Here is a 144,179-nt window from a genome sequence, read left to right on the forward strand (position 1 = left end):
AATTATATATTGAAAAAGACCTGGATTGTTTGTTCCCACTGGCCGTACTCGGTGCCTCGATGAAGACGTCAGACAGAGTAGGCCTTCAGTCTGGGTTGAGTCCGCTGATGCAGTAGGAGGCGTGTTGGATCTATCAGGTGATTACTCGGTGTTCCTTACTTTCTGGTGGGTTCTGTGAGCCGGGTTTCACCTCAGGATGTGTCTGAGGGCCTTACGGGTGTTGCTCGAGTCGGTGATTTCCGGACGTTGTCTGATCTCCGGTTTGCTGGTCATGGTCGGAGGCCATTGGTTCCTCTGTGTCAGGGACAGACCTGTGTCGGTAGGTTTCGGAATTGCTGTCAGGATCCCCCTTCTGGAGTTAGCTCTTGGAAAGAGCCTCTGGAATTAGCTGCTGGAACTCTTTGTCTGGGGATCGCTGTTCAGAAAGCCTCCTGGGAAATAGCTGCCAGGAGATCGCTCTCTGGGAGACAGCTGTTAGGGATCCCATTCCTGGAGATGGCTGTGGGGGATAGCTCTCGAGAAGATGGCTCCTCAGGTGAGGTTGGGGCCTGCAATTATACTGATTGTGGGCCTCATGCCTTCACTCCAAATCTGTGCTTTCCATTGTGTTACTGGTGTTCACTTTGAGGTCAATTGGCTGCCTGGCAGTTAAAAGTACATGTGAATGAACATTGATTGAAGTTGAATGTTGGGTATCTGTATCCGCTCCATAATGTCTGTGTTGGGGTAGCCCAAGGTGTAGACGTTAGGTTCAGTCTAGAGTGTTAGGCCTGGTTGATTGTTCTGTTAGAGTTGAGGCGTCAATTGGATTTCCAGGCTGAACAATGGCCCCAGGCAGCTATCTCTGTGCCTGCGTATTTTTCCCAGCGCTCAGTCCAGCTGCCTCCTTTCTTTTCAACATTTTGTAAACTCCAGGGTTTTGGTCGAGTATTTTAGATGATGGAGATTGTTGCTCAATCCTACACATGTTGTTCCATACACGCACCACCCTCTGCGTGAAATGTTGCCCCTCAGGTCCATTTTACATCTTTCCCCTCTCACCTTAAACTTACGCCTTTTGGTTCTGAACTCCCCTACACTGGGAAAATGACCTTGATTGTTCACCTCATCTCTGACCCTCATGATTTTAAAGATCTCTATAAGGTCACCCCTCAGCCTCCAATACTTCAGGGAAAAAAAGGCCCCAGCCTAGCCAGCCTCTCCTTATAACTGAAACGGTCCAGTCTCGGTAACATCCTAGTGAATCTTTTCTTACATCCTTTCAAGTTTAATAACATCCTTCATACAGCAGGGCAAGCAGAATTGTATGCAGAAGTGCCCTGCATACGGCAATTACGCCATGGGCGGCACGGTGGCACAGTGGTTAGCACTGCTGCCTCACAGCGCCAGAGACCCAGGTTCATTTCCCGCCTCAGGCGACTGACTGTGTGGAGTTTGCACATTCTCCCCGTGTCTGCATGGGTTTCCTCCGGGTGCTCCGGTTTCCTCCCACAGTCCAAAGATGTGCAGGTCAAGTGAATTGGCCATGCTAAATTGCCCATAGTGTTAGGTATAGGGATAAATGTAGGGGTATGGGTGGGTTGCGCTTCGGCGGGGCGGTGTGGACTTGTTGGGCCGAAGGGCCTGTTTCTACACTGTAATGTAATATAATCTAAAATTAGAAGAAATTATAGCCAAGAAGGGGATTTTCAGTTTCTGTTAAGTTGCAGTCAAAGTAATCATTTACAATTAGCTGTGCCTGCAGTGTACAGCACTGAAACTACCCGTGGGTGGAATGATGGTGTTTATACTTGTCAAGGATTCTTCTGTTGCTGCACTACTCATTGTGATTGTAATCACAACCATACATTCCACATTTGGTGGATAGACATGGCTCACAGTCACAAGTAGGAGAAAGTGAGGACGGCAGATGCCGGAGAGTCAGAGTTGAAAAGTGTGGCGCTGGAAAAGCACAGCCGGTCAGGCAGCATCAGAGGAGCAGGAGAGGCGATGTTTCAGGCATAAGCCCTTCATCAGGAATGTGAGCATGAGATAGAATCAGAAAAGGATTTCCTGCAACCATGCTGAGTTAAGTACCTTTTTAGATCGAGAGAGCTTTTCTTTGGAGGGATGAGGTTGAGTAATAATACTAGATACAATGCCACAGACACTGAGGAAATAATTGTGCATTTCCTGTGTATATGAAATGCCGACCTACTGTCTGTATATTTCAAGGGACACAAACTGCGGTTTGAGGAGTGGAAATGAATAGAGGCGAGTCCACAGTGGAAAATAGAAAGGGCAGCCTGATCTAACTGCCCCCTCTGCCAACTTTATACTAATTGAGGCAATGGCATTTTTCATTCATGGAGTCCCGACAGTGTGGGGGCAGACCATTTGGCCCATCAGGCCCACACCAGGCGTCATTACACCCAACCCCTGTAATTCTGTATTCCCCATTCATAACCCACCTAGCCTGCACATCCCTGAACGTTATGGATAATTTCCGATGGCCAATTCATCTAACTTGTGTTTCTTTGGACTGTGGGAGGAAACCAGAGTTCCCAAACAAAACCTCCACAGACATAGGGCAAATGTGCAAACTCCACACAGACAGTTGCCCACAGCTGGGATTGAACCCAGGTCGCTGGCACTGCATGGCAGCAGTGCTAACCACTGAGCCACCATACCACCTGCGCCCTGTGGAGCCAAATAGCACATAAGGATGGAAATGAACCATGATGATAAGGGTGGACAGATACTCAAAAGCATGTTCGCTCGACATCCTGCTATGATTTAGTGGAAACAACAACTCATCAAAACAGTTTGATTCAAACAGAGTAGGCTAATTGACTGGAGGTTTTATGGAGGAGGTTATGAGACAATATAATTGATGGTTAAGTTGATCAGGGAATTTCAAGACAGCTCCTGCTGCGGGTTAATTTGATTGCTGTTTATGGGCAATTACTGTGCAATAAAATGGCTACCAAACCACTTTGCAGCACAATATGAACCAAACTTCACAAAAACCCCACTTCATTGGCTGTTAAAGTGCTTCAGGAAGTCTTGAGGTTGTAAAACACTAGCTGTTAATGTTTGAAGCAGAGCAGGGCAGTGAGATAAGTGTGGGTGGAGGACGTGATCTGAATTAGTCATCTGAAACAAAATGAAAAATAGCTTCAGTTATATAACCATCTGATCCCTATCTAACAATACATTTATCGAAACAATTAGGTAACTGGAGCGCCACTCCTCTCCTCTATCTGGGGGTGTACCTTAACCTGGCTGAGGAATCCTGACCAATGAACTGACAGGAGCTGGAGGCCAATGTTTCGGCTCACCTAGGCTGCTGGACAGGAGTGCCATCTTGCAGGAGTCAAGTGCTGGTCATAAACCAGCTGGAGGCTGCCATGTTGTGGTACCGGCTGGTCCCTTTGATTCTCTTCCTGGTTTTGTCGCTGACATTGAGAGAAAGTTAGTTCACTTCCTCTGGGACAAGAAGACTCATTGGATCACTGCGCAGGTTCTGAGTCTCCCTATTGAGGAGGGCGGTCAGTCGCTGGCGTGCGTCCTCACCCAGATGATGACTTTCCACCTTCAGATCCCACAGCGATACCTTTACGTTAAGCCTTCTCCTAACAATGGATTTTTTTCCACCGGGTGCATGACCTCAATTGCAACACAGCTTCCATTCATGAACCATGAGCATTGTGACAATTCTGCTCCTAACAAGGTTTTGTTGTCCTTGGTTTCTTTCAGAGGTTCATAAAAGCAGAAGATCCGATATAGAGTCATAGAGATGTACAGCACCGAAACAGACCCTTCGGTCCAACCCGTCCATGCCGACCAGATATCCCAACCCAATCTAGTCCCACCTGCCAGCACCCGGCTCATACCTCTCAAAACCCATCCAGATGCCTTTTAAATATTGCAATTGACCAGCCTCCACCACTTCCACTGACAGTTCATTGAATACACATACCACCCTCTGTGTGAAAAAGTTACCCTTTAGGTCTCCTTTATATCTTTCCCCTCTCACCCTAAACCTATGCCCTCTAGTTCTGGACTCCCCCACCCCAGGGAAAAGACATTGTCTATTTATCCTATCCATGCCCGTCATGATTTTATAAACCTCTATAAGGTCACCCCCTCAGCCTCCGACACTCCAAAGAAAACAGCCCCAGCCCATTCAGCCTCTCCCTATAGCTCAAATCCTCCAACCCTGGCAACATCCTTGTAAATCTTTGCTGAATCCTTTCAAGTATTCCCAACATCTTTCCGATAGGAAGGAGACCAGAATTGCATGCAATACTCCAAAAGTGGCCGAACCGATATCCTGTACAGCCACAACATGACCTCCCAACTCCTGTACTCAATACCCTGACCAGTAAAGGAAAGCATACCAAATGCCTTCTTCATTATCCCATCTACCAGCAACTCCACTTTCAAGGAGCTATGAACCTGCACTCTAAGGTCTCTTTGTTCAGCAACACTCTCTAGGACCTTCCCATTAAGTATATAAGTCCTGCTAAGATTTGCTTTCCCAAAATGCAACACCTCGCATTTATCTGAATCAAACTCCATCTGCCACTTCTCAGCCCATTGGCCCATTTGATCAAGATCCCATTGCAGTTTGAGTTAACCTTCTTTGCTGTCCACTACACCTCCAATTTTGGTGTCATCTGCAAACGTGCTAACTGTACCTCTTATGCCCACATCCAAATCATTTATATAAATGACAAAAAGTAGTGGACCCAGCACTGATCCTTGTGGCACAGGCCTCCAGTCTGACAAACAACCCTCCACCCCCCCCCCCCGTCTTCTACCTTTGAGCCAGTTCTGTGTCCAAATGGCTAGTTCTCCCTGTAATCCATGAGATCTAACCTTGCTAATCAATCCCCCATGGGGAACCTTGTCAAACACGTTACTGAAGTCCGTATAGATCATGTCCTCCACTCTGCCCTCAACAATCCTCTTTGTTACTTCTTCAAAAAACTCAATCAAGTTTGTGAGACATGATTTCCCATGCACAAAGCCATGTTGATTAATCCTAATCAGTCCTTGCCTTTCCAAATACATGTGCATCCTGTCTCTCAGGATTCCCTCCAACAATAAATTGTGCATGAAGAGAATCTTCTTCCCTTTGGATAAGTCCTAATGCACACAGGACTTTCCCTACACTCAGTCCAGGTGGGCTGGTGACTCCAGTGAAATGTATTTCATAAGAACCATAAGAACATTTCAACATTGGTAAAGTACATTGTCCTCCATTGGGCTTGTGCAAAGATACATTTTTAGCTCACTGTAACAAGTATGTACGGAGGAGAAACTGAACTACACTCATTACAATACCCTTGTTCTTGTCTGGAAAGCCAGTTGGTGAAGAGTAGTACTGGACACAACATTTACTCAATCTCACATTTATTTACAACGTGAAACAATATAAGCACACACCTCCTAACTCAACAGTTTCATTGTCTCTATATGTGCTCAAGTGAAACCCCAATTAATTCCATCCAATTGCATACAGTTATAGTCAATTGATATAATCTACCTACTAAGATTTACAAGGGTATTGTTGGTTTGAGCTATAGGGAAAGGCTGAACAAACTGGGGCAATTTTCCCTGGAGCATGGAGGCTGAGGGGTAATGTGATAGAGATTTATAAAATCATTAGATTAGATTGCTTACAGTGTGGAAACAGGCCCTTCGGCCCAACAAGTCCACACCGACCCTCCAAAGAGTAACCCACCCAGACCCATTCCCCTAACACAATGGGCAATTTAGCATGGCCAATTCACCTAACCTGCACATTTTTGGACTGTGGGAGGAAACCCACGCAGACACAGGGAGAATGTGCAAACTCCACACAGTCAGTCACCTGAGGTGGGAAATGAACCCGGGTCTCTGGTGCTGTGAGGCAGCAGTGCTAACCACTGTGCCACCGTGTCGTCCACCATGAGGGTGAATGGATAGGATAAATAGCCACAGTCATTTCCCCAGGGTAGCAGAGTTCAAATGTAGAGGGCGTAAGTTTAAGGTGAGAGGGGAAAGATTTAAAAGGAACCCGAGGGGCAACTTCTTCATGCAAAGGGTGATGCGTGTATGGAACGAGCTGCTAGAAGAAGTTGGGCAGGCTGGTACAATTACAGCATGTAAAAGGCATCTGGATGGGTATATGAATAGGAAGGCTTTAGAGGGACATGGGCCAAGTGCTGGCAAATGGGACATCATTAATTTAGGATATCTGGTCAGCATGGGCGAGTTAACGTGAAGGGGCTATTTCTGTGCTGTACATCTCTATGACTGTATAACTGGTCAGGCATTGGCAGCTGCAGTCAACACAGCACACAGCACACAAACCTCTATTGCCCTCTGGTCATGACTGCGTGGGAAGTTGCACATTCAGGAAATGAAACCCATCACAGTCTGTCAAATGCAATTGGCTGTTCACAACTTGTGCAGTCTTACATTTTGCTTAATATTTGGAAATCCCATAATGCAACCAAACATCTGCGGCTCTTGGAGACAAAAAGAAAAAAGACTGCAGATGCTGGAATCCAAGGTAGACAGGCAGGAGGCTGGAAGATCACAGCAAGCCAGGCAGCATCAGGAGGTGGGGCAGTCGACATCTCAGGTCACGATGAAGGGTCTCAACCTGAAACGGCGACTCCTCCACCTCCCGATGCTGCCTGGCTTGTCGTGTTCCTCCAACCTCCTATTTGTCTACTGTTTGTGGCTCTTTGACTGGCTGACTGACCTCATCATTCTGTAGTAATTATTACAAAAAGAGGCAGGAGGTAAAATTGGCGCTCCCCTTTCTCACCTCTTCTCATCAGGTGGAACGCATACTTTAATTCGGCTTTAGCATACGGCTATGTCACGCTTCCATTTAGATATGGATAGAGTTAAAACTTATTAACCAATTTCCTGAGTGCAAGTAAAAGGGATTGTGTTAATTATTAATTAGCAGAGGCTTAATATGTGGAATTCATTTTCTCACTCTCTCTATCAGTCTTTTAAGAGAACCCTCATAACCATTTTCTTTGACCAGCCTTTGTAATATCTCTAAATGGCTCTGTGACAATATGTGAACCATAATGTTCCTATGATGAACCTTAGACAGTTCAACAGTCCTAGAGACACAATATAAATGCAAATGGTTGGTGTAGCACATTCAAACCAGTTCAATGACATGTCGTCAGAAGTCCATATTTCTAGTGGGCAGTGCTTGACTGTGTGACGTTCAACCAGACTTGTGGGAGTACTGACAATGAAAGAGGGTCCTACCTTTCAATGTTGAAAGGTAGGACCCTGGGCCATACTGAGGATCAGAGGGACCTTGGTGTGCACATCGACAGATCATTGAAGACAATAGGACAGCTGGATGGATTGGTTAAGAGGTCAATGGAATACATGTCTTTATCCATTCAGGCGTTGAAAGGCGAGGTGGGGGTTTATGATGGAGCTGTGTACAAAATTAGCTAGGCCTCAGCTGGAGTATAGTGTACAGTTCTGTTGCCCACCCTGTAGGAAGGATGTGCTAGTGCAGGAGAGGGTGCAGAGGAGATTCACCAGGATGTTGCCTGGGATGGATTGTTTCAGCTACAAGGAGAGGTTGGATAGGCTGGGGTTGTTTTCCTTAGAGCAGAGAGGCTTGAGGTCTACAATGTTATGTCTACATAGACCGCCTCCAACTGGATTTAATATTTTTCCTTCAAAGAAGGGTCAATAGCTGGGGTCACAGATTTAACTAAGGGGCAGGAGGAGGGGATTTAAGGCGAAACTATTTCACCCAGAGGGGGGTTGGTGTCTAGAGCTAGTAGAGGTGGGAACCATTGCAATGTTTAAGGAGCATTCAGGTGAATTCAGATAACTTACAAGGCAAGGGACCAAGGGTTGGGAAATGGGATAAGAGTAAATGGGTGCTTGATGACTGACACAGACGGGATGGGCTGAAGGGACTCTTCCAATGTTGTAATACTCCATGACTCAACGCCTCATGATGTCTTTTATTTTGCTGTTTGACCAGTCCTTTGCCACAGACACTGTAAGGTCACAAAGAAAGGATCCCAAATTTGAGTTCAGTGGTATGACTGAGTCCTAGCCAAGATCTCCCTGCTATAATGATGAAGGGGCTGGATATTGTGGAGACTTTGCTCACCATAATGTCATGGGCACAATTTGTTTTTATGGTCATGCCAGCCCACTGCCCTGCCTGGGCTACTGCTAGTGTTGATTGTTACTACCTCTGTAAGGGCAGGAAGCTATTGGTCTAATATGCACTTCCTGTCTAACTCGAAGAATGTGAGAAGATATAGTTGCATGCTTGTATTAAATTATACTTTCCATTGATATAATGGACATTGTTACAGAGGTTTTGTAAAGCACCACATATTAAGTCTCACTCAGTCAGAATCTTAAGTTGCTCTGCCTCCAAGTCACCATCACAGTAGGGTGGTGCTGAGGTCACTCTTCAGAACTAACCCTTTCATATCCTGATACATCATCTCCCTCCAACTTTATTATCTCTCACCAATATTATGTAGCTGTGCACATAATTATTTTTGTCCTATCCTCCCACCTTCCCAGCCCCAGATCTTGACCGCTCTCCTCCCCTCCTACCCAAGAGTCTGACTTTATAAATTCAGGCAATCTGGTGGTATTCTTTCGAAATGCATTCTCTTCAGACTTGGACACTGGTAGTTTTCAAGGTGGAAGACTGTACACTTTGGTTCTCTTCCCAACAGTCAATCTTTGAAGTTTAAATCACAGATAGACAAGGTGGTTAAAAAGATGTTTAATACACTTGCCTTCATTGCTTAGTCTCATGACTATAGGAGTTGGGATGACATGTTGAGATTGTACAGGACATTGGTGAGGCCTCTTCTGGAATACCGTGTCCAGTTCTGGTCACCCTGTTATAGGAAGAATATTATTAAGCTGGAGAGGGTTCAAAAGAGATTTATCAGGGTGTTGCCAAAGATAGAAGATTTGAGTTAGAAAGAAAGTCAAGAAAGGCTGGAGCGTAGGAGGTTGAGAGATGACCTTGCAGAAGTTTTTTAAATCATGAAGGATATACAAAGGTTAACGGTAGTTGTCTTTTGCCGAGGATTGGAGATTTCCTCTGATCTGATTTTATTGTTCTAATATTTATGCCGTCTGCGCACTAAGGTTCCAATAAAGATAACCCACAGGATGTTGAGAATGAGGAACTTATACTTCATCCCCATTCATGAGCATGTGTTACAGAGATAGACCACAGGATGGGTGACCAATACATTCTGAGGAAGAGCATCTGTTGATGAAGGTTTTTAAAAGACATGCATTATTCTTGAATGATGGCTCTCAAATGCCTCTGTCCTTGGGAAGATAGGAGATCGTGAAGACTGCAGATGCTAAGAAGTCAGAGTCAATAAAAGTGTGGGGCTGGAACATACACTGTAGGTCAGGCAGCATCTGAGGAGCAGGAGAATCGCTATGTTGGGCAGGACCTTTCATCCAGACTGGAAATTAGATTAGATTACCTACAATGAGGAAACAGGCCCTTCAGCCCAATAAGTCCACACTGACCCTCCGAAGAGTAACCCACCCAGACCCATTTCCTCTGACTAATGCACCAAACACTATGGGCAATTTAGTGTGGCCAATTCACCTGAACTGCACATCTTTGGACTATGGCTGGAAACCCACGCAGACACGGGGAGAATGTGCAAACTCTACACAGACAGTTGCCCAAGGCGGGAATGCGAACCCAGGCCCTGGCGCTGTGAGGCAGCAGTGCTAACCACTGAGCCACCATACTTCCCATTAGTCATGCATACATTGGATATGTATAAGGAGACAGTAAAGGCTGGACCTCTGGACTATGTGCCTTTATGTGGAGGAGAGAGAACGTTTCCTCGCCCAGTCACCATCACCTTCCTGAGCGATCTCTCCTGACTTAGCATCCTTTGTCAATAATCCCAACCAGCCTCTCGATCAGCTTCTCTGCTTTGCTTTTCTGGGGCCAAGAAATAAAAGCAGCTATCGATGGGAATGAGCTGTCAGCTTAGCGGGCAGCCCAGAAGGTTCAGACATCTTCTTCAAGGAAGGAAACGACAGTCCTTATCTCATCCAGTTTGTCGAACTCTCACCAATTACAGCAAGGCTGGTGCACAACAGGAAGTGAACAGGCTCCTCAGTTACATAAAAAGCATTGAGCCAAGGGGAGGACCTGTGTGTTTATCACACCGTTACCAGCCTCAGGATATCCAAAAGTACTGTTCTTCCATTGTGTCATCACTCACGGAGTTTAAGATTTTAATCAATGTGTGTACAGCAAGATCCCACAAACCCCTATGAACCAAATAAGCAGATCATTCATTTCAGGCTCAGTACCATCCTGGAGGAACAGCGTCTCACCTTCAGACTCTTACAACTCTCTGGACTCAGTATTGAGTTCAACACCTTCAGATTGTGAACCCACTCCCATTCCTTCCTTTTCTTTTAGTTTTACTTGTTGCATTCTCTGTCACCATCTTCTCTTTCCCCTCCACCGACCCCAGTGGGCCTGTCTGTCCTTTCCAGCCTGGCAGTTAGACACACCATTCTTCTGCCATTCTCACAATCCGATCACTTAATCTGCTTCATCAACACCCTTTCTCTCTTACACATCAACGCCCTATTGCCTCACAAACGCTGCCCCTTTCATACTTCACGTCAGCTCTGATAAAGCTCTAACATCTCGACCTGAAACATTAGCTTGCTCTCCCTTCCTGGATGCTACTTGACCTGCTGTGGTTTCCAACATTTTGTGCTTTCACCACTCTCTATGCGAGACGATCAACATGTACTCAATGTCAAACTTTGTTCGATAGGCTCCTGTGAAGTGATGTTTTACTCTGTTAAAGGGGCTATCCAAACAGGAAGCTCAGAAGAACAGAGGGACCTTGAGGTGTTTGTCCACAGATCCCTAACAGGGGTAGGACTGAAGCCATACGGGACTCTGGCTTTTATCAATCGTGGAATAGATTATTGGAGTAGGGAGCTGGGGAAAACTTTGATGAGGTCACAGCTGGAGTAATGTGTGCCGTCCGACTCACAAAGCTACAGGAAGGATGTGATTTCACTGGATGGGGGCTGCAGAGGAGATTCATAAAGACGTAGCCTGGGATACAGCATCTTAGCTACAAAGAGAGGCTGGGTAAGATCGGGCTGTCTTCTTTGGAGCAGAGAAGGCTGAGAGGGACCTGACTGAGGGGTTTACGATTATGAGGGGCATGGACTGGGATAGAAAGCACTTTAGCTGTAGGGTTAAAATGAAGGGGCCATAGTTTTAAGATGAAAGGTCGATGGTGGAGGGAGTGGATACTTGTAGATGTGATGCCAAACAAGTGGGCTCCTTTGTCCTGGGTGGTTGAATTGAAATGAGTGAATGATCTTTATTGTCACGTACCCACATGAGTACAATGAAAGGTTTACCAGCTTCCACTTCTGGCACCATCTTCAGGACAAAGGCACCTCGGTCCAGATTCCTGAGGACAATTTCTCAGGAAAAGAAAAATAAAGAAATAGGAAGTCCAGCATTACAGATCCTCAGATGTACAAACTCACAGCAATAAATCAGACAAATACAGAAATGAAAGGTTCAGAATGACAGTCCTTCCATAATAATGGAGTTAATCAAAAATAAATTTAAAAACAAAGAGAATTCAGGACAAAATCCACTGAGTCTGTTTCCCAGCTCTGGGCTTGAAGACTGAAACCACCCCCCCCCAGGCTCCCCCAAACCTGTGGGATGGGTGGGCTGGGCCCCAGTGATGCCGAATATAAAACCATACGGTGTCACAGACTGGCTGAAGGAGACCCACACCGATGCCGATGGAAACAGCCTTCGAAGTGGATGATAGGACCCTCAGGCCGATCCAGGCCATCTATGCTGCTGCCAAGACCCTGCAGGAGCCTCAAGGGAAACCCAGGCCATTGGGATGATGGGACGGGTCCCACCTCACCTTCAGCCGCCACCGAATCAGAGCCAGTGGAAGGAGCCATCAGTCCGCAGCCGCGAGGAACAGATGGATCCACACCGCGTTCTCCACTCTGGCAAACCCCATTCCCCCCCACCCTGGAGCCGTCAGGAGAAGGGAAGCTGAACTTGATGTTGAGTCAGTGCTAGGACCACCTCGACGATGCAGACACTGCCGGGAACCTGAACTTGTCTCCGATGTGACCATCACGGGTCTGTGCCGCTGGGCTGACTCACCGCGGCTGATGCCAACACCACGACCGAACTCCTCACCAAGAGGTGAGTAAAATAAAATAAAAGAGAGAGAGAAGTGAAGAGATGGAAAGAAACACAGACAGAGCAAATAAATCCCAGACTCAGAATCCCCTCTGTGTCAAACCTCTTGAGTGCTATTGGAGCTGCCCCCATCCAGGGCAAGTGGGGAATATTCCATCACACTCCTGCCTTGTGCCTTGTCGATGGTGGACAGGCTTTGGGGGGGTGAGCTACGCGCTGGAGTATTCCTAGCTTTTGACCAGTTTCTGTCATCATGATCTTCATATGGTAAGTTTCTGGTCAATGATAACCCCAAAGAAATAGACAGTGAAGGATTCAGTGCTGGCAACTCCATTGAATGTCATGAGGTGATGGTTTGATCGTCTCTTATTGGAGATGGTCATTACCTGGTATTTATTGTCACGTAGTGATAGAGTCATAGAGTCATACGGCATGGAAACAGACCCTTCAGCCCAACCAGTGCAGGCCAACCATAATCCCAAACTTTACTTGCTACTTGTCAGACCAAGCCTGCATATTGTCCAGATCAGTTTGCATTTGAACATGGACTGCTTCAATATCTAAGGTGATGTGAATGGTGCTGAACATTGTGCAATCATCAGCAAACATCCTCATATTGGACATTATGATGGAAAGATCATTAATGAAGCAGCTTTACATGATTGTGTCTGGGACACTAACCTGAGGAACTCCAGCAGAGATGGCCTAGAGCTGAGATGACTGACCTCCAACAACAACGATCATCTTCCTATGTGTCAGGTATGACTCCAACCTGTGGAAAGTTTGCCCCCTGATACCCACTGATTTCAGTTTTGTCAGGGCTCCTTGATGCCACATTCGTTCAAATGCAGCCTTGATGTCAAGGGCTGCCCCTCTCCCCTCCCCTCTGGAATCCAGTTATTTTGTCCATGTTTAAACCAAGGCCTGAATGAGGTCAGGAGCTGAGTGGCCCTGGCAGAACCCAAACTGGGCATCACTGAGCAGGTTATTGCTGAGCAGGTGCTGCTCACTAGCACTGTTGATGACACCTTCCGTCATTTTACTGATTATTGAGAGTAGCTTGATGGAGTGGTAATCAGTCAGGTTGAATTTGTCCTACTTTGCCATGCAATGGAAAACCTCACAACATCTAAAATGTACATGGATAAACACTTGATACATTCCAGCTGTGGGCCAAGTGGTGAAAAGTATAGATAGGTTGGTGCAGACCGGAAGGGCTGAAGGGCCTGTTTTCTGCTGTATGATTCTGTGACATGGAGCTTGTTTTTGTTGCTGTTGTTGTTTTGAGTACCTGTTACAGACTGTTACTGCCATGTTTGTAGGCTCACCCTGATTACTTATCTAGCACTGTTGATGACACCTTCCGTCACTTTCCTGATTATTGAGAGTAGCTTGATGGAGTGGTAATCAGTCAGGTTGAATTTGTCCTACTTTGCCACTTGCCTACCTTGCCTACTTTAATGTAAATAAGGAGGCTTATTTACATTAACTACTTCCTATTTTTGTCTCTGCATCTGGTTTATGGGACGTGTGTGTTGGTGTTGTCATGTCTTCTATAACTTGGGTTCCTACTGCCCTCATTCACTGCAGCCCTTTTCCTCCAGTGTTACAGAGCGAACGAGAACATAGACTGACTTGCCAGAACTCGTCGGCTTAGCAGCAGCTTTGTGCTGAAGAAGGTTGGTTAAAGTGGATGGTAGGAACATGTTCATTTTTGCATTCAGATCAAGTCAGGAGAAGTTGAGGCTGTGTGAAGCGTTTATTTAAACTGAATGAATATGATGTCATATTTTTGACAGCAGTAAATTTTGAATAAAAAATCTTTTGCTATTACTGAAATGATGTAGAAGGGGAATTAATTTTAAAAGAATTTCGAAGACGCTACCAATTAACATTAAATATAAAATATAGACCGATGATTAGAAGATTAACACTTCAAATAATTGGCAAAATAATCAGAGAATAAACAGCGAAATTATCTGATTGGAAATGCACTGCCTGAAAGGATTGTACCATCAGATTCAATAGTGAGCTTTAATATTGACTGTAGATCAGAAGAATATAAAATATGAAGGAATGAAGTGTGGATTTGCTTGCTCCTTCTAAGATCTTGATGGGTTGAATATTCTGTGAAATGTAATGGTTATTTTGGGTTTTCAGATTGAAAATCCCTCTGAGGAGACTGTTTGAAATCAGAGGTTGTGTGAGGGGAGCAATGTTGGAAGGCCTTTAAGGGAGAGAGAGAGAGAGAGAGAGAGAGACATTAGTAATTGTCAGTGTGAAAGACACTAGCAGCTAGTGAATGAAGAAAAGTTTCTGTTCTGCCAACTGCAGCTGGTGGTCTGGTGTGAGCGTTATCAATATTGCCCTGCAACACTTTGACCACTTTACCTTTTCCATCTTCCATCAAACACTCGCTGGATTGGAAATTGCTGCAGATCCTGTATTTTCTGTATTCAGTATAGATTCCAGCATCTGCAGTAATTTGCTCCGACGCATTGGATTGGGCTGAGCTTGAAACTATTCAGCAAATTTGTGAACAGGAATAGAATTGTATCGTGTCATCTCTCCACAAAGCTAGAGCCGTGGTTTTGGGTTCCTGAGTTGCTTCTAACCCAGCCTCTGCTTGTGCAACCCATGCAGAGTCTCATGTTGATCGTAATCCTGGGACATGTCTGCCCATGGCGTGAGACTGACATCAACCAATTATTCTGGATAATTTGACACACTTCTCACAAACTTGCCTCGTGTAAGCCCACTGAACGTTGTGTAGTCTTCCTTAACTGAGCAAGCATTAACTAGCTTTAAGGTCTCCCACCCAGTGCTATACAAAGGCCCAGCACCTTTGTGGAAGGTGGTGATGTAAGAGTTAATTCACTGGATCAGTAATCCAGAAACCGCGGTTGATATTCTAGGGACACGGATTTAAATTATATCAGGGTAGCTGATGCAATTTTATATTTAATAGCATTTAATATAATTATAAATTTGCAATATTGCTCTACATCCACTAACGTTGCCATGAAACTATTACTGATCCTTGTAGGATACCCATCAGGGTCATTAACATCATTAAGGGAAGGAAATCTGCAGTCCTTAACATGTCTAGCTTACACTTAACTCCAAACAGAGGAGGTATTGGTGTTGCTGTAGTGTCACCAGAACTAGTAATCCAGAACCGCTGGCTAATATCCCGGGGACACAGGCTCAAATCCCATCGTTGGCACAAGGTGAAATTTGAAACTGATCAAACATCCAGTGTTAAAACTTTGGCCTCATAGAGATGTACAGAACGCAAACAGACCCTTCGGTTCAAGTCATCCATGCCAACCAGATATTCTAAAATAATTTTGGCCCATATTCCTCGAAATGCTTCCGAAACATATACCCATCCAGATGTCTTTTAAATGCTGTAATTGTACCAGCCTCCACCACTTCCTCACACACCACCTTTTGCGTGAAAAAAGTTGCTTCTTAGATCCCTTTTAAATCTTTCCCCTCTCACCTCTCATGGCAACTGTGTAGTCACTTCTATTTGTTGTAAATTCCCATCTGGTTTATTTTAGGTTCATAAGATATAGGAGCAGAATTAAGCCATTCGGCCCACCATTCAATCATGGCTGTGTATAGAATGTATAGAATCCCTACAGTGTGGAAACAAGCCATTTGGCCCAACAAGTCCACACTGACCCTCCAAACAGTAACCCACCCAGACCCATTCCCCCTCCCCTGTATTTACCCCTGACTAACACACTTAACCTACACATCCCTGAACACTATGGGCAATCCATCTTTGGACTGTGGGAGGAAACCGGAGCACCTGCAGGAAACCCACGCAGACACCGGGAGAATGTGCAAACTCCACAGTCGCCCGAGGCTGGAATCAAACCTGGGTCCCTGGCGCTATGAGGCAGCAGTGCTAACCACTGAGCTACCACTTTCCTGCCTTCTCCCCACAACCCTACAAACCATTATCAATTTATAATCTATCCAACTTCTCCTTAAATTTACACACTGTCCCAGTATCCACTGCACTTTGGGGTCGGGAATTCCACAGATTCACAACCCTTTGGGAGAACTAGTTTCTCCCCAACACTTTTTTAAATTTGTTGCTCCTTATCCTAAGATGAGGATTCTGGGTAATCCAAGATGGAGGACGGGAAAAATTTCTGGCTGGAAGAGCTGCTTCTTTTTTTGAGGTATTTTAGGTGTTGGAGGTGATTTCCTTGAATTCCAGGAGCAGCATTTACTGTTTTAAATGCTGTTGCATTGTTGTGGAATTTTGGAAAAAAAAAGTCAAAACAACAGCAGTTATAAAAGGGAGAAGAGCAGACAAAGGAAGCACATGGTGAGGACAGTGCAGGAGAGAGAGAGAGAGAGAGAGAGAACCTGCACAGTTACTGCCGTTGCTGGTTTTAAATTCGTGTATCGCTGGACATCGGAGTGCATCTGGGAAAATTAACAAACAGTGAATTTCACAACTAATCTTGGAGGAACCAGTTTGGGCGAGGTTCACAGCACAGAATCAGATAAGTTAATCATTGTTTTAAGTCTGTCCAAGAGAAAGGCTGTATTAATGAGTACAGTGGGTTCTTTCTTAATTATATGTTTTTGGAGATAAATCTCTTGATTAAACTTAAAATATAAGCCATAACTATTCATTTAACCTGGTGCAGTGTTTGTAGAGGAATAAGACGGTGTTAATTTCTGGGTCTGTAGATTGTGAAGGAGCAAAACTGGCCTTTGCAGTGATATGTACTTCTTGTCAGATGTGGGAGTTTAAAGAGAGTTTAAGGGTTACTGCGGATTATATCTGCCAGAAATGCTGTTGGATGCGAATCATATCAGATCGAGTGAATCGGTTGGAGAGACAGATAGAAGCGATGAGGAATTTACAACAGCTACAGTATGTGATGGATGGCAGATATAGGAAGGGGGGAAAGTCTCGGATACAGTCACATGGATGGGTTAACTCCAGGAAGGATAAGAGAGGTAGGCAGCTAGTGCAGGAGTCTTTTGTGGACATACCCATTTCAAACAGGTATGCTGTTTTGGAAAATGTAGGGGGTGATGGATTCTTAGGGGAACGTAGCACGAACAGTCAAGTTTCTGGTATTGAGACTGGCTCCAATGCAACGAGGGGTATGTCGGCTTCCAAGAGATCAATTGTGTTAGGGGATTCTGTAGTCAGAGGTACAGATAGACGTTTCTGTGGCCAGCAGAGAAAAAGCAGAATGATGTGTTGTTTCCCTGGTGCCAGGATCAAGGATGTCTCAGAGAGGGTGCAGAACATTCTCACGGGGGAAAGGGGCCAGCAAGAGGTCATTGTCCACATTGGAACCAACGACATAGGAAGGGAAAAGGGTGAGATTCTGAAGGGAGAATACAGAGAGTTAGGCAGAAATTTAAAAAGGAGGTTCTCAAGGATAGTAATATCTGGATTACTCCCAGTGCTATGAGCTAGTGAGGGCAGGAATAGGAGGATAGAGCAGATGAATGCATGGCTGAGGAGCTGGTGTATGGGAAAAGGATTCACATTTTTAGATCATTGGAATCTCTTTTGGGGTAGAAGTGACCTGTACAAGAAGCATGGATTGCACCTAAATTGGAAGGGGACTAATATACTGGCAGGGAGATTTGCTAGAACAGCTTGGGAGGATTTAAACTAGTAACGTGGAGTGGTGGGACCCAAGGAGATAGTGAGGAAAGAGATCGATCTGAGACTGGTACAGTTGAGAACAGAAGTGAGTCAAACAGTCAGGGCAGGCAGAGACAAGGTAGGACTAATAAATTAAACTGCATTTATTTCAATGCAAGGGGCCTAACCGGGAAGGCAGATGAACTCAGGGCATGGTTAGGAACATGGGACTGGGATATCATAGCAATGATGGAAACATGGCTCAGGGATGAGCAGGACTGGCAGCTTAATGTTCCAGGATACAAATGCGACAGGAAGGATAGAAAGGAAGGCAAGAGAGGAGGGGAGTGGCATTTTTGATAAGGGATAGTATTACAGCTGTGCTGAGGGAGGATATTCCCGGAAATACATCCAGGGAAGTTATTTGTGTGGAACTGAGAAATAAGAAAGGGATGATCACCTTATTGGGATTGTATGATAGACCCCCCCAATAGTCAGAGGGAAATTGAGAAACAAACTTGGAAGGAGATCTCAGCTATCTGTAAGAATAATAGGGTGGTTATGGTAGGGGATTTTAACTTTCCAAACATCGACTGGGACTACCATAGTGTTAAAGGTTTAGATGGAGAGGAATTTGTTAAATGTGTACAAGACAATTTTCTGATTCATATGTGAATGTACCTACTAGAGAAGGTGCAAAACGTGACCTACTCTTGGGAATTAAGGCAGGGCAGGTGACTGAGGTGTCAGTGGGGGAGCACTTTGGGGTCAGCGACCATAATTCTATTTGTTTTAAAATAGCCATGGAAAAGGATAGACCAGATCTTAAAGTTGAAGTTCTAAATTGGAGAAAGGCCAATTTTGACAGTATTAGGCAAGGACTTTTGAAAGCTGTTTGAAGCAGATGTTCGCAGGTAAAGAGACAGCTGAAAATGGGAAGCCTTCAGAAATGAGATAAGAAGAATCCAGAGAAAGTATATTCCTGTCAGGGTGAAAGGGAAGGCTGGTAGGTACAGGGAATGCTGGATGACTAAAGAAATTGAGGGTTTAGTTAAGAAAAAGAAAGAAGCATATGTCAGGTATAGACAGGATAGATCGAGTGAATCCTTAGAAGAGTATAAAGGAAGTAGGAGTATACTTAAGAGGGAAATCAGGAGTGCAAAATGGGGACATGAGATAACTTTGGCAAGTAGAATTAAGGAGAATCCAAAAGGGTTTTAAAATATATGAAGGACAAAAGGGTAACTAGGGAGAGAATAGCGCCCCTCAAAGATCAGCAAGGCGGCCTTTGTGTGGAGCCACAGGAAATGTGGGAGATACTAAATGAATATTTTGCATCAGTATTTACTATGTAAAAGGATATGGAAGATATAGACTGTAGGGAAATAGATGGTGACATCTTGCAAAATGTCCAGATTACAGAGGAGGAAGTGCTGGATGTCTTGAAACGATTAAAGGTGGATAAGTCCCCAGGACCTGATCAGGTGTACCCGAGAACTCTGTGGGAAGCTAGAGAAGTGATTGCTGGGCCTCTTGCTGAGATATTTGTATCATCGAAGTCACAGGTGAGGTCCCGGAAGACTGGAGGTTGGCAAACGTGGTGCCACTGTTTAAGAAGGACAGTAAAGACAAGCCAGGGAACTATAGACCGGTGAGCCTGACCTCAGTGGTGGGCAAGTTGTTGAAGGGAATGCTGAGGGACAGAATGTACACGTATTTGGAAAGGCAAGGACGAGTAGGGATAGTCAACATGGCTTTGTGCGTGGGAAATCATGTCTCACAAACTTGATTGAGTTTTTTGAAGAAGTAACAAAGAAAATTGATGAGGGCAGAGCAGTAGATGTGATCTATATGGACTTTAGTAAGGTGTTCGACAAGGTTCCCCATGGGAGACTGGTTAGCAAGGTTAGATCTCATGGAATACAGGGACAACTAGCCATTTGGATACAGAACTGGCTCAAAGGTAGAAGACAGAGGGTGGTGGTGGAGGGTTGTTTGTCAGACTGAAGGCCTGTGACTAGTGGAGTGCCACAAGGATCGGTGCTGGGTCCACTACTTTTTGTCATTTATATAAATGATTTGGATGTGAGCATAAGAGAAACAGTTAGTAAGTTTGCAGATGACACCAAAATTGGAGGTGTAGTGGACAGCGAAGAGGGTTACCTCAGATTACAACAGGATCTGGACCAAATGGGCCAATGGGCTGAGAAGTGGCAAATAGAGTTTAATTCAGATAAATGCAAGGTGCTGCATTTTGGGAAAGCAAATCTTAGCAGGACGAAGATGATGGGAAGGTCTTAGGGAGTGTTGCTGAACAAAGAGACCTTAGAGTGCAGGTTCATAGCTCCTTGAAAGTGGAGTCTCTGGTAGATAGGATAGTGAAGAAAGCGTTTGGTATGCTTTCCTTTATTGGTCAGAATATTGAGTACAGGAGTTGGGAGGTCATGTTGTGGCTGTACAGGACATTGGTTAGGCCACTGTTGGAATATTGTGTGCAATTCTGGTCTCCTTCCTATCGGAAAGATGTTGTGAAACTTGAAAGGGTTCAGAAAAGATTTACAAGGATGTTGCCAGGGTTGGATGATTTGAGCTACAGGGAGAGGCTGAACAGGTTGGGGCTGTTTTCCCTGGAGCGTGGGAGGCTGAGGGGTGACCTTATAGAGGTTTACAAAATTATGAGGGGCATGGATAGGATAAATAGGCAAAGTCTTTTCCCTGGGGTCAGGGAGTCCAGAACTAGAGGGCATAGTTTTAGAGTGAGAGGGGAAAGTTATAAAAGAAACTTAATGGGCAACTTTTTCATGCAGAGGGTGGTACATGTATGGAATGAGCTGCCAGAGGATGTGGTGGAGGCTGGTACAATTGCAAAATTTACGATGCATTTGGATGGGTATATGAATAGGAAGGATTTGGAGGGATATGGGCCAGGTGCTGGCAGGTTGGGCTAGATTGGGTTGGGATATCAGGTCGGCATGGATAGGTTGGACCGAAGGGTCTGTTTCCATGCTGTACATCTCTATGACACTATGACTGTGACCTTTCGTCCCAGAATGCTCCACAAGAGGAAGCATCTGCTCCACTTCCATTATATACACACCTTTTATCATCGCAAATACCTCAAGTTGATTACCCCTCATTCTTCTAAGTTCCAGAGAGTGTAGGCCTAAACTGTTCAATCTCTCTTCATAAGACAAATGGGATCAATCTCTGGGATCAATCTAGTGAACATCCTCTGAACTGCCTCCAATGCCACTGTATCTTTCCTTTAAATAAGGGGACCACAACTGTGCACAATACTATTAATGCCCTTTCAGGAAGTAAATCAGCCATTCGAACCCAGAGTGGCCTACATGTGACTCCAGACCCACAGCAACGTAGACATCTCTTAACTGTCCTCTGGGCAATTAGGGTTGGGCAATAAATAGCCAGTGGTGACCACATCCCATGAATGAATGTGGTTTACTCGTAATTACCCTCTGAAATGCCCTATCAAGCTGTTCAGTCATCTTGCCAACCAAGCCCAAATCCCAGGAAAGAGAAAGAAATCTGTTTTGTTGTAGAGGTGTTTTTGGTTTCACTCTGCTGTGGCAAGTGCTGTAGCTCACCGTGTTCAGAAGACACAAGGCGAGTTGCAGTACGTGTTGAAGAGGATCAGAGGGGCTGTGTACCTGAGTGTGCACGCTGTATATGCGATGTAATTGCTATGCCTCCAACTTTGTCGCATAACTCAGAAACCGAGCTGAGCAGGTACAGTCAGGAATCTCTGCAAAAACTGAGAGAGGAAGAGGAGTGAGGGTAAATGCTGATCAACCTGGCAAAGGCGTACTGAGGGAGAACATTTCCAATCTCGCCACCTCCCTCCCCCAGGCCATTGCACCCCCTCCCCAACTTGATGCGATGCCTCAGGTGACACGGGTTCAATGAGGAGGTTGACCATGGGCTGGTGTCTCACACCGAACAGAGATCATCAAGGTCACAATGGTATGGAACTAGGAGTAGTGTGTAGACCATATCATGGAACACCAGCAGCTACAGAGCTTTGGGAAGGAAACAAAATCCGTCCAAATGGTCCGAGTGAATGATTTTCTCCCTGGGCGGGGAGAAGCTGGATGAGACGCCATGTGGCTTTGCCAGGAGAGTGGGCTTCCCAAACATGCCAGGCATGGTCAACAGCTGGCAAAATGCTCTGTAGGCAAATCCTCCCATCCCCCTAACTGCTAATCCCCCCACACCCTCAACCCCTAATCCCTCTACCCCCAATTCCTAATCCCCCCACCACCCCAACCCCTAATTCTCCCACACCCCCATTCCCTAGTCCCCCCACATCTCCAACCCCTAATCCCTCCACACCCCAACCCCTAAACCCCCACCCCTCCAACCCCAAATCCCCCACCCCCACAACCACTAATCCCCCCACCGCCCAACCCCTAATCCACCCACCCCCAAACCATAATACCCCCACCCCCACAACCCCTAATCCCCCCCACCCCCAACCCCTAATCCCCTCCACCCCAACCACTAATCCCCCCCACCCCAATTCCTAATCCCCCACCACCCCAATCCCTAATCCCCCCATCCTCATCCCTTAATTCCCCCCACCCCAACCCCTAATGCCCCCACCCCCAATCCCTAATCCTCCATCACCCCAACATCTAATGCCCCCCACCCCCTATTCCCCCCACCCTCCAACCACTAATCCCTCTTACCCTCAACCCCGGATCCCCCACCCCCTAATCCCTAATTCCCCCACCCCCCCAACCGCTAATCCAACCCCCCATCACGCTCCACCCCCACCCCCACCCCTCCCCCAGGCCAGTCTGAGTGCAGGGCTGTAGGATCTGCAAGGCCCACCATTGTATCTCTGTGGAACGGTGTGTGATCGCGTCACCCACTGCCAGGTTTCTGTATGCAGGCAGTCTCCTGTCCCAGAAAGGGCTGCTGTGTGAAGGCAGAAACACCTCACGTGGTCCTTTTTGATGTCATTCCTGTACTCACCCTCCCCCCACCCCCTCCTCTGCTACCATCCAGCCCCACACACCAACCACACGAGTTGGATGCCTGGGTAACTCTCCAGTGTGCGCCGGATACAATACACAGGCTGGCTGTGCCCTCCACAATATTGCCAACATGAAGTAATGCCCATTGCCACCAACAGCCGTGAAGGCACCCTCGGGATAAGCAGTCGGCAAACAAGGCAAATGAGGCAGGAATAGGCATCCTGGACCATTTCATCTCAGTGAGACTGTCCAAGGGTCTTTTCCCTGGGGTAGGGGAGTCCAAAGCTCACGGGCATAGGTTTAAGGTGAGAGGGGAAAGATTTAAAAGGGACCTAAGGGGCAACTTTTTCATGCATAGGGTGGTGCGTTTATGGAATGTGCTGTCAGATGAAGTGGTGGAGGCTGGTACAATTACAACATTTAAAAGACATCTGGATTCAGATATAAATAGGAAGGGTTTGGAGGGATATGGGCCAAACGCTGGCAAATGGGACTCAGTCAGATTGGGATGTTTGGTCAGTGTGGATGAGTTGGACCGAAGGGACTGCTTCTGCATTGTATGATTCTGCCATCCATAAGTTAGTCACCACATTATCTGAACTCCACACAGACAGTCGGCCAAGGCTAGAATCGAATGTGGGTCCCTGGTGCTGTGAGGCAACAATGCTAACCACTGAACCACTGTGCGACCCATATGTAAATTCTGCTTGTAACAGCCCTTAATGAGATTCTGCAATTTAAATAAAATTATTCACATTTTCATCCAAGGGTGTGTTGCTGAATAAAGAGACCTTGGAGTGCAGGTTCATAGCTCCTTGAAAGTGGAGTCGCAGGTAGATAGGATAGTGAAGAAGGCGTTTGGTATGCTTTCCCTTATTGGTTAGAGTATTGAGTACAGGAGTTGGGAGGTCATGTTGCGGCTGTACAGGACATTGGTTAGGCCACTGTTGGAATATCGTGTGCAATTCTGGTCTCCTTCCTATTGGAAAGATGTTGTGAAACTTGAAAGGGTTTAGAAAAGATTGACAAAGATTTTGCCAGGGTTGGAAGATTTGAGCTATAGGGAGAGGCTGAACAGGCTGGGGCAGTTTTCCCTGGAGTGTCGGAGGCTGAAGGGTGACCTTACAGAGGTTTATAAAATCATGGATAGGATAAATAGGGGAGTCCAGAACTAGAGGGCATAGGTTTAGGGTGAGAGGGGAAAGATATAAAAGAAAGCCAAGGGGCAACATTTTCATGCAGAGGATGGTGTGTGTGTGTGTGGAATGTGCTGTCAGAGGAAGTGGTGGAGGCTGGTTCCATTACAGTATTTAAAATGGCATTTGGATGGGTATATAAATAGGAAAGGTTTGGAGGGATATGGGTTGGGTGCTGGCAAGTGGGATTAGATTGGGTTGGGATATCTGGTCAGCATGGACAAGTTGGACCGAAGGGTCTGTTTCCATTGATGAACATCTCTATGACTCTATGTGTCTATGGTACAGCCAGAATGCAGCCATTGACCGTTGTGTATGATCCCAGTTCCTGTCTTTCTGGTGTAGATGGTCTTGGAAGATGCTGCCCAGCAGCTCAGAACCAGAGTCTGCCCTCTCAGCATCATCAGCAGCCATCTGGTGCCATTGATAGGGGCATGTACACTGGCACTCCAAGAGAGAACAGTGAGTCTGTCATACACCTAGCCACTGCCACTCACAGAAAGATCATACTCGCCAATTCTAGCCACCCGTTGAGTACAGGCTGCATGACTGCAATGAGAGCTTCCTTTGGGTAATGACAACTACAACCATGATAGCAGTGGGCTAAGCTGCAGGCAATGGCCTTGTGTTCTTATCACTGGATGTTTAATGCAGAATCCTGGGTAACCAGGTTCAAATCCTGCCATGGCAGATGGCGGAATTTCAAATAAACAAAGTCTGGGATTAAGAGTCTAATGATGATCATGAAACTGTTGCCGATTGCCAGAAAAACCTATTTCATTCGCTAATGTCCTTTAGGGAAGGAAATTGCCATCCTTACCCAGCCTGGTTTACATGTGACTCCAGACCCACAGCAATGTGGTTGACGCTCTACTGCCCTATGGGTAATTAAGGATGGGCAATACATTCTAGCTTAGCCAGTGACGTCCATATCCTGTGAATGAATAAGTGAAAAAAAGACTTTGATGGCAGCTTTCACAGCTGCACTCAGATTTTGGATGGAGTCAATTTGTGATGCAGTAGGAGTTGAGATGGTGGCCACTAATCGCGGTGTTTCAAATGGTCCCATCAATACAGCCTTGAAGTTGCTCACCATATGCGACGGAAGGATACTCTCCAAACTTTATGCCCTGCCCTGCACCACAACCTAGAGAGCTTCCATTCACCAGGAGAAAGTGAGGACCGCAGATGCTGGAGATCAGAGTCAAGAAATGTGATGCTGGAAAAGCACAGCAGGTCAGGTAGCATCCGAGGAGCAGGAGAGTTGACGTTTCGAGCATAAACATTTCTGATGAAGAGCTTATACCAACTCTCCTGCTCTTTGGATTCTGCCTCACTGGCTATACTTCTCCAACACCACACTTTTTGACAGCTTCCATTCACTGTCAGGCCCCTACCTGCCAATGCACCAATGCATCCTCCTTCATGCTTTACTTGCAGCATTGAGTATATTGACACACTGGGGCGATGGAGCAGGAGACATTGATCTCAAGGTGTGAATGAGCCTCCCACTACAGATCATAGACTCAAAGAGTCATACAGCACAGAAACAGACCCTTCGTTCTCACCAGTCTATACCAACCATAAACCCAAACTAAACCAATCCCCCCACCTCTGTTTAGCCCATATCCCTCTAAACATTGCTTATTCTGCCATGTTTGTTTGAGTATACACTTGGAGACTTCAGTCCATGACCTCCCACCCTTTGAGCATCTGACAGCCTTTATTCCATCATCTCCAATATTTTGATGATCAGTTTATAAAAGGGAACGAAGAATTTTTTGTATTGCATCATTTCTTGCATATAGCGGTGAAATTTCCTCTTTGATTCTTCCCTGCACGATCCAGAATTTTAACCCTTTCCTGGATACTTGATTCATCCTCTCCAGCCAATGAATGATTTGCTTGCAGAGGTTTTAGATTTAGATTTAGATTTTATTGTTCAGTACTACTGAGGTGCAGAAGTACAGGAGTACAGTGATAAGTGTGTAATGCCACCACACAAGGTGCCATTAAAAGTACCAAGGTACCTGTGTATGAAAAGACTTAGCTACAAAGTAGTAAGAGTAACAGAGCTAAAAGGTTAAGCGTTACTTCAGAAAATAAGTAGAAAATAAAGAAATAAGGTAATAGTTAACATTAAAGTCTTTCTTAATTACAATAGTCACTTAATTATTGTAATATCCTGAAGGAGGTGTAGACAGGGTGAGAGTCCACAACTACAATGAGAGATCAGTTCCTGTTCTGATATATGTAGCAGTTCACTCAGCATCCATTGTTCAGCCTGTTGTAAATCATCTCTTTGTTCACTGTGGTCCCTTGTCTATTGTGCAGGTGTCAATGAGTCTGATTGTCCCCGTCTGCTGTGTGTACATGTCCTATCGAGGGTGAGATCTGCACCATGACCACATCACACTGGACCCTGGCACTTATAGTTCTATGTCTCATCCAGGGTGAGTATCCAATTCCATTAACCATTATATCAAAACATTAATTTGTGTTTGTATTTTTTCCAGTCTTTTTTCTCCCCCTCTTCTAATGAGTCTTTTGACAACATGATAATTTACTGACATGATGCAAATTATGGGCAGCACAGTGGCTCAGTGGTTAGCACAGCTGCCACATAGCGTCAGGGACCCAGATTTGATTCCAGCCTCAGGTAAGTGGGATATTAAAGCTATTACAGAAACACAGCTGAGGGAGGGACAGGGCTGGCCCCTCAATGTTCTGGGGTACAGATGCTGTGGAGGGGGCGTTGTATTTTTGATTAGGGAGTATGTCACAGCACTGCTGAGAAAACGTTCTTGAGGATTCGTTCACTGAATCTATGTGGGTAGAACTGAGAGATTTAAAGAGGGAGATCAGTTTGATAGCATTGTCCTGTAAGCTCTTCAGTAATCAGCTAGAGGTTGAAGACTGAATACCTAGGGAGATTGCAGATAGCTCAAGAATAAGAAGATTGTAATAGTTGGGATTTTAACTTTCCTAACATTGACTGGGACTGGAATTGTTGGGTTCCTAGCGGAGATATTTGTATCATCGTCAGCTACAGGTGGAGTACACAAAGATTGGAAAGTGGCCAATGTTGTGCCATCTTTTAAGAAAGGCTGCAGGGAAATACTGGGGGATTACAGGCCGGTAAGCCTAATGTCTCTGTGGGTTAGATGTTAGAAAGAATTCTAAGAGCCAGGACTTACAGGCATTTAGAGAGGCAAGAACTCATTTGAGATAGTCACAATGTGTTCTTTCAACATAGGTTTTAGCAAAACCTTTAACAAGGTACATATGGTGGTTTGTGAGTAAGACTAAATCTCACAGGATCCAGAGAGAGTTAGCCAATTGGATACAAAATTGGTTTGAGGGTAAAAGACAGAGTATGGTGGTAGAGGGGTGTTTTACAAACTGAAGGCCCTGTGACCAATGGTGTGCCACGGGGATCGATGCTAGGTCCACTGTTATTCATCATTTATATCAATGATTTGGATGAGAATTTAGGAAGTGTGGTTAGTAAGTTTGCAGATGACACCAACATTAGTGCTACAGTGGACAGTGAAGAAGGTTATCTGGGAATACAGTGAGATCTTGATCAACTGGGCCAGTGGGCTGAGGTTTAATATAGATAAATACAAGGTGCGGTACTTTGGTGATTCAGACCTGGGTAGGACCTACACAGACAATGGTCAGGCTCTGGGGAGTGTTATAGAATAAAGTGATCCAAGGGTACAGGTTCATAGCTCCTTGAAAGTGGAATCACAGGTAGACAGGACGGTGAGGAAGGCTTTCAGCATGCTTGCTTTCATTGGTCAGAGCACTGAGTGAAGGAGTTGGGATGTCTTGTTACAGCTGTACCAGACGTTGGTGAGGCCACATTTGGAGTATTGTGTATAGTTCTGGTTGCCCTGCTATAGAAAGGATATTATTAAACTCAAAGGAGTGCAAAAAAGCTTTATTAGGATGCTAACTGGACTGAAAGGTTTGCATTTGGATAGTCTGAGACTCTTCTCCCTGCTGTGCAGAAAACCGAGGGATGATCTTATATCGGTCTACAAAATCATGAGGAGCATAGATAGGGAGATAGCCAACAGCTTTTCCCCAAGGTAAGGAAGTCTACACTTAGAGGAGAGATACAAAGGGGCCCAGAGGGGCAATTTCTTCACACAGAGGGTGGCGAGTGTCTGGAAGGGGAAACTGGAGGTAGTGATGGAGGTGAGTACAATTTTGTCATTAAAGAGACATTTGGAGTTACATGGATGGGATAGGTATGGAGGGATATTGACCAAGCGCAGGCAAATGGGACTACATTCATTGTGAAAACTGGGCAACATGGACTAGTTGGGCCGAAGTGTCTGTTTCCATACTATAAACCTCTATGACTCGATGACAGTGTATCTCAAGGGAGTTGAATAGTCAGACCTCCATAAAAGACTGTTGTGTTCACTTCCGGCCATCACACATCAAGAAGGAAACATTAACCTCTGAACGACTGCAGGGCAGACTTGATGTGTCAATCCAAGAGTCAGAGAGTTGGTGAGGGACTGCTTCTTAGACCAACGTGTCACTGGAGCCAACCCAAGAACTGGTTATTTTAGGTTTGGTATTATTAGGTTAGATTACTTACAGTGTGGAAACAGGCCCTTCGGCCCAACAAGTCCACACTGACCCGCTGAAGCGAAATCCACCCAGACCCATTCCCCTACATTTACCCCTTCACCTAATACTATGGGCAATTTAGCATGGCCAATTCACCTAACCTGCACATTTTTGGAGTGTGGGAGGAAACCGGAGCAAACCCATGCAGACACAGGGAGAACGTGCAAACTCCACACAGTCAGTCGCCTGAGGCGGGAATTGAACCCGGGTCTCTGGTGCTGTGAGGTAGCAGTGCTAACCACTGTGCCACCGTAATAAGGAAGGATTGGTAAATGGTCTTGTTGCTAAAGATCCTCTTGGAGGGAGTGATCACAATGTGCTCTACTTTCACATTCAGACTGAAAGAGGGAGGACAGAGTTATCACACTGATCCCAGGGGTGAAAGGGCTGTCATATGAGTTGCAAGTGAACAGCTTGGGCTTGTACTTGCTGGAGTTCAGCAGAATGAGGGAGAATCTATTGAGGTACATAAGATGCTGAAGGGGATTGATAAAGTGGACATTGAACAGATGTTCCCCCTTACACTCTCCTGTGGGCAGCATGATGGCTCAATGGTTAGCACTGCTGCCTCACAGCGCCAGAGAGCCAGGTTTGATTCCAGCCTCAGGTGACTGTGTGAGTCTGCACATTCTCCTGGTGTCTGTGTGGGTTTCCTCCAGGTGCTCTGGTTTCCTCCCACAGTCCCAAGATGTGCAAGTTAGGTGGATTGGCCGTGGTTATTACAGGGTTAGGAAAGGGTAGTAGGTCCGGATGGGATGCTCCTCAGAGAGTTAGTGTGGATTGGCTGGGCAGAATGGGCTGCTCCCATACTGTAGGGATTCTATGATTCTTATGGGACAGTCCTGAACAAGAGATCACAAACATAGAGAGGAAAGAGAAGCTACTTCTCCCAGAGGGTTATGAATCTGTGGAACTCAGTGCCCCAGTGAGCAGTGGAGGCAGAATCAATCAACAGATTCAAGAAAGAAATCGATATATTTCTGATGAAAATTGGCCTAAAGGATTGTGGGGAGCAGGCAGGAGTGGAATCATGGAAATCATCAGCTGGGATCATGGCGGAGAGGGCTCAAAGGGCTGATTGCCTACCCCAGCTCCTAATTCCAATGTTCCTATAATTGTCTAGCTGCCAGAACAAAGTTTATATTCTGTTGATTGCAGAAGCTGACGTGATTAAGGATTTTGGTGGGTTAGAAGCACATTAACTACACTCTCCAGAATGAGGAAGAAAAATTGACGCATTTTTGTCAGGAGACCACAACTGTCTAAAGATAACATAGTTCACGGTGTTTGGTTATAAAACTGCCCAGAGTTTATCACAAAACTCTAACTTTAGATCTAAGTTTGCATTTAATGAATATAGAGATAACACTCTGACAATATTTCATCCTTCCACACCGTCTGATATTGAAATAATGTTACAAAGCATAACATCAAGTAATTTATTTAGTCCTGTATCTAGCTATAACAGGGTGAGAGCCAAATCTCAGGCATATGTTTCCCTTTAGTAACGCTCTACTGACCAAGTAGCAAATCTCTCGGTGCAACATGTTTTCAAAATGAAATAGAAGTATCTGTTTTGAATATGCAAGTATTTCCCAGCTCTTCAATTGATGCAAGCAACTATACTATCTCTATATTAATGAAAGAGAAAGCCAGAACTCAAAGCTGCTATTTCAATAAAGGAAATCTGATTTCAGCTGCAGTTTACTTCACAGCAATGAGGCTGTGGTGGTCTTGAAATGAAACTTTCAGAGGAGAATAATTAACATTGTCAGAGAAGATTTAAAGGGCGCAGAGGAGATAGTATGAGTAAGGTGCACAAATTGAGGGCGTAGAAAAGGACAAAGTACAATATCTGAAAGGGGCAGACGATGGAAGATTATGATGAAAATTAAGACAGGTTTTGAATTCACGGGATGATCTTAATGTAATGAGAGGACACCTGGCCAAGGTAAAATAGAAACAAGCACTGACAGGAACACTGTAATGAAACAGCGGATGACTTTTAAGACGATACTTGAAGTTTTGGGCATAATTCTATAAGGGAGAAATATATTGGAAGCAGAGTCAGGATTTCTCGGATAATAAGAGAGATGGAGGACATAGGTATGACAACAAAACAGAGGGTGCATGATGTGTGTCAGATGAATTCCAAATGTAAGAGCCCCGGACCAAATACAATAAGTTGGGAAGGGGAAGTGAAAAGGAAAACGAAAGGTTGGATTTAAGGAAAGAATGTCAAGCAACATAAAGGGAACTCAAAACTCAGCGACTAGCCTGGGAATGTAAGCGGTGGGATGGGTCCTTTCAGGGATTAAGTGGGTTAAATATATTCAGGCGTGCAGATAGCGAAAGGGTTTGCCGTAAATTTCAAAGCATCTCCACATATGGAGGAGATGCCAGAAAATTACACACAACATTCTGGTTCAAAACGAGTGGAAAGACATTTCTGGTAGCTACAGGTCAATCAGTTTGCTAAATTTTTGCAAGCAATAATGGGAGTAATATTCACCAAGCATCTGAGCAGCAATGAATTGAAGAGGAACAACATGGATTTGTAAGAGGATGGATTTGTGCTTAACTTCATGAGAGTTTTTGATGAAATAATGAAGTCGGTTGTTGTCAGGAACGTGGTGGATTTTGTGTGTAGGGATTTTAAGAAACGTGTGACATAATCATATCATAGAGTCATAAAGCTGTACAGCATAGAAAAAGACCCTACAGTCCAACTCGTCCATGCTGACCAGATATCCTCAATTAATTTAGCCCTATTTGCCAGAATTTGGTCCTTACCTCCCTTGACCCTTTCTATTCATGTACCCATCCAGATGCCTTTTAAGTGTTGTACCACTTCCTCTGGCAGCTCATTCCTCTGTGTGAAGAAAATTGCCTTTTAGATCCCTTTTAAATTTTTCCCCTCTTACCTTAAACCTATGCCCTCTAGTTTTAGACTCCCCTATCCTAGGAGAAATACCTTGACTCTTCACCCTATCCATTGCCTCTCATGATTTTATAAACCTCTATACTGTCACCTCTCAATTTCCAATGCTCCAGGGAAAACAGCCCCAGCCTGTTCAGCCTCTCCCGATAGCTCAAACCCTCCAACCCCGGTGACATCCCTGTAAATCTTTTCTGAACCCTTTCAAGTTTAATATCATCTTTCCTATAGCAGGGAGTCTAGAACTGAACACAGGATTCCAAAAGTGGCTGAACCAATGTCCTGTACAGCCACAACATGACATCCCAACTCCTATACTCAATGCTCTGACCAGAAAAAGCGAACATACTAAATGCCTTCTTCACTACCCTGTCTACCTGTTACTCTACATTCAAGGAAATATGAACCATTACCCCAAGGTCTCTTCGTTCGGCACCATCCCTCAGGACCTTAACATTGGGTGTATAAGTCCTGACATGGTTTGCCTTCCCAAATAGCAGCACCTCAGGTTTATCTAAATTAAACTCTACCTGCCCTCCTCGGCCCATCAGCCCGTCTGATCATGGTCCCATTGTACTCTTATATAATCTATTTTCACTGTCCACTGCACCAACAATTTTGGTGTCACCTGTAAACTTACTAACTATACCTCCTATATTCACATCCAAATCTATATAAATGGCAAAACGCAATGGAACCAGCACTAATCCTTGTGGCACTCCACTGGTCACAAGCCTCCAGTCTGAAAAGCAACCCTCCACCACCACTGTCTGTCTCCTACCTTCAAGCCAAACAGCTAGCTGCCCTGGATTCCATATGATCAAACCTTGCTAACCAGTTTACCATGTGGAGCCTTGTCGAACACCTTACTGAAGACCATATAGACAATGTCCCATCACTTTGCCTTCATCAATATTCTTTATAACTCCTTCAAACACCTAAATTAAGTTAGTGAGACATGATTTACCACACACGAAACCACATTGACTATCCTTAATCAGCCCTTGACTTTCCAATTATATAGGTAAAAACAATGACTGCAGATGCTGGAAACCACATTCTGGATTAGTGGTGCTGGAAGAGCATAGCAGTTCAGGCAGCATCCAAGGAGCAGCGAAATCGACGTTTCGGGCAAAAGCCCTTCATCAGGAATAAAGGCAGTGAACCTGAAGCGTGGAGAGATAAGCTAGGGGAGGGTGGGGGTGGGGAGAGAGTAGCATAGAGTACAATGGGTGAGTGGGGGCATCTCCTCCCCCACTTACCCATTGCCCACCATCGATGTCAAGCTCACTGGTCTATAGTTCCCTGGCTTTTCCTTTCCACCTTTCTTAAATAGTGGCCAACCTCCAGTCTTCCAGCACCTCATCTGTGACTATCAATGATACAAATACCTCGTCAAGGGACCCAGCAATCACTTTTCTAGCTTTCCACAAAGTTTGGGATACATCTCATCAGTTCCTGCGGATTTATCCACCTTTATGTGTTTTAAGATATCCAACATCGCGTCCTTTGTAATATGGACACTTTTCAAGATATCACTGTTTATTTCTTCAAATTCTCCAACTTCCAAATCCTTTTCCATGGTAAATATAGATGTTAAATATTCATTTAGTATCACATTCATCACCTGTGGTTCCACACATGGATGGCCTTGTTGATCTTTATCCATATTCTGTCCATAGTTACTCTTTTGTCCTTAATGTATTGTAGAGTTTCTTTGGATTCTCCTTAACGCTGTTTGCCAAAGCTATCTCATGTCCCCTTTGGCCCTCCTGATTTCCCTCGTAAGTATACTCCTACCGCCCTTATATTCCTCTCGGGATTCATTCAATCCCAATTGTCTATACCTGACATATGCCTCCTTTTTCTTGAACAGAGCTTCAATTTCTCTAGTCATCCAGTATTCCCTAAACCTACCAATCTAGTCCTTCTCACTAACAGGAACATATTACGTCTGAACTCACATTACCTCATTTTTGAAGGCCTCCACTTTCCAACCATCCCTTTATCCTGAATAGCCTCTCAATCAACTTTTGAAAGTTTTTGCCTAATACCGTCCTAGCTGGCTTGTTTAACAAAATTCGATGTCATGGAATAGGGAGCAAGTCCTCTCTTCAAGAAAGGAAATAAGGAAATCCCTGGCAATTACAGACCAGTAAGTCTCACGTCTGTCATCTGCAAGGTGTTAGAAAGGATTCTGAGGGATAGGATTTATGACCATCTGGAAGAACATGGCTTGATTAAATGCAGTCAGCACGGCTTTGTGAGGGGCAGGTCATGCCTCACAAATCCTATTGAGTTCTTTGAGGATGTTGCTAGACAAGTTGATGAGGGTCAAGTGGTGGATGTGGTGTATATGGACTTCAGCAAGGCATTTGATAAGGTTCCACATGGTAGGCTCGTTCAGAAGGTCAGGAGGAATGGGATACAGGGAAATTTAGCTGTCTGGGTACAGAATTGGCTGGTCAACAGAAGACAGCAAGTGGTAGTGGAAGGAAAGTATTCTGCCTGGAAGTCAGTGGTGAGTGGTGTTCCACAGGGCTCTGTTCTTGGGCCTCTACTCTTTGTAATTTTTATTAATGACTTGGATGAGGAGATTGAGGATGGGTTAGCAAGTTTGCAGATGACACAAAGGTTGGAGGTGTCATTGACAGTGTAGAGGGCTGTTGTAGGCTGCAGCGGGATATTGACAGGGTGCAGAGATGGGCTGAGAGGTGGCAGATGGTGGTCAACCTGGATAAATGCGAAGTGATGCATTTTGGAAGGTCAAACTTGAAAGTTGAGTACAGGATTAAAGACAGGATTCTTGGCAGTGTGGAGGAACAGAGGGATCTTGGTGTGCAGGTACATAGATCCCTTAACATTGCCACCCAAGTGGACAGGGTTGTTAAGAAAGTATATGGTGTTTTGGCTTTCATTAACAGGGGGATTGAGTTTAAGAGCCGTGAGATCTTGTTGCAGCTCTATAAAACTTTGGTTAGACCGCACTTGGAATACTGCGTCCAGTTCTGGTCGCTCTATTATAGGAAAGATGTGGATGCTTTGGAGAGGGTTCAGAGGAGGTTTACCAGGATGCTGCCTGGAATGGAGGGCTTATGTTAAGAAGAGAGGTTGACTGAGCACGGACTTTTTTCATTGGAAAAAAGAAGGAAGAGAGGGGACCTAATTGAGGTGTACAAGATAATGAGAGGCATAGATAGAGTTGATAGCCAGAGACATTTTCACAGGTCAGAAATTGTTAACACGAGGGGTCATAGTTTTAAGCTGTTTCGCGGAAAGTATAGAGGGGATGTCAGAGACGGGTTCTTTACACAGAGAGTTGTGAGAGCATGGAATGCATTGCCAGCAGCAGTTGTGGAAGAGAGGTCATTGGGGATATTTAAGAGACTGCTGGACATGCACATGGTCACAGAAATTACAGGGTTCGTACATTAGGTTTACCTTACATGAGGATCAGTGGTCGGCACAACATCGTGGGCTGAAGGGCCTGTTCTGTGCTGTGCTATTCTATGTTCTGTGTTCTAAGTTTCAGCTTGGTATAATAAAGTTAGCTAAAATCCAGAAACAAATACATCACCGCAAATATTTACTCTTCCAGACTGGAGGATAATGTTTCCAAAGGCACAAGGAACCCTTTTTATATATATATGTATATATATGATTGGACATTGCAATCAGAGTAAAATTTCAAAATTTGCCAATTATGCTAAACTTGAATGTGGAAATACCGATTTTGGATCGGGGTGGACAAAGTTAAAAATCACACAACACCAGTTTATAGTCCAACAGTTTTATTTTGGAAGCACTAGCTTTCAAAGTGCTGCTCCTTCATCAAGTAGCTGTGAAAGATGATCATCAGACACTGAATTTATTGCAAAAGATTGCAGTGTCATGCAGCTGAAATGATATGTTGAACAAACCTCGACAGAAATCTAGTGCTCCCAAATAAACTGTTGAACTATAACGTGGCGTTGTGTGATTTTTGCCTAAACTTGAAGGTATTGCTGACAGTAAGGATGATATGAATAAACCGCAAAATAACAGCAGAATGTACAGGGAAGTGAAAGATGGAACCTGATAAGGTAATTGCATTGTGATGCAATTTAGCAGAAGTAACAGAGGGTCAGAATATAGATTGGCTAGACTTCAACTGGAATGTTGTACCTAGTTATGGCCACAATATGCTACAAAGGATGACAGAGTCAGTGAGAAGGTGGGGAGCTTAATGAAGCTAATGGTAAGAGATTTTAGCTACAAGTTTGGGTTGGAGAATTTAGGGATGTTCTCCACTGAAGAAAAGGGGATGAAAGAGAGGTTTAATGGATGCATACAAGATTATGACAGACTTCGATAAGGCAGACAAAGAAAAGCTGAAACAAAAAAAACAGAAATTGATGCATAAGCAGGTCTGGCAGTATCCGTAGAGAGAAATCAGAGTTAACATTTCAGGTCAAGTGGTTCGTCTGCAGGACTACTGTTTTCATATGTTAATGTTCAAAGAGCAGGGCTCTCATGTTTAAAGTGATTACTGCAGTGGGATGGGAGGGGAGAAAACCCAGAACAGATGGGCTGAATGGCCTGTTCCTGTGCCATAATGACTTTTTAACTCACAGTGCATTCGTGTAATTAATGCAGTTTTGTAGAATTACTTACTTTAAGAGTTGGCTTGAGCAATGCAAAGGGATCTCTTCCAATATAGAAAATGGAATATAGAAATAGAAAACATTTGCATAAATTTCCTGCTTCCTGTCACATTTGTCTTGCTAATGTTTCAGGTCAATGACTTTTCATCACAACAAGCAGAGATTAGAAATGAACAGTTTTAAATAAGTATAGACACAGGGGAAGGATTGTTTGCATAGAAATAGCAGAGGACAGGTTTGGAGGCCAGGAGTGATTAAATGGTGAAAGGGGATTATTGGAAAAGACGGTGAGAATAGATCAGACGTTGAAGCAGCGAAGATAGAAAACGGTTGCGGAAGAGTTGCCCCCACCCCCATAACTGAAACAAGATCAGAACTTTTCAATATTCATAATCAGGATCTAAGATTTACTTGAGGGCACCACTCTGAAATGTTTGCCCCGGGCAGCCAGTACCACTGTGGATCCACTCATATCTAGGAATCTCCTGTGAACCACAAAGTTAGTAACTTTCCTGAACTGTGCTGCTGACGTTGACCGAGTTCCTGCTGGTAATTCATTTTGCAATGCACAGTGTGAAAAGCCTCTGTGCTTAACTGTAGCTCACAATGTACAATACTGGTTATCACACATCCACATTTACACTCATATTTAGCTGAAGATTTGTATTTCCCATGTTGTGGGCTTTGTTATTGTCCTTTGCAATTAGTTATCAGTGTGAATTTACATTACATTTGCACTTGACCTTTTTCTGAGACCATAGATGTTGATTATTCAGCTCAGAGCATGTGAACAATGACAGCTCTTGATGGAGACTGCAGACTCCATTAGAAACATAGAAAATAGGTGCAGGATTAGGCTGTTTGGCCCCTTTGAGCCTGTCCCACCATTCAATATGATCATGTTGGATCATGCAATCTCAATATCATATTCCCACCCACTCCTCATACCCTTTGAACCCTTTATCTATAAGGGCCACGTCCAGCTCTCTCTTGAATATATCTAATAAAACTGGCCCTGACTGCTTCCTGTGGAAGAGAATTCCACAGATTCACAACTCTCTGAGTGAAGAAATTCTTCCTCACTTCAGTCCTGAACGGCTTACCGCTTATTCTTAGACCCTGATGTTACAGCAAAAAAGCCGGTTCCTATCATCAAGTCACCCTTTACTTACCTGTGCACAGTACACTGGATGTGACCAGACAGCTCGGAGTCAGGGCCTCAACTGAGAAGATTCTAATCTTGTGTTTATAGCATACTTTAAAATCCCGATACGGTCTCCCCGGTTCCCCAACTCCAAGAAGATGGGTGCAAGTGAAAGTTCTTCAGGCAAGTTCAGCTTTCTCCAATCGCCACTGAAATAACTCCTCAGAGGCCCAATCCTATCAAAAAGTCACCCTTTTTTTAAGAGTGCATGGTCCATTAGCTGTGGCCAGGTAGCTCGGAATCAGTTTTTGAATTGAGATTCTCATCTCCTCGTTATACTTTTATTTTCTGTATAGGAAACTTCAGCTTGAGGCCTAAACACAAAGGTCTCGGCCACACACAGAAACCCGGTCCACACACAAGGGTCAACCCAGGGACTACACACGAAGACTGAGCACTGCGCATACACACAAAGGCCCAGGCCATGGCCTTTACACAAAGGCTCAGTCTGAGGCCCACATATAAAGGTTCAGCCTTGGGCCTACATACAAAGGCTCAGCCTGGGACCTATACACAAAGTTGAGGCCTACAGAGAAAAGTTCAGCCTGGGACCTACACACAAAGACTCAGCCTGAGGCCTACATATTGAAATAACAGCACAGAGGCCAGGTCCTATCACCAAGTCACCCTTTATTTATTTGTGCACAGTACACTGGCTGTGCCAATGAACTCGGAGTCACTCCTCAATTGAGGAGATTAGACTCTCATGGTTATTGTGGTCAGTCAAGGCTTTCCTGATTGGCCCAGGTTATCAACCCCAATGAAGGATCTTATAGTCAACATGGCCCACCTGGTCCCAGTCACTACAGACCCCTAGTCTGGACTTCCCCAACATGGGGAAGATTCTTCCCACATCTAGCCAGTCCACTCCCATCAGGATGTTTCTGTGATAACCCCCCACCACTTTCTTCGAAATTACAGTGAGTACAAGCCCAGTCGATCCAGTATGTCAGTCCTGCCATCTCGGGAATCAGTCTAGTCAACATTCACTGGACTCCCTCAAAGTCGAGTGTCTTTCCTCAGACCAGGATACCAAAGATGTGGCCTCACCCAGTCTAACTGCAGCAAGACATCCTTACTCTGATACTCAAATCTTCTTGCTATGAAGGCCAGCATGCCATTAGCTTTCCTCACTGCCTGCTGCATCTGCAACTCAACCGTCAGCGACTGTTCCACCATGACACCCAGGTCTCGTTGTACCCCACCTCTTTCTAAACTGCCACCATTCAGATAATAATCTGCCTTCCTGTTCTTGCCACCAAAGTGGATAACTCTACATTTATCAACATTATCTTGCATTTGCCGCACATGTGCCCACTCAGCCAGCCTGTGGTTAGCTGTTCCCAATTAGCACACCACTCGATCAGGAGGGGAAAGAGATCAACCTGAAGTCAACAACATTCCAAAATGAATATCAAGAAATGAGTCAAGAGTGTGGTGCTGGAAAACACAGCCGGTCAGGCTGAGGAGCAAGAGAATCAACGTTTCGGGCATAAGCCCTTCATCAGGAATGTTGATTCTCCTGCTCCTCAGATGCTGCCCGACCAGCTGCGCTTCTCCAGCACCACACTCTTCAACTCTGATCTCCAGCATCTGCAGTCCTCACTTTCTCCTAGCAAGAAAGGACCCTTGACTCTATCTAACTCCACAGCCACGATATCTACATAATACATACGCTCCCCCTACTAGTCAAAAATCATATGACCACCTGAGGAAGAACAAATTAAAACCTGAGTCAGGTCGGGGTGAAAGGAAATGAGGAAATCTCTTCTGAACTCCATGAGACAATGAACATTTGACCACTGTGCAAGTTATATGTAGCGATCAGCACCCCTGTCAGATATAGGTCAAACTTTCCACTTAAAAGAATATAGTGCATCAGTATAACTGGCCATACTATAGGTCCACTCTTCTCAAATAAGAACCATATCTTGATTTCTAACCTAGTTCCAGCCTTACATTACTTCATATCATGATGGTCCCGAAACTATTCAGTTAAAACAAACCATCAAGAGGGACACAACTTTATCCCTTCATCATCTTAGAAAAGTCGATCAAGTCACCCTTCAGTGTACTAAAAGCAAAATACGCTGTAGATTTTAAATAAAAACAGAAAGTGCTGAAGTCAATCAGCAGGTCTGGCGAAAGATTTACGAACAAAAGGAGTTAAACAGGATTTGAAATGTTAATGTTGTTTCTCTGCACAGATGCTGCCAAATCTGACAAATTCTCACCAACATTTCCTGTTCTTAATCCACCTTTGAGTACACTTGTCTCCATGGTATCGAAGAAAGAAGCAGATATTTATTACAGTTTACTATTATGTGTACGCATTACATACACAGGCATATAAATCTGTAGGATAACATTACACTTTGAGATTACAACTGAGACACAGAGCAGCACCTCACATAAAACAGAGTATGAGATCTTTATGCCTTGGCTCCACAGACTATGATCGAGTGACAATATCATGACCATGTCTCTTAAACGGATACTGACATATTGGCTTGAGCCACCACACACCAACCAGAATATACATTCAATAGACTATCTTCCACCATTCCAAACAGATGCAGCATGATGTTACCACCAAATTCACCTTCCCTTCTCTTCAGTTTTGGTATTTCGAAAGAACTATTCAGAGTCGAGAGTGCAGTGCTGGAAAGGCAGAGCGGGTCAGGAAGCAACCGAGGAGCAGGACAGTCGATGTTTCAGGCATATGCCTTTCATTAGGAATGAGCTTTCTGCTCAAAGGAGCTATTCACACAGTAATACCTTATCCCACTTCTCAATCGCTCAAATCTCAGTCACCGCTCCAACAGCACCAATTACACCTCACCTTTGACCTGTGCAAGAAGATGCAACTCCTGTCCCTTTATCTCCTCCTTTCACGCACTGCAAGGCGCGGACTCTAACTTCAGGTCAAAGGGTGATTTCCTTACACTTGTTTGTATTTGGTATGATGTATTCACTGCTCACAGTGCAATTTCCTCCATAATGTTGTGAATGCATGGAATGTGTTGCCAGCTGTGGTGGTGGAGGCAGAGTCACTGGGGACATTTAAGCGACTGCTAGACATGCACATGGAGAGCAGTGAGTTGAGAGGTGCATAGGTTAAATTGCTATATTTTACATTAGGATTAAATCTCGGCACAACATCGTGGGCCAAAGGGCCGGTTCTGTGCTGTACTTTTCTATGTTCAATGTCTATGTTCTATAATATGTGGCCAAATGAAGATTGGATTACACACACTGCTACCCAGGGGCTCTGTGGCAAAATGGTAGTGTTCCCTACCTCTGAAGTAGGCAGCCTGGGTTCAAGACCTTCAGAGGTGTGTAGTAATATTTCTGAACAGATTGCTTAGAAATACCTCTTAAGTTGCAAGGGCATGCTAAAACCATTCAGTATATGGAAGCAGTTCATGAATGTAGCTGATTATTGTTTTCACAAGGGCACTTGGGGATGAGCAATAAATATTGGTCTGGTCAAGCTCACTCAAATCCCACAGAGTAATATTAAAAGGGCATATGTTCCATCATACTAGAGTATAACGATCTTGTCCTCGTCATACATGAGGTATGACTTCGCTGATGTAATCGCATATTAAAGTATTACAGGCAATATTCCAGCAGACAGCTGGAACTGACAACCGGAAGCGGCAGAGACAAATCACTATAAATGCCGGAGGAAACATCACAGAAGCGCTTCACAGGAGGCTCCCAAGCACTGAGGGTGTCACCTAGACAGGGGACGAAATATCTGCAACACAAATTCCCAGCTCGGCGAACAGAATCACAACAACGAGCACCCGAGCTACAAATCTTCTCACAAACTTTGGGCAGTATTAAAGCAATACCTGAGAAAATTGATTGATTTGGCCATACAGAGTCAAGCCTGGCATAAAATAACAGGTCTGAAAAATGTGTTGCTGGAAAAGCGCAGCAGGTCAGGCAGCATCCAAGGAGCAGGAGAATCGATGTTTCGGGCATAAGCCTTTCTTCAGATTCCTGACCTGACCTGCTGCGCTTTTCCAGCAACACATTTTTCAGCTCTGATCTCCAGCATCTGCAGTCCTCACTTTCTCCTAGTTGATATAACAACGGGTCATTTACAAGGGAAAAGCAAAACCAAATGCATTACATCATAATGTCATGTTGGACCAGGAACACAAAGGCATTGAATGCATAATGTGGCCTGAATGCTATTGGGTCTGCATGCAGCCAGGTGAGTGGAGAATATTCCATCAAACTCATGATTTGTGCCTTTCAGGAGGCAGGAGGCGAGATTTATTTTATTTATTCATTTGTGGGATATGGGAGTCACTGGCTGGACCCAGCTTTTATTGCCCATCCCCAGTTGCCCCTTAAGAAGGTGGGAGTGAGCTGCCTTCTGACCCACAATGCCATTAGGGAGGGAATTCCAAATTTTAGACCCAGCAACAGTAAAGGAAGAGTGATACATTTCCATGTCAGGACGGTCAGTGGCTTGGAGGGGCACTTGAATGTGGTGGTGTTCCCATGTTTCTGCACCCCTTGTCCTTCTCGATGGAAGTAGTCAGAGTTTGGAAGATGCTGCCTGACGATCTTTGGTGAATTTCCACAGTGTATCTCTTAGATAGTAAACACTGCAGCTACAGATCATTGGTGATGGAGGGTGGATGCTTGTGGATGTGGTGCCAATCAAGCGGCTGCTTTGTCCTGGATGGTGACAAGCTTCTTGAGTATTGTTGGAGCTGCACCCATCTAGGCCAGCGGGGAGTATACCATCACACTCATGACTTGTGCCTTGTAGATGGTGGACAGGCTTTGGGGAGTCAGGAGGTGAGTTACCTGCCATAGTATTCCCAACCTCTGACCTATCTAGGAGCCACCGTTATTCACCGCAAAATTTCAATTCTCTGACCCTCTGTTGGAGCCAATGTTTACATTCTGGATTAGTGGTGCTGGAAGAGCACAGCAGTTCAGGCACCATCCAAGGAGCAGCAAAATCGATGTTTCGGGCAAAAGCCCTTCATCAGGAATAAAGCTTTTTCAGGGCAGAGGAAATGACCTGGGAGTTGCAGTGGGAGAGGGACTCTCTGAGATTCTTGTAGAGAGAGGAGAAAAGATTCTTCAAGGCATTGCCCGAAACGTGGATTTCGCTGCTCCTTGGATGCTGCCTGAACTGCTGTGCTCTTCCAGCACCACTAATCCAGAATCTGGTTTCCAGCATCTGCAGTCATTGTTTTTACCCCGCCAATGTTTACATGGCTGGTCCAATTCAGTTTCTGAACAATGATAACTGACAAGATATTGATCGAGTGATTCGAATTCACTGATAAGGTACAGTCTTTTGCTTTGTAATTAGATTTGGGCGGCACGGTGGCACAATGGTTAGCACTGCTGCCTCACAGCGCCAGAGACCCAGGTTCATTTCCCGCCTCAGGCGACTGACTGTGTGGAGTTTGCACATTCTCCCCGTGTCTGCGTGGGTTTCCTCCGGGTGCTCCGGTTTCCTCCCACAGTCCAAAGATGTGCAGGGTCAGGTGAATTGGCCATGCTAAATTGCCCGTAGTGTTAGGTAAGGGGTAAATGTAGGGGTATGGGTGGGTTTCGCTTCGGCGGGTCGCTGTGGACTTGTTGGGCCAAAGGGCCTGTTTCCACACTGTAATCTAATCTAATCTAATCTAGATTCCCATATGAAATACCTTTTCTGTGGAAGAGTTCAAAGTCAATGGAAGTGACCAAGAAGCAAGATTAAGCAATAAAGCTTACTACGGACATAATGCCTTGATCTAAATTTACAGTTTTACCCATCTCCAGCAGCTAACTATTGACAGAAAGTACTGGTGAGTTGGTGGGGCCTGGATTCCTGATCCAATTCTCAATAAGGACATCACAACCAAGACATCAGTTCTAGGGTCTATTGAGTGATCCAAGACACCAAGTAGAGATCCCTTCTCCTCTTCAAAACGTCATATACTCCTAGGGATGTACAGCATGGAAACAGACCCTTCAGTACAATTCATCCATACTGACCAGATATCCTAAATTAATCTAGTCCCATTTGCCAGCATTTGGCCCATATTGCTCTAAACCCTTCCTATTCATATACCCATCCTGATGCCTTTTAAATGGTGGAATTGTATTGGCCTCCACCACTTCTTCTGGCATCCATTCGTGCACCACCTTCTGCGTGAAAACATTGCCCCTTAAGTCCCTTTTAAACGTTTCCTCTCTCACCTTTAATCTATGCCCTCTAGTTTGGGACTCCCCTTGTTATTTACTTTATCTATGCCCCTCACGATTTTATAAACCTCTATAAGGAAACCGCTCAGCCTCCCACGCTCCAGGGAAAGTAACTGTTGTGAGACTTTTTTTAATGTCTAACTGAGGGCTTAGCACTCACTTAAAAAATTGCACCTACAACAATGTAGCACTTGTATAAATGGGGCATTTTTGTTCAAATCTTTCTCAGATCTTTGTCGTGACCTTCTGTTGGAATGAGGTAAGAGCACTTCCATTGAGCTTCAATTTCCTTGAAGCTCTGTCAATATCTTTGAATTAAATGCACCATAAAATTGTGGAAAATGATTAAATGATGTAAAGCCAATTGGATTTAATGCTGACAGTGGGTTTGAGTTCAGTGATATCAATATTTGCTTTTTTCTTTTATCCACTCCCTACCCAGGATGTTCGTCTATGAATGGATGGGGTGTTTCAGTTCCAGGATCTCTTTCTGCATTGCAGGGATCATCTGTGACCTTTAAATGTTCTTTCCGGTACCCTGATAGACCTCAGCCTGCACACAAGATAATTGCCGTTTGGTTAAAAGACCCATGCCTCGATGGTTCTGAAGAACTATACAACAGTGACAATCCGAATCAGGACCCTGGGATAGAATGGATTGGAAATCTGGGTCAGAAAAACTGTTCTCTTCGAATTAAAGATGTTCAGAAAAAGCACAATCACATTTTCTGCTTCAGATTTAGGATAGTAGGTAAAGACAACTGGACAGGAAAGCCAGGCTTGCAGCTCATTGTTTACGGTAATTATTCCTGCCTGAGAGTTATTTTCATAGAATCATAGAATCATAGAGTGCAGAGAGGTTCTTCAGCCCATCGAGTCTGTGCTGACATGTGAGAAACACCTGACCTCCAACCTAGTCCCGTTTACCAGCATGTGACCCGTACCCTTGAATGTTATGGTGTGCCAAGTGTTCAGCCAGGTACTTTTTAAAGGGTGTGGGGGAACTCCCCTCTACCACCTTCCCAGGCAGCACATTCCAAACCATTACCAGCCTCTGGGTAAAAAGGTCTTTCCCCACCTCCCCCAAAACCTGCTGCCCCTCACCTTGACCCTGTGTCCCCTCATGACAGAGCCTTCAACTGAGGGGAACAGCTGCTCCTTATTCACTCTGTCAATATCCATCATAATCTTCTACACCTCAATCAGATTTCTTCTTGGTCTTCTCTGCTCCAATAAAAACAACCCAAACCTGTCCAGTCTCTCCTCATACCTTGCATCTCCATCCCAGGCAGCATCCTGGTGAGTGTCCTCTGCACACCCTCCAGTTCAATCACAAAGCCCCTGTCATGTAGCAACCAGAGATACACACAGTACACTAGCGGTGGTCTCACTAATGCTCTGGAGTAGGACACTCCAGCCAGAGACCATCCACTCTGCCTGTTTTTCTTCACCTTTTCTTCTTTCTTGTCTCTTTTTTTATCCTCCGAGTGCTTTTCTTTCTTCCTCTCCTTTTTTTCCTCTTTGATTCCCGGCATCCCTGACAATTCCTGACCTGCCCAGCCTGGTGCCGCGACCTCCCTGTGTGGCAAGGTGGCAGTCCTGGCCTCCCAGCATGGGCGTGGCAATGTCCCAGCATCCCAGAGTTGGCGTAGTAACTTCCCGGTCTCCCAGCATTGCCACGGTAACTTCCCAGCCTCCCAGAGTTGGTGTGTCAATCTCCTGGCTTCCCAGAGTTGGCATAGTGACCTCCCAACCTCCCAATCTCCTGGCCTCCCAGTGTTGGTACGGTGGCCTCTCAGCCTCTCAGAGTTGTCGTAGTGACCTCCCGGCCTCCCAGCATTGGCATAGCGACATCCCAGCCTGGTGCTGAAGCCTCTTCCTGCAGGGGTCTCTCAGCATCGCAATCTTCCGCCCTCCTGCAGTGGCCTTTCAGTGTGGCATGTGGTGTGGAGCCAGGGCGAGGTTCGGACTGGGAGCTAGTGCCAGCGTGGTCTGCTGTACTGAACTCTTTTCTGTAATGCTGGGCATGTTTATTTCAGTAACAAATCTTGAACTGTGTCTCTGTACTTTTGTATCTAAATCAATGCTGTAGTTGGTGACATACAAACATTTCACTGTATTCATTGGGTACAAGTGACAACAAACACTATTCTATTCTTTACCTGGATTGATAAAGACAAATCTCCCTTATGCCTTTTTCTCACCACCCTCCTAACATACCCTTCCAACTTCAGAGACTTGTGGGCAAACATGCTGAGGCCCCTTTGTTCCTCAGAACTTCCTCATGTCATGCCATTCATTGAATACCTTCTTGACAAATTAATCCTTCCAAAGTGTATCACTTCACACCTTTCACTCCATCTGCCACTTACCTTCCCAATTGACCACCCTTTTTTTAATCTTCTCCTTACCCAAGACACTCAACCTCATTGTTAACTGCCCGACCAATCTTTGTGTCATCTGTAAACTTACTGATTGAACCCCCAAACCCCCATGTCATTTCTGTCAATGATGAATAATAGAAGACCCAGCACAGACCCCAGTCTTGTACAAATGTCACCTGCCAATGTTCATCATTTATTTCATAATCGAGGAGGCATGAACTAACTTGAAAATCTGTCACTTATCTTTCTATTATCCTGCAGCCCGTCCAAGAACACCTGTCATCTCACCTTCAGAGTTGGTTGAAGGGGTCACGACCAATTTGAAGTGTTCCTCCTCTAATATTGATGAAAAGACAAAAACCAGTCTAAACTGGTATGGTCTACCTGACCAGTCGGCAGAACAATGCAGTGATGATCCAACAGTACTCAGCAGCTGTCTCCGTTTCATCCCATCGTATCAGGATCACAACAAGATCATCAAATGCTCAGTCACCTACAGCGCATTCGCCTATTCTGACAAAGCCAGCATCACTCTCAATGTATCATGTAAGTTCCTCGTTAGAAACAAACTCAAGTGTTACAATAACCACACTGACGTGTCTCCAGTCAGAGATCTCCCCTGGCATTTTCTGCAGGCGAAAGAAAAATATGGTCGTTGGGTCAAAGGAGATGCGAGAGAAAGATTTGAGCAAAGTTTGCTTTTCAAGAAGGTTATGTAGCCAAGCAAACCTCATCTTTATAAATCACACATTCCACAACCTCAAGGTGTTCCAACGAATTCCACAACTGATTCGCCATTTTGAATTAAGAGTTTTCAACAGTTGTGAGATGGTCTCTAGATTAGAGTGGTGCTGGAAAAGCACAGCAGGTGAGGCAGCATCCGAGCAGCATGAAAACGTCAATTTTCCTGCTCCTTGGCAGACTCTGATCTCCAGCAACTGCAGTCCTCACTTTCGCCGAGTTGTGAGATGGAGACATACAAGTGCCCCACAAAAAGCAGTGCGACAATTGACGAGATCACTTGTGTTAGGTGTTGTGTAAATGTTGGTCAGGATACTCAGAGAAACTCCCCGCTCCAATTATATTTACCAAGACTGGTAGTCCGTGGTTTCACTCAAGTGAAGAGACAGGTAGAGGAACTTAACGGAGGAATCATATTAATGTTGGACCAATGGGAGTGAGAGTTGCAAGAGAGTGTCATGTGAGAAAAGGAGGGAGTTCAAATCATTGCATTATTGCTTATACTTTGCAGCACCTTCATTTCCCTGTGTAGAAATGAATATAGGAGTTGGGAGGTCATGTCGCAGCTGTACAGGACATAGGATTACCCTCTTTTCCCTTGGAAGGAATTAAGATCTCATGGATTGAGACTGCACATATAAGATAAATTCCGTTATGAAGCCATTGAGGTAAGGTAGCTCTCAAGAGTTGCCTTGTGGGAGACAGTGGTTGGATCTACTCAGTATTTACAGCACTCTGTTTTACTTCCAATTTGCAGGAGTAATTTGCTGTTTTTTCTCATCATCTTCTGAAACTTATCTTTACAGATAATTGCAGGGAAGTAAATGAAGGTGGGGTTAGTTCTGAAATATGCTGAAAAGTGCATTTTTGGTTGGAGCTGTTAGAAATCAGCAACATCCTTGGCCAGCAATAGGTCTTCTTTAACCTTCTGTCCTACGTCACTGTCCGTGTGAGGGATGATTGAATACAAGAGCAGGGTCTGCCTGAGCAGCAAGTCTGAGGGTTAAGGATGCAGGCAAGTTGCAAAGGAGAAGTGAAGGTTCATTCAGCGGGCACTAATATGGAAAATGGAAGATAAAATGGGGAAATGCAAACTTCTCCACTTTGGAAGGAAAAAGTAAAAAGAAACAGAATACTTTTAACATTGTGAGAGTTCAGGAAATGTCACTCAGAGGGAAGTGGGTGCTCTCACACGAGAATCACTGAATGTTCGAGGAGAAAGTGAGGACTGTAGATGCTGGAGATCAGAGCTGAAAATGTGTCACTGGAAAAGAGCAGCAGGTCAGGCAGCATCCAAGGAGCAGGAGAATCGATGTTTCGGGCATGAGCCCTTCTTCCTTGGATGCTGCCTGACCTGCTGCACTTTTCCAGCAACACATTTTCAGCTCAATCACTGAATGTTAGCATGTAACTACAGTATGAGGATAAATTCGGATAATAATTGATGGGTTAGTGTTTATTCTGTCCTTTGTAAATTTGGGGCCATCTGATGCTACCAATGATCCAACTCATATCAAATATCACTTACCAAACCCTTTCTCCCGTACCCACTGAGCTACATCAACTTACCTTGGTTTATAAATTCTCATCTTTATTTGCAACGCCCTCCATAACCACACTGCTCCTACCTCACGTATCTCTCCCAGCCCACAGATGTCTCAGTGATTACCTCCTGTGTGGCTCAGTGATTAGTCCTGCTGCCTCACAATACCAGGAACCCAGGTTCAATTCCAGCCTCGGGTGGCTGTCTGTGTGAAGTTTGTACATTCTCCCTGTCTCTGTGTAGGTTTCCTCCCCCAGTCCAAAAATGTGCTGGTGAGGTAAATTGGCCATGCTAAATTTTCCAGGGATGTGCAAACTAATTGGATTAGCCATGGGAAATGCAGGGATAGCAGTGGACCTGGGTGTGACGCCCTTTCGAGGGTTGGTATGGACTTGATGTGTCAAATAGCCTGGTTTCACTCTGTAATCATTCTATGAGGTTAGCAAACTTCAGTTATGGCTTCTATCATCCACTGTTTTAATGACTACATCTTTGGTAGCTGTGTTTTCAGATTCTAGAGTCCTAAGATATAGAATTATCTTAGTAAACCTTATCTTATCCCTTGTAACTTGCTCTTTGACCAATCTTCTGGTCATGTGGAGCGCTTTTCACATTTGGTTTTATTATGTTCTTGAGTAGCACCTTGGGACATTTTCACTGTGCTAACTTCCATATATAGGCGCAAGTTGTTATTTTTATGGATGTAATTTCCATTTCAATAAGGAAAGAAGCGTTGTTGCAACTAATTCTGTGGAAGGACATGGAGAAAGAGCTTCCAGACAGAAGCATTTGGAGGTAATGATCAGAGAGGGTTCAATCCTGCATTCTCTTGGTCAAGTTGGAGTTGTGTTGATTTTTTAGGAGGGTTTTTCACTGTAAGACCCAGAGAGGTTTCTCACTGCATCTTACTAAGTTCACCTTCTGTGGTGGAAATGTGTTGCTGGAAAGGCGCAGCAGGTCAGGCAGCATCCAGGGAACAGGAGAATCGACGTTTCGGGCATAAGCCCTTCTTCAGGAAGCCCTTCCTGAAGAAGGGCTTATGCCCGAAACGTCGATTCTCCTGTTCCCTGGATGCTGCCTGACCTGCTGCGCCTTTCCAGCAACACATTTCCAGCTCTGATCTCCAGCATCTGCAGACCTCACTTTCTCCTCACCTTCTGTGGTACCTATCCTGCTCTCATGGCACATCTCTTTCACAATTCCATTCCCATCTTACTGCGCATCGATCACCAATCACCTTGACACTCATGGGATAGCCACCAAAAGACCAAAATGCTTTGCACCAATGCCACCTTTCACCAGATGAACTTTGACAGTCTGGCATTGTGCCTCACCGGTAACGTAATGGCACAGCATAACCACACTGCTCCTGCCATGTGACTAGAATGGCTGACTTTGTCTTCACATTCAACCACATCTCTCACCCGATTCACAGCTTAATGGCCAGGTCACACTGTTTACCTCTCTGTATGCTGCAATATCCTTCCTAAATACCCTCTCTAAGTCATCGTGATGCTGTCCCCATTTTCCACTGTATACCTGCGTTTGTCATTCAGCAGTAGGGGAACACCACATATAAGTGAGCAATTGGGAAATTCCAGCTTTCATTGGCTACCAGCAAAAGGGAATACAACTAACAAACACACACATACACACACACATACTCACGGACATACACGCACGCGCACGCGCATGCACACACATACACACACACACCCACATACACAAGCACACACACACACACTCACGGACATACACGCACACGTGCGCGCACGCACACACACACACAAACACACAGACACACACAGACACAGACACGCATACACACACCCACATACACACACTCACTCCCACACCTGCACAGATGCCCACCCCCACACACATAGATATACTCCACACACACGCACTCACTCCCACACACACACACACACACACTCACACATACACACACTCTCACATACACACACACTCTGGCTGCAAATCCCTGCACAATGCTGACCAAATACTGGCATTGTGATCAACACTGATTTTATATTCCGTGGTCATCTGCTACGTACAGCTCTCATCAGATGGGTGTCAGTCAGGGTCTGTCTGGCTTGTAGTGCCCAACTCAGCTGTGTTTGTTATAGACATCATCAGCTTCCTCTTCCCCAACGTCCTCACCTTCCTCTTTCCAAAACTGTTTCCTTCCCCCCAACCTCCCCGCCCCATGATCTATCACAGTGCCCCATTACCCGCTCCAATTGTGCAGAGGACAATTTGCCAGGACAATGCAATGCTGTCTGTGCAGACTGTACTGGAAGATGGCCCACCCCTGACTGGGCCAAGCCACAGGACTAGAGCCCCATCACCTGCTCCACCAAACTGCCTGGTGGAAACATTGGCAGCATTGTTTCGGTGCTCTGCATCTGACAGGGGGTTCCACAATGCTCACAATGGGTAGGCCTTGCCCCCGGTAACCAGCCTTGTAAGGCACCCAGACCCTCAAACGCAGTAGGTATAGAGAATGCCCCAGAGTGTTGGAGTCATGCCAGCTGCTTGGGTAGAGGGGGCATATTTAGGAAGTGATCTCAGCTCACCTGGACACCAATGGAGTGGGACTCCTTCCTGTTGGGGAATTCCATTGCGTTGTGACACAGCTCTCTCAGCCCTATGTGTGTATACAGTCGATGGTACCCTGCCCCTGGGGATGTCGGCTATATTCCTGAATCTTATACGGCACGGGGCTGCAGCACTGACCCTGTCACAGGGGAACAAATTGAACCGGTGTGACCCTGAACAGAGACCCAACGGTCACTGTCCAGCTGCACCTGTGGGGGTACGACTGAGAGATCCCACACAGGTCACCCATACCACACTGGAAGGAACCAGTCACAGGGAGTGTCAGAGTAACAGTGACCTACCCAGGCACAGGGAGAGGCTGTCTTCCCTCCCCCTGCAGCCCTCAGGATCCACTCTAGCATCCGGCAGAGTTCCATCCCAGTGCCCTGGGACACACGAAGCCTATGTTGAGACTATATTCCAGGAAGCAGAGCTAGGATGGGAAGCCTCTGGTCCTCCTGCGACCTGCATATATCCAGAGGAGCTCTGCAGGTATCACCTTTGTGTGAGACCTCCTAAAACTCCAGTATGGCTCGTTGCTGATCCTGGGTTGGCATAGGCCCGAGTCCGACTGTATTCACCTTAAACTTTATCATAAAGTTCAACCACATAATTAAAAAGTAGAGGAAGCAAATAAAGAAGTGAGGCTAAACTTGTAACTAGTTTCAAGATTGACAGCAAAACCTTCTGTAAATATGTATAAGGGAAGAAAGAGCCACAGTGAACTTGGGTCATTTCGAGAATAAGGCTGGGGAAACAATAATGGGAACCAGATGTTAAGGACCAGACATGATCCCCTCAAAATACATTAAGATGGTGGCCTAGACTCTAACTTCTTCTTATTTTAAAGGCAAATGTGAAGTGCTGTGTTCCAGATACAATGCAACTGGTCAAACTACTCGACAATAGGCAAAACACAATTAATTTAAACACTGTTCAGAGAGTAGTCTTCTCTCAGAGAGTAGTAGGGGTGTGGAATGACTTGCCTACAACTGTAGAAGACTCACCAGCTTTAAGGGTATTTAAATGGTCATGGGACAATGGATGAAAATGGAATAATGTAGTTTAAATGGGCTTCAGATTGGTTCCACAGGTTGGCGCAACATCGAGGGCTGAAGGGCCTGTACTGCGCTGTAATGTTCTATGTTTTATGTACGAGTTAAAATGAACCCAAATAAAGAGGGACTTAGACTAACTTAAATCTATTGGAAGCTTAACAGAATAATAGACACATTACCTATTACTAATAAACTCTTCCAATATAGTAACGTCCCATGCTAATAAAGGAACATTCAGATACAGATTAGATTAGATTAGATTAGATTACTTACAGTGTGGAAACAGGCCCTTCGGCCCAACAAGTCCACACCGACCCGCCGAAGCGTAACCCACCCATACCCCTACATTTACCCCTTTACCTAACACTACGGGCAATTTAGCATGGCCAATTCACCTGACTTGCACATCTTTGGAGTGTGGGAGGAAACCGGAGCACCCGGAGGAAACCCACGCAGACACGGGGAGAATGTGCAAACTCCACACAGTCAGTCGCCTGAGGCGGGAATCGAACCCGGGTCTCTGGCGCTGCGAGGCAGCAGTGCTAACCACTGTGCCACCATGCCGCCCAAGATTCTCACTTGCAGTTCTCCCATCCAGGAGGAGAAAACATCAAGAGGAAATTCAAGAGAGTAACTGCCAAGAGACATTCACTGAAGGTCTGTTGTGACCCCAATATCTTCTGATGATACTGAAAATACCAAAACTCAGAACTATAGATCTGTGAGAGCTGGTCACACCCATTCAGGCTGGATTGAAAAAAAAACCAAGGCCTCCCAATCTGTTTACTCAAGTGATCTTCGGTAGATGGATTGGAACCTGTGCTTTACAACCTCTTCAAAATAAAACAAAACAAAATAACCTCTTAAATTGACAACATTGTAACACAGGCAAAGCAGCAGAGATGAATAAATACTTTCCATCAGTCTTCACAGTAGAAGATACTAATAGCATTCCAAAATTACTAAATTGTCAAGGCGAGGACAGGAAACAAATAAAATAATCATCACAGGAGACAAAGTGCTCAGAAAACTAATAGAGCGAAAGACAAGTAAGTCCATTGATCTATCTAGGCAGATACATGAATGTGCAGGGAGCAGAGGGATGCAGATTAGATTCCCTACAGTGTGGAAACAGGCCCTTCAGCCCAACTAGTCCACACTGATCCTCTGAAGAGTAACACACCCAGGCCAATTCCCCTAACTATTGCACCTAACTCTACAGGCAATTTAGCATGACCAATTCACCTCACCTGTACATTTTTGGGAGGAAACCGGAGGAAACCCACGCAGACACGGGGAGAATGTGCAAACTCCACACAGACAGTCACCCGAGGCTGGAATCGAACCCAGTTCCCAGGCGCTATGAGTCAACAGTGCGAACAACTGAGCCACTGTTCCTTGGGAAATAGGCAACAGGTTTAGATAGAGGATCTGGATCAGTGCAGACTTGGAGGGCCGAAGGGCCTGTTCCCGTGCTGTAATTTTTTGTTTGTTCTTTGATCCTGAACAGATGCGTCCCAGGACACTAAAGAGCAGAGATGGTAAATGTTCCAGTAGTAGCCTTCCAGGCATCCATAGGTTCTGGGACAGTCCCAGAAGATTGAAATACTGTCATTGTAACACATTGAGTAAATAAGGGAAGGAGACAATGCACAGGTACCTGCAGGCCAATTAGTTTAACATCAGTTATTGGAAAATTGTGAGAGCCTGTCAAAAAGGATGTAATCGCAGATCATTTAGAAATGGATAAGCAGAGTCAGGATTGGCTCACGAAGGGGAAATCATGACTGACAAATTTACCAGAATACTTTGAGGAGGTAACAAGAGGGCTAGATACAGGGGAAATAATCATTGTTGTTTATTTGGATCTCCAGAAGGTGTTTGATAAGATGCCACACATTGAGCTACTTAATAGGAGCCCCTGGTGTTGGGGTTCGTGGATGAACATGGATAGAGGATTGGCTTACTCATAGAAGACAGAGAGTTGGAACAAGGTGGGGGGAGGGGGGGGTGCATTTTCAAGATGGCAACCAATAACTGCTGGTATGCTATAGGGATAAGTTATAGCGCTATTAATCGCTTACAACAACATATATTCATGACTTGGAAAAAGTGAATGTATTGAAGCTAAGTTTGTGGATGACACAATAATAGATGGGAAGGCAGATGGTGAGGATGACACAAAGAGTGAGCGGGTAAAAACTGGGCAGCTCCAGGCCAGAGGGATTTGGGAGTCCTGCTCCATGAATCACAAAAAGCTAACATCCAAGCTCCACAGGAAGCAGGGAGGGCAAATGGAATGTTGGTCTTCATTTCAAAGGGAATGGAGTATAAATGTAGAGAGGTTTGGCTAAATTATACAAAACATTAGTCAAACCATAACTGGATACTCTGAATCAGTTTGGCCCCTTCTTTAAGGTAAGGCAATCCAGAAAAGGTTCACTCAGCTGATACTGGGTCTGGAGGGACTGCCCTATGAAGAAAGCTTGAATAGGTTGGGCCTGTACGGGAATTGGAATATAGAAGCAAGAGAGGTGACCTGATAAACATACAAGGTTTTAGTTTAGTCATTCACAGGATGTGGGTGTCAACCACTAGGCACAGCATTTATTACCCATCTCTAATGTCCTGAGGGGCAGTTCAGAGTCAACCACATTCCTGTGGGTCTGGAGTCACGTGTAGGCCAGACCAGATTTCCTTTACTGAAGGACATGAGTGAAATAGATGGGTTTTTCTGACAGTAAACAATGGTTTCATGGGCATCATTAGACTCTTAATTCCAGAATTAAAACAAAATTAAATTCAAACTCCGCCTTAGCAGAATTTGAACCTAATTGCCCAAAGCATTATCTGGGTCTCTGGATAAATTGCCTTGCAATGATACCACTAGACCATCACATCCAGCTCAGAGTCTGACCAGGGGAGTTGCAGAGAGACTGTTTCCCCTTGTGGCAGAGTCTAGGACCAGATGGCTTAATCTCAGAATAAGGGGTCGTACATTTAAGACAAAGATGAGGGGGAATGTCTTCTCTCATAGGATAGTAAATGTGTGGAGTTCTTTCCCACAGGGGGCTGTGAAAATTGTTTTATTAAATATATTCAAGGCTGAGGTTGACAGATTTTTAATCACTGAAGGATAAAGGGTTATGGTGAAAAAGGCAAGAGAATGAGTTGAAGATGATCAGATCAGCGTCGATCTCACTGAATGGTAGAGCAGACTCGATGGGCTGAATGGCCTACTCCTGCTGCTGTGTATTCTGGTCTTCGGAGCCTAAGCCCGTTTGTGAGCAGGACACTGTCAGCAGGCTTGGGATGACTCAGCTTAAAGATCATGGAGTGACAGCCCGAGTCGCATAAACCAACAGAGCTCAGAATAAAACAAGGTCCCTCCGGCCCCATTACAAAAGCGTTGGACACCATTGGTTGCAATGAGACAATAGGAGTTACTGAGGCCACATAGCTGGCATGGGTGTTACATCATTGTAAATAACATGCTGCATTTGTAAGCTTATGTTCACTTGCACTGTTTGAAATCCTACTGTCTATAATCTTCGGACAGTTGAACCTGGTTAGCTCAGACTTATATACAAGTTGAGAAGTCTCTTCAGACCTCCAGCAGAACGTACAGTGGCCAAATGTGGCTCATCTTCCACAAGCAACTGATCCCTTGACTGCAGATAGCTCAGATGTCAGGGGTCCTGAGGTTGAGACTGCAACCAAGGAACTTGCAACTTAATGTGACATGGAGGTGCTGGTGTTGGACTGGAGTGGACAAAGTTAAAACTTACACAACACCAGGTTATAGTCCAACTGGTTTATTTGGAAGTACTAGCTTTTGGAGCACTGCTCCTTCATCTGGTACCTAGTGGGGCAGGTATATAGGACACAGGATTTATAGCAATAGATCAAAGTATCATACAATGGATGTGATGTATTAGATAAAACTAGATTGCTGTTCGGTCTTTAATCACTTAGAACGAGGGTGCAGGTTTCAGTTTATTAATATGAAAATTCCAGAATTACTTTCACGTCATATTCCCCAGATGACTTAAGGTTTTATCAGTCGATAAAAATGATGACAACTCAGCTCAGATAATACAGTAAAGGTGTGAGGTTATAGTCTGTCTGTATCCCAACCTGGAGTCACACTGATTTCATTTCCAATGTAGAAATTTATAAAATGTTACATGGATTGACTGCTGACGGATTGTGTGTTTTTTGAACAAAATAGAAAGTATCTACAAATACAAATCCGCAAATGCAAATTCACCCCATGGACTTATATGTGTGCGTGTAAGAGTATGCGTGTGTGGGCGACAGTGTGTACATTTGTGTGTGTGAGATTGTGTGTTTGCATATGTGCATGCTTGATAGAGTGTGTGTGTGTGGGTGTGACGGTGTACATGCCTGTGTGTGTGAGAGAGAGAGAGTGTGTGTGTGTGAGTGTGTGTATATGTGCTTGTGTGTGAGAGTGTATATTGTGGTGGAGAGCACTGGCATTAGACACAGCACACAGGAAATATGCTCAGGTCTGGCCTGCACACATCATTCCGCAGTGTGACTGCTTCTTAAAGATGTCGTCAGCCATGTTTAGAGGAGGGAGCCATTGTCGCTGAGTAGCTGTCCATTTATTTTGTAGGTGCAGCAGGTAATTAAGAAGGTGAGGGGAATATTGTCTTTCATTGCTAGAGGGATGGAGCTTAAATGCAGGGAGGTTATGTTGCAGCTCTTTCGGGTACTGGTGAGGCTGTGCCTGGAGTACTCTGAAGGAGAAAGTGAGGACTGCAGATGCTGGAGCCAAGAGTTGAAAAATGTGATGCTGGAAAAACACAGCAGGCCAGGCAGCATCCGAGGAGCAGGGGAATCGATGTTTCGGGCATAAGCCTGAAGAAGGGCTCATGCCTGCAACGTCGATTCTCCTGCTCCTCGGATGCTGCCTGGCCTGCTGTGTTTTTCCTGGAGTACTGTGTACAGTTTTGGTCTCCTTACTTGAGAAAGGATGAACTGGAACTGGAGGGGGTGCACAGGAGGTTTACTAGATTGACTCTGGAGTTGAGGGGGTTGGTTTATGAGGAGAGATTGAGTAGACTGGGATTATATTCATTGGAATTTAGAAAATTGAGGGTGCGGTTTTATAGAAACACATAAAATGATGAAGAGTATCAATAAGATAGAAGCAGGGAGGTTGTTTCCACTGGCGGGTAAAACTAGAACGAGGGGGCATAGCCTCAAATACCAAGGTTTGCCCTCCTGATTAGTCTCAGGTGTCTGTGGAAGTGATGAAGAGCTGAATGGTGTCTACGTTGGTCTGAAAGCAGCCATGAAGATGGGCTGAGGCTGGTGGTTTACAAATGCTGACTTGTATTGATGAGGATAGTGGCCATGCAGCATAAGGGGACAATGTTACGGAGAAGCAGTTGGCTGCTGACCAGGATCAGCACTCAGTGGGCTGTAGACACTAGGTACCCAGACAGTTCACCTGTGAGGAATTGGTGGGGTCTGGTCTCCCAGTAAAGAGACAAAATGGCAATGAGATGTAAACAGGGAAGTAAATGATTTACAAAAGCATGAGGAAAAGGAAAAGGTAATTGTCACTCAAGGGTGAGATTCTGAAATCGCCATTTAAGGCTTGAGGGGAAAAGATCAGGAAATCTTTTCTCAGCGTTGACAATCTGATTCTTTTTCAAATCTCACTCTATTTTATCACCATACCTGCCATTGCTCTTGTCACACTGGGTGGGGGATAGCTCTGCCCTCCCTCTTGATAAGATGGGCTATATTTTAAACTTTAACCCCCAGTCCAATATTCCTCAAACACGAGAAGTAGTTTCTATCTCCCCTATCTATTCGTGTTAATGACATGGAATCTTCAATCTGATCACTCAGTTTGATTTTTTATATTCATTTAGAGGGTGAGGATGTCACTGACCAGGCCAACATTTATTGCCATCCCTAATTGCCCAGAGGGCAGTTGAGAGTCAACCAAGTGATTGAAGTGAATTAAATTTTAGAGAAAGTGATGTTAATTTGCATAATCTTATCCGATAACCCTTGGAGACAAGGTGCTATTCTGAATGCATCAGAAGTGCACTCCCTCTGAAGTCTTAATGTCATTGCCAAGGTTGTAGCAAGTCCTGCTCAGGGTATTGTAGCTTTTGTTAAAAAAACACACAGGGCACAAGCATTGCTGGCTAGACCAGACATCAGTTAAGAGTCAACCGTATCGCTGTGGGTTTGGGGTCATATGGAGGCCAGAAGCTTCCTTCTTTCAAGGACGTTGGTGACCCAGATGAAATTTTCCTGCCAATCAGCAATGGCTTCGCAGTCATCATTGGACTGGAAATTCTGAGATTATTGTTAAAAATCAAATCCAACCATCTCCCACAGCCAGGTTTGAACACAGGTCCTCAGAGCAATTACCTGAGTCTTTGGATTAGCAATCCATTGTTAATGCCATTAGTCCATTGCCTCTCCTCAAGCTTGCAATGCTGAAGCTTGACATCTATGTTGTTGTCTGCCAGTGATCCTGGTATGAGGGCCTTGTATTCTATGAGCCTTTTTGATTAGTTTCTGCACCACTTTGTGACAGTTTAATGATTTATGTACCTGCATCTCTAAGTCACTTTGAACCACTGTTTCTAGCTTTTTACCATATTGGCTCAAAACTGCACAGCATCCTTTCTCTAAACAGAAATCCAAAGAAAAGTCACCAATTCCAGCAGAGATATACCCTTATTTATTACTTATGTCCGGGTAAACATTGTTCCAAAATTTCCATATGGGACAGGTGTCAGAGGATTGAATGGTTGGAAATTTCAGAAGGAGGACAGATGCCAAATACAAGTCAGTCAGTTTGCAGGGATTTCTCAGAGATAATAATCCATAAAAAAATGATAGACTAAGAAATGAATAAATGACAATCAGCTTGGAATTTTTCATTGCAATCTTGCAATTGGGTTGAATGAGGTTGTTTATAAAATGCTGAAGAAGTGCACTGATGTAATGTGATCAGATGAGCCACTGTTGGGACCGGGGTGGACAAAGTTAAAAATCGCACAACACCTGGTTATAGTCCAACAGTCCTGTTAGACTATAACCTGTTGTTGTGTGATTTTTCACTTTGATATAGTGTGATAAAGAAAAGAAGGAGAGCTAAAATAAATTACTCTTACTGTCCTCCTTTCTGTGGCAGGAATTGACTTTACAAACTTTATTCATTTACTTGCTTTTCCCTTTGAAGAATTGTTTGTGGTTGGTATCCCTACAACACGGGGAGTCTAATTTAACATGGAGTCATTGAATCGTAGAGCTGTACAGCACAGAAATAGACCCTTCAGTCCAACCTGATGATTGACAGCAAACTATTGAGAGTGAACATAATGCAAGGTTTATTTCTGCAACAAAACCCAGGGAAATTGGTTTGCAGCACATTCACACATACGTGTATTCAACAAAGAAAGGAAAGAGGAAGGAAAGAAGAAATGTTACAATTACTTAAAATAAAGATATCAGAATTAGTTCATCTAAGTTAGAAAGCCCAGTAAGTCAGTGTCCAGTGATGGTCTTTCTGTCTTTTTCATTGGACCTGAGACGTAGTTGGCAAAAGTGTTATCGTGATAAACTGGAAATTAAGACACTGTGCAAGTGAAACAGCTTTCATTTCAAAAATCAACATTTAAAAGATACTGGGATTACGATTTTTGTTAATCTTGGAGCTGCTTACCCTTACGCCCGAAACATTGACTCTCTTGTTCCTCAGATACTGCCTGTCCTACCTGCTTTCTCAACGCCACACTTTTCAAATCTGCTTAATCTTTAGATGTTTCGAGCTTGACTGAGCCTCAAAATTCAAAGCTGTGTAGTTAAAAGCAATTCAAACAAACCAACACTTTCAGCCATGTGACTGAAGCTTAATGAGGAGATACATAATCAGTGACATGTTTTTAATGTTCCCACATGAGAAGCCATTGATGTATAGAAATAGCTAAGGTGATATCTACATTAATGTAAACACTGATGGGTTTGATGGTCCCCTTTGTTCAGAATTGGCTGGAGTAGACGTCACATCTACAAGCCATTTGTGTTGGACTAGTCATACAATACAAAGTGGGTCACATTCCCTGGATGGTTAGTTCATGTTTGTTGTCGTGGTAATTGCAGGTCGGAGCTTTCCAGAAATTGTAGTCAACTGACATCATGTGATCAGTGCCATCCATATTGTTGGCCAAGAAAGTGTGCAGTTTTAAAGAAAATTTTAGAGGATATTGTTTTAATTAAATGATTTAGGATCACTCACTGCCTGCCTCCATGGCATGACATGTGTAAAACAGATTTGGTAAAAGCATTGTCCAAACATGAGACCTCGATAGAAAAGGTAAACAAGGGCAGATGAATGATAACAAAAGCAGAAATTGCTGGAAAATCTCAGCAGGCCTGGCAGCATCTACGGAGAGAAATCAGAGTTAAAGTTTGCATCCTCAGAACACAGATGAGCCGAAACACTGCCAACCGCAAGTTCCCCTCCATTTCGGACAGCAGCCTGACGTGTCCCCTCACAGTCACTTTGCAAAAATCCTTGAACTTCTTGCTGTGTAGATGAGCTCCAATTGTTGAAGAGACTTGATTGAGCCAATTAGGGATGGACAATTAATGCCGCCCTGTGACCTTTATATGCCAACAGTGGTGACTCCTTTTGTGGTGTGGTGGCAGTGTCCCTACCTCTGCATCAGGAGCCCCAGGTTTAAGTCCTATCAGCTCCAGAGGTGTGTAATAATATCGCTGATTTGGAAAATAGGTTAAATTTTAAAAAGGGCCTTCTTACAATGCAGTGGTAGTGTCACTCCCCCTAGACCAGAGAGACCTGCGTTCAAGTCCCACCTGCTCCAATGCTGTGTAACAACATCACTGAATGGGTAGATTAGATAAATATATACAACAACAGTGGCATGAAGTGCTGTTTCTCAGACTGTACAGGGATGTGCTTTTAATGGGATGATAGGATATCATCCTATACTTTAATGACCTCGATAAAGATAGACAGGGTTAGAGATAAAGTGAATTCTGCAACAAGGCAAAAGATTTTGGAGCTGTAGTCATAGACTCACAGAGTCATAGAGATGTACAGCATGGAAACAGACCCTTCAGTCCAACTCGGCCATGCCGACCAGATATCCCAACCCAAACTAGTCCCACCTGCCAGCATCCGGCCCGTATCCCTCCAAACCCTTCCTATTCATATACCCATCCAAATGCCTCTTAAATCTTGCGATTGTACCAGCTTCCACCACATCCTCTGGCAGCTCACTCCATACACGTACCACCCTCTGCGTGAAAACGTTGCTCCTTAGGTCTCTTTTATATCTTTCCCCTCTCACCCTAAACCCATGCCCTCTAGTTCTGGATTGCCCCACCCCAGGGAAAAGACTTTGTCTATTTATCCTATCCATGCCCCTCATAATTTTGTAAACCTCTATAAGGTCACCCCTCAGCCTCCAACGCTCCAGGAAAAACAGCCCCAGCCTGTTCAGCCTCTCCCTGTATCTCAGATCCTTCAACCCTGGCAACATCCTTGAGAATCTTTTCTGAACCCTTTCAAGTTTCACAACATCTTTCCGATAGGAAGGAGACCAGAATTGCACGCAATATTCCAACAGTGGCCTAACCAATGTCCTGTACAGCTGTACCATGACCTCCCAACTCCTGTACTCAATACTCTGACCAATAAACGAAAGCATACCAAATACCTTCTTCACTATCCTATCTCCCTGTGACTCCACTTTCAAGGAGCTATGAACCTGCACTCCAAGGTCTCTTTGTTCAGCAACACTCCCTAAGACCTTACCATTAAGTGTATAAGTCCTGCTAAGATTTGCTTTCCCAAAATGCAGCACCTCGCATTTATCTGAATTAAACTCTATTTGCCACTTCTCAGCCCATTGGCCCATCTGGTCCAGATCCTGTTGTAATCTGAAGTAACCCTCTTCGCTGAAAATGTGTTGCTGGAAAAGCGCAGCAGGTCAGGCAGCATTCAAGGAGCAGGAGAATTGACATTTCGGGCATGAGCCCTTCTTCAGGAACCCTCTTTGCTGTCCACTGCACCTCCAATTTTGTTGTCATCTGCAAACTTACTAACTGTACCTCTTATGCTCACACCCAAATCATTTATATAAATGACAAAAAGTAGAGGGCCCAGCACCGATCCTTGTGGCACTCCACTGGTCACAGGCCTCCAGTCTGAAAAACAACCCTCCACCACTACCCTCTGTCTTCTCCCTTTGAGCCAGTTCTGTATCCAAATGGCTAGTTCTCCCTGTGTTCCATGAGATCTAACCTTGCTAATCAGTCTCCCCTGGGGAACCTTGTCGAACGCCTTACTGAAGTCCATATAGATCACATCTACTGCTCTGCCCTCATCAATCTTCTGTGTTTCTTCTTCAAAAAGCTCAAGCAAATTTGTTGGATATGATTTCCCATGTACAAAGCCATGTTGACTATCCCTAATCAGTCCTTGCCTTTCCAAATACATGTACATCCTGTCCCTTAGGATTCCCTTCAACAACTTGCCCACCACCGAGGTCAGGCTCACCGGTCTATAGTTCCCTGGCTTGTCTTTGCCGCCCTTGTTAAATAGTGGCACCACGTTTGCCAACCTCCAGTCTTTCGGCACCTCACCTGTGACTATCGATGATACAAATATCTCAGCAAGAGGCCCAGCAATCACTTCTCCAGCTTCCCACAGAGTTCTCGGGGTACACATGATCAGGTCCACTTTTAACCGTTTCAAGACATCCGACACCTGCTCCTCTGTAGGACATTTTGCAAGATGTCACCATCTATTTCCCTACAGTCTATAGCTTCCATTTCCTTTTCCACAGTAAATACTGATGCAAAATATTCATTTAGTGTCTCCCCCATTTTCTGAGGCTCCACACAAAGGCTGCCTTGCTGATCTTTGAGGGGCCCTATTCTCTCCCTAGTTACCCTTTTGTCCTTAATATATTTGTAAAAACCCTTTGGACCAAAGTCCTTACACCAAAGAACATTGAGGCGAGATTTGAGAGAAATATTCTAGATCATGAAGGATTTGGTAGAGTGAACACAAAGATTGTGTTCCCCATGGAAGAAGGATTGGTAAATTTAAAAATACGATTTACAGGGTGGCATGGTGGCTGGGCGGCATGGTGATTGAGTGGGTGGCATTGGCTGCCTTACAGCACCAGAGACTGGGGTTCGATTCGCCCCTCAGTGACTGTCGATGTGGAGTTGGCACATTCTCCTAATGTCTGCGTGGGTTTCCTCCCACAGTCCAAAGATGTGCAGGTTGGGGTGATTTGGCCATGCTAAATCGCCCATAATAATCCAGGGATGTAGGGTTAGGTGCGTTAGTCAGGAGTCAATGCAGAGAAATGGATCTGTGTGAGCTACTCTTCGGACGGTCTTGCTGAGATATTTGTATCATGGATAGTCACAGGTGAGGTGCCGGAAGACTGGAGGATGGCAAACATACACTGTAGGGAATCTAATCTAATCTAAAAAGAGCAGGAACATGCAGACACTCCCACTTACACAGCAAGTTATTATGATCTGAAATGCCTGTAGAAGCAGGTTCACCAGAAAAGGTTCAAAAAATAACTCAACAAATGTTGTAGATGAGAAAGGATTGGTAGGTTTCAATGGAATGAGCAGTGCAGTGAGATTGGTTACACAGATCCAGCAGCACAGGGTTCATGGCTGTAGCTGAGTTACATCAACCTATAATTCTATCAACCTATATGTAAGATACGATTGAACATCCTAATTCCAACATAAACAGGTAAAGGTTGACCCACTTCCTGCAGGGATTATGAAATATGGCAGACAACATGTGACTTAGTAATGGCCAATTCTATTTGCGCTGTTCTCCATAATATATGTTATAAGTCCATAAATTATCTTTCACTTTCAGATGCACCCAAAAATGTAACAATCCGAGTAGATAAAGGATCAGGATTAACAATCAGAGAAGGTGATAAGCTCTCCTTGATGTGCACCAGTAACAGTAATCCTGAAGCTATGTACAGCTGGCATAAGAGGGAGGAAGAAAGCAGTGAGACAAGACTTATTAATGGCTCAAAAGGAACTCTATCCTTCCAGAGTATTACAAGCAGCGACTCTGGGTTCTACAGTTGTACAGCAGCAAATCATGTTGGAAGTAACAAGTCAGAAACTTTGGAAATTCAAGTCCAATGTGAGTAACGATGTGTTTTTTTTTAAACATTGTTTTGATTGGGTTTGTTCTGTGATTACCTCATTGCCCTTGAGAGACGTTCACCCTCTCCTTTCTCAAACCTTGTCTACACACCTTCCCCTAATTCACCTTTTCCCACCCTTCCCCATGGGCTTTGACCATTGAATCAGAGGATGAAAGAGAGAGGTGGGGGAGGAATGTAGTGATTGAAACAAGGTCAGCCTGGTGAACCTCATAGAATCTGAGTTCCCTGATTGGGGCTGTTAACCTGGTCCAATCAGGGAGCCTTGACTGACAGATAGAAGCATGAGTGCCAGAGGTTCTGTTCACTCTGAGAGTTGGCTCTGAGAGAGCTGGAGCAGTGTCATGGACTCTCCAAGTGTAAATACAGGGTGTCTTGGTGTTTGGATACTGGCCCCAGTGGAGTTTTTGCAGTGGTGATGAGAGAGAAAATGATACGCTGCTGAAGAAGATTGCTCGCAACTGTCGTCTCTGAGTTGGGATAAGCATTTCTGGCATCACGCTCTTACTTGGGAAGCTTGACTTGTTCCACCCTGGTCTCGAAGTATGTGGATAGAATGTGTTTTTTTTTTATTCCAGGCAAATCACATTGGGGCAGATGAAAAACAATGAGTAATTCTCCTGACAACTTGTGGACCCGCAGCCCTTTCAGTTTTTAGGAGCCTTACTTTCCCTGAGGCACCAGACATTAAAAACCTTTCAAGAATTGATAGATTTAGCTAAGGAATATTATGACCCCAAGCCTCCTCTGATTCAGTCATGTTATCAGTTTTATTCGGCAGTTTGAGAGCTGGGGGAATTGCATCGCGATTTTTGATGAGGCTAAGACAACTGGCAGAGCCTTGTGAATTTGGTTTAACACTTAGTGAGACACCGAGAGACCATTTGGCTTGTGGAATTAATGATGTAATTATTAGCTGAAGCCCAACTGGACTTCAGACAGGCACTACAACTGGCTTTATCATTGGAAAATGCAGCAAGTGGAGTGTATGTGTTACAGGTTATGTCGGTGGAAGTGGTCACCCTCACCAGTCTGACTGAGCTTGGGGAACACCACCTGAGTGAAGGCAGTTGTACAGTCTCCCTCAGGACTTATCTTGAACAGAGGGACTCGAGATCAGCCCACAGCAACACCCCAAAACAAAGCCAAGGTTCAGCCAAATGATTAAAATTTGCTTCAGGATCTGGGCTGGCAAACCATATTTGCCGCCAGAATGCAGACTTGAGACAGCAAAAGAATCCCACTAGATCTGAATGGAATAAGGGAACTCACAGGCCGGTATACAGGAGAGTGCACACCCTGGAAAGTATATCTGCACAAGGTTTGGAACAGTTAAACTGCTCAGCAACATCCAGATCAGAACCAATCAAAATAAACATCTGGTTAAACGGTCCCCCAATTGTAATGGAAGTTGTATCAGTGATCACAAAACCAATCTTTAACAAAATTCGATCTGGGCTCCAACCCTTATGTTTGCACAAGACCTCAGCTAGACTGTGGACCTTTACTGAGGAACCTCAACAGACTCAGGGTACACCTTCTGTTCCGGTCTCTTGTGAGAAGCGCTGGTTCAGATCCAACTGATTACACTAAAAGCTTCAGCCCAAGCCTGATGGGGTGAAATTTATTGAGAAAGATTTACCTTGATTGACTCAATATGTTTTGATTAGAAAATGGCTGCTGAGTGAAGTCCTAAATAAATATCCGGAAGATTTTCAGGAGGGTGTAGGAACTATCAAAGGAGTCAAGGCCAACTTGCATGTTAACCAGGAGCAATCCCATGATCTTCCCAGGCTCACCCAGTGCCATTTGCCTTTGGGGCAAAAGGAGACACAGATGTCATGAGGCTGGAATGTGAAGGAATCATCAAACCAGTCCAATTTGAGATTGGGCCTCACCGGTCCTACCGATTGTGAAGCCTGATGGGTCAGTTCGACTTGGAAGGGATTTTAAAGCAAATGTTAAATCCTTTCTCATAGCTGGATCAATACCCAATTTCTCACACAGAGGAGTTACACACAATGGGGTTGGCTGGGGGGGGGGGTGTCAGTGAGGTGGGGGGGTCACGGGTGCTGTCCTTCCTGAACCTAGGAGTGAGCTGTGTGTATGTGCAGTTGCGGTTAGATGAGGATTCCCAGAAGTGTGCTACAATTAATACTCAGGAGGGTTTGTACCAATGCACAAGGCTGTCATTTGGGGTATCACCTGCCTGTGCCCTTTTCCAGTGCATCATGGAGAACATTTTAGAAGGGCTAGCCCATTTACCCAGATGACCTGCTATGAACAGGGAAGACGAACAAAGAGCACATGGAAAACTGAACATTCTGGTTAGGTGTTTCTCCAAGGTGGGCTTACGGATTAGAAGGGAACAATGAGTGCTCCGGGCACTAGAAGTGATCTACATGGGCTACAGAGTTGATAAGATCAGGTTACATCAGTTGGAAGATAAAGTGAGGACAATGAAAGGTGTCCCGGCTCCCACAGCTGTAACGCAGCTGAGGCCTTTCCTTGGATTGATGAATTATTATGGAAAATTCATTATGTAGCCTTGCCTCCATCCTGACACTCTTCCACCTGCAATTGAAAAAGGGTCAGCCTTAGAAATGTTCTCGTGGCTAAGACATAGCCTTTAGGGAAGTGAAAAAGCAGGAATCATTGTCTAAGGTGGTGGTACTTTATGATCCCGTGCTGACTTGCGATGCCTCCCTTTACAGTACTGGGGTAGTGTTGGCTCACAAACGGCCCAACAGAGAAGAAAGCCCAATAGTGCATGCTTCCAGGACTTTGGCTGATGCAGAGTGCAAATATGCCCAGGTAGAGAAGGAAGGGTTGACTGTGAGAAAGTTCCATCAGTAACTTGATGAACGTAAGTCTGTAATAGCGACTGAGCACAACTCCCTGCCAGGGCGATACCAAGAGGACAAGACAGCGTCACCCATAGTTTCAGGTCAAATTCAGCAGTGGCTCTCATTCTAAGTGTGTACAATTGCCGGTTGGAATATCGTCTAGTATTCAAGACCAAGTGGCGAATGCGGAAGCCTTCAGCTGCCTTCTGCTGGTGGATACATCACTGGTGATCCCTCCCCTGGAAGGGTCCATTCTGGTCTTAAACTTTCCTGTGCCCAGAGTGATGACAAGGACAGAAACTGACTGCCAGAAGCTTCCTCACATTCATAGGGATGGCTGGGTAAACCCTGGACTCGGAAATACATTGACTATGCCAACATTTCTATGGGCTCAATGTTCTGAGTCATTGTGGTTGGAAGTGAATAGTGTTCATTCGTCAAACTCTAGGCTGGTGATTTAAAAAAAAGCTGTGAGTATCTATTGCAATATGTGCGGCCCCGAAAGTGATGGACAAGCATGGAATTTGAGTATTTCCTAAAGTCGAATGGTACCCGATATACAAGTTCAGCTCCATACCATCCAATGAGCTGTCAAAAAGAGTAGTCCAAACTTTGAAGGCAGGCTGAAAGAAACAGCTGACAGCTTCACTAGAAACCGCAGCACAGCAGCTCAGTGGTTAGTACTGCTGTCTCACCGCCCGAGGGACCTGGGTTCGATTCCAGCCTCGGGCGACTGTCTGTGTGGCGCTTGCACATTTCCCCGTGTCTGCGTGGGTTTCCTCCAGGTGCTCCGGTTTCCTCCCAAAATCCAAAGATGTGCAGGTTCGGGTGGATTGGCCATGCAAAATTGCCAACAGTATTTCGTGCATTAGTCAGGGGTAAATCTAGGATAGGGGAATGGGTCTGGGTGGGTTACTGTTCGGAGGATCGGTGTGGACTTGTTGGGCTGAAGGGCCTGTTTCCCCACTGTAGGGATTCTAATCAAACTGTCCAGGTTCCTATTTGATTATTGGACCATGCAACTACAAGGATAGCTCCAGCAGAGTTACCAATGGGGAGAAGACCCAGGTTAAATCTGATTTTCCCAGACCTGGAGGGGAAGGTGAAATAGCGTCAACGCCGGACACAAAGTTCCTCTAAGCTCGAGAGAGGCAATTTACTTCAGGGGATGAAGTGTGGTGCTGAAACTGTGGAAATGGCCCTGCATGGAGAAGAGCGTGGTCAGCATGAGATCAGGCCCCATCACATATTAAGTTCGGGTCGGTGAGGTGGGCCTGAATAAACATATGGGCCAGGTGAAAGCTGCAAACTCACAAACAGGGCAGGAGGAAACATACCCGGCCCCTCAGAACGGCCAGAAAGGTTGTCAGAGCCCATGCGCTTAACCATCTGTCCAAAGATACCTTGGCGTATGAGGTAGACACGGCAGGTGTCTCAGCCTCAATGCATTTACCACCTGAAGCTGAGGATGAGTTTCTTCCGAGATGCTCTGGGCACAAGAGAAAAGCCACAGTCTGGTACACATCGCCCGTATCTGAGGCAGAGCGACAGGAGCTCCCGGACCCAGTGTGAAAATGCTCCAAGTGGGGCTAGAGGGGGAGGGGGCAGTGATTGTAGCAAGGTCAGCCAGGTGGACCTCATAGAGTATGAGTTCCCTGATTGGGGCTGTTAACCTGGTCCAATCAGGGAGCCCTGGCTGACAGATATAAGCAGGAGTGCCAGAGGTTCTGTTCACTCTGAGAGCTGTCTCTGAGGAAAATAGACCAGCGCCAAGTGCTATGCACCTGTAAATAAAGGGTGACTTGGTGATGGGATACTGACCCCTGTGGAGTTATTTCAAGGTGGAGAGAATTAGAATGAGAGAGAGAGAAAGAACATCTTGTGTGGTAAGTCTTGATCTAAAATCAATAATTCTGTATTAGCTGTCATAAAAAAGACAATTCATTTCCAATTTTCACATACTTCTAAAAGTATAATCATTAATGCATAAAAATGAATTGGAGGTGTACTGAGGATTGTAAGGTATTACTGATGTTATCAGTTGTAACGTCGAATGTATTTATACATGAGACAAGAGAGAAGAAAACACCTGTGTTGCTTTGATGCACAGAGCCCAGAAAGGGCAGTATTTGTCTAAGACAGTTAGGTGATCTCACAACGTGTTATTCCATTATAAAGGTCTTTATCTTACCTTCAGTAATTGCAGTGCATTGGAGTCAATGCAGTGTGTCGTCCATCAGTCTGCTATGTGCAGTGCACCTGGAGTTTGCACATTCTCCCCGTGACTGTGTGAGTTTCCTCCAGGTGCTCCGGTTTCCTCCCACAGTCCAAAGATGTTCAGGTTAGGTGGATCGGCCGAGATTTTTTTAGTTGTTTATTCGTTTGTAGGATGTGGGCAGCGCTGGCTGGGCCAGCATTTATTGCCCATCCCTAGATGACCCCTGAGAAGGTGGGAGTGAGCTGCCTTCTTGAACCACTGCAGTCCACCTGCTTTGGGTTGACCCACAATACTGGGAGGGAGGGAATCCCAGGATTTTGACCCAGTGACAGTGAAGGAACAGCAATATATTTCCAAGCCAGGATGGGAGTGGCTTGGAGGGGAAATTGAAAGTGGTGGTATTCCCATATATGCCCTTGTCCTTCTAGATGGAAGGAGTTGTGGGTCTGGAAGATGCTGTCTGAGGGTCACTGGTGGCTTTCTGCAGTGCATCTTGTAGACAGTACACACTGCTGCTACTGAGTATCGGTGATAGAGGGAGTGGATACTTGTGGGTGTGGTGCCAATCAAACAGGCTTCTTTGTCCTAGATGGTCTCAAGCTTCTTGAATGTTTTTGGAGCTGCAGTCATCCAGGGCAAGTGGGGAGTATTCCATCACACTCCTGAGTTGTGCTTTGTAGACGTCAGGGAGGCTTTGAGGAGTCAGGGAGCGAGTATCTCACTGACGTATTCCTAGCCTCTACCCATAGTGTCCAGGATATGCAGGGTGGGTGGATATTCCATGGGAAACGCAGGGTTACAGGGTTGAAGGGTGCATCTGAGTGGGAAGCTGTTTGGAGGATTGGTGTGGACTCAATGGACCAAATAGAATGCTTCCACATTGTAGGATCTAATAATTACTACCAACTCTCTCATAAATCCGGATAGTCGATGCACCCTGTATTTGGAACTCGGGGGCATAGCCTCAAAATAAGGGGGAGCAGATTGAGGACTGAGTTGAGGAGGAACTTCTTCACCCAAAGGGTTGTGAATCTGTGGCATTCCCTGCCCAGTGAAGCAGTTGAGGAAACCTCATTGAATGTTTTAAGGCAAAGATAGATAGATATTTGAAGCGTAAAGGAATTAAGGGTTATGGTGAGGGGATGGCTAAGTGGAGCTGAGGCCATGAAAAGATTAGCCATGATCTTATTGAATGGCGGAGGCAGGTTCGAAAGGGCTACACCTGCTCCAATTCCTTATGTTCTGTGTTCTTGTGGCTCGCAAACTTGGGTGGAAGCAAGATCCTGTGCGTTGTCCATTGTGTAAAAACTACAGCCGCTCCCAGGCACAGATTCAGCATTGATGGTCACAAATTACTTGCACATTTATTGAGTGGAAGGCTTTTCTGTTTATAAACTGTGTAGGTTGTTGATGGAGCAACATTACTACCCAATCCTTCAGAGCACAAGTCCTCCACCAGCAGAGTGCAAAGTTCAGTGAAGGTGGCCTTAATGTCTGATGTATTATGTTTCAGACAGTGATAGACCATGGAGCTCATCACTTGATTTTTTTTTGGCACTTCTCCTGTGTGGCAGCTCTTGGATGTTGTGCTGGCAAAGTAGTGACAAGATTAGAGTGGTGCTGGAAAAGCACAGTATGTCAAACAGAATTAGAGGAGCAGGAAAATCAATGTTTTAGACAAAAGCTCTTCATCGGGAATGAGCTCATTCGTGATAAAGGGTTTTTCCCCAAAAAGGTAAATTTTCCTGCTCCTCGGTTGCTGCCTGACCTGCTGTGCTTTTCCAGCACCACTCTTATCTTGATTCTAATCTCCAGCATTTGCAGTATCCACTTTCGCTTGGCAAAGTAGTACAGAGGAACCTCAATTATCTGGCATTGATTAACCGAGCGAAATGCTCCCTGCCTGTGTGCTTCAGATAATTGAGTTCCCTCTGTAATCACTGGCTGTTTCTTAAAATTAACAATGACTCCAGTGACAGTGTTCCCTGTGTGAAAGTTCTGAGCAGATAATCCATCAGGAAGGTCAGAAAGATAGCTCAGTCTCATTGAAGGTGTTCCTGTGTCCTCATATCCATCATAGTGAAGCCTCATGCTATGCCGTCACACGGTGCAATGTGGAGTAAGGAACCCTGAGTAATGCGAATGGATCTGGTTACAAAGCCGGAGTGACAATGCCACATTGTGAGTGGACTTCTGTCAGTAAGCCACCACAAAATATACCCCACTCCTGCAACACATAAAAAACTTCTCTCCCACATTACGGCTGATGTTCTCACACGTTTACATTTCAATGTGACAAATTGGCAGCTGCAAAGTACTCACTTTAAGAACTTACTATGGAATATGGTTATGAAATGGAAACTTCATGCCACACTGTTAAGTTCCTTATTTAGTGACAATTTGGTGGGAAATGCAACACTCTATGATTGCTTAAGGCAGTAATTTCCGGTCTGCATTCTTGGAAGGCAAATGACATGTTGAGAAAGTGCAAATTGAAGGCATTACAGAATCAATGGGAGCAATGATTATTGCAATTGTCCCCAGCAAGGCCTCAAAATGAAAGATAATTGCTCCATTCTCAAAGAAAAGAATTGTAACTTATTCCATTCCTTTACCAGTTGACTCTCGACCTGACGAGGCAAGGTTTCAACTTTGTGTTAATGTGAGGGAGTCACTTGCAGGCTTTCCCTGTGACCCATGGATCACCCCCATCTCAGTCCTCACACTCTCTTTCCTGTTCTTGTCACTGTGACACAGATGATCTTTCAAACTGCGACCCACACCGCTAATTTTTACTCGGTCTCATTATATAATAATTGATGTGTTCACTTTAGCCCCAGAGCCCATGACATTGGGAAGTCCCCAAGCCCTCAGTGCACATACTGTCTTTCTATGTCGAGGTCAAAAATGCTGAGATATATTTCCACAATTCCATTCCAAAGCTCCCAATTTCCTCCTCAGCCATTGACTTTGCTTGCCCCTGATCACAGTAACAACAATCTCAGTTATTATGGTCCCAGTTAGTGTGAGTACTGGACAAGACAGATGCTAGAGTGAGACCTGGCTTGACAGACCATTAACAATATTGTGCCTTTTGGTAAAGGTGATGTTGTGAAACTTGAAAGGGATCAGAAAAAGGTTACAAGGATGTTGCCAGGATTGGTGTGTTTGAGCTACAGGGAGAGGATGAATAGGCTGGAGCTGTTTTCCCTGGAGCCTTGGCGGCTGGGGGTGGCCTTATAGAGGTTTATAAAATCATGAGAGGCATAGAAAGGATCAATACCCAAGGTCTTTTCCACAAGCTAGGAAAGTCCAAAACTAGATGGTGTAGGTTTAAGGTGAGCGGGGAAACATTTAAAAGGGACCTAAGGGGTTACTATTTCAAGCAAAGGTGGCGCATGTATGGAATGAGCTGCCAGGGGAAGTGGTGGAGGCTGGTGTAATGACAGCATTTAAAAGGCATCTGGATATGTACATGGTCAGGAAGGGTTTAGAGGGATATGGGCCAAATGCTGGCAAATGGGACTAGATTGGGTTGGGATATCTGGTTGGCAGGGACGAGTTGGAGTGAAGGGTCTCTTTTCATGACTACAATGGTCAGTCACTGATTATATTCATAAGAGGCTGCCAACATACTTTTAAGAAAAGTGTATAAAGATTTATTATGTGAGAGAGAAAGTAAACCTATGTTACATGATGCATGAACTATTGGGAGCAGTTTGAATCCACACAGCAGTAAGATGATCTTCAGCCGCAGCCTCAGAGATACTCAAAGCTCTGTGACTGGACACTCCCATCTCCAATTAAAAGCTCGTTCTTTAGTTGGCATGACAGCAATCTTGTTCCCTTTCAGCTGAGTTCTGCAATCTCTGAATGCTACTTTCTCTTCCTGAAACTTGGAAAACAAAAACTGCTAAAACTGCCAATTTATTGCATAATATTAGTTTCTTTCCTTAATCTTCTTTTTCATAGCCTTCAGATCTGTACGGTTTATGAATCTGACCTCCTCTGAGCTATTCCAACGTAACTCTACCTGTCTTCAAGTAAGGGAACCAGACTTGTGCACAGAACTCAAGGTGTGGTCTCTCTAATGCCTTGTGCTATTACAGTAACTCTTCCCTACTTTTATCCTCTATCCTTTCAGCAATAAATACCAAAGTTTGCCCTCCTGATTAGCCTCAGGTGTCTGTTGAAGTGGTGAAGAGCTGAATGGTGTCTAAGTTGGTCTGAAAGCAGTCATGAAGATGGGCTGAGGCTGGTGGTTTACAAATGCTGACTTGTATTGATGAGGATAGTGGCCATGCAGCATAAGGGGACAATGTTACGGAGAAGCAGTCGGCTGCTGACCAGGATCAGCACTCAGTGGGCTGTAGACACTAGGTACCCAGACAGTTCACCTGTGAGGAATTGGTGGGGTCTGGTCTCCCAATAAAGAGACGAAATGGAAATGAGATGTAAACAGGGAAGGAAATAAGTTGGCTTGAATGAGTTACAAAAGCATGAGGAAAGGGAACAAGCAATTGTCACTCAAGGGTGAGATTCTGAAGTTGCCATTTAAGGCTTGAGGGGAAACGATCAGGAAATCTTTTCTCAACGTTGACAATCTGGTTCTTTTTCAAACCTCACTGTTATCACCAAACCTACCATTGCTCTTGTCACACTGGGTGGGGGATAGTGCTGCCCTCCCTCTTGATAAGGTTAGATTAGATTCCCTACAGTGTGGAAATGGGCCCTTCAGCCCAACAAGTCCACACCAACCCTCCAAAGAGTAACCCACCCAGACCCATTTCCCTCTGATTAATGCACCTGACACTATGGGCAATTTAGCACGGCCAATTCACCCTGACCTGCATATCTTTGGACTGGGCCACATTTTAAACTTTAACCCCCCAGTCCAATATTCCTCAAGTAACAGGATTAGTTTCTATCTCCCCTATCTATTTGTGTTAATGACATGGAATCTTCAATCGTATCACTCAGTTTGATTTTTTTATATTCATTTTGAGGGTGAGGATGTCACTGACCAGGCCAACATTCATTGCCCATCCCTAATTGCCCAGAGGGCAGTTGAGAGTCAACCAAGTGATTGAAGTGAATTAAATTTTAGAGAAAGTGATGTTAATTTGCATAATCTTATCCAATAACCCTTGGAGTCCAGGTGCTATTCTGAATGCATCAGAAGTGCACTCCCTCTGAAGTCTTAATGTCATTGCCAAGGTTGTAGCAAGTCCTGCTCAGGGTATTGTAGCTTTTGTTAAAAAAACACACAGGACACAAGCATTGCTGGCTAGGCCAGACATCAGTTAAGAGTCAACCGTATCGCTGTGGGTTTGGGGTCATATGGAGGCCAGAAGCTTCCTTCTTTCAAGGACGTTGGTGACCCAGATGGAATTTTCCTGCCAATCAGCAATGGCTTTGCAGTCATCATTGGACTGGAATTTCCTAGATTATTATTAAAATCCAATCCAACCATCTGCCACAGCTAGGTTTGAACACTGGTCCTCAGAACATTACCTCAGGTCAGTAATCTAGTGTTAAAGCCTCTTCCATTGCCTTTTCTCAAACTTGTAATGCTGAAGCTTGACTTCTATGTTTTTGCCTTCCAGTAATCTGGATAAGAGGGCCTTGTATTCTATGAGCCTTTTTGATTGGTTTCTGCATCACTTTGTGACAGTTTAATGATTCAAATACCCAGACCTCCAAGTCACTTTGAACCACTGTTTCTAGCTTTTTGCCATATTGGCTCAAAACATTGTCGAAACGGAAATACAAAGAAAAGTCACCAATTCCAGCTGAGATATACCCTTATTTATTATTTATGTCAGGGTAAACATTGTCCCAAAATTTCCAACCACCCTTGCATATGGGACAGGTCTCAGAGGATTGAATGGTTGGAAATGGTTCCTCCCATTTCAGAAGGAGGACAAGTCAGTCAGGTTACAGGGATTTCTCAGAGATAATAATCCAGAAAAAAAATGATAGACTAAGAAATCAATAAATGACAATCAGCTTGGAATTTTTAATTGTAATCTTGCAATTGGGTTGAATGAGGTTGTTTATAAAATGCTGATGAAAAGCATTGATTGGAGGAGCCGGTCTTGGACTGGGATGGACAAAGTTAAAAATCACAAAACACCTGGTTATAGTCCAACAGTCCTGTTAGACTATAACCTGTTGTTGTGTGATTTTTAACTTTGATCTTGTGTGACAGAGAAAAGAGAGAGAGCTAAAATAAATTACTTTTCCTGTCCACCTTTCTGTGGCAGGAATTGACTTTACAAACTTTATTCATTTACTTGCTTTTCCCTTTGAAGAATTGTTTGTGGTTGGTATCCCTACAACACGGGGAGTCTAATTTAACATGGAGTCATTGAATCATAGAGCTGTACAGCACAGAAATAGACCCTTCAGTCCAACCTGATGATTGACAGCAAACTATTGTGGGTGAAAACGATGCAAGGTTTATTTCTGCAACAAAACCCAGGGAAAGTGGTTTGCAGCACATTCACACATACTTGCATTCAGCAAAGAAAGGAAAGAGGAAGGAAAGAAGAGTTGTTACAAATTATTTAGAGTAAAGATATCAGAAATAGTTCAACTGAGTTAGAAAGCCGAGAAAGTCAGTGATGGTCTTTCTGTCTTTTTCATTGGAGCTGAGACGTAGTTGAATTGTTGGTAAAGGAGTCATCATGGTAAACTGGAAATTAATCCACTGTGCAACTGAAACATAGTTTTCTTTTCAGAAATCAAACTTTAAGGACACTGGGATCAAGAATTTCTGTTAATTCTGGAACTGCTTACTCTTATGCCTGAAACGTTGACCTCCCTGCTCCTCGGATGCTGTCTGACCTACTGTGCTTTCCCAACGCCACACTTTTCAAATCTGCTTAATCTTTAGATGTTTCGAGCTTGACTGAGCCCCAAAAGTCAAAGCTCTGTAGTTCAAAGCAATTCAAGCAAACCAACACTTTCAGCCATGTGGCTGAAGCTTAATGAGGAGATACATAATCAGTGAAATGGTTTTAATGATCCCTCATGAGGAACCACTGATTTACCGAAATAGTTCTGGTGATATCTACATTAATGTAAACACTGATGGGGTTTGATGGTCCCCTTTGTTCAGAATTGGCTGGAGTAGACGTCACATCTACAAGCCATTTGTGTTGGACTAGTCATACAATACAAAGTGGGTCACATTCCCTGGATGGTTAGTTCATGTTTGTTGTCGTGGTAATTGCAGGTCGGAGCTTTCCAGAAATTGTAGTCAACTGGCATCATGTGATCAGTGCCATCCATATTGTTGGCCAAGAAAGTGTGCAGTTTTAAAGAAAATTTTAGAGGATATTGTTTTAATTAAATGATTTAGGATCACTCACTGCCTGCCTCCACGGCATGACATGTGTAAAACGGATTTGGTAAAAGCATTTTCCAAACATGAGACCTCGATAGAAAAGGTAAACAAGGGCAGATGAATGGTAACGAAAGCAGAAATTGCTGGAAAATCTCAGCAGGCCTGGCAGCATCTACGGAGAGAAATAAGAGTTAAAGTTTGCATCCTCAGAACACAGATGAGCCGAAACACTGCCAACCGCAAGTTCCCCTCCATTTCGGACAGCAGCCTGACGTGTCCCCTCACAGTCACTTTGCAAAAATCCTTGAACTTCTTGCTGTGTAGATGAGCTCCAATTGTTGAAGAGACACGATTGAGCCAATTAGGGATGGACAATTAATGCTGCCCTGTGACCTTTATATGCCAACAGTGGTGACTCCTTTTGTGGTGTGGTGGCAGTGTCCCTACCCCTGCATCAGGAGCCCCAGGTTTAAGTCCTATCGGCTCCAGAGGTGTGTGATAGTATCTCTGATAAGGTTGATTTGGAAAATAAGCTAAATAAAAAAAGGGGCCTTCTTGCAGTTGAGTGGGAGTGTCCCTCCCCCAGACCAAAGAGACCTGCGTTCAAGTCCCACCTGTTCCAACGCTGTGTAACAACATCACTGAATGGTAGTGGCATGAAGTGGTGTTTCTCAGACTGCACAGGGATGTGCTTTTAATCTTTCATGGAATGATAGGATATCTGTTTCTTTGAAATACTTTAATGACCTTGATAAAGATAGACAGGGTTAGAGATAATCTTATTTATGGAACAAAGCAAGAGATGTTGGAGCTGTAATCCTTAGACCAAAGCATTTTGAGGCGAGATTTGAGAGAAATATTCAAGATCATGAAGGATTTGGTCGAGTGAACCCAAAATTGTGTTCCCCGTGGCAGAAGGATTGGTAAATAATAAAATATGGATTTACAGGATGGTATGGTGGCTGGGTGGCATGGTGATTGATTGGGTGGCATTGCTGCCTCACAGCACCAGGGACCCAGGTTTGATTCCTGTCTTAGTGACGGGGATCGAGTCCCACCTCGGGCGACTGTCTGTATGGAGTTGCACATTCTCCTCATGTCTGTGCAGGTTTCCTCCAGGTGCTCCGGTTTCCTCCCACAATCCAAGATTACGCAGGTTAGGGTGAATTGGCCATGCTAAATTGCCCATAGTGGCCAGGGATGTGTGGGTTAGGTGCATTTGTCAGGGGAAAATGCAGAGAAATAGGTCTGGGTGGGCTTCTCTTCAGAGGGTCGGTGTGGACTTGTTGGGTCAAATGGCTGGTTTCCACACTGTAGGGAATCTAATCTAATCTAAAAAGAGCAGGAACATGCAGACACTCCCACTTACACAGCAAGTTATTATGATCTGAGACGCCTGTAGAAGCAGGTTCACCAGAAAAGGTTCAAAAAATAATTCAACAAATGTTGTAGATGAGAAAGGATTGGTAGGTTTCAATGGAATGAGCAGTGCAGTGAGATTGGTTACACAGACCCAGCAGCACAGGGTTCATGGCTGTAGCTGAGCTACATCAATCTCGAATTCTATCGAACTATATGTAAGATACGATTGAACATCCTAATTCCAACATAAACAGGTAAAGGTTGACCCTCTTCCTGCGGGGATTATGAAATATGGCAGACAACATGTGACTTAGTAATGGCCAATTCTATTTGCGCTGTTCTCCATAACATATGTTATAAGTCCACAAATTATCTTTCACTTTCAGATGCACCCAAAAATGTAACAATCCGAGTAGATAAAGGATCAGGATTAACAATCAGAGAAGGTGATAAGCTCTCCTTGATGTGCACCAGTAACAGTAATCCTAAAGCTATGTACAGCTGGCATAAGAGGGAGGAAGAAAGCAGTGAGACAAGACTTATTAATGGCTCAAAACGAACTCTATCCTTCCAGAGTATTACAAGCAGCGACTCTGGGTTCTACAGTTGTACAGCAGCAAATCATGTTGGAAGTAGCAAGTCAAAAACTTTGGAAATTCAAGTCCAATGTGAGCAATGATGTGTTTTTTCCAAAATATTGTTTTGATTGGGTTTGTTCTGTGATTACCTCATTACCCTTGAGAGACGTTCACCCTCTCCTTTCTCAAACCTTGTCTACACTCCCCCCTCTCCCCCCCCCCCCAACCCCCCAATTCACCTTTTCCCACCCTTCCCCATGGGCTTTGATCATTGAATCAGAAGATGAAAGAGAGAGGTGGGGGAGGGATGTAGTGATTGAAACAAGGTCAGCCGGGTGACCACACAGAATATGGGTTCCCTGATTGGGGCTGTTAACCTGGTCCAATCAGGGAGCCCTGGCTGACAGATAGAAACAGGAGTGTCAGAGGTTCTGTTCACTCTGAGAGCTGGCTCTGAGGGAGCTGGACAGTGTCAAGGACTCTCCAAGTGTAAACATGGGGTGACTTGGTGATGGGATACCGGCCTCTGTGGAGTTACTTCAGTGGCTAAAAAAAATTGATGAAGAAGATTGTTCGCAACAGTCATCTCTGAGTTGGGGTAAACATTTCTGGCATCACACTGTTATTTGGGAAGTTTGACTTGTTCAATCCTGCTCTCAAAGTATCTGAAGAGAATGTGGTTTTTATCCTGGGCAAATCACATTTGGGCAGATGAAAAACAAAGAGTAATTCTCCTGACAGTACTGCTGGTTAGTACTGCTGCCTTACCGCATCAGGGACCTGGGTTCGATTCCAGCCTCGGGCGACTGTCTGTGTGAAGTTTGTACATTCTCCCTGTGTCTGTGTGGGTTTCCTCCAGGTGCTCCGGTTTCCTCCCACAATCCAAAGATGTACAGGTTAGGATAGATTGGCCATGCTAAATTTCCTGTAGTGTGAGGTGTATTAGTCAGGGGTAAATATAGGATAGTGGAATGGGTCTGGGTGTGTTATTGTTCGGAGGGTCGGTGTGGACCTGCTGGCCTGAAGGGTCTACTTCAATACTGTAGGATATCTCATCAAACTGTCCCCGTTCCTATTTGATTATTGTACCATGCACCTACAGGGATAGCTCCAGCAGAGTTGCCAATGGGGAGAAGACTCAGGTTAAATCTGATTTTCCCAGACCTGGAGGGGAGGGCGAAATAGCGTCAGGAATGTCAACGCCGGACACAAGGTTCCTCTAAGCTCGAGAGAGGCAGTTTGCTTCAGGGGATGAAGTTTGGTGCTGAAACCGTAGAAATGGCCCTACATGGAGAAGAGGGTGGTCAGCATGAGGTCAGGCCCCATGACATATCAAGTTCAGGTCGATGAGGTGGGTCTGAATAAACATATGGACCAGGTGAAAGCTGTAAACTCACAAACAGGGCTGGAGGAAACATACAGGGCCCCTCAGAACGGCCAGAAAGGTTGTCAGAACCCCTGCGCTTAACCATCTGTCCAAAGATACCTCGGCATCTGAGATAGACACGGCGTGTCTCAGTCTCAATGCTTTTACCACCTAAAGAAGAGGATGAATTTCTTCTGAGATGCTCTGGGTGCAAGAGAAAAGCCACAGTCTGGTACACGTTGCCCATTTGTAGGATGTGGGTGTTGTTGGCTGGGCCAGCATTTATTGGCCATCCCTAGTTGCCCCTTGAGAAGGTGGTTGTGAGCTGCCTTCTTGAACCACTGCAGTCCACCTTCTGTGGGTTGACCCACAATACTGGTAGGGAGGGAATTCCAGGATTTTGACCCAGTGACAGTGAAGGAACAGGATGGTGAGTGGATTGGAGGGGAACTTGAAGGTGGTGGTATTCCCATATATGCCCATATCCTTCTAGATGGAAGGAGTTGTGGGTCTGGAAGATTCTGTCTGAGGGTCATTGGTGGTTTTCTGAAGTGCATCTTGTAGACAGTACACACTGCTGCTACTGAGTATCGGTAATAGAGGGAGTGGATACTTGTGGATGCAATCCCAATCCAGCAGGCTTCTTTGTCCTAGATGGTGTCAACCTTCTTAAATGTTGTTGGAGCTGCAGTCATCCAGGGCAAGTCGGGAGTATTCCATCACACTCCTGTCTTGTGCTTTGTTGATGGTGGTCAGGCTTTGAGGAGTCAGGGAGCGAGTATCTCACTGACATATTTCTAGCCTCTACCCATAGTGTCCAGGATATGCAGGGTGGGTGGATTAGCCATGGGAGACGCAGGGTCACAGGGTTGAAGGGCGCATCTGAGTGGGAAGCTATTTGGAGGATTGGTGTGGACTCGATGAACCAAATAACCTGCTTCCACATTGTAGGATTTAATAATTCCCACCAACTCTCTCATAAATCCGGGTAGTAGGTGCACCCTGTACCTATTGCAGAGGATCCTTATTTACTAAAAAATGAACAACCGAAAATCTATTCTATTTCTCCTCCTTCATCATTTAAATTCTTGCCTGCTGATCATCCTAATCTATCAACTGAATAACTGATGAATGAATGCACTGTCCAAACCTTTCACGATTTTATAAACTCTGCCAAATTGTCTGTGGAACTTGAGACATCAATGTATTTTACTTCCAGATGCACCAAAAAACGTAACCATTCAAGTAGTTCATGGATCACACTTGGAGATTATAGAGGGTGACACGCTCTCCTTGATGTGCACCAGTAATAGCAATCCTGAAGCTACCTATACCTTGTACAAGAGGGAGGAAAGCAATGATCAAACAAGAGCTCTTAGTAATGTGAAAGGAACTCTGACCTTCCAACATATTTCTAGAAGTGATTCTGGTTTCTACAGCTGTACTGCAACAAATTACATTGGGAATGTGACTTCGAATGATTTGGAAATCTACGTCCAATGTAAGCAAACATATGTTATTAGCATTTTTTTTGGATTGTGTTCACTCTGTTTTAAGCTGTATGATGCTATAATTGCTGAACTCAGACTTTACCAATTCCTCATCCTCTTCTGACACAGTTAAAACTAACACCAGGTTACAGTCCAACAGGTTTACTTGGATGTACAAGCTTTTGGAGCACTGCTCCTTTGTCAGATAGCTGGTGGGGCAGGATCATAGGACACGGAATGTATAGTAAAAGATCTCACTGTCATATAACTGTTATGTTTTTAATCACTTAGAATGGGTTGCAGGTTTTGATTCATCAATATGTAAATCCCAGAACTACTTTCAAGTTTCATTCCTGAGATAACTCGAGGTTTTATATAAAAAATGTGACATCTCAGCTCAGACAATGCATTAAAGGTGTGAGCTTAGAGTCTGTCTGTATCCCATTGTTGAGTCAGGCTGGTTCTATTTCCAAATTAGGAATTTATGAAATGTCTGCCGACAGATTGTGTGCTTTTTGAACAAAATAGAATGTATTTGTAAATACAAATTTGCAAATGCAAATTCACACCATGGATGTGTGTGTGTGTGTGTGACACCGCAGTCATACTGCTGTGCTACATGATAAGCAGAAGTGAGATTTCTGGATAATCATTTCACTTCTCTCACCCGGAGGTTCAATGATTAATTAGAAAGATTTTACCATTAAGGACTATCAAGCAACATTAAGGGTAAAATATTTTAAATTCCTGTTATGACATTCTCAGAAGGGGTTCTACTGATTGCAAATGGACAGGTCTAGTTCAAAGCCATGTGAGGAAGCCAATGGTTCTATTGTCAAATGACCACAATAAAACAAATGGCGTTCTTCGTGTATAATTATGAACAATGTATAGTCACATAGACTATTAATATGGAGAAAGCTTTACCCAGAGTTTTCGGGGCAGCATGGTGGCTCAGTGGTTAGCACTGCTGCCTCACAGCACCAGGGACCAGGGTTCAAGTCCCACCTCGGGCAGCTGTCTGTGTGGAGTTTGCACATTCTCCCCGTGTCTATCTAGGTTTCTGCTGGGTGATCCAGTTCCCTCCCACCTTCCAAAGGTGTGCAGGTCAGGGTGAATTGGCCACGCTACATTGTCCCATAGTGTGAGGTGCATTATTCAGGGGTAAATATGGGGTGGGGAATGGGTCTGTGGCTGGGTTGGTCTTCGGAGGGTCAGTGTGGACTTGTTGGGCTGTCGTGCCTGTTTCCTGTGGGGAATCTAATCTAGAGTCGTAACTGGACAAACGTTACCTCCAACATGATGAAGATGTTGGTGACAATAGACTTTGTAAAAGGAATGGGTTTTAAGATGCAGCCTTGGAAGGGAAATGATGTGGTGAGTTTCCGCACGGTATCTCAGAACTTAGGACCTGGGCAGTTGAAAATGTAGCTGCCGGGTGGAGGGTGAAAGGAAGGGGAGGAATGAACAAGAGAAAGGTTTGGAGCATCTCAAAGATCTTGGTGCATTCTAGAACTGGAAGATATTCCATACCATAGAGTGAATTGAACATTTTTTTGTTAGATTAGATTACTTAGTGTGGAAACAGGCCCTTCGGCCCAACAAGTCCACACCGCCCCGCCGAAGCGCAACCCACCCATACGCCTACATTTACCCCTTACCTAACACTACGGGCAATTTAGCATGGCCAATTCACCTGACCTGCACATCTTTGGACTGTGGGAGGAAACCGGAGCACCCGGAGGAAACCCACGCAGACACGGGGAGAATGTGCAAACTCCACACAGTCAGTCACCTGAGGCGGGAATTGAACCCGGGTCTCTGGCGCTGTGAGGCAGCAGTGCTAACCACTGTGCCACCGTGCCGCCCTAGAGGAGGCATGTTAATGTCAGTTTAGGGTTTTCTCTTCCTTCGGTACAATAGCAAGTGGACTTGTTTCCAATCGCGAATGCAAAATAAAGTATGTTCCATGCACCTTTTCCTGATTCCTTGGTCAGTATGAGGAGAATCCACATGTAGATGTATGGATACACCAGTTGAAGAAAAATCAATCTTTCACATAGACAAGGGAAGTCAGTGCATTTAGAAGTTGGAGCTACTGATTAGAACCGTACTTTTCTACAGATGCTCTTACTTCTGAAAACTATTTCAGTAAAGTACAATAGCTCAGTCCAGAATGTGAAATAAATTGGAGATGTGGAGAGCTATTATTCTTTTCTGGGATGTAAGCCCTACTGGGAAAGTGGGCATGTGTTGCTCATCCTTAATTGCCACTTATTAAGCTGTTTCAGAGGGCAATTAAGAGTCAGCCACATTGCTGCAGGTTTAGAGTCACATTTAGGTCAGAGCAGGTGATTTGATTTGATTTATTGTAGTCATGTGTACTTACGTACAGTGAAAACCTTTGTTTGTGAGGACAGCAGATTTCCTTCCCCGAAGGCAGTATTGTATCAGGTGGGTTTTTATTATAAGCAATGATTGTTTCATGGCCACTATTAATGTTATTAGTTTTCAAATCTGGATTAACTTAATTCAAATTCCATTTGCTGTCCTGATCATTCATTACAGTTACTAACGGGCGGCTCAGTGACTCAGTGATTGGCACTGCTGTCTTACAGTGCCAAGGAACCTGGTTCAATTCCAGCCTCAGGTGACTGTCTGTGTGGAGTTTATTCTTCCCGTGTCTGAATGGGTTTCCTCCGGGTGCTCTGGTTTTCTCCCACAGTCCAAAGATGTGCAGGTTAGGTGAATTGGCTGTGCTAAAATGCCCACAGTGTTCAGGGATGTGCAGATTAGGTGGGTTAGCCATGGGAAGTACAGGGTTACAGGGTTACAGGGTTTTGGGTGGGATACTGTTTGGAGGATCAGTGTGGACGTGATGGGCTGAATGTCCTGCTTCCACACTGTAGGGGTTCTATGAGCCTCTGGATTATTAGTCCAGTTGACATTAGAACTGTATCACTATCCCCCCCTTCCAGAACAATCAGTACAATCACGAACCTTCATTATCAGACTCTGAGTAGTGCCAGGGCAGAGTTGCAAGTAACTTCCTTTTCTGCGCCATTGTTTCCTGGTTGTGACCCAAGGTTTCTTGTCTTACAATACCTCAGAAAATGTGGCCAATGTTTCATTTCGAAGGCAAACTCAATCTTTGTACTATTAAGTAACTATCCTTATATTTACACTCATAGTCATCGAGTAGTCATAAAGCCATACAGCTTCAATCCAACAAGTCCATGCTGACTATAATGCCAAAATATATTATACCCACCTGCCTGCTCCCAACCCATATCCCTCCAAATCTTCCCTATTCATGCAGTCATCCAAACGTCTTTTAAACATTGTAATTCTAACCACACCCACGAGAGTCATAGAGTCATAGAGATGTACAGCACAAAAACAGACCCTTTGGTCCAACTCGTCCATGCCGACCAGATATCCCAATCCAATCTAGTCCCACCTGTCAGCACCCAGCCCCTATCCCTCCAAACCCTTCCTATTCATATACCATTCCAAATGTCTTTTAAATGTTGTAATTGTACCAGCCTCCACCACTTCCTTTAACAGCTCATTCCATACACATACCACTCTTTGCATGAAAAAGTTGCCCCGTAGGTCCCTTTCATATCTTTCTCCTCTCACCCTAAACCTATGCCCTCTAGTTCTGGACTCCTCCACCCTAGGGAAGAGACTTTATCTATTTACCCCATCCATGCCCCTCATGATTTTATAAAACTTTATAAGGTCACCCCTCAGCCTCCAATGCTCCATGGAAAACAGCCCCAGGCTATTAAATCTCTCCTTATCGCTCAAATCCTCCAGCCCTGGCAACATCCTTGCAAATCTTTTCTGAACCCTTTCAAGTTTCACAATTTCCTCAGAAAAATCATTTCACATGCAAACCAACCTCTGTGTAAAAAAGAAAATTGCCCCCATGTCTTTTTTAAATCTCTCTCCGCCTACCTTAAAAATGTGTCCCCTACTCTTGAAATCTCCCATCCTGGGGAAGAGACAACCAACATTAACCCTATCCGTACCCCTCATGATTTTATGAATTTCTATAAGGTCACCTCTCAGCCTCCTGCACTGCAATAAAAGACGTCCCAGTCTCTCAAGCCTTTCTCCATAATGCAATCCTGCTATACCCGGCAACATACTGGTAAATTTCTTCTGAACTTTCTCCAGCTTATGAGCATCTTTCCTATAACTGGGCAACCAAAACTGGACACAGTATGCCAGAAGAGGCCTCACCAATGTCCTAGGCGAAAATGAAGACTGCAGATGCTGGAGATCAGAGTCTAGATTAGTGTGGTGCTGGAAAAGCACAGCAGGCCAGGCAGCATCCGAGGAGCAGAAAAATCAACGTTTCGGGCAAAAGCCCTTCATCAGGAATGTTCCTTCATCAGGATTCCTGATGAAGGGCTTTTGCTCGAAACGTCAATTTTCCTGCTCCTCGGATGCTGCCTGGCCTGCTGTGCTTTTCCAGCACCACTCTGATCTAAACTCACCAATATCCTGCACAACCTCAACAAGGCTTCCCAACTCCTACACTCAAAGGACTGAGAGTTGAAGGCAAACATTCTGAATGTCTTTGTGTGGGTGATTTTGAGTAATTGGAGATTCAATTTTATCGCTATTCAAGAGCAGGTTTTACTGCACTAATTTTTCCCATAAACTCAAGCCATTCTGAACCTTCTGAAGTCTAACTTGAAGCTGTGAATTTTTTTTCCAGAGTTCCAGATGCCAAGTAATTGTCCATTAGAAGTTTCAATACCCTGATTAATTTTAATGTTTTCAGTGCTTCGGGACATATGTGTGATCCCGAAGAACATTTTCTGAACTCTCTAGAGAACCTGCATGTTAGTATTGAATAAAGTATTGGAGGAATGTCAGTTCACATAGTACACAGGGCCAATGAACCTTGTTCCTTTGACTGAGGTACGTAAGAGGGAGAAAGCCAATGATCTGCAATTTACTGCGGTTCAACTTTTTCCCACAGACAAACCTGTTGAAGTAAATGTCAGTCGAGTCGGGATGAGTTTTAGTTGTATGGCCAAGGCCAATCCCCTGGCACAGATTACATGGAACTATACGGGTAACATCAAACCAGTGATCACTGGCAACTTGACCACCAGCACGCTGACTCTGCGAACAATATCAAGGATTTGTGTTTCATGTCAAGCTCGAAATAAACATGGCCTTGTCCATTCAAATGAACAGTGTACCAATGTAAAAGAGTGTAAGTATGTATAATTAGAGTTATTCATGCAAAGTGAAGAGGAAGGAAAAGTATTGTAAGCAAAGTCCAAATTGAAGTTGAACAACTCTGGAATAATTATTGCCACACCATGTCAGAGCTAATGAATTGAATGTGATGTTTCCCATTGGATGTACACCTTGCCTTTCAGACAGTTTTCCATTAATTGTCTGCATTTTCTGTGTACACAATGTTGAGCTCCTGCCAGACCATCAGTTAGCTCAGTTGGTGTGCAATGCAGAGTGACACCAACAGTGTGGGTTCAATTCTTGCACTGGTTGGGGTTACCATGGCTTCTCAAGCATGTCCTTCACCTGAGGCAAGGTGACACTCAAGTTAAACCACCATCACTCATTTCTCTCTGATGAGAGAACAGAATGATGGCAACTTTGTGTTGTGACTCTGCCTGCTGGCTTTGTGTTTGCAAGTACAGAAATCAGATGGTCGCTGTAATGTCAGATTTATTACTTATAATGTGTCTTCCTGTTTTAAATAAATGAACCCATGGAATTAATCAGCCTCTGATGATCATGGTATGGTGTACAGCGGTGGAAACATTGCACTGATGAGGTGAAGTTTGCTTGCGCAATCTTCAGTGTCGAAAAAATGTGGTGCTGGAAAAGCACAGCAGGTCAGGAAGCATCCGAGGATCAGGAACTCTTAGAGTCATAGAGATGTGCAGCATGGAAACAGACCCTTCGGTCCAACCCATCCATGCTGACCAGATATCCCAACCCAATCATCCCCACTTGCCAGCACCAAGCCCATATCCCTCTAAACCCTTCCTATTCATATACCCATCCAGATGCCTTTTAAATGCTGTAATTGTACCAGCCTCCACCACTTCCTCTGACAGCGCATTCCATACACGCACCACCCTCTGTGTGAAAAAGTTGCTCCTTAGGTCTCTTTTATATCTTTCCCATCTCAACCTAAACCTATGCCCCCTGGTTCTGGACTCCCCCACCCCAGGGAAAAGACTTTGCCTATTTATTCTATCCGTGCCCCTCATGATTTTATAAATCTCTATAAGGTCACTCTTCAGGCATCAACAGTGCAGGGGAAAAGGGCCCAGGCTATTAAACCTCTCCTCATAGCTCAAATCTTCCAACACTGGCAATATCGTTATAAATCGACAAATAGCTTATGCTTGAAAAGTCAATTCTGCTCCTCGGATGCTGCATGACCTGCTGCGCTTTTCCAGCACCACATTTTTTGACTGTGATCTCCAGCATCTGCAGTCCTCACTTTCTCCTTCCACAATCTTCAAGTAAGTTAATCTAGAAATGAAACGCATGTCTGATAGATTAGGCTTAGAATGAAGGTCTACAGAAACGTTGACGGAAGCTCAAAAAATTTTGGAGGAAAGGACAGTTCTAAACAAAAACAAAAACAAGCTGAAAATCACAGCTTTCAGACAAAAAATGTCTGTAATGATGCTGTCGTGAAAGAACAGAAGTGGGACACAGAGAAAACCAAACAATGCACTGAAATACCACTGAATCCACTGAAGAGGTCTAACCATCAAATCAAATTAAAAAAAAAATATTGTTGAAATGGTGGACAATTATTCTAGAACATTAGGAAGGAGGAAATGTAGGAGACTAACAGAAGGCTGAATGTTTAATAGAACCAGGATGTAAAATCAAAGGTTTCAAAATGAGCTGGAAACACTGAAGGAACAAAGCAAGAAACGCCAGGGGGATGTGAATCACTCGAAACAGCCTGAAGAACAAAATCAGTCAGTGGTTAATCTGGAGCCAAGCAGATTCTGAAACTGGAAGTGCAGCCCATGGAAATTAATCATTGCCAATGAAGACAGGAATGACAGACAATATCATGTCTGACTGTGGAAATGGATGGCACCTTCAGACAAAGACTCATAGGCTCTCTTGGTATCATAAATAGCTAAACCATCCTTTTGGAAAGGTGGGGCATGTTGCATGTGTACCTAGACTTTAGGAGACTCATTGTCTTTCAGAACTCAATATGTCATGTGTATAGAGTGTTGCGACTTGGCCTGATAACTTGTCTGCTTTTTAGTTGGTTGCTGGGATGTCTGCATAGGAGTATATCAGACAATCTTTCAAATGTGCTCTGATGTTCAATTAGATTACGGTTGATCTATATCGTAAATATTTCTACCTAACATACTTTTGCAATCCTCAATATCAATGTCTCTTAAAAAATCTATCCCAATGGCGAAATTTTAAACTCACCTCCCCCCTCCCCCACTCCTTCACTTTAATTAATTTTTTTGGATAAAGAATTCTCGGTTTTCATTGCCCTTTGTGACAGCGAGTGCTTTTGGATTATAACCCTGAACAGCCTCATGTTTAAAGTCGTGACCTTTGCTCTGTGGTTCTTCATCAAAGGAAATATGGTACACAGATAAAAAATAAACAATCATCCAGTTTAATCATTTAATCATGCTAATCAGATTGCTCCCAACTTTTATATTCTGTAGTAATGTAAGATTAAATGTAAGCCTTTTAGACAGAGAGCAGGGGAAAATGTTCTGGACAGGACAAGGCTTTAGAATGCATTGGTAGAGCTAGTTAAAAGTCACACAACACCAGGTTATAGTCCAACAGGTTTCGTTGGAAGCACTAGCTTTCAGAGCACTGCTCCTTCATCAGGTAGCTGATTTTTAAATTTGTCCACCCTCGTCCAACACCGGCTTCTCCACATCATTGGCAGAGTTAGCAACTGAAGCTCAGACCATGTCAACATTGAAGAACAGATTAGATAGGTGTAGAGAAAAGGGTGCCAGAAGACTGTGGAACCAGGAGTGTTGACCCCATGAGATTATTGTTCTTGCTGATATACGGGATAAAATGCTTTCATTGAGTCAAACAGCCCATTCCAGTTTGATTTAAATCTCTATGCAATGTCCAATGTGAATCAGTTACCACTGAAACAAGAGAGGGGAAATGGGAGAGACAGATTTTAGTAAAGATTTCATTAAACTTTTACAATTGCAACTAACGAACGATGTGTCATTTGCAGTATCAGCAAGCATCCTGAAATTCGCAATTGCAGGATCCCTTGTTGGGATTGGACTTGTCCTGGCTGCTGTGCTTTGGATACGAAGGAAAGACTTGTTCAAAGGTAAGATCCCTGGTAGTTGCTGCTCTTTCACATGGCTATGAGCCCAGCCATGATCATCGCTCCATGGGTGGAATCATAGAGCATCGGGAGGCAGAGGCTCGTTGTATGTGTGTCAGCTGCTTGAAAGATTATTTCCTGCCTCTGTCCCTTCCTGCCCCTGTGCCTTTAAGCCTAACCATTGAACTTGTTGCCCCTGCCACTATCTTGCTGGACAACTCCATCACAACAGCTGCACAACAACCTTCCAATTCTTCTCTGTGACAATAAAGGATATTCTCTTCTACTTCCTCAGTCCTTTGGTGACCTTTGCCATTTATTTGTTATTCAGCTAATTTTCTTTCCCAGTTAGTTCTCCTTAATCAATTATGTTTCTCTTGGGCAGTTTCTTTTGGGTTAAATGAGTGGGTGCACAAACCTTTCTCCGATGCACTAGCCCCCAGTGTATTTGCTGGCATCTGGTGGGCCAGCTGTTGACTCTGTCACTGTACCTGGAGTCAGTCAGTTGTTGGAACTGTTTCCTTCACACCACCTTCCAAACCGAGAACCTCTTATTTCAGAAGGAAAAGGGCATTAGGCTAACCACCTAAGAGTTCTTTCCAAATTGCACATCATCGTGGCTGGATGTGCTGTAGCTGTCAAAGGAACCTGAAAGTTTGGCAGTCGACCAATCACCCAAAGCTTTCATCCCCTCCACCACCAGTACATAATGAATGTAGCATGTTCCATCAGGACCTAGCAGCAATGTGGTTGTCCCTTTGCCAGGCAGACTGGAGAGGTTCCCCTGCCATCTTAAGGGCAGCTGGAAGTGACATTGGATGCCCACATCTCATGGAATGATTCAGAGGACAGAGCTTTTAACTGCTTCCAACAGAAACTTGCGTCCAGATTGGCAGTCACAAGCAGACCAGTGCGTCATCAACTAGGTAAAAACAAGGACTGCAGATGCTGGAAACCAGAGTCTAGATTAGAGTGGTGCTGGAAAAGCACAGCAGGTCAAGCAGCATCTGAGGAGCAGGAAGATCGACGTTTCAGGCAAAAGCCCTTCATCAGGAATAGAGCTATCTAATCCTGATGAAGGGCTTTTGCCTGAAATGTCGATTTTCCTGCTCCTCAGATGCTGCCTGTCCTGCTGTGCTTTTCCAGCACCAGTGCTAATCTAGACGCCAGTGCGTCATCAAACCTATCCAGTATCACATAAAAACCGAAAGAAATGTAGATGCTGTAAATCAGAAACAAACACAGAAATTGCTGGAAAAACTCATCAGGTCTGGCAGCATCTGTGGAGAGAAATCAGTGTTAATGTTTCAGGTCTGGTGACCCTTCCTCAGAGTTGAACTATCCCGTACCATTTTCTCTCAGTCCTCAGTTGGAATATTAGACACCTTGTGGTTAGTCTCCAATTTGTCACTGTAGCAGCTTCTTGCCCAACTAATGGTCTTTTTCCCTTCACAGGCGTTCACTAACTTCAAACTTCTGTGGTCCAGGGTCAAGTCCATAGTGGCCAATAGCCTTGCTTTCTGTGAATAACCTGCAACTTATTAAGAAAGAACTGACATTTTTACAGTTCCTTTGCAGACCATGAGATACCCAAAGGAACGTTGCAGCCACTAATGTACTTTTGAACCCTTGTCACTGTTGGAAAGCTGATTGGAGATTCAGCACCAGTCTGCAGTCGCACCAAGAGCAATGTCATCACAATTAATGACCCGATGTTGGTTGAGGGATATATGTTGCATTCAGGGAACTTTCTGGGGATCTTTCATCACCTGAGAGGACAGATAGGGCCTCAGGTTAATGCATCATCTGAAGGATTGCAGTTCCCACAGTGCAGCACTCCCTCAGTACTGCATTGGATTGTCAACATTGCTGAGGTGTTCAATCCTTGCAGTGGGACTTTAACCCGTGAACTCCTGATGGGGACCACAGTGACTGGCTGACTGACTGTGTTGTATGAGAGCACAGACTAGAGAGCAGGCTAGCAGTGTACATTAAAGGCAGTTTCATAACATCATGATACGTCATGGTCCAGTCTAAAAGGCCTGTGCTTTCAGTCGCTCAGACTCTGTGCAATCGAGTTGGGTTAATCTGTTCAGTCAGTAAGCTATGTGTGTGCAGTATTCAATAACTTCAGTAAACACAGTATTTTTCAATTCCAAAAATGATAAGGTTAAAAATCACACAACACCAGGTTATAGTCCAATAGGTTTATTTGGAAGCACTAGCTTTCGGACCAGCCTGATGAAGGAGCCGTGCTCCGAAAGCTAGTGCTTCCAAATAAACCTGTTGGACTATAACCTGGTGTTGTGTGATTTTTAACTTTGTCCACCCCAATCTGACACTGACGTCTTCAAATCAAAAATGATATGGACTTTGATTCCTGGGCTTCATTGAATAGAATCCCGACTGTGTGGAAACAAGTCATTCAGCCCATTAAGTCCACACTGATGCTCGAAAGAACATTCCCCCACTAACCTATCCCAGTAACCTTACATTCCCCATGGCTAACCCACATATCCCTGGACACTATGGGCAACGTAGCATGGCCAATCCACCTAACCTGCACATCCTTAGACTGTGCGCGGAAGGTAGAGCACCCAGAGGAAACCTAAAGAGAAACAAGAAGAATGTGCAAACTCCACACAGTCACCTAAAGCTAGAATCAAACCCAAATCCCTGGCGCTGTGAGCCACCATGCCACCCTGGTGTCATCTTTTTTCATCACATAACTCAGTTACATTCTAGTGATTGATTATCACAGAAATTCCCTTTGGAATGAAAAACGAGAAGTCCTTCCACAAACACATGTTTATGTGAAAACCACAACCCCTTTATATTGGGTCTTGGCTCAAATTGAGATCACTGTCTGCATGCTTTTTGATCATGTTCTTGTATCCTTCATTCCAACCCTGTGTCATGTACCTGTGGCTGGATGGTGAGAGTGTAGGAAGGAAGAGGTATGTGACTCCATCTCTTAGAGTAACTAAGGAGGGTAAGCTACTGCCTTGTGGGGTGGCACGCAGATTTAATATAAACATCCAAAAGTCTTGGCAAGCTGCTTTGCATTTGACTATTGTGGATTTTACAGTTTGACCAGTGCGTACTGTGAGGCTGAGGGTAATGTGGAGAAAAGACAATGCATTGGATGCCCCATTTTCTGCACATGCTTTGTCACTCATGTACTGCAGACTCATTCTTGTACAGTATCGAACAGACTGAATATGGCAGTCAATGTGTCAACAACAGATTCACGGGCGGTAACTTTGATTTGTCATGCCAAAGGGAACTTTGTGAAAAAGTCAGTCCCCAGAATTCAATCGCCTCCTTGGACGTAGAAAACGTCCGTTGCAAACTGAAAGAATCTCGTCTGAGGCCAGCGGTTTTCCTGACTGTTGATGTTGATGTTGGAACTGAAGGGTTTGTTATCTGGTGGATCACATTAATATGTCCATCTGCGCATGCTTGGACACCAATAGGTAGCTGGACCCACTGTCTTTGCCTCAGTGAAGGGTCACAGTGTCCACTAGAATGAGCTGTGTTGACATTTAAAGTGGATAACATCAATACAAAAGAGGCTGCGCCAACATACAACAGACAGAATACCACAGAGTGAAGCTAAATCATGATGACCGTATAAGGACCGTCTGGTCCTCAATATATATCTATTCAGGGATTATTTAAATGCATTGTGATAATATATGTATATGCATCCTTGTATATGCTACTGGACAAGATTTCCATTCTTTAAAGGGAAAGAGCACAGAGTGCAGAGAAAACACTAATTGTATGTTTTAGATAGTTGCTTGACATCATAACATGTGATGCCCCCAATTTAAAAGGTCCTTGTCTTCAGCTGCTCTCTCTCAGTGCAAGGGAGTCGGTGTTGTGTGTTAGTCAGTCCTTCTTGGGTGCACCACATACAGTAATAGTCCGAGCACAGAATTCAGACTATGTTTATATCTGACATTTTATAACAATGTAAATTGTTAGTGATGTTAATAAACTTCAAGATATCTGTCTCAGCCATAGCCTAGCCTTTGTTTGATGTGAACTAACAGGCGGCACGGTGGCACAGTGGTTAGCACTGCTGCCTCATAGCGCCAGCGACCCGGGTTCAATTCCCAACTCAGGCGACTGACTGTGTGGAGTTTGCACATTCTCCCCGTGTCTGCGAGGGTTTCCTCCGGGTGCTCCGGTTTCCTCCCACACTCCAAAGATGTGCAGGGTCAGGTGAATTGGCCATGCTAAATTGCCCGTAGTGTTAGGTAAAGGGGTAAATGTAGGGTAATAGGTGGGGTTGCGCTTCGGTGGGTCGGTGTGGACTTGTTGGGCCGAAGGGCCTGTTTCCACACTGTAAATAATCTAATCTAATCTAAAAAAAAACAGTGAGGGCAGCTCTCAGAGTACGTCATACAGCAATGGTGTTGGACCTCTGAAAGCAGATGGGTCTAAAATAAAGCTGACAGATTCATTCTCCTTTTTTCAGGAAAAAAGTCAGAAAATAATTCACAACGTGAGATGCTGGACTTGCAACAGGTTTGTGAAGGTTTCAGTATATTCCTAAATGTTCAGTCTGAAAGAGATAAATGTTTTCATGCAAAGGATTTTAAGTGATATGGGCCAAAGTTTGTGTATGAAGTTAAGCTACAAATCAGCCATGATCTCACTGAATGCCAGAACAGATTCAAGGGACCACATGGCCCTTCTCTTGTTCATGTGTTCCTCTATTCTGAAATTGGATACATACTTCCCCAGTAACATACTTTACATTTCAGAAAGAATTATTGAGAGAAGACTTGTATGATTGTATAGAGGGGAACATGCATAGCTCAGTTTAGTTTTACTTATTAACCCTACGCTACATCCATTTGCTCACACCTTGATTCCAGATCATTTCATACTGTTCTATCTCCTTCTGTTGCTGTTCAATGGTCCATCTAATGACCATCAACAAAAATCTGCTGTTGATCGCCAAGTGCAACAAATGACCGGCTCAGTGATGCAGTGTATCACTGTCTCCTTCATGAGTGTGTAAACCCCCCATCATTTAGTTTCTGTCACCTCCCGTCGGAACTCCTGCACACCAGAGGACAGTGTGTGGGTGAATATAATGCAACATTTGGGTGATGTGGCCAGCACGGTTGAACAGTTGCTTTGCCAGGCTGGGAGAGAGGGTGGAAAAGGGGCAGAGTAAGAAGTGTGCATGGGGGATGTGCACATATGAGACTGAGAACTGATTGGCAGTTTTGGGGTATACAGAGGTGAGCAGTTATATGTGAAAGTAGTTGTGCAGTTGGTGAAATATGATATTTGAAACAGGACTTTAATAATCCTAGAATCCCTACATTGTGGAAAGAGTCATACAGTCATAGACATATACAGCACGGAAATAGACCCTTTAGTCCAGCTCCTTCCTGTCGACAAGATATTCTAATTTAGTCCCATTTGCCAGCACTTGGTCCATATCCCTCTAAACTCTTTCTATTCATATACCCATCCAGATGCCTTTTAAATGTTGCAATTGCACCAGCCTCCACCACTTCCTCTGGCAGCTCATTCCATACACGCACCACCCTCTGCGTGAAAAGGCTGCCCCTTAGCACCCTTTTAAATCTTTCCTCTCTCACTTCAAACCTGTGCCCTTTAGTTCTGGACTCCCCCACCCACGTGAAAAGACCTTCTCTATTCACCCATTCAGCCCATCATGTTGACACTGCCCGTCCAAGGAGCATCCCACATAGACCAAATCCCCCTCCCCTATCCCCACAATCCCGCACATCATGGGTAATTTAGCATGGCCAATCCACCTAACCTTCTTTGGATTGTGGGAGGAAGCCGGAGCATCCAGAGGAAACCCACACAGACACGGGGAGAACGTGCAAACTCCACACAGACACAGTTGGAATCGAGTCAAGAGTGTGGTGCTGGAAAAGCATAGCAGGTCAGGCAGCAGCTGAGGAGCATGAAAAATAAACCTGTTGCACTGCCCTCAAGACCAGTCCCACGTGTCCATCTTCCTTCCCACTTATCCGCTCCACCCTCACCTCCGACCTATCACCTCCACCCCCACCTCCACCCACCTATTGCACTCTCAGCTACCTCGCCCCCAGCCTCATCTCCCACCCATTTACCTCTCCACCCTAGAGGGTCCCAGCCTCATTACTGATGAAGTGCTCTGGCCTGAAATGTTGATTTTCCTGCTCCTCGGATGCTGCCTGACCTGCTGTGCTTTTCCAGCACCACGTGCTTGACTCTAATCTCCAGCATCTGCAGTACTCACTTTCACACAGTTAGAATTGAACCCAGGTCCCTGACGCTGTGGGGCAGCAGTGCTAACCACTGAGCCACTGTGCCTCTCTGATAGTGATGACGCATGTGATGTCATTGAAATTCTTGGGGCTAGATTCCTGCTGTGGAGTGACCTAGCTATTGGCTCACACTACCTTCACACAGTTACTTTCAAAACAAACCTTGGCACTTAATGCAGAAAGCATCTCTCTAATCCAGTGCTGCTGATTCAGCTATGTCTTCTGTACATTGGCAGAGAACATTTGAGCCCAATTCAAGTCCTGTAGCACCATAATTGAGAATTTTATTTGCTCACATCTTCAGTGACCATTGCTATCTATCACCTGCTCCAACCAGAATGGATCCCTGTTCTGTGTTGGATGCAGAGACTATTTTAGAGATGCCGGTGTTGGACTGGGGTGGACAAAGTTAAAAATCACACAACTCCAGGTTATGGTCCAACAGGTTTAATTGGAAGCACACTAGCTTTTGGAGCGACGCTCCTTCATCAGGTGGTTGTGGATGAAGGAGCGGCGCTCCGAAAGCTAGTGTGCTTCCAATTAAACCTGTTGGACCATAACCTGAAGTTGTGTGATTTTTAGCAGAGAATATTAGTGGCGCTAATCTCAAATGAATTGCAGTCTTCTGCTGAGGTGTGTAGTTACTCATCGGCTTGTTTAACATTGGCTGCACAACACTGATGCAAATCAGAAGCAAGTGTTGACAGTGAATTGCACATTGAGATATTGAGACCTCTTTTCTGTTTCATGACCAAAGACTCAAACCTAATTCTCTGATGCTGTTGAACCAATGTACACCCCTTAAAATACCTTAACTTGTTTGAAATAAATTAAGTAAGACTAATCAGAAATTCTAATTGAATGAGTCCTTTCAAGTAAACGTGATCTATTTCAACAACAAAAAATGAGTTGTGACAATGATCTCATTGGCAGGGCAACGAGACCACCATTCCCAACAGCGACATTATATATGACAGCACATGGATAAACAAGAGTCAACGTGATGCACCCAGCATGAAACCTGCTGATACGTTGGTGTATGCCTCCATACAGTTTAACAACAAGTCTAAAGGCTCGGATTCCGAAAATCCCCAACTCGGACAAATCAAACCGGGCAGCAAACAGGTAAATTCACTTACGTAGAAAATTGCAATACTGAAACTTATATAGAACTTAGTACAATGTGGAAACAGGCCCTTCAGCCCAACAGGTCCTTACCGACCCAGACCCATTCCCTGACGACTCTACATTTGCCCCAGACTTATGCACCTAAGTTACACATTCCTGAACACTGTGGGAAATTTAGCACGGCCAATCCACCTAATCTGCACATCTTTGGACTGTGGAATGAAACTGGAGCACCAGAGGAAACCCACGCAGACACGGGGAGAACGTGCAGACTCCACACAGACAGTCACCCAAGAGTGGAAACAAAGCCAAGGTCCCTGGTGCTGTGAGGCAGCATTGCTAACTACTGAGCCACCATGCTGCCCCAAAAACAGGCCATTCAATCCAACAGATTTATCCCAAGTCTACTCCTATGGTACTTCATCTCATCCTGTCATCATGTCCTTCTTCCATTTCATGTACCTTTTCCAACTTCCCTTAAAGGCTCGTTGCTTTAACCCATCCAGGGTGTTAGCAATTTCCATGTTCTCTGTATAGCAAAGATATTTCTCCTCGATTTCTTATTGAAATTGCTAGTGACTAGCTAAAATTTATGAACACAATTTTTTGGATGACTCTTACAAAAAAACCCCACAAAAACAACTTATCTACGTCTACTGGGCAATTAGGGATTGGCAATAAATGCTGGTTCAGCCAGCGACCCCCTCATCCCATGAGGGAATTTGAAAAGACCTGCATCAAAATTTTTAATTATTTTGAGTCACAGTTTTGAAATTCTTTTAATAATCATCTCTTAATTTTCCCAGAGTTTTGCTGCTGTGTTCAGTCATAACTAACATTTATGACCTCTCAGTTCTGTTATCATTCTTGTCAATCAAGTTTGCATCTTCCCCACTGTTTTACATCCTCTTCCCAAGTCTAGAATTTCCTACTTTAGAAGTGTGCATGCACTTCTCAGTGACGATATGGAGGAGCCAGTGTTGGAATAGGGTGGACAAAGTTAAAAATTACAGAACCTTCCAACAGGTTTATTTGGAAGCACTAGCTTTCGGAGTGCTGCTCCTTCCTAGCAACCTAATGAAGGGGCAGATGCTGGAGATTAGAGTCAAGAGCGTGGTGCTGGAAAAACACAGCAGGTCAGGCAGCATCCGAGAAGCAGGAAAATTGACATTTCGGGCAAAAGCCCTTCATCAGGAATGAGGCTGGGAGCCTCGGGAGTGGAGAGACAAATGAGAGGGGCGGGGGGGGGGGGGGGTGTGTGTTGCTGGGGGGAAGCTTAGTCTGGCTTTGGGTGCAGGAACTAATGAGAGAAGCTTGACCCTGACTCAAGTTTGATGGTGATGTCCTGTGATTGCATGTGGTCTTCAGCAGGGAGACTGGTTCGGAAACTTGACTTTAAAACGGTGACAACAGCTTCTCTTCCGAAAGCCCCATGTAAAAGAAGAAGGTATCTCCTCTGCTGCCAAAACAATGTGTGTGAATTGCTTGCTTAGCACGTCTCTAATGAACGTTAACATGTGTAAATCAGCATTCCCAAATCAATTTTGAGAACCCACGCTAATGCATCATATTAATTTATGTTAACGCAAAAATAAAAATCACACAACACCAGGTTATAGTCCAACAGGTTTATTTGGAAGAACTAGCTTTTGGAGCTGTGACAGCTACCTGATGAAGGAGCAGCGCTCTGAAAGTTTGTAATTCCAAATAAACCTGATGGACTCTAACCTGGTGTTGTGTGATTTTTATTTTTGCGTTAACATAAATTAATATGATGCATTAGCGTGTGATTTTTAACTTCTAAGGAAAGGCTGATCAGAATTCGACGCAAGTTGAAGATAAACTTGCTGGTTTTGAATTCTGCTACTTTGGAAATGAACCTTGGTGGCTTTCTTTTTGTGGGTTTATGTGTCTTTATTAATTCAGTTTGTTATTATTTATGAATACGTACCACCACCAAACAGTCCCCAGTAGATCACATGGTGCCTCTACTCTGTTTTGGTTCTGAATTTTTCATGTAGATGAAAACTTAAAGCATTAAAAACTTTAATTCTGATTCTCCAGCTGGAATGCAGACGCCGTTGAAAATTATTAGTCACTTATAGAGCCAGGTTTTAGACCTTTCCTGTTCAGTATTAACTAAATTGTGTCACCATTTTCCACGCATTTCTTCTGATTCCTGAGTGCAAATCTTACAGGAAATCACTTTTATTATCCATAAGCTTAATGCCGGTTATTTTTTACCCTTATTTGTTCATTCATTCAAGAAGTTTCATCAACAGCTCATTTACATTTTGATTTTTATGAAAACAGGTAAATAGACAAGGTATTTTCCCCAAAGTGGGGGAGTCCAGAACAAGACGGCATTGGTTTAAGGTGAGAGAGGAAAGGTTTAAAAGAGATCTAAGGGGCAACGTTTTCACACAGAGAGTGGTACGTGTATGGAATGAGCTGCCAGAGGAAGTGGTGGAGGCTGGTACAATTGCAACATTTAAAAGTCATCTGGATGGGAATATGAATAGGAAGGGTTGAGACAAATATGGGCCAAGTGCTGGCAAATGGAACTAGATTGGTTTCGAATATCTGGTTGGCATGGACGAGTTGGACTGAAGGGTCTGTTTCTGTGCTGTACATCTCTATGACTCTACTACTGTATATTTCACCTGAACCCTGTTGATCATTGTTTTAAACATGTCATTTTGCTTTTCAGATGCAAATTTAATTTGTTTTAAGCCATGTTCCTGAGAATTTCATTCTGTCTGTGAGAAGAGGGCTGCAATTTGTGTGTTTAATGAGAAAATGGGACAAGCACAAAGTGAATGGCAGGAACAGGGAGGCACACAGAAGAGTCAGCACTGTCTGAAGGGAATGCCTATTGCTGACACATCCCTCTTGGAGCCAGTACAGAATGCTAGCTTTTAAGGAAGGTCAAAGACAGAGGTATAAGGACAGTGTTTGAGGGAATTTCAGATCTCAGGATACATAGGTGGCTGAGGAATGTCCATCACTTGGTGGGTTTAGGAAGAGGGAGTTCACACAATGCAGAAATCTTCCAGAGAGTTGTAGGGCTGGAAACAGTCATGGAGATGGGGGGGGGGGGGGGGGGCGAGGGGGCGCAAGGTTGCTGTGGGGTTGGAACATGCAGGGTCATCACCTTGAAATCACCAGGAGCTCATGGGACTTGATAAGAGTTGGAATGTAGGCAGCAGAGTTTGGGTGGGCATGAGTTACAGAGGGTAGAAGATGGAAGGCCAGTCAGGAGGACATGCACATTCAGATTGAGAGGTGGCACAAGAATTGATGAGGGTTTCAGATGTCACTGGGCCATGCCAAGGGCAGAGACTGACGACGACTTGATGGAAGCTTATAAAACAATGAGGGGTATAAATAGAGTTAGTGGTGGTTATCTTTTCCTTGGGTGAGGGATTTCAAGACGAGAGGACAGATTTTAAAATGATATGAGGGGAAAATTATGTGCACAGAGGGTGGTTCACATGTGGAATGAACTTCCAGAGGAAGTCATGGAGGCTGGTACAATTACAACATTTAAGAGGAATCTGGATGGGTATATGAATAGGAAGGGTTTAGAGGGATATGGGGTAAAAACAATGACTGCAGATGCTGGAAACCAGATTCTGGATTAGTGGTGCTGGAAGAGCACAGCAGTTCAGGCAGCATCCAAGGAGTAGCGAAATTGACGTTTCGGGCAAAAGCCCTTCATCAGGAATAAAGGCAGTGAGCCTGAAGCGTGGAGAGATAAGCTAGAGGAGGGTGGGGGTGGGGAGAAAATAGCATAGAGTACAATGGGTGAGTGGGGGAGGGAATGAAGGTGATAGGTCAGGGAGGAGAGGGTGGAGTGGATAGGTGGAAAAGGAGATAGACAGGTAGGACAAGTCCGGACAAGTCATGGGGACAGTGCTGAGCTGGAAGTTTGGAACTAGTGTGAGGTGAGGGAAGGGGAAATGAGGAACCAAGTGCTGGCAAATGGGACTAGATTGGGTTGGGATATCTGGTCGGCATGGATGAGTTGGACCAAAGGGTCTATTTCCGCCCTGTATGACTTTATGTCTCTTCATTTCTGCACATCTAACTAATTTTATCATTCCACCCACAGCAAAACCATGTTGATCAATCCATCGATGGTGCTGTGTATGAGAATATGGACAAGTACAAACAATCTGGTGAGGAAACAAACATCATCAGAAAATATCCAGAAGATGCCGTTGAATATGCCTGTGTGGTGTTTAAGAACAAGACTCTTGATTCAAAAGCAGCAAACCACTGAGCAGAATAAACTATGTTGGCGTCATTTGGGAAAGCTCAATTCGGAAATGAAGGATATTGTTTGAGTAGGATAATTGGATTTTCATTCATGTGGTTTTGCTTTTTCAATTCCTGGGATGTGAATGTCGCTGGCTGGGCCAGCATTTATTGCCATCCCTAGTAGGCTTTCTTATTCAAGATGGCCGTCTTCATCTTTCATCTTTATCTTCCTGGCGATGGTGTAGGGAGGCGGAGTCAGTGGCGATGGTGTCTGTGTTGGCAGCAAGGCAGTGGCTGCAGAGTGGTGAGCACGGAGCAGGACTCTACCTTCACACGGCTCTGCTCCTGGGCCTGGCCAAGATGGCCATTAACAGGCCCAGGCAGCGGGTCACGGAGGGGCTCATTGTTCCTGACTGTCTGACACTCTCTCGCGGCTACACCTGTACTCAGGTATCTCTAGACCAGGAACACTCAGTGCTCACCAGCCCGGTCAAGGGAGCTGTGGGGGTAGCTGGAGTGCATCATTGACTGAGATATTGGCATGTTAATTTAGCAAGCTTTTGTTCTGTCGTATGCATTTTCATTAGGCTTTTTGAATTTGTGTTTGCTTTTGGTTTAGTGCCCAGGCAAGGGCTGTTCCATTTTGCCACAATATTATTTTGCAAGGACCAAGGCAGCTTTTATTTTAACCCCTTGTTGCCCCTGCCCCAGGAGTGTTCAATGGGAACAGCGCTGAGGGGAATTTTCTTTCCAGTTACATCTCGTTGTCCCTATCCCAGGATGGGGATGGAAATGAGGGAACATCTTTTATTGTTTTCTGAACCCGAGGAACTTTATTTTGTACTAAAAGAGGTATCGAGAAGATGGCTATCGGTGGTGATAAGGCGGTGCTAGCAGGAGTGACCGTAGGGGAGAGATACATGAAGGAGAAAGATGGACTCTCTTTAAGTTATATTTTTGACCTTATTTTTAAGTTAATGGTGCCTGAGTGTGGCGACAGTGAAGCTTTCCTCTGTATTTTATCTTAAATGCACGTGACAATAAACAATTCAATTCAGAAGTTGGTGGTGAACTGCATATTTGAAACACTGCTGTAGGTAGACCCACAGCATCGAATGGGAATGAGTTCCACGATTTTGACCCAGTGGCACCGTAGAAACAGCGATGGATTTCCAAGTGAGAATGTTGCATGGCCTGGAGGTGATATGATATTGCCATGACACTGAATCTCTTATGGACAGATTAAAATTTTCAGTAAGATAGTTTCTGTTTTGTAACAATGTTTATAAAGACACCGAAGCCAATCAGGGAGCCCTGGCTAACAGATACATACAGATGTGTCAGACATACTGCCCACTCTGAGAGTTAGCACTGAGGAGATGGATCAGTGTCAAGAACCCTCCATGTGTGAATAAAGGGTGACTTGGTGATGGGACATCAGCCTCTGTGGAGTTATTTCAGATATATTTATAGATTCGCTTGGGTTTCTTCTTAATCTTTCCCACCATCATTTTCTCATGCCCCCTCTTTGCTCTCCTAAATGCTTTCTTGTTACCCTCTGCACTCCCTATACTCTGCAGGGGCCTCAATATTTGCACCTGTTACATGCCTCTCTTTTCCTTTTTACCCGGTCCTGAATATTCAGAGGTATCCAGAATTCTCTGGGCTTGTTACTCCTGCATTTTACTCTAAAATAACATATTGGTCCCAATAACCCCCTACCTCCCAGTACTTTTCTGAAGATCTCCCACTGCTCTGTTGTCAAGCAGCTGCTCCTAATCTATTCTGACCAGATCCTGCCATACATTTAATAAAATCTGCCTTCCCCCAATCTAAAATCTTTTTTCCAGACCATCTTTCTCCTTTTCCACAACAAAGTTAAAATATACGGTGTTTTGGTCGCTATTACTGAATCGTTACCCCCACTGTCACCTTGACCTCCTGCCTGACTTCATTTCTGGGAATTAGGACCAGCTTTGCACTGGGATGACCCCCCATCGATGGTAGCACATACTGTCACAGGCAATAAATGTAAAGACGGGGAGATAACTACTCAACAACCACGATATTGCAAATGGAGATGAAATATTGGCATTGTTGCTTTTTCAAGGTGAATCTCTGAAACAAACTGAGTGGTGCATACCAAATAGTTAGAAGGTTAAAGAAGTGACTTATCGGATTAACACTCCCGATCGTGGGAAGGAGATTGGCTGTGTCATATAAAGATGTTGAAAAGGAACTGTCACAGGGAAAGTGATGATGAAGAACAAGTATGTCAGGTGTTAAGGGTAGTGGAAGTTGACAGAGATAATAACAGTGAGGTGGAAGGAGAAATAGCCAGTTCTCAAAACAAACTTCCTACAAATGGATCAGCTAACACAGAAATACTGAAACAATTTAACAGAGTGTTCTCATTCTGAGAGAAAGAAGAATGAAGGGATTTTGTAAGACTACTCAGCAAGTACAAGTTAATCCAGGATACACTTGGATGTACTCCCCTAGTTAAGTGTAATGTGGATGAGGTAGGGTCAGTACTGAGTAAACAACATCCCTATAGTTGAATCCAGAGAAACAAGCTCAGGTGGAAACACAGATTGGACACATGCTGGAAAACCACTCGACTACATCCAGCCAATGCAGCTGGAGCTCCCCATTAGTGTTAGATCCCAAACCGGATGGATCAGCAAAGGTCTGAATGTGGATAAATCACCCAATCAGGTCGATTACACCTCAGAGTCCTGAGGGAGATAGCTGAGGGATTTGGAGAGTGGTGATGATCAGGAATCACTTAATTCAGGGAGGTTCCAGGGGGACTGGAAATGGCTAACCCCCCACCCCTGGTTACTAAGGGAGGAAGGCAGAATGCAGGAAACTATAGGCCAACTAGCCTGACCTTAGTTATTGATAAGATTTAAAGATTATATTAATAAGGATGAGATTGCAGAATTAACTAGATCAGGATTTAAAAAATTTCTCATTAAAAGGAATACAAAAGATGCAATGTGTTGGGGAGATTTCACTGCGGTGTTTAATGTAGGGCTAGGGAGGGTGACACTTCCAGCCCTGAAATGGTTAACAACAGCCAAGTGAGCTGCTGCAGGCGACTGCATGACTGCTGGAGCTTGTAAGGGATATGCATAATGTTAATTAAATCTTGGAGCCTGTAAATACCAGCCAGTATCAATTGCCCCATCGAAACTCGGGATTAATAAAGAAACTGATCGGAATCTGTAACTGTTAGACAAGTGTGAATTGCTCTATCGGAACCTGTAACTAGTGAGTGTGAATGGCTCTATTTAAGTCTAAAGTTGATAAGTGTAATTGACAATTTAGTTAAACTAAAACTATTGAAAATGGCTAGCCTGTCAGACGCATAGTAATTCCTTGACACAATGGACTATTGAATACGGGATCGGAACCGCTCCCGGGGATGGCTGAGCCATTGTCAAGCACAGCAGGAGCTGGACAGGCACTTCGATGCGGCCAATAGGAGGACGGATCCCCAGCGCTGCAGATGAATGGACCAATGGGGAAGGCGAACTGACCGGGGACTCCAGGCAGCGCGAAGTATAATTGTGTCAAGTTTGAACGGGAAGGGAGAACGCCTTCTCCAACGAATGCATGCTTGTAGATTCGTTGTATCAGTTAAGATTCTGTGAATAAACTGCTGTCTGCGTCTAATCATAGTTGCCAGTGTGAGTCTCTCCTTCCAAAAGAACACGCAAAGACGGGACCCTCCGGGTCCGTCTTAACAAATGATAAGACGGTAATTTTTACTGTATGAAACTGGTTTGAATTTTTTTAGTGCATTACAGATTGCACAGTTAAATAAGGCTGAGTCCCTGTGACTTTGTCAGGGGCAGGCCATGCCTGACAACTCTTAGAAGTTTATAATGAGCAAGTTAGGCATTGGAGTGCCATTGGGACCTATTTGGATTTCCAGAAGGGTTTTGATGAGGTGCAAAATAGGAGGCAAATGGGTGTCAGAGAGTGGGATATAAAGGTCTTTTACAGAATGGCAGCTGGTGACTCACAGAGTTCCATAGGGGTCAGTGTTGGGCCCACAACTATTCACGTTTTTCATGAACAATCTGGGTGAACAAACTGAGTGGTTTGTTGCTCAGCGTGCATATGACATAAAGATAGGTGGAGGGACAGGTAATGTTGAGGAAACAGGAAGGCTGCAGAAGGAGCCTTGGTGAGGCGAGGAGAGTGGGCAAAGAAACGGCGTGTGGACTTCAGTTCTTAAAAATGTAAGATTATTCACTTTGGTAGGAAGAATAGAGATGTGTACTATTTTTTACAAGGGAAAAGGCTTTGGAAATATGAAGCATAAAGGAACTTGGGAGTCATAGTACAGGGTTCTCTCAGTTAATATGCAGTTTCAGTTGGCAGTTAAAAAGGCAAATACAATGTTAGCATTAATTGCAAGAGTGCTATAATTCAAGAGCAGAAATGCACTGCTGAGGTTGTATGAGGCTCTGGTCAGACCACATTTGGAATATTGTGAGCAGTTTCTTCCTGAGGAAGGATGTGCTGGCCTTGGAGAGGGATCCAGAGAAGAATGATGCCAGGGATGAAGGGGTTGTCAGACAAGGAACTGTTGAGGTCTCTGGGTCTGTCTGTGGAGTTTAGAAGGATGTGGTGGGATCTGATTGAAACTTACAGGTTACTGAGAGGCCTGGATTGAGTGGACATGGAGAAGATGTTTCCGCTTATAGGCGAGACTGGGGATCCGCGAGTGCAGCTTCAGAGTGAAGGGATAACCCTTTAGTACTGAGATGAAGAATAATTTCTTCAGCCAAAGGGTGGTAAATCTGTGGGACTCATTGTCACAGAGGGCTGTGGAGGTCAAGTCATTGAGTGGATTTAAGACAGAGATCAATAGATTATTGATTGGTAAGGGCATCAAGGCAGGAGGATGGGCTTGTGAGACATGTCAGCTCTGATCGAACAGCAGCGCAGACTCGATGGGCTGAATGGCCTAATTGTGCTTCATTGTCTTCTAGTCTTTTGTATTTTGTACAGATTGAGAAATGTTAGTGCAATCACAAAGGTAGATTCATAGCCAGTTCCGCAGTTAGTAGGCTGTATTGGTAGGGTTAGCAGTGCCTTAGCCCATTCTAAGATTGATTTATTGAAGGGATACTGACAAGCACTACTGACATTGAGCGTGACAAAGACATCAACTTTGGCACACCAAATAGATTATATCAAAGTCGAGTAATGCAATCTGGGTTAAAGAACTCCCCAACTATATTCTAGAGGCTATTAGGTCAAAATGTAGCTGAGGTCAATGCCTGTGTATTATATTTAGATGTCATGGTATATTGTAACACATGGGAAAAAGACAAGTGGAAGACCTAGTTAAACAATTACAATTGAGTAACTCCGTAATAAATTCAGCCAAATATGAATCTGTGAAGGCAAGTGTACCTTACCTGGAGTATATCACAAGGTGAAGACATCGAAAGTTAAAATGAAGGCTCTGATAGAATGCTGTTGAAATGAAAATTGTAGGTTTTTATTAGGGACATATAAATTTTACCAAAGATGCGTACATGATTCCAGTACAAAGCAGCACCTTCAACAAAGTTATTAAGCAAGATTGGCATTGTCAGTCAAATGCCAAATGCATTTAAGAAAGTGAAGGCAAACCTCATAAAAAAATCAGTGTTGGCCTTCCCTGATTTTTCCAACCCTTTCAAAACAGTGACTGATGCTAGTGACTTGTTACAGGATGATGAAGCCAGTGGGGCATTTCTCAACAAAACTAAATTAGGAGAAAGTGAGGGCTGGAGAATCAGAGTCAAAGAGTGTGATGCTGGAAAAGCACAGCCGGTCAGGCAGCATCCGAGGAGCAGGAGAGTCCACGTTTCGGGCATAAGCCCTTCTTCAGGAATGAGGCTGGTCTGCCAAGCGGGCTGAGATAAAAGTAGGTGGGGGGGATTTGGGGGAGGGGCACTGGGAATACAATAGGTAGAAGGAGGTGAGGGTGAGGGTAATGACCTCTCCGCCCCCACCACCTTTCTGGCCTATCACCCTCACCCTCACCTCCTTCCACCTATTGTATTCCCAGCGCCCCTCCCCCAAATTTCCCCCCTCCCCACCTACCTTTTATCTCAGCCCACTTGGCACACGAGCCTCATTCCTGAAGAAGGGCTTATGCCTGAAACGTCGATTCTCACATTTTTTTACAACCAAGCCATTTTCTGAATGGCTATCTAAATGGAGAGTTTGAGATTATGATTGGCTGTCCTGAGTCCATATCAAGCATGGTAACAGAGAAACATTAGTTTACACTGAACGCAATCCACTGGAATTCACTGAATAATTTAAATGTCAAATTTTATATCTTCAGATGAAGTCTTTCATTTAAGTTATTTAAATGTAAAAATTATTCAAATTTCTGCAAAAGATAACACAGTTTTCCTGAATAAAAGGAATGGAATATATTAAAGGATTAAGAGTTGCTAAGTCTGTATAAATTGGGGAAGGTGGGGATAAGTGGATGAAGAGGGTGTGGTGAGAAAAGTTGAATGGATGTTAATGGATGAAAAGAACATAGAACAGTACAGTACAGGAACGGGCTATTTGTGTTGTACAGAACGTGACGCCAGATTAAATGAATCCCTTCTGCCTGCCCTTGGTCCATATCCCTCCAGAGCTGAAAATGTGTTGCTGGAAAAGCGCAGCAGGTCAAGGAACATCCAGGGAACAGGAGAATCGACGTTTCGGGCATAAACCCTCTTATGCCCGAAACGTTGATTCTCCTGTTCCCTGGATGCTGCCTGACCTGCTGCGCTTTTCCAGTAACACATTTTCAGCTCTGATCTCCAGCATCTGCAGACCTCACTTTCTCCTCATATCCCTCCAGTCCTTGAATATTCATGTGCTTATCTAAAAGCCCCTTAAATGCCCCTAAAGTACCTGCCTCCAACATCAGCCCAGCAGCACATTCCAGACTCCTACCACTCTTTACGTAGAAAACTCACCCCTCACATGTCCTTTTAACTTTCCCCCTTTCACCTTAAATGCGTGCCCTCTAGTATTAATCATTTCAACTCTGGGAAAAACTGTCACTCCTATCTCAACACCTCATAATTTAATAAACTTCGATAATGTCTCCCCTCAGCCTCCACTGCTCCAGAGAGAACAACCCGAGTTTCTCTAACCTCTCCTTATAGCTCATACCCTCTAATCCAGGTAGCACCCTGGTAAACCTCTTCTGCACCCTGTCCAAAGCCTCCACATCCTTCCCGTAATATGGCAAGCAGAATTGAACACAGTACTTCACATGCGGCCTAACCAAAATCTTATAAGGCTGTCACATGACATTCTGCCTCTTATACTCAATTCCACGACCAATAAAGGCAAGCATGCCATACGCCATCTTTACCACTCTGTCTACTTTTGTGGCCACTTTCAAGGACAGTTTTGTGTTGCTTGTATATCACACATCTTGTGTTGAAACTGGTTACGAAATGGACCAAAATGGGGACGTGACTGTTTCTAAGAGCAAGGATTATGTAAGATCCTTCTGCAAATTATTGAAAATCATTGCGGTGTTCGCGCAACTGCTTTGCTCAACTACTGGGGAAGGCTGGTTGCAGACAGACCAACATCAGGGGATGTATATGAAGTGAGACTCAGCCAACAACACTAATTGGTTTGCAAGTAGCCATTTGGCAAAGCCATCACCAAACAATAAAAAAGATAATGAGCTGCGAAATCAGAAATTGTTTGAAAATCTCGCCACGTCTGGCAGCATCTATGGAGTGAAATCACAGCTAAAGGTTGAGGGTAACAGTTCAGGCTTTTCCCTCCAGGCTAATGTCTCCAGGTTGGGCACTCAAGGATGTTCTTTTATAGGTAATGTATCCCCTACATTAATATCATGTCTAACCAAATCACTTTGCTTTTCCCAGCCTGTGCATATGAAACAGAATTATGTATGGGCTTTATACATCACTATTCATAGGCTTCTGTAAACTAACATATCTCTCTTCCACCCTATTCTGTTGGGCAGAGATATAAAATTTCTGTACGAACACAGTTAAGAACAGCTTCTTCCTCATATTTGAAATAGACCTCGCGAATGTTAATTCTGATCTCTCTCTCTCTGCACCTTCTCAGCTCAACAAGTCCACACCGACCCTCTGAAGAGTAACCTACCCAGACCGTTCCCCTACCTTATTGTCCTATATTTACCCCTGGCTAATGCACCTAGCGTTACACATCCCTGAATGCTATGGGCAATTTAGCATGGTCAATTCACCTAACCTGCACATCTTTGGATGGTGGGAGTTGTCAGAAGTTGGAATAGAACCAGGTCTCTGGTTGTGTGAGGCAGCAGTGCTAACCACTGAACCACTGTGCTATCCTTTTTATTAGGGAGTCACCATCCTCTCTCCGCTGGGTGACACTGAGTCTTTGAGGTCCGCTCAAATCATTCACTAAGACTCCTACACACAGTCATAGAGTCATTGAGATGTACAGCACTGAAACAGACCTTTCGGTTTAACTTGTCCATGCCGACCAGATATCCTAACCTAATCTAGTCCCATTTGCCAGCATTTGGCCCATATCCCTTTAAACCCTTCCTTTTCACTGTGCCTCGGTACATGTGACAATAAATTCAAATTCAAAATTCAATAGAGAAGCTATTATTTAAACAGAGAAAGCTCCAGCACAGAGGATTTTGGGAGTCCTCACCCATAAATAAACACGGGGAGGCAAAGGCCTGGTGACATTATCATTGGACCATTAATCTAGAGACCCAAGTAAGTTCGAGGGTTCAAACCCCACCACAGCAGATGATGAAGTTTGAATGTAATTCCAGATAAAATCTAGATAGGTGACCATGCATCTATTGTCAGTTGCTGGAAAAAACCCATCTGGTTCACTGATGTCCTTCAGGGAAGGAAACAGCCATCCTTACCTGGTCTGGACCTACATGTGACTCCAGACCCACAGCAAAGGGGTTGACTCTTAAATGGCCTCTGGGCAATTAGGGATGGGCAATAAATGCGGACTTAGCGAGCAACACCCTCAACCTCTGAATGAATTTTTTTTAAATTACAAAAGACGAGGAGACACTAAAAATGGAAGGCAAATGAAATGTTGGCCCTTATTTCAAAGATTTGGAAGTTGGACTGGGGTGGACAAAGTTAAAAATCACACATCACCAGGTTATAGTCCAACAGGTTTAATTGGAAGCACTAGCTTTTGGAGCGCTGCTCCTTCATCAGGTAGCAACAGTAGTAGACTCGTAGACTTGCCAACTTTAAGGGCCTTTAAACAGCCATTGGATAGGCAAATGGACGAGAATGGAATGGCGTAGGTTAGATGGGCTTCAGATTGGTTTCACAGGTTGGCACAACATCGAGGGTTGCGCTGTATTGTTCTATGTTCTATGTTCTAGGTGGTTGTAAAGGACCATAAGACACCGAATGTATAGCAAATGATTACAGTCTCATGCAGCTGAAATGATATAGTGAACAAACCTAATAGATTGCATGGAGCTGAAATGGTTTATTGAACAAATATAAAAGTAGGAAGATTTTGCTAAAATGAACCAAGGCACTATTCAGACAATACCATGAACAGTCTTGCACCTTTTATCTCAGTAAAGATAAAATGGCATTGGATGCAGAGAGTCATCGAGTCATAGAGATGTACAGCACAAATACAGACCCTTCAGTCCAACCCATCCATGCTGACCAGATATCCCAACCCAATCTAGTCCCACCTGCCAGCACCTGGCCCATATCCCTCCAAACCCTTCCTATTCATATACCCATCCAAATGCCTCTTAAATGTTGCAATTGTACCAGCCTCCACTACTTCCTCTGGCAACTCATTCCATACATGTACCACCCTCTGCGTGAAAAAGTTGCCCCTTAGGTCTCTTTTATGTCTTTTCCCTCTCACCCTAAACCTATGCCCTCTAGTTCTGGACTCCCTGACCCCAGGGAAAAGACTTTGCCTATTTATCCTATCCATGCCCCTCATAATTTTGTAAACCTCTATAAGGTCACCCCTCAGCCTCCGACACTCCAGGGAAAACAGCCACAGCCTGTTCAGCCTCTCCCTGTAGTTCAAATCCTCCAACCCTGGCAACAGCCTTGTAAATCTTATCTGAACCCTTTCAAGTTTCACAACATCTTTCCGATAGGAAGGAAACCAGAATTGCACGCAATATTCCAACAGTGGCCTAACCAATGTCCTGTACAGCTGCAACATGACCGCCCAACTCCTGTACTCGATACTCTGACTAATAAAGGAAAGCATACCAAATGCCTTCTTCACTATCCTATCTACCTGCGACTCCACTTTCAAGGAGCTACGAACCTGCACTCCAAGGTCTCTTTGTTCAGCAGCACTCCCTAGGACCTTACCATTAAGTATATAAGTCCTGCTAAGATTTGCTTTCCCAAAATGCAGTACCTCGCATTTATCTGAATTAAACTCCATCTGCCACTTCTCAGCCCATTTGCCAATCTGGTCCAGATACTGTTGTAATCTGAGGTAACCCTCTTCACTGTCCACTACACCTCCAATTTTGGTGTCATCTGCAAACTTACTAACTATACCTCTTATGCCCACATCCAAATCATTTATGTAAATGACAAAAAATAGAGGGCACAGCACCGATCCTTGTGGCACTCCACTGGTCACAGGCCTCCAGTCTGAAAAACAACCCTCCACCACCACCCTCTGTCTTCTACCTTTGAGCCAGTTCTGTATCCAAATGGCTAGTTGTCCCTGTAGTCCGTGAGATTTAACCTTGCTAATCAGTTGCTAATGCTGTTGGATGTGAATCTTTAGGATGCAGTCCAGAGAATTTTGAATCAGCTTATAAATTTGGAAGGGTTGCCTTATGAGGAGTAGGTTGGTCCTGCACTCTTTGAAGTTCAGAAGAATGAGAAGCGACCTTATTGAAACATAAAATATTTTTAGAGGCGTTGACAGGATGGATGCAGTGAAAGGTTATTTTCCTTTCTGGGAGAGTCTAGGACTACAAGGCAGAATCTCAGAATGAGAGGTGGTTCATTTGAAACGGAGATCAGGAGGAATGTTTCATCCGGAGAGTAGCAAGTCTGTGGAACTCTTTACCACAGAAGGCTGTAGAGGATGAGTCTTTAAGCACATTCAAGGCTGAGGTAGGCAGATTTTTAATCAGTAAAGGAAACAAGGTTTATTCAGCACGGTCAGGAAAGTGAGGTTGAAGGTGATCAGATCAGCCAAGGTCTAACTGAGTGGCAGAGCAAACCTAATGGGCAGAATGGCCTATTTCGTCTGATGGTGTTATCTGAACCCTCAGAGGCAGCAGGACCATGAGTGTTCTTATGGATAAAGACATCATGGCAATTCCCAGGACCTTGGGTGCAGATTCCAAGGAATTAGAACTAATCTGATAGGCGATGGAATGAAACCCTTTTCTACTAATGAGGTCAGCTATGTCATGATATGGTCCACTCAGAGTGATGAGTCGAGAGTGTGGTGCTAGAAAAGCACAGCAGGTCAGGCAGCATCCGAGGAGCAGGAGACTTGACGTTTCGGGCATCAGCCCTTCATCAGAAATTCATCAGAAACGTCAATTCTCCTCGGATGCTGCCTGATCTGCTGTGCTTTTCCAGCACCACACTCTCAACCCTGATCTCCAGCGTATGCAGCCCTCACTTTCTCCCCAGAGCAATGTGTGTCCTGTCTATATTGCCCTGCACCTGGGGGATGTCAGTAATATGGCTAAATCCTCCTGTTCGGAATACACCACTGACCCTGTCATGGGGTAACAATGTGGGGAAGTGATGTCTGCCATAAATGACATTGGTCACAGTCTCAGTGTGTTTGTGGATGGATGAATGAGAGATTGCACACAGGTCTCCAGTTTTTCCTTGGAAAGAGTCAGTCACATAAAACTTCACCTCGATGGTCACCAAGATTGGACATCTGAACACATTCTGGTTGCAGGTCTCATTTCAGCTATTGGCATTGCTCTGTGACATTGCCCTGAAGCATCTTCAGTCTGTGCCAACTTCATAACTTATACACCTACAGGCAATGGCAGCGAGGATGATAGTCTCTGGCCTCCCGAGGGGAACCTCAGCTCTGACCTCTTCATGTGGACGCTGCTGAGTATCCACTGGCGGTTGCTGTTGGTAATGGGCTTGCTCTCCCTCTAACATTTCCCTCTGCCTTTGTTGCATCACAGCAACAGTGACAATACCCCCTGCTGTGGCGGGACGCATCAGTCACAATGGTGATGAACCTGTGTGGGGACCAGAAGGAACAGAACAGCTCCTTATCAGGGTGAGCAGTCGGCATTCACATCACAAACAAGTGACGGTTGAAAATCACCTCTACGCAGTGTGAACATGAGGGATTCAGATTCAACATGGGACTTTGAAATTGGACTGATTCTAACGAATACACCATCAGTCACATGGCAAGGAGGTAACAAGTGAGTGTAAGTGCAGCATAAAGGCTGAGTCCTTCTCCTCCCAGCCCCACATCAACCACAATAGGGTCACAATGTTTATGAGAGAGTCTTGCATACAGTTTGAACTAAGAGTCTCCTTGTGCATCCTAGGAGGTCTTGCATGTATTTTGTGCTCTGTGACTTGTAGGTGTCTCCTTTAAGGTTGTCTGCGATTATTTCTGGTTTACTGGGTGGAGTGGCAGTGACCCTACCTTGGAACCAGAAGGCCGGGGACCGGCCCCACCTCTTGCAGAAGTGGGTGTAATAACATCTCTGAACAGGTGGATTGGAAAATACCAATTAATCTGCTTCGCAGAGAATCTGTCTTCAATTTGCAGGAATCCAATGACTTGCCTGTGACTAGTACTCACAAACTTGTACACTGCATACATTACACATGCATGATGACCTGATTGTAAATGATCACACCCTCCAATGTATAAACACATGATTGATGCAATTGCCCCTGGAAAGGCCTCCTATTGCTCAGAGATGGAGTTTGTGCTTTTGGTTAGCAGAAAGACAATGTTTCCACCCACTCTGGGTATGGTCGCAGCCCGTTCCCATTGCATTTAGCAATCGAATGATCATGGAAAACACTGAACTCAGTGAGTCCCAGAGTCTTCCTCAAAGCGAGGACAAACCCATCCTCAACCTGGCTTGCCCCACACCAAACCCATCTCGAACCCCGCTCTCCCCACACCAAACCCGTATCCAATCCCGCATCCCCAACACCAAACCCATCCCCAACCCCGTATCCCCACAACAAAACCATCCCCAACCCGCTTCTCCCACACCAAACACATCTCCAACCCCGCTCCCTCACACCAAACACATCTCCAATCCCGCTCACCCCACACCAAACACATCTCCAACCCCGCTCCCTCACACCAAACACATCTCCAACCCCGCTCCCTCACACCAAACACATCTCCAATCCCGCTCACCCCACACCAAACCCATCCTCAACCCCGCTCACCCCACACCAAACCCATCCTCAACCCAACTCCCCTCACACCAAACCCATCCTCAACCCCGCTCACCCCACACCAAACCCATCCTCAACCCTGCTCTCCCCTCACCAAACCCACTTTGCACAGAGCAAAGCTATCTCCAGCCCCACTTCCCCCACACCAAACCCATCCCCAAACCCGCTTCCCCACACCAAACACATCCTCAACCCCGCTTCCCCCACACCAAACCCATCCTCAACCCCGTTCCCCCACACCAAACCCATCCTCAACCCCGTTCCCCCATACCAAACCCATCCTCAACCCCGTTCCCCCACACCAAAGCTATCCTCAACGCTGCTCCCCCACACCAAACCCTTCCTCATCCCCGCTCCATCACACCAAACCCATCCTCAAAACCGTTCCCCCACACGAAACCTATCATCCACACCGTTCCCCCACACCAAGCCATCACCAACCCCGCTTCCACCACACCAAAACCATCCTCAACCCCGCTTCCTTCGCACCATACCCACCCCCAAACCCGGTTCCCCCACAACAAACCCACCTCCAAACTCGCTTGCGCCACACCAAACCCATCCTCAACCCCGCTTCCCCCACAAAAAAGCCCATCCTCAACCCGGCCCACTCCACACCAAACACATACCCAACCCTGCTTACCCCACACCAAACCCGCCCTCAACCCTGCTTCCCCCACACCAAACCCAATCTCAACCCAGTTCTCTCCATACCAAAACTATCGCCAACTCCACTTTCCACAGACCAAATCCATTTCCAACCCCGCTTCCCCACACCAAAGCCATCTCCAGCCCCGCTACCCCCGCAACAAACCCATCCTCAACCCCACTTCCCCCACACCAAACACATTCCCAAACCTGCTTCCCCCACACCAAACCCATCCCTAACCCCGCTTCCCTCGCACCAAACTCATCCTCAACCCCGCTACACCCACACCAAACCTATCCTCAACCCCACTTCCCCCACACCAAACACATTCCCAAACCTGCTTCCCCCACACCAAACCCATCCCTAACCCCGCTTCCCCCGCACCAAACACATCCTCAACCCCGCTTCCCCTGCACCAAACCCATCCCCAACCCCACTTTCCACAGACCAAATCCATCTCCACCCTGCTTCCCCCACACAAAAGCCATCTCCAGCCCCGCTTAACCCCCCACCAAACCCATCCTCAATCCCGCTCCCACACCAAACACATCCCCACACGCACTCTCTCCACATCAAACCCAAACTCAATCCTGCTTCCCCCACACCAAACCCAACCTCAATACCTCTCTCACCACACAAAACCCGTCCTCAACCCCGCTTCCCCCACACCAAACACATCCCCACAGGCACTCTCTCCACATCAAACCCGTCCTCAATCCCTCTCTCACCACACCAAACCCATCCCCAACCCCACTTTCCACAGACCAAATCCATCTCCACCCTGCTTCCCCCACACAAACGCCATCTCCAGCCCCGCTTACCCCCCACCAAACACATCCTCAACCCCACTTCCCCCACGCAAAACTCATCCTCAACCCCGCTTTGCCCACAACAAACTAATCCTCAACCCCGCTTATACCATACCAAACCCATCCCTATCCCCCCTTCCACCCACACCAAACCCGTCCGCAACCCCGCTTCCCCACACCAAACCCATCCTCAACCCCGCTAGCCCACACCAAACCCATCCTCAACCCCGCTCTCCCCACACCAAACCCATCCTCAACCCCGCTTCCCCCACACAAAACTCATCCTCAACCCCACTCCCCCACACCAAACCCGTCCTCAACCCCATTTCCCCCGACACCAAACTCATCCTCAACCCTGCTTCCCCCACACCAAACCCATCCCCAACCCCGCTTCACCCACACCAACCCCGTCCTCAATCCTGCTTCCCCCACACCAAACCCGACCTCACCCCTGCTCTCCCCACAACAAACCCATTGCCAACTCCACTTTCCACAGACCAAATCCATCTCCAACCCTGCTTCCCCCACACCAAACCCATCCTCAACCCCACTTCCCCCACATCAAACCCATCCTCAACCCTTCTTTCCCCACACAAAACCCATCCTCAACCCCGCTTACCCCACACCAAACCCATCCTTAATGCCGCACACCTACACCAAACCCATCCTCAGCTCTGCTCCCCCACACTAAACCCGTCCTCAACGCCGCTCTCCCCACACCAAACCCACTTTGCACAGACCAAAGCCATCTCCAGCCCCACTTCCCCCACACCAAAAACATCCTCAACCCCGCTTCCTCCATACCAAACCCATCCTCAACCCCGCTTCCCCCACACCAAGCCCATCCTCAACCCCGTTCCCCCACACCGAACCCATCCTCAATCCTGCTCCCACCACACCAAACCCATCCCCAACCCCACAACCTCCACACCAAACGCGTCCTCCACCCTGCTTCCACCACACCAAACCCATCCCCAAACCTGGTTCCCCCACACCAAACCTGTCCTCAACCCCACTTCCCCCACACCAAACCCATCCTCAACCCGGCCCACTCCACACCAAACACATCTCCACACCCGCTCTCCCCATATCAAACCCGTCCGCAATCCTGCTTCGCCCACACCAAATCCATCCCCAACCCCACTTTCTACAGACCAAATTCATCTCCACCCCATCTTGCCCCACAAAAAAGCCATCTCCAGCCCTGCTTCCCCCACACTAAATCCATCCTCATCCCCGCTTACCCCACACTATACCCATCCTCATCCCTGCTTTCCCCATACCAAACACACCTCAACTCCGCTCCCCCACACCAAACCCATCCTCAACCCCGCTTCCACCACACCAAAGCCATCTCCAGCCCCGCATCCTGCACACCAAACCCATCCTCAACCCCGCTTTCCCCACACCAAACCCATCCTCAACCCTGCTTCCCCACACCAAATCCATCCTCATCCTCGCTTTCCCCACACCAAATACATCCTCAACCCCGCTCCCTTACACCAAACCCATCCTCATCCCTGCTTCCCCCACACTAAACCCATCCTCAACCCCACTTCCCCCACACCAAACCCATCCTCAACCCCGCTTTCCCCACACCAAACCCATCCTCAACCCCGCTCCCCCACACCAAACCCATCCCCAATTCTTCTTTCCACAGACCAAATCCATCTCCACCCCACTTCCACCACACAAAAGCCATCTCCAGCCCCGCTTCCCTCACACTAAACCCATCCTCATCCTTGCTTTCCCCACACCAAACCCATCCTCAACCCCGCTCTACCCACACCAAACCCATCATCAACACCGTTCCCCCCACACCAAACCCATTCTCAACCCCACTTCTCCCACACCAAACCCATCCTCAAACGCCTCCCCCGACACCAAACCCATCCCCAACCCCGCTTCACCCACACCAACCCCGTCCTCAATCCTGCTTCCCCCATACCAAACCCAACCTCATCCCCGCTCTCCCCACAACAAACCCATCCCCAAATCCACTTTCCACAGACCAAATCCGTCTCCAACCCCGCTTCCCCCACACAAATGCCATCTCCAGCCCCGCATCCCGCACATCAAACCCATCCTCAACCCCGCTTCCCCAACACAAAACTCATCCTCAACCCCACTTCCCCCAGACCAAACCCATCCCCAACCCCGCTTCACCCACACCAACCCCGTCCTCAATCCTGCTTCCCCCATACCAAACCCAACCTCACCCCCGCTCTCCCCACAACAAACCCATCCCCAAATCCACTTTCCACAGACCAAATCCATCTCCAACCCCACTTCCCCCACATAAAAGCCATCTCCAGCCCCGCATCCTGCACATCAAACCCATCCTCAACTCCGCTTACCCCACACCAAACCCATCCTCAACCCTGCTTCCCCCACACAAAACTCATCTTCAACCCCACTTCTCCAGCACCAAACCCATCCTCGACCCCGCTTCTCCAACACCAAACCCATCCTCAAACGCCTCTCCCGACACCAAACTCATCCTCAACCCCACTCCCCCACACCAAACCCATCCCCAACACCGCTCCCCAACACCAAACCCATCCTCAACCACGCTCTCCCACACCAAACCCATCCTCAAATGCCTCCCCCCACACCAAACCCATCCTTAACCCCACACCCCCACACCAAACCCATCCTCAACTTTGCTCCCCCATGCCAAACCCATCCTCCAACCCAGCTCTCCCCACACCAAATCCACTTTGCATAGACCAAATCCATCTCCAGCCCCGTTTCCCCCATACCAAAGCCATCTCCAGCCACACTTCCCCCACACCAAACCCATCCTCAGACCGCCTCCCCCATACCAAACCCAACCTCAACCCCATTCGACCCACACCAAACCCATCCTCAACCCCTCTCCCCCCACACCAAACCCATCCCCAGACCCACCTCCCCACACCGAACTATCTTGTCCCTTTCTAACCGGCTCTATTCCCTGGTCAGCCCATCATTCATGATACCCCCACATGCTCCCCCACCACCCGAACTGCGACTCTCATCCTTACCACCATCATGTACAGATTGGTCAAGCCCACTGTTAGGCTCTACTATTAGGTTTTCCTGTCAATTGTGGCGACAGTTTATCAGCGCCCTCCCCGATCATTCAAATCCTCCCAACCATAACCTGCTCCTGCCACCCACCCCCACTTATGTATCGAAGCTCCCCTCTGTCAATGTCCAGTCCACTCTACATCCCAGGTTTATGTTTCCAAGCCCCAGCTTTGAATGCCCATTGCGCCTCAACAGTGCAGTAATATATCCGGATGCACATTAAAGACATTCACTGACATCCCAGCACTGACCATGCTCCACCAAAACCCCCCTCCCCCCCCACCCCCAATCAATGTAAGATTAATGTAGTGTGCCATGCAGCAACCTTTCTTGACTGATCAACTGCTGACAAGTACGATATGTTGCCTGGCTCTGTCTGGGCCAAGTGCTGGAAAATGGGATGGCGTATCTTGGTGTTTGTTAACTTGCACGGGCACAATGGGGATTGCTGTACAATGCTATGACTAGTGCAGCACCATCAGCACACGGCTAATGCAGGATTAATACAGCACTAATACAGCACAAATGTTAAAACAACACCAATACAGGATTAGCATCCCTCTAACAAAGTGTTTCACAACAACAGTGAAGTTGCAAAACCACCAATCACACACAACATTAACACCACAACATTGCAGCGTGAATGCAAGAGGAATATAGCAAAAATGGAGCACTGATGGAGTAATCAGACAAGATTAACCCTCGATGAATATTTCATGAATGCAGTGCTCATGTAAAGCAACCTTAACTCAGAACTAACACAACTGAAGCACAGGTTGTATGAACAGCCATCCAGACTCGAAATGTCAGCTTGCTCTCTCCCTCTGGACTCGCTGACATCTCCAGCATTTTCTGTTTTCAGTACAGGTCTAACACTACTCAAGTACCTGATGAACAGAAGACACACATGGTGCTAACGCTGTGCTAGCATATGAATAACACTGAACTAACAGACTAACTGTCGGACAAACTAAACAGATCACAAATACATTGTTGGTATTCAGTTGGAAGCACATCTACTTATTCACTTGCAATCCATTGATGGGATGTGGGCGTCACTGGCTGGGCCAGCATTTATTGCATTCCTAGCTGACTCGAGAGCCAGGAACAATCCACACAGGGATACACGCGTGGGAATTCCAGCTGTGTCTCAGGCATCTAGGTCTAATTTACAACGCCCCTCAGAATTCTGGGATGGTGCCATTTGAAAATGAGTCTTTGGGATGCAGAAAATGTAAGGAATTCTGTCACTTGTGTTAAGTATTTCAGCCGCGTAAATCACCACCTGGCCTTTCACGGGGAGGAAAGGAGCATCAGGCATGGAAGGTCACAGGGGGAAATGCCATGAGGCCGTTCTGATCAAACACTCAAGGCATTTACAGATGCTGTTGTTCTGCAAATCCTCCTTCAAATTTTTAAGAGATTATTTTTAAGAAGTGACTTTTTGTTGAAGGCATCTATGCTCTCTGTTCCGTTAAAACAACACATTAAAGGACATGGTGACCCACAGTGTCCCAGTGTTAGGCCTTTGTGTCCACTTAGGTGTGTACAGTGGAGCTTTTAGATGGGTTACAGCATGGAAGCAGGCCATTCTGCCCAACTATTCCATGCCAGTATTCATGTCCCATACCTGCTTTCCATCAACTCTATTCACTTTGCCCTATCAGTTTAGAATCAATTCATTTCTCCCTCATAATCCAGCTTCTCCTTAAAGAGAGTGATGGATTCACCTGATCTCCAACCTGGGTCAGCATGTTTCACATTTCAATTCTTAGAAAGGAACTTCCCTGTAGTTCTCAGTGGATTTATTAATAGCTACTTTACTTTGATGACTCACCCTTGTTACATTTAATCACCCAGTGTGCCATCCTACTCAAAAAATGAATCATTTCCCTGTTTTGTCAGTTACAAAAGCACCACCCCTGTTCAAATGCTGCTGACTCGAGCTGAAATTTATCAATCCTAGCTGAAAACAAAAAGTGCTGAAGATTACAGCGGGTCAGGCAACATCCATGGAGAGAGAGCAAGGTGACATTTCGAGTCTAGATACTCTTCATGAAAGTTCTGATGGGCTATAACTTTGATTTCCCTCATCTTGTAGCCCTTCGAACATTTGACTGTGGAGGAAATCCGGAGTTAAGTACCTGTGAATTTCTGCTCCTTAAACACCCGTTTTGGTCTCCTAATTCCACCCAACATGGTTTCAGGTTTTTAGTTCTCTCATTAAACAGCACGTGCATCAGTGACGATCCCTTACAATTGCTAAATCATTCGCTGATTTCGTGATATCTGGTTTCACACTGGAGGCAGTTTTGTTTTGATAATTTAACCCAAGAGCCAAGACCATAGCTATTGGACATGAGGAAGCAAATTACAGTAGACAGGACGAGATAAATAGGCAAAAATAAGAAATCCTGACATTTACCAAATACCTGTCACAACATCAGATTATGCTAAAGCTAATTAAATGCTTTTCATGTGTAGCCACAAACATAGCAACTAAGAGCAGGAGTAGGTAATTTGTCCTTTGACCTGCTCCACCATTGAATATGATCATGGCTGATCTCCATCCCACTTATTACCCACTTATTTCTCCCCATACCCCTGTTAATATCTAAAAATCATTAGCCTCTTTCTTGAGTATACTCAGGGACCTGAGACTTCTGTGCTCAAGATTTCCCCAGACTGACCAATGCCTGGGTGAAGAAATGTTTCCTCATCTCAGCCCGAAATGGCCTCCCCTGTATCCTGAGGCTGTGTCCCCCTTCAACTGCAGTAAGATCCTGACCAGGTTTCTTTTCAATGAAGTTGGTTATTGTTCCGTATCTTGTGGATCCTGCTTTTTACTGAATCCAAGAATCTTCAGCCGAGGGGAAGGACATGATCTCAGTTTAACCTCTCCGAATGACAGCACCCTGGGATCCTGCTGCACTCCCTCAGTGGTGCACCAGGGTATCTGCCTCTGAAATACAGCAGCCGCCCCATGACTGGCTTCAGTGCCTGTACAGGAAGGGCTGGCATTGTTGATGATATTCGACAGCTGCATGATCTTGGATGAATCCTGTGAACATTCCTGTATGTCCCGCACAAACAAAACTCACTTTCTGTACTAGCAAGCAATTTGTTTTCTGTATCTGCTTTTCTGTGCTGGCTGTTTGTTACACTATAAGCGAGAGATCTGATGAAAGAGCGTCGCTCCGAAAGCTAGTGTGCTTCCAATTAAACCTGTTGGACTATAACCTGGTGTTGTGTGATTTTTAACTTTCTACACCCCAGTCCAACACCGGCATCTCTGAATTATAAGAGAGAGAGAGAGTGAGAGAGAGATTCCCCTCAGCCCGGGATCGCGAGCAGTGTCAGGGACAAACCGAAGTCCCCAGACCTGCAGGAGGGCGTGAGGATCATTGTCTTCTCTCCTTTCTTGTCTTCATTTTTTAAATTACTTAACAAATGTTCATATTTCAGCAAATTGCTCTGGTTGAGTATACTCTTAATGACATTTAACCTAATCCGATACACCTGGTGATCCAACATAGTTTCAGCGATGAGGATAGGATTCGGGAAAATGTTTAAGAGAAGGGAAAGGCAAACTGATGCTCCAGAGACCTTCCGTATTCCAGAATGGGATGTGGCAGACTCTGGATTCGGGTCTGCAGCTGTTGTGGAGTTTTCCGTTAATGACACTGAACTAAACCTGAAAAGAACAGCTCGGATACCCCCTGTGATCCAAGACCAGTTCCCCAGGGTGAAGGAGTGAAAAGAAGACGGGAATCATCCAGGGTCCTTGCATGTTTCCACCACCCCACTCACACTCACACCCATACACAGACACATGCTCTGTCACAGACACTCATAGCTCTCCCCCCACCCCACCCCCGTACACACACATACACCCCCACATGCTCACACACGCATATAAGTTTGTGGAGTGAATTTGTATTTGCAGAATTACATTTTATTTTGTTCAAACACTGCATGAATCCATGTAAGATTCTGTAAATCTCTTTTTTAGAAATAGAATCAGTCTGAGCATTGGGGCACACAGACAGCCTCACGCAGGGCACCTCACACCTTCAATGCATTATCTGGGCTGACATAGCACCTATTGCTAAAGTTTACTTGAGAATGTCATTTTAAAAAATATTCTGGGGTTTACATATGAAAGAACTGAAACCAACATGGGCACTCTATAAGATGAGAGACTTAACAAAGAATCCAGGTCTTCTTCAATGCATAATTTCAGTTGCATCACACTGTAAACCTTTGCTATAAATTCTGTCTTACAATCTTATACTCCACAACCATCTGATGAAGGAGCAGCACTCCGAGAGCTAGTGCTTCCAAATAAACCTGTTGGACTATAACCTGGTGTTGCATGATTTTTAACATTGTCCAAACACCGGCTCCTCCAAATCATGTCAACCCATATCACCACATTCTCTACAGAAACACAATGTACGCAGGAGGATGTTGAGGGCAGATTTGAACTCAGTTGTGATGTTTTCTGTGGTTGAAGGGCTTTCGCTTCCCCAGCCTTGAACTGCTGATCAAAATCACGGCCTTTGAAAGTCATTTGAAATCCAACATGATGCACCAGTAATCCACGAACTAGACACAAACCCTTCAATAAAACCAACACAGACACCGTGATTTCCAAGTCTTGGCTCAGTTGGTAGATCTCTTACCCTAAACATTCCAAGCTTAGGTCGCACCCCAGGGTTTGAGTGTGACCCCTTTTCGGTCAAAAGGTTTTGGCCCAGCTATCAATGGCACCCAACAATTTGGATACGGGTTCACTAAATTTACTGCACATTTACTCAACTTCGAAGCCATAACACATACTGGGCATGGGTGGCATGGTGGCTCAGTGGTCAGCATTGCTGTCTCACAGCACCAGGGACCAGGGTTTGATTCCAACCTTGGGTGACTGTCTGCGTGAAGGTTGCACATTCTTCCTGTGGCTGTGTAAGTTTCCACTGGGTGCACGGGTTTCCTTCCACTGTCCAAAGATGTGCAGGTTTCTTTTTCTTTATTGGTTCATGGGATGATGGCATCACTGGCCAGGTCAGCATTTACTGTCTGTCCCTAATTGCCCAAAGGACACTTAAGAGTCAGCCACATTGCTGTGGGTCTGGAGTCACATCTCGGCCAGACCAGATACGGATGGCAGTTTCCTTCCCTGAAGGACATTAGTGAACACAGATTGGTTTTGTCGACAGTCGATAATGGATTTACTGTCCCCATCAGTGTTTTAATTCCATATCAAATTTAAATTCCACCACCTGCTGTGACAGAATTTGAACCTGGGCCCCCAGGACAGATCTGGGCCTTTGGATTAACAGACCAGTGATAATGCCACTTGACCACCACCTCCCCCATTTAGGTCCAGTGGATTGGCCATGCTAAATTGCCCATTGTGTCCAGAGAGGTGCAAGCTAGGTGGATCAACTGTGGGAAAATCAGGGTTGCGGGGATAGGGTAGGGCATTCAGAGGGTCTGTGTTGATCCAATGGGCTGAATGGCCCACTGTAGGGATTCTATGATTCCACATAGAGTCATAGAGTCAGAGAGATGTACAACACGGAAACAGACCTTTCAGTCCAACTTGTCCAGATATCCCAACCCAATCTAGTCCCACCTGCCAGCACCCATCCCATATCCATCCAATTCATATACCCATCCAAATGCCTTTTAAATGTTGCAATTGTACTGTCCTCCACCAATTCCTCTGGCAGCTCATTCCATACACGTACCACCCTCTGAGTGAAAAAGTTGCATCTTAGATCTCTTTTATATCTTTCCCCTCTCACCCTAAACCTATGCCCTCTAGTTCTGGACTCTCCCAACTCAGGAAAAAGACTTTGTCAATTGAAGCTATCCATGCCCCTCATGATTTTATAAACCTGTATAAGATCACCCCTCACCCTCCGATGCTCCAAGGAAAACAGCCTGAGCCTATTCAACCTCTCCATATAGTTCAGATCCTCCAACCCTGGCAACAGCCTTGTAAATCTTTTCTGAACCCTTTTAAGTTTTACAACATCTTTCTGATGGGAAGGAGACCAGAATTGCATGCAATATTCCAACAGTGGCCTAACCAATGTCCTGTACAGCCGCAGCATGACTTCCCAGCTCCTGTACTCAATACTCTGACCAATAAAGGAAAGCATACCAAACGCCTTCTTCACTATCCTATCTACCTGTGACTCCACTTTCAAGGAGCTATGAACCTGCACTCCAAGGTCTCTTTGTTCAGCAACACTCCCTTGGACCTTACCATTAAGTATATAAGTCCTGCTAAGATTTGCTTTCCCAAAATGCAGCACCTCGCATTTATCTAAACTCCATCTGCCACTTCTCAGCCCATTGGCCCATCTGGTCCAGATCCTGTTGTAATCTGAGGTAACCTTCATCGCTGTCCACTACACCTTCAGTTTTGGTGTCATCTGCAAACTTACTAACTGTACCTCTTATGCTCACATTCAAATCATTTATATAAATGATGAAAAGTTTGGACCCAGCACCGATCCTGGTCACTGGTCACTCCACTGGTCACAGTCCTCCAGTCTGAAAAACAACCCTCCACCACCATCCTCTGTCTTCTACCTTTGAGCCAGTTCTGTATTCAAATGGTGAGTTCTACTTATATTCCATGAGATCTAACCTTGCTAATCAGTCTCCCATGGGGAACCTTGTTGAATGCCTTACTGAGGTCCATATAGATCACATCTACTGCTCTGCCCTCATCAATCATCTTTATTACTTCTTCAAAAAACTCAATCAAGTTTCTGAGACGTGACTTCCCACACACAAAGCCATGTTGACTATCCTTAATCAGTCCTTGCCTTTCCAAATACATGTACATCCTGTCCCTCAGGATTCCCTCCAACATTTGCCCACCATCGAGGTCAGGCTCACTGGTCTACAGTTCCCTGGCTTGTCTTTACCGCCCTTTGTAAACAGTGGCACCACATTAGTCAATCTCCAGTCTTTCGGCACCTCACCTGTGACTATCGATGATACAAATATCTCAGTAAGTGGCCCAGCAATCACTACCCTAGTTTCCACAGAGTTCCAGGGTACACCTGATCAGGTCCTGGGGATTTATCCACTTTTATACGTTTCAAGACCTCCTCCTCTGTAATATGGACATAGTGATGCAAAATACTTGTTTAGTATCTGCCCCATCTCCTGCGGCTCCTCCCAAAGGCCGCCTTACTGATCTTTGAGGGGCCCTATTCTCTCCCTAGTTACCCTTTTGTCCTTAATGTATTTGTAAAAATCCTTTGGATTCTCCTTAACTCTATTTGCCAAAGCTATCTCCTGTCCCTTTTTCGCTTTCCTGATTTCTCTCTTAAGTAAACTCCTACTGCCTTTAGATTTTTTAAAGGATTAGCTCGATTCTGACAATGAGACTGGCTGCTTAGAAAGCCAAGCAGTTGGGTCTGTCTCATGCTCATTAATCCATCTACAGATTTCCAAGCACATCGCTGGAATGGTTGGTCAAAGCATTAAAGCCATAGCAGCCACAAATCATTTTTAAGCAGTTTGCTTAATGTCTCTTTCTTCCTATGGCAGTGTGCTTTTAGTTGCTTTTAATTGCATCACTGCTCTGTTGGAAGCCCCCTACAAGATGTACTCCCTCTGGGTCTCCGAGTAAACAGAGGCAGTTATCTAGAATGTTACCTCTTGACATCTTTATGTAAATATCTAAAGTTGAAGTGAAAGAAACATTTTCATAGTCATATGAAGGGGAGCATGTATTTTTAAAAACACCAACAGTGTTTATTATCAGTTTGCACATTGCTAATCCAAACAATCAATGCATTGACTGAATTTCCCACCAGTCTTCCTGCTCTCAAACCCACAAAGCAACTCTTCAGTCAGAGTAGCAGTTCTCTGCTAATGTTCCATTACATTACCATTAGATCAACTGAAGATCCTTCACAACCAGTTTACCCTCATTAATATGAAAGAAAGAAAATCATCGACATGATTCAAAAAGTACTAGTAAACCCCAAAACTAAATAAGACATTGGTTTACATTCCGATGCAAAGCTGAGGGCATGCTGCAATTAATGTATGAAAGAGGTTCTTTTAAGCATAGATAGTCAATGTCAGGCTCATATGCTACACAAGTGGTTTCACATTTTGAGAGAGAGCAGGGGGTTATTCACTGCATTTTGGCCACTATTAGTCCCTCAGTCACAGAGGGACAGATTATCTGGTCATCATCACATCGCTGTTTCTAAGACTTCACCATGTGTGCATTGACTGTTGTAAATCCTGCTTTACAATAGTGACTGCACTTTAAAATGTACTCCATTGGCTACAAAGCATTTTGTGACACCTAGTGGTTGTGACAGGTTCTAGCGTGAGTTAAAAGATGAGACAGCTCACTGGATAATTTAAGGCTTCGTTCTATATGAAGGATGTTGTGAAACTTTAAAATCACACAACACCAGGTTATAGTCAAACAGGTTTAATTGGAAGCACACTAGCTTTCGGAGTGACGCTCCTTCATCAGGTGATTGTGGAGGGCTCGATCGTAACACAGAATTTATAGTAAAAATTTGCAATGTGATGTAACTGAAATTATGCATTGAAAAATTGGTTGTCTGTTAAGCCTTTCATCTATTAGAATACAGTGATAGTTTCACTTCTTTCATGTGTAAATCACAAAACCCTTTTTTTAAAGTTGCATTTAAAAACCCTTTAAAAAAAGGGTTTTGTGATTTACACATTAAAGAAGTGAAACTATCACTGTATTCTAACAGATGAAAGGTTAACAGACAATCAATTTTTCAATGCATAATTTCAGTTACATCACATTGCAAATTTTTACTATAAATTCTGTGTTACGATCGAGCCCTCCACAATCACCTGATGAAGGAGCGTCACTCCGAAAACTAGTGTGCTTCCAATTAAACCTGTTGGACTATAACCTGGTGTTGTGTGATTTTTAACTTTGTACACCCCAGTCCAACACCGGCATCTCCAAGTTGTGAAATTTGAAAGGGCTCAGAAAAGATTTACAAGGATGTTGCCAGGGTTGGAGGATTTGAGCTGTAGGGAGAGGCTGAATAAGGCTGGGGCTGTTTTCCCTGGAGCGTCGGAGGCTGAGGGCAACCAGTCTCATTGTCAGTATGTGAACTCATAGAATCCTTACAGTGTGGAAGCAGGTCATTCAGCCCATTGAATCGACACAGGCCCTCCAAAGAGCATCCCACCCACACCCAACTCCCTACCCTATCCCCACAACCCTGCATTTCCCAGAGCTAACCCACCTAGCCTGCACCTCCTTGGACATGAGGGAAATGGATAAGATAAATACACAAGAACTTTTCCCTGGGTTGGGGGAATCCAAAAAAAAGGCATAGGTTTATGGTGACAGTGAAAGATTTAAAAGGGACCTAAGGAACAGCTTTTTCATGTAGAGACTGGTGCATGTATGGAACGAGCTGCCAGAGTAAGTGGTTGAGACTGCTACAATGACAACATTTAAAAGACATCTGGATGGGTATATGAATAGAAAGGGTTTAGAGGGATATGGGCCAAATGCTGGCAAATGGGATTAGATTGATTTAGGATCTCTGGTCCGCATGGACGAGTTGGACCCAAGGGTCTGTTTCCGTGCTGTACATTTCTATGACTCTATGACTGTAAATAGCTGTTTAGAAATGATCAAAGTTACTTGTGGATGACTGTTATTTGTGATTCAGAATTAAATGAGTACTCAAATAGATTTGGACTCTGTAATAAAGTAGTTAAAAATTGCAAACCATTAACTTTTTGATTAATTTTAGCACGAACAAAAATTATTTTAAAATCAAAATAGCATATTTTAAATGCTTGTTTCCTATTTGCAACCAAATGTTAATGTTATATACTTGAAAAGAAACACAAATGCAGAGTTTTGGAAAAACAGAGAGTGGGGATATTGAGATATTCTCCTGCTCCTTGGATGCTGCCTGACCTGCTGCGCTTTTCCAGCAACACATTTTCAGCTCTATTGAGATATTATCCAGCAGAGGCACAGTGGGGCTAATAGACAAATAACACAAGTAATTGTGGGGAGGCAATGGCCTGGTAGTGTTATTGCTGCACTGCTACTGTAAAAACACAACTCATATTCAAATCCTGCTGTGGTAGATGGCAGAATTTGAATTCAATTACAAATCTGGAATTAAGACTCTAATGATGACTATGAAACTATTGTCAATTGTCAGGAAAAAATTCCCATGTGGCTTATTAATGTACTTTAGGGAAGGAAATCTGCCATCCTTGCCTGGTCTGGCTGTTCTACAGTCATTCCCTGCTCACAGATGTGCAACGAAGTCCTTACCAAAATTAAAAATCACACAACACCAGGTTATAGTCCAACAGGTTTACCAAAATTGCTTGCATCTTGATTCCCAATTTCAAGTAGGCAGTACATTAGTTCAATCTAAACATGTGGACTTGGCCAAACATCCAAACAGTCAAAACTTATCGGAACTGAGTCATAAATGTCATGAATAAATATAGAAGTGGAAATACAGATGTGACCTTGTTAATGGATAACACCAGCACAAATCTCATGGCATTACACAGAAATTCCAAATAAAGTCAATGTATCATGTCTGGACATGTTGTTGATACTCAAACTTGTGCTCAAACTTTGAGGGACACAATCCTGGTGGATATCGGGAGGACTCTAATTTTTTAAAAAAATGTGTTTTCTTTTCAAATGTTCATTTATTGTGTGGAAATCAAAGGAAGTTGCTGAATATGTAGCGCAGCAACATTAGAATGTACTAGCATAGAGTAATCTGATGGGAAAGGGTCTTGAGAAAGACTACATGAGACGTTGAAGTGATGTTTTCTTGTCAGACGGTCAATGATGAGTGAATCTGAATAAACTATTTGTAGATGGATCTACTGAACACTGGCTTGTGTTTACCTGTGTTCAGATATAATGCCTTTTCAGCCCAGTATCAAGTTCTGTGAGAGAGATGTTTGGTTTATAATAGAATCAGTCAATAGTTAAGACAGAAGAAGGTTACAAGATATGAAGAAGGCTTTGTGTTGTTTTAATCAGAAAACTAGAGACCGAGAAAAAGAGAGGCTTAAGACATTTCATTGCTATTGTAATATGACAAGATCTTTCTTTCAACTATCCAAACAGACATATATGTGGATGGGTAACATATTATGTTTGAGAATTGAAGTGTCTGCTTCCAAGGTTAGTTGTTTTAAGACCTTTGTGTAAAGGAGTTAGGAAGTCATGTTGAGCTTGTTACAAGACATTAGTGAGGCCCCTTCTGGAGTACTGCGTCTAGTTTTGGTCATCCTGTTATAGGAAAGATATTATTAAACCAGAAAGGGTGCAGAAAAGATTTACCAGGATGTTGGCAGGAATGGGATATTTGAGTTATAAGGAGAGACTAGATCGGCTGGGTCTTTCTTCACTGGGGCGTAGGAGTGAGGGGGTGACCTTGTAGAGGTTTATAAAATCATGAGGGATATAGGTCAGGTAAATGGCATGTGTCTTTTCCCAGGGTGGGGGTTTCAAGACTTGAGGCATATTTTTAAGGTGAGAGCAGAAAGATTTCAAAAAGGACATGAGGGACAACATTTTTACACAGAGGGTGTGCGTGTGTGGATTGAACTTCCAGAGGAAGTAGTGGATATGGGTATACTTACAGGATCTAATAGACGTTTAGATAAATACATGAATAAGTAATGTTTGGAGGGATATGGGCCAAGTGCAGGCAGGTAGGACTAGGTTAGTTTGGGATTATGGTCAGCATGGACTGATTGGACCAAAGGGTCTGTTTCCATACTGCATAACTCTGTGACTCTATGGCCTCAGATTGACGAGGTGGGTGAGCTACAGCAGATGAAATATCGACACATATCAATTCAGAAACTTGCTCTGTTTGATGGGATAACTACTTTCAATGGGTTTATGACAATTTAGAAGGATGAGATGTCATTTCATTGAATGTTAGGAAGGAGGGCGCACACTGAGGTATTTCTTCCACTGTCTGGGGCATTTCGAAGCAGGGGGATTTTCCAAGATTTCCATTTGAGACTGAGATGAGGAGGAAATTTTTTTATTCAGAGGGTTCAAAATCTTTGCAATTCTCTACCCCAGAGGCTTATGAATGCTCTATCTTCAATATATTTAAGGTTGGAACAGACAAAGTTTGGGGTTTTAGGCACTTACTGAATGTGGAGTGCTACTGACTTCAAGATCAGCCATCATCATGCTGAAAGGTGGACCATGTAGTCTACTCCTGTATCTATTTCTTATCATCATATGGCTCTCTAACAGTTAAACAATGTAAATAGAATGGGAGAGCCACAAAATTCATGCTGGAGGATAGTTTTGACTTGGAGGTGATGTTCTGAATATCCATTAGATTTATTCTAGGGATGGGGCATGGGGCTGTCTATTGTTAAGAGACTGAGACTGGGGCAACACAGTGGCTCAGTGGTTAGCGCTATTGTCTCACTGTGCCAGGGACCCGGGTTCGATTCCAGACTTGGGCGACTGCCTGTGTGGAGTTTGCACATTTTCCTGTGCCTGCGTGGGTTTCCTCTGGGTGCTCCAGTTTCCTCTGGGTGCTGCAGATTAGGTGAATTGGCCATGCTAAATTGCCCACAGTGTTCAGGGATGTGTAGGTTAGGTGCATTAGCCGGGGGAAATGTAGAGTAATAGGGGAATGGGTCTGAGTGGGATAGTCTTAGCAGGGTTGGTGTGGACTGGTTGGGCTGAAGGGCCTGTTTGTGCACTGTAGAGTTTCTATGATTCTGTGAGTAACATTGGAGCATAGTTTCTGGATAATGGAAAAGATGATTGCTTGGAAACATACAAATGTTCACAAAGGTGCTGAAGGAAATTGATTGGCTGGTGAGCTGGACTTTACCCCAGGACTTCACATACTTGAATAAAAGTCAGAGTGATCCCAGTTTGATTCCTCACCCCCCCCCCCCCCCCCTTACCCTTCACCCCTCACCCCCCCCTTACACAGCAGCGTGAAACTGGCAATGGCCAATTTAATTCTCTAGACGTGGGATTACCATCCCTCACCAAAGTGCAATCCCTCTTCGGAGAGCTGCTGGCCAATTGGAATACCGGGAGTTCTCTTTACCCAGCACTAGAAGGAGCAGCTCCCTCTGCTTAAGCTGTAGTAAGGCCTGGAGCCAGGATGTGAAGTGAGTTCGGGGCCTTTCTGAGTTTCCCATGAAGGGGTGATACAGGTGGGTGACATAGAGTTGTAGAGTCACACAGCACAGACACAGACCCTCCAGTCCAACCAGTCTATGCCGAACACAACCCCAAACTAAACTAGTCCCACCTGCCTGCTCCTAACCCATATCCCTCCAAACCTTTCCTAATCATGCACTTTTCTAAGTGTCCTGTAAACATTGCAACTGTACCCGCACCAACCACTTCCTCAGGAAGTTCATTCACATGCAAACCACCTTCTGTGTAAAAAAAGTTGCCCTTTGTGTCTTTTTTAAATCTTTCTCCTCTCACCTTAAAAATGTAACCCTTAGATTTGAACTGCCCAACCCTAGGGAAAAGACACCTGCTATTCACCTTATCTACACTCCTCATGATTTTTATAAGCTTCTTTAAGGTCACCTTTCACCCTCCAGTGAAAAAAGTCCCAACCTACCCAGACTTTCTTGATAACTCAAACCTTCTACACTCAGCAACATCCTGGTAAACCTCTTCTAAACCGTCTCCAGCTTAATAATATCCTTCCAATAACAGGGCGATCAGAACTGGACACACTATTCCAGAAGAGGCCTCACCAATTTCCTGTACAACATCTGAAGGGCTTCTGCCTGACTCTCCTGCTCCTCGGATGCTGTCTGACCTGCCGTGCTTTTCCAGCGCCACACTTTAAAACTCCGACTCTCCAGCATTTGCAGTCCTTAACTTTCTCCTGTACAATCCCAACGCGTTGTCCCAACTCCTATACTCAAAACACCGTGGAAGAGAAGCAAGCATGCTAAACGCCTTTTTAACCACCATCTTGATATGTGATGCAAATGTCAAAGATGCTGGAAAAGGAAAGTGGGGGAGCCTGTATTGAATGTATAGTTAGTACTTCCTGGCCTCACTGACAGCGCACTGAATTTTACTCCTTGCCTCCCCCTATTCACCTGCTACCCCATGCCCAGGAGGCTATTAAATTCCAGACATAGTTTATATTATATATGGAGGCTTTGGATGAAAAGGCATTCTCTGAAGGTATGGGGTGACCAATTTAAAATTAAGACAAATAGAAGTCATAGAATCATAAATCCCTACTGTGGAAGCAGACCATTTTAAAGGCTTTTGCCCGAAACGTCAATTTTCCTGCTCCTCGGATATTGCCTGAGCAGCTGTGCTTTTCCAGCACCACTCTAATCTAGATTCTGATTTCCAGCATCTGCAGTCCTCACTTTTGCCTATTTGGCCCATCTGACACTCCGACTGACACTCCGAAGAGCATCCCACCCAAACACACTTCCCAGCCCTACCCCTGTGACCCTGCATTCCCCTAATTCACATAGCCTGTACATTCCTGGACAAAATGGGGCAATGTAACATGGCCAATTCACCTGACCTACACATCTTTGGAATGTGGGAGGAAACTGGAGCACCCAGAGCAAACCTACACAGACACGGGGAGAATGAGCAAACTCCACACAGAAAGCCTTTTGACTACACAGTACAGAATATCTAACTCTTAGGCAATGGAAGGGGATTCAGGGGTGCAGAACTGTGAAATTTAAGTTTGATTGACCGATATTAGAAACAGAAACTGTAAAAAGTCATTTTGCTTATTGATAAATACTGTGGGGAAAAAAAAACCATTGTTAATCCTTGCTCAAATTATAACACTCATTATTAGCAATAGTCACAATCATTAATAAATCTGAGAAAATTAGTGATTTGGACAGTGATTAAAAGAAAGAGGCCATGTAGACAGTAGGTATGAAAATCTCAAATGTTTTGTCATTTGTGAACCTGTCTGCATAAGCTCTAATGATGCGACTTCATATCCAGTGTAATTGTACACAAATATGTAGTGAACATATTGTTAAATACTGGCTGTGAAAATATTCTGCTTCACATTTCCCTACATTTTCCATCCAGGTGTTATTGTTGTGTCTTTACCTCGTGTGTACCTGGATTTACTTTTAAAAAACATATGATCACCAGGCTTGGGAAAGTGAATATTTGCAGGCACTGACAGTTACACCCACAGGTCAAAGAATGATTTATTTTTAAAGAAGAGGTGAAGTCAGAGAATGGTGGAACGCTAAGTCTTTATCCAACATCTTTAACTCTTTGCATGAATTGATGCCGAGAAGCTTTAAGGATTCCCATTGGACCTGTTTTCCTCCCTCTTCAGTCCTGATGAATGATTCCAACCTGAAACATCAACTTCCCTGTTCCTCTGATGCTGCTTGACCTGCTGTGCTTTTTACAGCTCTACAATTTATCAACCCTTCCTACCTTCAGACTTTACCTTATCCATTTGGGCCTGTTCTTTCCCAGGAATCCTCTCCTCTTCTTAACTTGCTCCCAAAAACAAACTAATGTTTGCATTCAAATGGCACCTTTCATAATCTTAGGACTTCCCAGAATGCCAATACACCACAGCTAACTGGAGCATAGTAATGATCAGAAAGTGTGTTTTATTGATTTTGTTGTCTGATGGATGGTTGGAGTTCCTTTACCACCTGATGGGGCAAGACAAGTCTTTTGTTTTAACATTCTGTCCATAAAGCAGCACTTACAACAGTGTGGCAGTCCCTCGGAGTGTCAGCAGGGCCATAAATTATTGCTGTTTCCTCTGTTTCTGGATTCCTTATACACAATCCCCTTCAACTTTCCCCTTCATATCCTGTGGGGTGTCCAAAATAAGTAACCATTTTCAAAGTGGGATCAAACTGCTTTCTATGGATTTTGCAAAACTTCCTGACTTCTTGATTCCTTTATTTATGAAGTCCATCAAAAGCTCACATGTCAGTGCAATATTCTTCACAACCATGGCTTTGTCAGATCATTGCATGCAACTTGATTGTTCATATTACGCTATCAACTTCACTTCTTTTAAATTCGTCCCAATGTAATACTTAGACACCAACATCCAGCACTGCAAACAAATTTATTTTTCCCAGTCTATAGCTGAGATTTTGTACCTCGGTACTTTGTATTGAAGATAGCTCCATGACATTGTACACTTTGCACTCTGCGATTGTACCCCATACTTCAGTAAACGTGACAATAAAACTTAAATCTATATCTAAAACTCTATGTGCAAGATAGAGTTCCATACTGACAGTTCTATGATCTATTAGCACAAAGCTCCTGTTTCAGTTTCTAGTTATAAAATGGCAAAATATTCCAGTAAAATAATATTAATCATTCAAGAAAATATTAATCGCTCAATGCAAATTGTATTTTTGCTGTTGTCAAAATCTACTGATGTGGTTAGAAATAGTACATTATTTAGGTCATAGAGTCATGGAGATGTGCAGCACGGAAACAGACCCTTCGATCCAACTTGTCCATGCCGACCAGATATCCCAACCTAATCTAGTGCCATTTGCCAGCACTTGGCCCATATCCCTCTGAATCCCTCTTATTCATATACCCATTCAGATGCCTTTTAAATGCTGTAATTGCACCAGCCTCCACCACTTCCTCTGGCAGCTCATTCCATGCTCACGCCATCCTCTGTGTGAAAATGTTGCCCCTTAGGTCCATTTCAAATCTTTGCCCTCTCACCTTGGACCTATGCCATCAAGTTTTGGACTCCCCTATCCTGGGGAAAAGACTTTGTTTATTTACCCTATCCGTGCACCTCATGATTTTGTAAACTTATGTACAACCCCTCAGCCTCCAACTCTCCAGGGAAAATAGCCATGGCCTATTCAGTATCTCCCTATAGCTCAAACCTTCCAACCCTAGTAACTTCTTTGTAAACCTTTTCTGAGCCTTTTCAAATTTCACAACATCTTTCCTATAGCAGGGAGACCAGAACTGAAAGCAGTATTCTAGTGGACATTGCCAATGCCCTGTAGCACTTCACTGTTATGTTGATGCCAAAACAATACCTTTTGCCAGCTCTGGAAAAAACATGTAGATTTCTTGTGACCCTCTCACTTCAAAACAGCAGGAAACCCAGATGCAACATATCTGAGACCTGGTTTAGCTCAACATTAAATATAAATTGCAGAAGAAAACATTAAGGTATGAGGAAAACATCACCAACTTCCTTAACCAAAAAAAAAGGTCAAAGTAATTGAAGAGGAAAGTATACTGCAAATGTCTGCACTCTTAATAGCATTGATATACAGAGGGAACTTAGGGTGCAGGTCAATAGTTCCCTGAAAGTGGTGACACAAGTGGTTAAGGTGATATAGAAGACATGCAGCAAACTTGCCTTCAGTGGTTGAGGTTTGAATGTAGAAGTCTTTGGCTGGGCCACATTTGGAACAGTTCTGCTCGTCACTCCACAGAAAGGATGCAGAGGCATTGGAGAGGGTGCAGAAGAGGTTAGCCAGGATGGTGCCTGGATCAGAATGTATCAGCTATAAGGAGAGGTTGGATAAACTTGGATTGTTTTCACTGGAGCACTAGAGGCTGAGGGGTGACCTGACAGAAGTGTATTAAAGTTATGAGAGAAATAAGTAGGGTGGCTGGTTGGAGTCTCGTTCTCAGGGTAGAAATTTCAAACTCTTTGGGGCTTAGGTTTCAGGGGAAGAGCTTGAAGGAGGAAGGGTTCTTAGACAGAGGGTGGTAGGTGCCTGGAACACACTGCCTGAGGGATGGTAGAAGTTTTTACAATAGCATTTAGACACACACATGAACTAGCAGACAGCAGAGTGATGTGGGCAAGTACAGGCAGGTGGGATTAGTTTAGAATAGCATCATGGTTGGCAGAGACATAATGGACTGAAGGGCCTGTTCCTATACTGTACTGTTTGATGTTCTAACAAATGGATCACTTCAAAAAGGAGTATATGAAAATAAATAAATAAGTGCTCAGCTACAGAGCAAACTAAGGAAACCTTCTGAAACTTATTTTTATTTAAGAAGCAGAACTAGAGAGAGAGAGAGAGAAAGACAGACAGTCAGACATGGCCCAGAGAATTAGTCACAAGGAAAGGATTCAGGAACCAGGAACACTTTACAAAGTTGAGTTTAACTAACGCAGATCTTGCATTCACCACTGGTAGCATAAACTCCAACGTGGCCTCAACAGAATTCACATGAAAGTGGGAATCGGAAGTGAGTTAGTTCATCCAAATTTTCCTCTTCTTCCCACCTGCCATATGGATATGTTTTTGGATAATGGATGGGAAATGCTTGTCCCCACAGCAAGCAGTGTGTGTCACTCACTCACAACTGCCAATTCTGAAGAAGGGTCACTGGATCTGAAACTTTAACTCTGCTTTCTCTCCACAGATGCTTCCAGACCTGCTGTGCTCTTCTAGCAATTCCCGTTTTTGTTTTGGATTTCCAGCTTCTGCAGTCCTTCTGGGTCCAATAATTGTGCTTCCCCAATTTCTGACCTCTCGTAGCTCCCTGCACGGTGTAATGATCAACAGCAAGGTTGCTGAAGAAGGCAGCATCGCAGCAGTGCAGAGATTTCCAACAGTTGTTGGGCTGTTGAAGGTTACAGAGATAGACACGGCTGAGGGCATAGGGAGATTGCAGAACAAGGATGAGCATTTAAAAACATAAAGCAGACACTGAGACGAACCTGGAGCTTAGCACGCATTAGGACTGAGAATACAGCTGTAGGAAAATGATCTTTTACTTTCGGGACATTAGATTTTAGATTTATCTTCAAAAACACCATAGTGATGACTAGCTTTTGTTTGGTTGGGAAAGTCCCATGACTTGATGACAGGGAGGTGCCTGGATGTAGATATTAGAGAGGATTGTTTCTGTACTGAGCTTACCAAACCCAACCCGACATCACACACTGCTGCCAGCATCCCAAACAGTGGGTTTATTTTGCCTTTTTGTTTCTGGTAAGTCATTTAATTCTTTTAAACACAAGTTTTTTATTTGGAAAAGTCAAAATTAATCATAGATATTATTTAATTCTCATTCAGTATGCACACGGTTTCCATCTGCTTCTGTTGATGATTGAAAGCGAACAAATTGCATTCATAAATTAACTTGTGCAGCCTCGCAAGAGGCAAATGAAGTGCTTTTTGATGTCCACTCAGTGTTGCGTGGAAAATGGGTCAGGAATTTTAAAGACAGTAAGGTCACACAATCAGCAATGGAAACGACGAGTGATGTTCTGATGCAAAGTCACTGGACAAGAGGAGTTGACTCTGTGCCCATCCACTGGGACAGCACAGTGGTTAACACTGCTGCCTCACAGCACAAGGGAAGCAGGTTCAATCCCAACCTCAGGTGACTGTCTGTGTGGAGTTTGCATGCTCTCCCACTGCGTGTGTAAGTTTTCTCACGATGCTCCGGTTTCCTCCCACAGTCTAAAGATGTGCAGGTTAGGGTGGATTGGCCATACTAAATTGCCCCATAGTGTCCAGGGATGTCGATTAGCCATGTGGGGTTACAGGGATGGAGTGGGATGCTCTTAAGAGGGTTGTTGTGGACGCAATAGGCCGAATGGCCTGCTTCGACAGTTGGGGATTCTAGATGTTGCCCTGACACTCTCTGTATTTTTGTTCTGAAAATGATTGTTTCAATCAGGTTGGTTGAGAGATAGCTGCTGACCAGGAGTCGTGTGATTTTTGAGTCATATGCCCTCACCTCTTTGGCGTCATCCAAATGCAGGTAAAGCCACGATAAGGAAGTGGGCAGTCAGGGTGATGCCTCTCCCCAAACTGCTGTCATAACCCATCCCCACCCACCCTACCCCCAACCCCCCCATCGCCCCAATGAGAGGATAGATGTCCGGTCAAACTTGAGACAGTCTGAACATATCAGAAAGCAACTTGGTACTTACCTCAATAAAAAAACCAAAAGAACAGAGGGTGCTGAAAATCTGGAAAAAAAAACTCAGGTTGCTGGAAAAGTTCAGCAAGTCTAGCAGCATCTGTGGAGTGAAATCAGAGTTAACATTTCGGGTCGAGTCACTCTGATTAACTCTGATTTCTCTCCACAGATACTGCCAGACTTGCTGAACTTTTCCAGCAATTTACATTTTTGTTTCCATTTACCACATAGTACTGTTTGCAGCAAGTAACACTGAAGTATCTATCTTGATGTTCAGTTTCTTCAATTTATCAGTACCCACACTGAATATCTAGATTCTGTGCAATGTGGAGAATTTGTCAGCACTCCTGTTCCTTGAATATTTTCCTTTGCCCTTCATTCTGAAAAATGTTTGCATTACAACAAACAAGAAATGCAACTTTGACAATGACTCAGAGACCTTGTTAAAGGATGGGAACCAACATCTACCTGCTCCATAACAAGATTGTAGATGGGCAAAACATGTTAGGGTCCAACAAAGTATGAAGTGATATAAAAGAGAAGGAAAGAAAGGTTAGATCAAGAGGGAGAAAACATAAAATGGAAAAATAAAGTAACAAGAAGTTTATACTTCTAAATGCAACAATTTCTTGAAAGTGAAGTTGGGGGGAGGTATTGTTAGCTGAAACTTTATTGCTGGAACAGCACAGCAGGTCAGGCAGCATCTAGGGAACAGAAGATTCGACGTTTCGGGCACATGCCCTTCTTCAGGAATGTGCCCGAAACGTCGAATCTTCTGTTCCCTAGATGCTGCCTGACCTGCTGTGCTGTTCCAGCAATAAAGTTTCAGCTTTGATCTCCAGCGTCTGCAGACCTCACTTTTTCCGGGAGGTATTGTTATTCTGAGGATAATGTCGGAGAAGCAAAAACAGCCAACTTGTAATGATTCACAAGCCATATAATGTCTCTTCCCCACCACAAGTTGTTGTATAGCTGACATGAATAATGACATACACATTACAGTGATGACTTATTTTAGTGTAAGTTCCTGCACTATTATTAAAGAACCAATGTAATTATTGAAATCACTGTTTAAATTAGAGCACCAGACTCTTTCAGACTGGCTACTTCTTTTTTTTAATGTATGTGCTTGGTTGATGTCTGGCTAATAAGTACCTTGCTGTGGTTAAAAAAAAATGCAGACAATTACAAATCTTTGATCTAGATAGGAGAGCTTAGGGAAGTAGGGTCATGGGCAGCTTGAGAGCGATAAGAAACTTGAGTCTTTGTTCAGAAAATTGGGTACATGCAAAGCAGAAAAGTCTTATATATAAGGGATTTGAAGGGGTTAGTGAGCAGAGGATGGATGGGATGGTAACAGCCTTATGCTATTATCACTGGCCTGTTGATCTAGAGACCCAGGTAATGTCTTGGCGACCCAGTTCAAATCTTGCTATGGTAGATGGTGGAGCTTGAATTCAGTAAAAATCTGGCATCCAGCATTCCCTATACCTACCAGCTTTCCCTTTCACCCTGACAGAAATATACTTTCTCTGGATTCTTGTTATCTCATTTCTGAAGGCTTCCCACTTTCCAGCTGATCCTTTACCTGCGAACATCTGCCTCCATTCAGCTTTCAAACGGTCTTGCCTAATACCGACAAAATTGGCCTTTCTCCAATTTAGAATTTCAACTTTTAGATCTGAGGTAAAAATAATGACTGCAGATGCTGGAAACCAGATTCTGGATCAGTGGTGCTGGAAGAGCACAGCAATTCAGGCAGCATCCAACGAGCAGTGAAATCGACTTTTTGGGCAAAAGCCCTTCATCAGGAATAAAGGCAGAGAGCCTGAAGCGTGGAGAGATAAGCTAGGGGAGGCTTTTAGATCTGGTCTATCCTTTTCCGTCACTATTTTAAACAAATAGAATTATGGTCGCTGGCCCCAAAGTGCTCCCCCACCGACACCACAGGCACCTGCCCGGCCTTATTTCCCAAGAGTAGGTCAAGTTTTGCACCTTCTCTAGTAAGTACATCCACATATTGAATCAGAAAATTGTCTTGTACACACTTAAGAAATTCCTCTCCATCTAAATCCATAACACTCTGGCAGTCCCAGTCGATGTTTGGAAAGTTAAAATCCCCTACCATAACCACCCTATTATTCTTACAGATAGCTGAGATCTCCTTCCAAGTTTGTTTCTCAATTTCCCTCTGACTATTGGGGGGTCTATAATACAATCCCAATAAGGTGATCATCCTTTTCTTATTTCTCAGTTCCACACAAATAACTTCCCTGGATGTATTTCCGGGAATATCCTCCCTCAGCACAGCTGTAATGCTATCCCTTATCAAAAATGCCACTCCCCCTCCTCTCTTGCCTCCCTTTCTATCCTTCCTGTAGCATTTGTATCCTGGAACATTAAGCTGCCAGTCCTGCCCATCCCTGAGCCATGTTTCCATCATTGCTATGATATCCCCAGTCCCAAGTTCCTAACCATGCCCTGAGTTCATCTGCCTTCCCTGTTAGGCCCCTTGCATTGAAATAAATGCAGTTTAATTTATTAGTCCTACCTTGTCTCTGCCTGCCCTGACTGTTTGACTCACTTCTGTTCTCAACTGTACCAGTCTCAGATTGATCTCTTTCCTCACTATCTCCCTGGGTCGCACCAGCCCACCTTACTAGTTTAAATCCTCCCAAGCTGTTCTAGCAAATTTCCCTGCCAGTATATTAGTCCCCTTCGAATTTAGGTGCAATTCGTCCTTCTTGTACAGGTCACTTCTACCCCAAAAGAGATTCCAATGATCCAAAAATGTGAATCCTTCTCCCATACACCAGCTCCTCAGCCATGCATTCATCTGCTCTATCCTCCTATTCCTGCTCTCACTAGCGCGTAGCACTGGGAGTAATCCAGATATTACTACCCTTGAGGACCTCCTTTTTAAAATTCTACCTAACTCTCTGTAATCTCCCTTCAGAATCTCAATCTTTTACCTTCCAATGTCATTGGTTCCAATGTGGACAATGACCTCCTGCTGGCCCCTCTCCCCCGTGAGAACATTCTGCACCCTCTCTGAGACATCCTTGATCCTGGCACCAGGGAAACAACACACCATTCTGCTTTTTCTCTGCTGGCCATAGAAACGTCTGTCTGTACCTCTGACTACAGAATCCCCTAACACAATTGATCTCCTGGGAGTCAGCGTACCCCTCGTTGCATTAGATCCAGTCTCAATACCAGAAACTTGGCTGTTCATGCTATGTTTCCCTGAGAATCCATCACCCCCTACATTTTCCAAAACAGCATACCTGTTTGAAATGGGTATATCCATTTGGCTGAGAAGTGGCAGATGGAGTTTAATTCAGATAAATGCGAGGTACTGCATTTTGGGAAAGCAAATCTTAGCAGGACTTATACACTTAATGGTAAGGCCCTAGGGAGTGTTGCTGAACAAAGAGACCTTGGAGTGCAGCTTCATAGCTCCTAGAAAGTGGAGTCACAGGTAGATAGGATAGTGAAGAAGGCGTTTGGTATGCTTTCCTTTATTGGTCAGACTATTGAGTACAGGAGTTGGGAGGTCATGTTGCGGCTGTACAGGACATTGGTTAGGCCACTGTTGGAATATCGTGTGCAATTCTGGTCTCCTTCCTATCGGAAAGATGTTGTGAAACTTGAAAGGATTCAGAAAAGATTTACAAGGACTTTGCCAGGGTTGGAGGATTTGAGCTATAGGGAGAGGCTGAACAGGCTCAGGCTGTTTTCCCTGGAGTGTCGGAGGCTAAAGGGTGACCTTATAGAGGTTTACAAAATTATGAGGGGCATGGATAGGGTAAATAATCAAAGTCTTTTCCCTGGGGTCGGGAGTACAGAACTAGAGGGCATAGGTTTAGGGTGAGAGGGGAAAGATATAAAAGAGACCTCGGGGCAACTTTTTCATGCAGAGGGTGGTACGTGTATGGAATGAGCTGCCAGAGGAAGTGGTGGAGGCTGGTACAATTGTAACATTTAAGAGGCATTTGGATGGGTATATGAATAGGAAGGGTTTGGAGGGATATGGGCCGGGTGCTGGCAGGTGGGACTAGATTGGGTTGGGGTATCTGGTCGGCATGGACAGGTTGGACCAAAGGGTCTGCTTCCATGCTGTACATCTCTATGCTTCTATGACTCTATCTGGGATTAAGAGTCTAATGATGACCTTAACTCCATTGTTGATTGTCAGGACAAACCCAGCTGGGTCACTAATGTCCTTTAGAGAAAGAAACTGCCATCCTTACCTGGTCTAGGCCTACATATGACTCCAGACCCACAGCGATGTGGTTGACTCTATACTGCCCTCTGGGGCATGTGAATAAATTTTGAAAAAGAAATCACTTTCAAGTCAAAAAACAGAATGACCTCTTAAGTGAATGGAACCGTGATAACCCAAGAGCCAGGTAAGGTTGTAGCTTGAGTAAGAATATATTCCTGGAGGTCTGGTTATGTCACATGATGTTGATCACATGACATCCAGTCACATGGGTCTGCCCACTGTTTATAAAAGTCGTTTGCCTCAGAAACATGGGTCCCTTGTGATGGAGTATTTTAACTTTCAGTTGTGTGCTCTCAGTTACC

At 44.7% G+C, this 144,179-nt stretch overlaps 1 protein-coding gene and 1 pseudogene across 6 annotated transcripts in view; both read left to right on the forward strand.

The window, feature by feature from the left end:
* The first annotated feature begins 13,821 nt into the window (after positions 1-13,821).
* LOC122556803 (sialic acid-binding Ig-like lectin 13) lies at positions 13,822-103,813 on the forward strand. 5 transcript variants are annotated; one of them, XM_043704007.2, is made up of 12 exons: positions 13,822-13,941; positions 26,428-26,546; positions 44,202-44,558; positions 46,405-46,689; positions 64,031-64,312; positions 78,498-78,779; positions 81,275-81,556; positions 86,545-86,784; positions 89,812-89,913; positions 94,397-94,446; positions 97,152-97,343; positions 101,461-103,813. In XM_043704007.2, exons 2-12 carry the CDS (start codon positions 26,495-26,497, stop codon positions 101,629-101,631), a joined length of 2,295 nt encoding a protein of 764 aa, XP_043559942.2. In that variant the 5' UTR covers positions 13,822-13,941; positions 26,428-26,494; the 3' UTR covers positions 101,632-103,813. The 5 variants fall into 5 exon arrangements, with proteins under 5 accessions (XP_043559942.2, XP_087851610.1, XP_043559940.2 ...); XM_087995484.1 differs by having other exon boundaries at positions 13,842-13,958; XM_043704005.2 differs by lacking the exon at positions 78,498-78,779 and having other exon boundaries at positions 13,842-13,958; positions 101,461-103,812.
* A 34,731-nt stretch (positions 103,814-138,544) lies between these two features.
* Positions 138,545-144,179, forward strand: part of LOC122556861 (UDP-glucuronosyltransferase 2C1 pseudogene) — a 12,841-nt pseudogene continuing 7,206 nt past the window's right edge. The window contains exon 1 of the transcript XR_015759685.1: positions 138,545-138,649. The product of XR_015759685.1 is annotated as a UDP-glucuronosyltransferase 2C1 pseudogene (transcript). The remainder of the gene's footprint in view (positions 138,650-144,179) is intronic.

This window comes from Chiloscyllium plagiosum, unplaced genomic scaffold, assembly GCF_037043375.1.
Source record: "Chiloscyllium plagiosum isolate Xiang-an unplaced genomic scaffold, Cpla_swu_hap1 HiC_scaffold_16, whole genome shotgun sequence".
Lineage (NCBI taxonomy): Eukaryota > Metazoa > Chordata > Chondrichthyes > Orectolobiformes > Hemiscylliidae > Chiloscyllium > Chiloscyllium plagiosum.

Excerpts from the sequence above, each read along its gene's own strand:
- LOC122556803 (XM_043704007.2), top strand. The coding sequence starts at position 26,495 with ATGACCACATCACACTGGACCCTGGCACTTATAGTTCTATGTCTCATC. Across the intron at positions 44,559-46,404 it reads CTTGCAGCTCATTGTTTACG|CCCGTCCAAGAACACCTGTC; the intron begins GTAATTATTCCT and ends ATTATCCTGCAG. Across the intron at positions 89,914-94,396 it reads AAGGAAAGACTTGTTCAAAG|GAAAAAAGTCAGAAAATAAT; the intron begins GTAAGATCCCTG and ends TCCTTTTTTCAG.